At 38.2% G+C, this 144,179-nt stretch overlaps 3 protein-coding genes across 4 annotated transcripts; 1 reads left to right on the top strand and 2 right to left on the bottom strand.

The window, feature by feature from the left end:
* Window positions 1–27,886: 27,886 nt before the first annotated feature.
* SH3YL1 (SH3 and SYLF domain containing 1) lies at window positions 27,887–68,476 on the bottom strand. Its single transcript, XM_065730785.1, has 10 exons — window positions 68,391–68,476; window positions 57,697–57,807; window positions 56,637–56,750; window positions 55,466–55,530; window positions 52,371–52,483; window positions 49,689–49,817; window positions 48,653–48,797; window positions 47,822–47,891; window positions 47,450–47,506; window positions 27,887–28,439 (listed from the first exon to the last, which is right to left on the bottom strand). Coding segments are annotated over exons 1-10 (1,005 nt in total). The 5' UTR covers window positions 68,392–68,476; the 3' UTR covers window positions 27,887–28,239.
* Window positions 68,477–68,704: 228 nt separating this feature from the next.
* Window positions 68,705–89,952, top strand: ACP1 (acid phosphatase 1). 2 transcript variants are annotated; one of them, XM_065730764.1, is made up of 6 exons: window positions 68,705–68,787; window positions 81,806–81,879; window positions 82,160–82,273; window positions 85,849–85,910; window positions 88,508–88,613; window positions 89,461–89,952. In XM_065730764.1, the coding sequence occupies exons 1-6, from the start codon at window positions 68,745–68,747 to the stop codon at window positions 89,536–89,538; spliced, it is 477 nt and encodes a 158-aa protein (XP_065586836.1). In that variant the 5' UTR covers window positions 68,705–68,744; the 3' UTR covers window positions 89,539–89,952. The 2 variants fall into 2 exon arrangements, with proteins under 2 accessions (XP_065586836.1, XP_065586835.1); XM_065730763.1 differs by lacking the exon at window positions 82,160–82,273 and adding an exon at window positions 81,991–82,104 and having other exon boundaries at window positions 89,461–89,951.
* A 3,443-nt stretch (window positions 89,953–93,395) lies between these two features.
* Window positions 93,396–106,202, bottom strand: ALKAL2 (ALK and LTK ligand 2). Its single transcript, XM_065730790.1, has 6 exons — window positions 106,077–106,202; window positions 105,502–105,820; window positions 103,050–103,103; window positions 102,860–102,940; window positions 100,879–100,944; window positions 93,396–94,053 (listed from the first exon to the last, which is right to left on the bottom strand). The coding sequence occupies exons 2-5, from the start codon at window positions 105,758–105,760 to the stop codon at window positions 100,880–100,882; spliced, it is 459 nt and encodes a 152-aa protein (XP_065586862.1). The 5' UTR covers window positions 105,761–105,820; window positions 106,077–106,202; the 3' UTR covers window positions 93,396–94,053; window position 100,879.
* Between the last annotated feature and the right edge of the window lie 37,977 nt (window positions 106,203–144,179).

Genomic DNA, 144,179 nt, shown 5'->3' with positions numbered 1-144,179 from the left:
ATCTCCAAGTGCAACAGTCAGACTTTTAACACAGTATTCCAGGTGAGGAATCTTCTGGAGGTAAACCTTCTGTCCAAGTGGGAGCTTGCTCTTCCTGCAGGGTCAATGCACCACTGCCTTGGGTCTGTGAGCTGCTAAAACCTCTGCAATGTTTTTGCATTTGCAGGACTGCTACATAGCAACATGCTGCTACACCTGTATTTGGAGCTGGTGATTTCTACCTCAGCTCATGACTTTATCTTCAGATTTGTCTACGGTAAAAGAGGAAACCATATTAATACTGAAATAAGGTAACATGCTGAGTAGTTATTTAGCTGCTATGGCAACTATTGCAATCATTTTGTGCTGCCACAGCTTTAGTTGGGTGGATAGGAAGTGAGATGTCCTTAAGTCAGAGACAGAAATGAGCTGCGGCTTTTCATGAGCAACAAGTCAGTAAAACAAGCTGACTGTTAAAGACACAAGCAATTCTTCCTTCTTTGGACTAATTTACAACTTTATTATCACATCCACTTACATTACATAGTCCAAGATAATTTTATATTACCCCATGACTGTAAAAAGAAGTGCTGAGTTTGCAGCACTGTTCTACAATTATTCCCATCTGTAGAGGTTATAAAGCCATAAAGTTACCTAAGAGAAGATCTTCTGTTCTAATAGCACTCTATTAAAATAGCCTTTAACTTTTTAAAAATTATCTTTCTTCTTACTCTTGTACTTGATTTCATTAAATACCGATACCATAATCAGCTGCATATTTTTACAATTACATTCTGTGCATGTTTTATGCCATAACTATATTGCATTGTTTCTTATTTTGCCATTGTAACATATTTAAAATATGAAATACAATTATTCTTATGTATTATCTGATAGAAAAATAAATTTTGGGACACATTTCTTGAATTTTTACATCCTGAGTTACATGCAGGAGATAACAGAAAGAGGCAGAATGAAAGAACAAGGGTTAAAACTTTTCAGTGTTAAAAAATAAATAAGAATATTTTTTAGCAACTAAGAGAGGAGTTCTGTGCATGAGGAGGTCTGTGCTTGTGCTCAAGTAGACTGGCTGTTGTAAGAGGACAGGTGCACATCTGCCAGCATGACTGCTGCGAGTGCCTGGGGGGTCTTTTCACACCACTCATCAGGATTTTCTGTGTTCACTAGAAAGTGCACCTTAGGTTTCTCATATAGTTTCATTTTTCAGTGGTCTACAAAGAAAAAATGTACGTAATTTTTTTCATAAACATTAACGTAACTGTCATCTTTTGTCTTTATGAGATCAGAATTTCACTTCCCTGCTCTCAAGCCTTTCTTGGCTGCTCAAACTCAAAACTCAGATCTTCTCAGTTCTGCTGGTACCATATAGGTGTCAAAATCAGTGTGGCCCACCCCACAAGATCTCCTGTGCAGGTCTTCCTCAGTCATCTCATCTTCCTGATCATTCGTGCCCATGACATTGGTTTTCTTTCCCCTCTTTGCATCCATATACTTATACTGAGCTTATCCCTGAAGTTTTTTGACTCCACATCTGTAAGATGTGTGTTTTTTTTTGTCCATGCACTCAGATAAGATTTTTCATTCAGATTCCCACCTACTGTATCTTAGTTACTGCAACAACCTCATCTCTGATCCACTGGCTCTTCCAAAGCTTTTCTACTCAGGCAAAAATTTACACTTCATTTTAATACTTTCAAAGCAAACGCCAACTCAGTGTCTCCTGTGATGCCTTCCTCCCATCTTAGCATGACTCTACAAGCACCTTCACACTTGGCCTCAGATGCTGTTCTTAAGATGCCTAATGAGGATTGTCCCAAGGCCAAGCAGGTGACAGCAGTGTGCTGTTGGTGTTAATAGCAGCTGCAATGCTGAGACCTAAGAAACTGTGCCAAGAAACGAGAGCCTGAGAGCTATTAAGCAGGGTCATGCCTTGCATATACTATTAAAGTGCTGATGTTTATAACAAATCCACGGCTATATGTGTTAGGAGGGTTGATTTCCTATGGTACAACAGATATGTGCTTCTCCCAGATATTTGTTACATTATCTTTCCACTTGATACAGAAATAATACAGGAATTTCATTAAATTCTTCTAATTTTGTCCACCTAGACCCAAACGTAACAGGCAAACTAAAGGCAATTGTGCCTAGTAAGCACAATAAGAGAACTGAAATGCCAATGAAGGATGAAGAAGCAAAGTAAGTAGAGCTAAACTTGTGCTATCTCAGTACACTGAGCAGAGCACTTCAGAATTCAAGATAGCATAACTTCAGGTACAATTTAATGCACCATGCAGCAAGTTGCCAGATGTTCTGACCAAAAAAATAAATCCTCAGAATTGGGTGTTTTTCCTGTCCAAGGCAGTGCTGTTTGTCTGGTGTTATTTGCAGCAGCAACAGCAACACCTGTCTGGATCTGCTGGTGGAGCATGTTTCTGCTTTACAGCCTCTCTTCTGCAAGCACAAACCATGTGTTGCCTTTCTTTCTTCCTTTAGATGTAATACCTTTTCTCTTTCAGTTTCAAAGAGAACCACTTTTTCCCACTTTGAGCGGAGTCTCCTTTCTCCTTGACAGTGTTTATTACTGCTTGCAAGTATTTTTCATTTTTGTAAGGGAAAGGTACCACTTGAATGATAACTTTCACACTGTAAGATGACTCCTTCATAGAATAAGCAGACACTCCAGGCAGAAAAAAGGAAGAACGGTGTGAGAGCTGTGGGCAGGCTGTGCGGGGAAAGCTATTTTGTAAAGGAGAAAAGAAAGATGTTCAGAGGAACTTGAGAGAGCCTGACCATGCCCCGCAGGGCAGCAGTTTTCCCTGCCAGGGCAGGACTGGGCCCGTATGAGATGTAAGGCAGCAGCAGCCTGCCATACCAGAGCAGGCCTGGCTGTCTCGTACCCCTAACTTCCAGTATACAGCTATTTCACCACTGAAACGCAAGGTCTGAGTTTGCATTAAAGTATGCAAGCTGTAAGTTTCCAGCTGATGGGAATACATCTTCAGAGCGATACTACAAGCAGGGCACGGAACGCTGCGGTGTTCAGTGACACCTAGGGACTGCCTTGGGGAACTGCAGCTGCTCTCACCCAGCAGCTCTGGCTGCGTGCCGATGAGCTTCCTTCAAAATCACATTTCTGGCTAAGAAGCTGGCTTGCAGTAACTGCAAAAGTGACCATGCTCTGAGGCTGCTCCTATCTCGTGCTTGTAAGGAGAAAGACAAGGGGGGATTAAGTATCAGTAGAAGCTGTGATGGCATGGTGGGACCTTACACTGTCAGAGTAATTGTCCACTGTATTGCCAGCACCTGCAGTCCCTGGCAATCATGCAACTGCTAGGAAGTTTACAAGTTAATTAGAAAGGATGACAAGAGGCATAAAAGAACCTTACAATCTGAGCAGTAGCTCTTGTATCTATCCCTTTTCCAAGTTTGCTGGTGAGTTCAGAGCATTTCAGAGATTGTCAGCTACTTTTGGACAAGGCTCCAGAGAGATCTGATAGCAGACTTTCAGTATCTAAAGGGGGGCTGTAAGAAAGGAGGGGACAGACTCCTTAGCAGGGCCTATGATGATAGGACAAGGGGAATGGTTTCAAGCTAAAAGAGGTGAGAGTTAGGCTGAATACAAGGATTTTTTTTTATTTTTTTTTATTTTTAATAAGGGTGCTGAAGCTCTGAAACAGATTGCCCAGAGAAGTGGTGGATACCCTGGTCTTTGAGACACCCAAGGTCAGGCTGGACGGAGCTATGAGCACCCTGTTCTAGCTGTAGGTGTCCCTTTTCATTGCAGGGGAGTTGAACCAGATTAGCTTAAAAGGTTTCTTCTCAAAAGATTCAATGATTTTACCTCAGCTGTTGAAGAACCTCCTCCAGAACATGATATGGATGTTTGGATGCTTGGTGGCCAGCTTTTCTTCCAGCTACCCAAGGAACTCAGGTGAAATGAGGTGTAGCTCTGGCATCTCAATCTATGTATACACACAGAAGGAAAAAAAAACAAACCAAAACAAAAAGCATGAGTTTTGCCCCATACTTCAGGTGTGGAAGTCCGAGGAACCAGCTTTGCTGCCAGCTCATTTTTTCAGAAAGAGATTCTGTGCTGGGAGTGGTGGAGGGTGATCATAGAATCACAGGGGTGGAAGGGACCTCAAGAGATCATTGAGTCCAACCCCCTACCAAAGCAGGTTCCCTACACCAGGTCACACAGGTAGGCGTCCAGGCGGGTCTTGAATATCTCCAGAGAAGGAGACCCCACAACCCCCCTGTGCAGCTGTGCCACTGCTCCATCACCCTCACTGTAAAGAAGTTCTTGTGCACATTCATGCAGAACCTCCTGTGCTGCAGTTTCCGTCCGTTCCCCCTTGTCCTGTCTCCACACACTGCTGAAAAGAGTCTGGCCTCACCACTTTGTCCCCCACACCTCAGATATTTATAAACCTGGATCAGGTCCTCTCTCAGTCTTCTTTTCTCAAGGCTAAAGAGACCCAGTTCGCTTAGCCTTTCTTCATAGGGGAGATCCTCCAGGCCCTTCACCATCTTTGTGGCCCTGCCTTGGATTCTTTCCAAGAGATCCCTGTCTTTTTTATACTGGGGAGCCCAGAACTGGACACCAGTTCTCCAGATGAGGCCTCACCAGGGCAGAACAGAGGGGGAGGATCACCTCCCTCGACCTGCTGGCCACACTCTTTTTAATGCATCCCAGAATGCCACTGGCCCTCTTGGCCACGAGAGCACACTGCTGGCTCATGGTCAACCTGTCGTCCACCAGGACACCCAGGTCCCTCTCTATACAGCTCTTCTCTAGCAGCTCATCCCCCAGCCTGTACTGGTGCATGCAATTATTCCTCCCTAGGTGCAAGACTCTACACTTACTTTTGTTAAATTTCATCCAGTTTCTGACTGCCCAGCTCTCCAGCCTGTCCAGGTCTTGCTGAATGGCAGCACAGCCTTCTGGTGTGTCAGCCAATCCTCCCAACTTTGTATAATCAGCAAACTTGCTGAGGGTGGCCACTATGATGTGCTTACTTGTTTATTTGTTTTATTTTTAAACTCACTCTTGTTTTCTGAATGTTGCCTGTAATGCTATGCTGCTGGGAGGGAACTGAGTGCCTTTCATTCCGTGAGATTTTCAGGTTCGTGATTCTTTGCTGGTCTCCAGAGAGAATTTGTTGAATGTGATTATGATATGAAATCCACTCGTGCTACAAATACATTGCTGATAGAATAGTCGTGTTCCATTTTTAATTTCATATCTTATTGGAGGTGTTCAAGGCCAGGTTTAATGGGGCCCCAGGCAGTCTGATCTAGTGTGTAACTTAGGTGTTGGCAACCCTGCTCACAGCAGGTGGTTGGAACTGGATGATCTTTGAGGTCCCTTCCAAATCAAGCCATTCTGTGACGCTATGATGTTGCAGATCTTCACAGGGTTTCTCCAAATTCCAGTAGTCATTTGCACTGTAGACCATTGTCTAAGAATGGCTGCACCATGCCTGAGCTCCCCACACCTCCTGTCCTCTCCCTGGCAAAGCCCTTCTGCCTGGTTGACCTTGGACAGAGGCAGCAAGGGGCACAAGGCATTCTCATCGACCCACCTGCCCTCGCTGGTAGCCACTGGAGGTTCCAACGTTTTTGCCTTCCACCATCTGCTTAATACAGGCTTTTGTCATGCTAATTGCTAGCCTACTTATTTGCTTATGAATAGGACAAATTATGTTCCTCCCTGGAGAAATTAAGTGCTACCGGTCTGAGGTTCCTTCAGAGAGAAACCTGTGCCCAGGCTCAACAGAAATAATTGCCTGTTCCCCCACATGATGACAAGGAGATGAGCAATCTCTGCAGCCTGGCTGTATCTTCTGTTCCTAACAGCTGGATTAGATGCTTTGAGCTCCCAGGCTCTGGAATAGTTTCCGTCTCTCAGAGAATACAAATAATTGCTGTGAACAAACCATACTATCACAGTTGTCATATATTTCTTGGTTGAGTTATCAGCAATAACTTATCTCTTATCCATGGTTTATTGTTTTGGCACCTCTGGGAAACATCTATGAAGCACAATGAATATAAATCATGTTGCATTTTGACAGTATCTGAAGATTTATGGAGAAGTTAAGAGAAAACAGAACCACTTCATATGTGGAAAGGAGAGGAAAATTATTGATTTCAAAAAAGTGCTTAGACTGGTTTCTGTCTGCTAAAGTAATGTGAGCATAATTTTTACTTCAGATCTGTGGAACAGTGCCAGCATCCTGAAAAAATTAAGCGTTTTTTTAAAGCAGCTTCACTGAAATCACTGCTGGTAGTGGGGAACCATTTTAATTTCCCAAGTCACAGCTAAACAAATAGAGAATGCTTTTGAAAATCCTGCCTGCAGTTCACGTTGTTTCAGATATGTTGACTGTCATGACAAAGACTTGGTGTTCAAGGAAATATTTTTTGGTATCAGAACAGCATGAACTGCTAAAACACAGGATGTCTGAGTGTACCTATGAATCTCTTTGACGCACAGAACCCAAAGCTATAGCACCACGTATAAGAGTTTTAGTCTGTCTTGCAAAGATGCTCTGTATTTCTTAGCTCCTGTAAATATGCCCCTATCAAGGTGATACCCAGAGTATGGAAGTGAGTGATCTCAGTCCTTACAAACTCTGTTCAACTCACTTCAGTCCTAGGTAAGATCTTCTGTTACAAATCAGATGGAAAATGCCACACAGCAGAAGCAGCCACTTGTGTTGCCCCAAGACACAGAGGGCAGCTCCTGGCCTTGGCTGCCTGCTCAGCTAACAGCATCAGTCTTGTGATATCCCACTCAGATGGCAGCACAAATCCACGTGTTTAAAAAAAAAATGTTATCTTTTCAGTGTTGCTCCAGTAAGATGATACCTAGAATACCAGCTCAGTGCACTTTGATGAATTAAAATTTGACTCCAAATGAAAATGTAATTATGATAAAACCTGGATAGTTTGAAACAAATTAAATTGCTTTGGGTTGGACTAATGCTTAGTTTGAGCAAGAGTGTTATTTAAGAAGTATGCCAACGTTTCCAATAATCCCTTTAGGCTGGCCATCAACTTTCACCAGCCCATATTTTACAGGTCAGCCACTGAACCAAGTTATGAATTATTCACATAGACATAATTCTTAGGTTCTAAAATAGTGGGAAAGTAATTAGAATTTAAAGAAAGTAGAAAAATGAAGAGGGCTTCGTTATGAAGTTTTTAGGAAAAGTAAATCATAAGAAACAAATGTCTTAACGAGATGGTTATTACAGAAAAAAAAAAGATGAAAAAGGACAAGTACAAAACTAAGCAAGGACACAAATTGAGAAAAATATCTGTATTAACAGGCTTAAAAAACTCTTGTGCTAATTAAGCTCTAATCAAACAATTTCTATTTTTTGCTTCTTTTAAAAGATACTGAAGATAAGCAACAGAGGAACTAAGGATTTGGGGCTGAATGTGCGTAGAAATATATGCATTCAAGTCCTGGGATAACAGCTTCTCCAAACATCATGAGAGCAGCAGTTCGGAGACACATGGCAAAGGCTCCTCTGGAAAGAGGCGATGATCGATTTTTTGCACATAATGCTCCGTGCAGTCAGATCTTTGAACATCAGTGACAGGAGGTGAAAAATCTTTCATTGCCTTAATGAGGCAGTCTTATGAGTAAGGACAGCCTAAAGCATAGATTATCACTTTTTCTACTTCACGGCAGTTCTGTTTACAAGATTATTCCAATTTTTTCCCCATGTTATTTGTACAGAATTTCTATTTTTTCTAAGCAACAACAACAAAAAGTGTACTGAAGGAGCTACTATTGTTTATTATCCTTTTCTTACAATTTAGTAGGGTCTGTTTAACATATGTCATTAAAATAATGACACTCAACAAAACAATAGAATGAGCTTTGTTTTGTGGCACTTTGCAAATCTCTACACAAGTGAAACAAGAAGATCTTGGGATAATTAACTCTTCATGGGGTCTGAGGGAAAAGTAACAAATTTCAAGTTAAGGTCAAGAAAAGACAGAGAAAGGCTGAGAACATAACAATGGATCTGTGTTAAGTTTAATTATTTTAATGAGTTGAACAATTTGAAAGAAAAAAGTAAAGAGTTGAAGGTTTTCAAAGAAGAAAGATGGTAATGATATTAGTCCCAGTGGAGTGACAGGAAAGAAAAACAAGAGCTTAAAATCTGTGGAAGAGAGAGCTTACAAGGAACAAGTTTTCTACTGTCTATAACATGGATAGAATTATGAATTTTAATTTCAAGTCACCTTTTGAAGGGGAACAGCACTGAGAGCTCATTGTCACATTGTCTGTCTGATGAAAAACATTTTCCTGCTGGCAACCTGACACTTATGTTCATTAATGAGGGTGAGTTCATCCTGGTGTATAGTTCACTGAGTTTTGTCCTCGTAGCATCAGCCACTGTTTGATACCTGGATTAAATATATTGGATTCAATAGCATATTAAATATATCGGATTCAGAAAAGCACCAATAAACAGTAGATGGATTTATCCAGCTCCTTTAGCAAGGGGCTTTGTCTGTGATGGCTGCAGAGTGGTGTTTGCTGGTTTTAGTGCTTTCAGATGTTGTTTGGCATATCAAAATCTATCATCTTTTCCTACAGGTCTTGCAATTCCTGTATTATCAGACTGCTATGGCTGTAATAAAACAAGGGAGAAAAGAGAAGAAGATATGCAGTGTTTTATTTTGAAGATAAAACCAATGACTTTGGTTCTTCTGCCTAGCAGAGGCACAATGATTGTGACTGAATTTTCATTCAGACTTCTTCAGCCTTTGGCACAGTTACATGGAACTGTGGGAGCTCTCTAGCTTTCTTTGCAGCTTAAAATACACTTGCAGTCTTTCTTCTCATGTGTCACGAGTATTGTGATCAATAGAGGGAGCATGGCTTGGGAACTTGCTTGAAGAGGCTGCCACACTGGTGGCTATTAAAGCTCAGAAAGATAAAGTATCTTTCTGATATGATCCAGTGGGGGAAAACTGCTTATTGCTCCTTTTTGACCTTCTGAGAAGCCTCTAGATCAGCGTGGTGGTTTTGCCTTCCAAGTTCCTTTCATAATTTTTAATTACTTATGCCTTTACTACACAGATTTTTGAGTCTTTTCAAAACCTTCCTTTAAACTGTGTTTTCAATTCATTCTAGATCATCAGCTGAAATAAAAAGACGATGGCTTTTGAGATGCTGTGAAGTTGTCAGAGCTGCCCTCTTGAGATATCCATCTCCTTGTGTGGCCATGGAGAGTACTTGGAAGCCTCAGTATAAGCCCAAGCAAAGTTTGATGGCTCTGGCTTAGCATTAAAGTTGGAGAGGGAGAAAGGATAGAAGTTGGGTATTTTTTTACTCCTTTTACAAGGAAACTTTTCCTTTGACACTCTTGATTACCTCTGTAGTTTGTAGCAGATAGTGTTATCCTTCCAGAATTAATTATTTTCAGAGGGCCATGAATGTACAACAGGTAAAGAACTATTTATTCTCTTGTCACTGTCTTTCTAAATGTTGGACTCCTGCTGGAAAAAAGAAAACGAAAAAACAGTGAGAAGGGAGGAAGGGATGAAATTTAAGTGGAACGCAGATTCTTAAGGCTTCTTATGTTCATTGCAACTTGAATCTCTTCAGATTAAATAAAATAATAACAAGTAAGGCTGTGGTCTACCACTGAATCTGTTTGCATATCATCCTGAAAGCTTTCAGCCTTTTCTCAGGCTGTGAATCAGATTGCGAAAGATGATGTTCGTGTAACTTGATGTTCTCCAAGTCAAATGCCAGCCGTGGCTCTGCCTGCCTCAGCTTGCTCTGCTGGAGGGGATATTCATAGCACTGACCCCAGGAGGGACTTGGACAGGAGATACTCCCTGCAGCTGGGGTATGGCAATCAGAGAACTTTATGGCAGGAAATCCAGTGTTGATGCCTTAGCCTTCTGAAAGGAAGGAATGATTGGGAGATTCTGGAATATTAGGTCTTTCTCTGTGTCCTGCATTTCCCCCAACTTACAGAAATGATCAGAAAATGGGACAGCAGTGGCTTAACTTCTGGAATGCAGAGATCTGTGTCATTTTGCCCAGAATCTCACACTCTGGGTAGGTGTAAGCAGTGCTTACAGTGCCAGTGCTCTCAGGAGCCATTGGTAAAGAATCCCAGAAATGCATGGGATTCAAGCATGTACTAAAAATTCTCACACATGGTCCTGATGCTTTGGTACTTCACTGTTGTCCCTGCCTTCTTCTGAATGTTATGGAGCTCTTTGTTCACATTCCTTATCTGAGGAGATGGGATGAATACAGAAACCCAGGAGGAGCTAAATAACTGCACTATGCCTTAAGCTGAGACCATTTGAGTTAAAACTAGGTAAACAAACAAACTGAGGCTGCTAATATCTCATTTAAATGCTTATTTATTTACTGCATTCCAGTGGTGTGGATTGCATGGTATCAAATCTACTTTTGTCAGGTGGAGGAAGAGAAGAAAACCCTTCCCATCTGCTCTGGGAGCATGGAAGCCAAGTTTCTGCCTGGAATGATCTGATATCCAGAAATACAGGTTTGTAAAGGAGAAGCAGTGTCTCAGTGCCATCAATACAAGTGGAGATTGCTACTCTGCCTTGTAAAGCAGAACCATTACTAATCAGTTTTTTAATGTTATCTTTAAAGCAGATAATTACTTTAAATGAACAGGAATGAGGGAGATCCTACTATCTTAATGGGTGCAAAGGTTACCCCTCTTAAATCTATTTTTGTAAAACTGGTGGCAGAGCTTACATATCCTTACAGGTGTAACTACTTTTCTCTCAGAAGTGCAATCCTTGGGTAACAATCTCATAAAACTTAATTATATTAACTTAAGTTTAAAATTGTATTTAATTTTTCTTTTTTGATATTCTTCTAAAATGATGTGACTCACCAGTTTTCAATGAGAAGATTGCAGAGAAAACAGGGAGGGATCTTAGGGAACAGCTAGAGAACTGGCACATGAAGCTGAAACTTTTAAATATATCCATCACACCGACTGTGGCAGCTTTTGACCAGAGAATAATAAACTAGTAATAAAATAATAAACTTATGCACTATATATTATGAAAGAAAAACACGAACCTGGCATCAACCAACCCATTTGTCAGTATTCATGATTTTAAAACAATTCTGAAGAAAAACACGAGCAGAGATGTGGAAAGAAGTGCAATAGTATTTACCAAATAAGGATTATGCAAGACTTATCTGTCTGCTTTCGTGATAGCTATTTCTGGGGAAGGGTATGAAGCAGAGGGAGTCCATCTGGACTTGTCTAGAGCACTTGTTGTAGCCTTTGATCATTTCCTACATGAAAACTAAACTGAGACAGGGAGGATGAGGAAATGGAAAGCAATAATCAGGAAGAAAATATCTAACAGGGAGAATGTGTTGTGTTTCTCTCAGAGGGTATCTGTGGAGCTGAAAAGGGCTTTTTTGGCAGAGACTGGTCATGAGATATCTCTGATTAAATATTTTTATTGATGGTCTTGGCACACAGAATAGGTACTTATGAACTCTGCTAAAAAAGCAGAACACTGAGAAGCAGGACAAGTGCTGTGGGAGTGGGGTCGAGATCTGGATGTTCCTGAGACCCGATTTAAAGAAACAGAGAGAGTTAACAGCACAGAGTGGAAGTTGGAGCACTGGAGGACTATGAATTAATTTCAGAACTAATCTCTTTTAAGCGGTGGAAGGTCTCCACTGTTCTGACTACGAGATAAAAAAAAACTTTAAAAAGTCCAAAGACACATTTTCTTTCTTGCCAAACTGTTCTCAGAAATGTAGTTTTCCTAAACAAGCTTGCTTTTCTTGACACATCTACCAGCTCTTCTGCTTTCCATTTTCAGCAGCATATTTTTCTGTTTCTCAGCTTCTGAGCGTTGTCTTGATAATGACTTGGAAGGAAAATGAAAATGTGTGTAAGATTAGCAGCAGAAATGAGTAACCTGCCTACCTACCAACTTTACCTTTTTCCTCTGGCAGGCGTATGCAAAAGGCAGAAGTGAAGGATTTTTTAAGAGGTAAAAAGCAGACATTTGTTAGAAAAGATAGCTCCTATGCAAGGTTTCAGACACATAAAGCCATTCACTTTCACTGATGTCCAAAAACCTCAGCACCCTTGGTTAAAGGGCTACTGGAGGATAAGGGTGCTGATGAGCACTGTTGAATCCCTCCAGCTTGCAGCTGGGCTTCTGCAGCAGCTTGGGCAGGGTAAGACTGTGGAGGGGGAATGATTTTGCCACGTTGTCCAGGTCTTGTGAAACAGCTCCCGTACCTCACTTATGGGAAAACTAGTATTTTAGGGTACCCACAGGCAGTCAGGAGGCTTACGCTAATCAGTGCAGGTGCAGGGGACAAGGTCTGAGCAGCTTGTTGGAGAACGTGCCCGGGAAGAATCAAGAGAATGTGTTTTCTTCTGGTAGGGAATTTTTTGAGGGCAACCTGCCAAGCATTTCAGCAGCTAATTATATTGAGAGTTTATTTTTTGAAGTGTTTATAAGCGATCCAAAAAAGGGGGAGGTTTGATTCTTCCTCGTGACATGTGCCAAATATAATTGGAATGATCACACAGTGGTCAATCTGTGAACAAATTGGATTTGCAATTTTGGCAATCACTCAGCTTTTGAAAGGCACTCTGGAAATCAGGATGGTTTGTTTCATGCAATACTTGACAGTTTGTGCACAGAAAAAGAATAGGAAAATAAGCTCTTTCTAACTAGTCAAATAAGATCTAGGGTGAAATCTTAGTCTTTTGAAGCTGATGGCAGAATTCCCATTGGCCATGATTTCACCCCAAATCTCTCAGCGGTGCCAAACACCTCGTAGTTCCTAGTAGTCTGCAGAAAAACTCTATGAAAAGTAACCTGCTTAAGTTGTCTTTTCTCCTTGTAAACATTTCCATCCATAAACACTATGTATGATCAGGCTGACATTATTCCACCTGTAGAAAAAAGCATTATTTATACAAATTCATGTGAGAGTAACTAGTACTTCCTTTAGGTCCATACTGTGATGGCAGTCGAAAAGGAAGGCTGATTACTTTTTTGTTCCCACCTTCACTATCTTTTCTTGATCAGCACTCTCATCCATCTACTACCCCAACTTTACCACTATGTCCTTCTTAAAGACTGGTGCAAGTTCAGTTGTTTTTAGAAATTTCTTTGATTTAAACCTTATGTAGGCTTGATTTTTTTCCTTTTTTTCATCCATCTTGTTGTCAAAATCTGTGGTGCCTACTTTTAAAAAAGCCGAAAGGATAAATGGGAAATGGGCTACTATTTCTTGATCTAAACGTTGTCAGTTTGTTCTCTGTTCTCCCTGTTTCTTTTTCCATTGTTCCTCCCATCCACATATGCAATTGGAGCTGAGAAAACTACAAGACTAAGAAAGTCTTTTTCTTTATAAAACTAATTTGTTTAGGCCCTAGTTCATTAAAGAAACTGAAGTACTTGTTAAAATAATTTGTTGCATCCCAGTATGATTTAAGCACATATTAAATATATTTCTAATGAGTAATGGTACATATATACACACCTTTCACCTACAGATATTCAGATTTTGTTTTTGATTGACAGTTCAGCAGCATTCAGTCCAGGTTCTATTATCAGCTCAGTTCTTTTGACACTTGTTTAGGTTTTTCTCTCCGTGGCAGATGTTAGCTGTTATAAGTCAGGCCGTAATCCAAAGATCAAGAGAGGTCACTGACTTGTAAACCTTTCTTATTGGCACCTATTTGCTTTCATGACAAAAAGCAACAGCTCAACAATTATCCTTCTTAAAAATAGCATTTATAAATGATGTGAAAAAGTGAAGTAAATTGTGTTTGTTCAAAGAAAGTGAAAGGAATCTAAAAATACAACGTATCCAATGTATGTAGTGCAAAAATGCACTGTATGAATGCAGTCACGGAGATGTGAAATTACTTTCTAATTCAAGTTTTGTCAGTATAAGAAGGAATAAGAAAATCTCTTGAAAGCTGTCCGTTAACCCAACTGGCTAACAAGAAGCTCCATCTATCAAAAGACAATTTAGCTATTGCTCTGCTGGCTGCCACTGATCACAAGGTTTAGATTGTCTGAGAACAAACTTTCTACTAACATTAATCAACCCATCAGAATTCTTCATTTTTGAATGGCAGCCAAACTGTACTTGTTATCTGCTTCTTTTATGAAGATTTTATTCCTTTGGTGTATTATTTCCTTTGTAAATTTTTTTTCTTTAATACAAAGCCCACATTTGGTTAATGAGCAGTTAAATACCAAAATTTAAAAACAGATTAAAATCTGTGGAGTTCAGACTAACCTCACCATTTTGACATCTCATAGATTTGCCAAAAGAACTATCAGGTCGTACGTTTAGATGAACTGTGTTGATTTTCTGTGGCTAAAAAAATCACCTGGGTTGTCATGATTATTTGTGCTTCTCCCTTCAAAAAATACCTGGTTATTGAGGAATGGCTCTTTTAATCAGAGTTGTCCTTTGCTGCAGAACTATCTAATGAGAGAAGTGACAGTAACTGACTCTTTCTCTCTCATGCACTAAATTTTGTGTAGAGTTTAAAAGCTCCAGTTTCTCTGATTCTGCAAGGAAGAAAGCCAGAGTACCAAAAGCAAGGGAAAAAATATTTCAGGGCAATGAACATTTCAGGACAGTAAAAACCAGTTTTTATTTAGTTCTGACAGAGGCATATACACTAATTAAGGACAGATGTGTGAAGGCCAAAAGGAGAACTGATTCATTTATATTTGTATGGTCTGTTGCTTATGCTTTCTCACACCTGACTGCTCTCTGCTTGCTGTTCATTCCATTTCCACGCCAGCCTCACTCTAACCAGAATTTGGGCACCCATTAATAATCTACGAGAGGGATAATTTTACTATCAAAAATTACAAACACTCTCACTTGAATGTCATTTTTCTTGAGAAAGCTTCCAAGTTGTAACTGGATTTCTGGCTTCACAGAACACTTCACAGATTTCTATGTAATCCTTGTGTGGGGGCCTTGCTAATATCTGAATTGTACCAATTTTAGCATATATCCTTTTGGCTTTAAGAGAAAAGGACGAAGGGAAATAAAATGTTTAATGTCATTAGGAACTCTGTAGAACAACAGATTTATCTTCCAGTTTATCCTTAGATTATGGGAGCAAATGGACTATTCAGACCTTTTGCTATCTTTCTCCTAAATAAAACTCAAAATAAAATGAGGCTGGCACATCAAATGCAAACATTGGAACAAATTAATTTCTGATATAAGCCTCCTGATACAACCCTTTTTCACTCTTTCTGTTCTACATTTGCTTCCCAAATCTATCCCTTCCTATCTGGTCCAACTCCACATTTTCTCACACATTCCAGCATTACCTGACAGCGACACAGCTTCTCCTTTTTACTAAAGCAGACTAGTAAGACTTACTAGCTTACGTTAACTACTTACATACTTATCTTCTCTATTTAACTGGATTCACAAGATCTTCGTCCAGTAGTGCCTTGTCCCTTTCCCTTTGTCCCACACCATTTTGGCTTTGACTCCTGCCTGATGAACACGAGGAAACTGGTATTCTGGGAAATAGTGTCCTGATTGGCTTCTCATATTGCCCCAGTGATATTAATGTAATCTAGAACATCTATAGAATTAGAAAACAAAACAAAACAGAAGAAAATGGTAAACACGGGCACAACTCTGGAGTTACCAGAGTGCACTGTTGCTCTTGCTGAAATTGATGGTATCTTTTCATCTGTGGTTTGCCTGGAGCTGTCACTGTTCTAACTCTATGGGTGTTGACACATTAGCCAACAGCTCTGTAAATTAAATACCCCTTACCACAAACTCTTCAGACACATTCAGTAAGGCAGCTCATGTACTAAAAGAATGTCATTAGGCATTCAGTATAAAGTTAATAGATTTCGAATGATTTCAAGAGCAATTGGATCAAACCTTTAAAATGAAATATTCCAATCTAATTTCCACTTTTTTTTTTTTGCATTTCAGCATTTCATCATTTACTCCAAAGGACTATCATGGAAAAAGAGCAAAAATAAGTCTTTTCTTTTTTGCATTCTTTTTTTTTTTTTGGTGTATGTGATGAGAACTCCCTCTCTAGATTGCACATACATCTGCTACATACACTTTCACAGCTGTTTCAAGTTAGATCTCCCTAGGACCAAAGATAGGATGCTTTTGTGTAGTATCTGTGCACCATAAAATTGCTCCCAACTTACCCAACTATAAGGTGCATTTGTTCAACTTGGTGTCCTGTTCTCCTTGGACTCAGCTGTCATCTTTCAGGTAAGACAGGTAACGATGATTTTCCAAATAAAATCATCATGTACATGGCACAGCTTGTGCACAGGGGAGAGAAGAGCTACTGCCTTCACTGCTCTTCCTCCATCATATTCCCACAGTTCTGATGCTTATTTTAAACTTTTTTTCCCCTCTTTCCCACGTTCTTGTTTCTTTTTGATAACATTCATTTAATTATAAAAATATAAAGGGGCCAAGGGGTTGCTTTTGCAAAAATGGATGCCTGGGACAGCTGGGGTTTACCCAAGATGGCAAGCCTTCTCTAGGGTAAAGCTCCAATTATTCCGTGGGTGCAGAGTAATATTATAACTTTTGCAACTTTGACATCATTTCCTGTGCAATTCTGGTCTGCAAGTACATGCTCTGCAGCAGTACGAGTGGTACTCCTGCTCTGCATTCAGTGTATGTCCTTGCACTAAGTTGACCATTACTGCCAACTTACTAAGGCAAGGAATGTAACGAGCATTGTAGAAATAGATTTCTATCAGTCGGAAGTGGATAAAATCAATTTCTTTCATGGATTAGTCTTGGAACTGTTTGAAACACATCAAGTTCCTCACATTGCTTGTGGGGAAGAATAAGCGGCAAGGGCAGCTCAAGCAAGGGCTTGTCTCCAACAAGCAGCAGATTCAGGAAGCAGCAGATTCCCAGCTTTGGACTCTCTGCCTGATGCTTTGCCATTTTCTCAACCTTGGCTTTCTGGTTCTTGTTCACTTCTGTTTGTGTAAAAGGTGTGATCAGAAATTACACTTCAACTCCTGCCATTATCTCTGATGTGAATACCTGAATTCAGTAGTACAGAAGGACAGGTTGTCAATCTCTGAGAACGAATGTACCATTTGCTCAGAGAAGATGCAAGTTTAACAGGGTTTACTTACATTTTTACACTGATCTTATCTTACAAGGACAATATTTTCTGTGCTAGTTCATTCTTTGTCTTTCTTGCTGAGTACACTAACCTGGAAGTCTTTAATTTATGAACACATACTACTCTTTTCATTCAAGCAACTTGATTTTTTCAGTTCTGTTTTAGATTCATGGGGTAACATCAGCAAAATGGGAAACAGGTAATGAATGATTGCTTGTTCTGTTCTCAGTTTTGCCATTTTGTCTGTTCTCCCCATTTCTCTCATTTCTCTTTTAAGCACCTTGTTTTCTTTCTCCCCCCCCCTCCTCCCCTTCCATTCCCCTATTTCAGTTAATGCTGAAAAAACTACAAGACTAGGAAAGTCTCCTTTTTTAAAAAATGAAACTACGTTGTTTAGGTCTTCTAATTCCTAGAAGGAATTACCCAGGCACTCAAATGAAAATCAGGCCAACATCGTATCTGCACCCCGAGTTTTATCTGGCAGTGTTCAAGTATTTTGAAAGTCATGGGAAATGAACAGACCTTGAAAAAATATGGATATCCCAAGTGTTGATATCATTGCTGTAAACTTTTTCATTTCTCTGGCATTTAGAGTACTCTAGACTGTTTAATTTGGGCCATTAACATTCCAAATGAAAGTAGCAAGAACTCCGCCATGAGTTTATGTTTCTTTGAGTAATCTTAACATGCACCTAAGTCTGTGGTTAAGTTTCCAAGAACCCCATGTCATGGTTATACTTCACAAGCACATAATCTACCCTGTCTGCTGTAGCCCTTTTACTTACATTGCCTAAGTGCCCCCCCTGCACGCACTTACCCCTCTCCAATGACTATGTAGGGAGTTAGGTCTTATAATTTTTCTCTTTTACATCAGAGCAAAATTACATCTTAGAGCAGACAAAACCAAATTATGCCAACATGTCCAACCGTATCAAGTTAAGAGTTTTGATCCTTTAAATCTTATTCATTCAAGTAAATCATGGTTGTGGAGTGGAAAAGAAGAGAAGCTATGTTATTAAAAGTCACGGGACCAGGGCTTCAGAGGATCTATGGCTTTTGAGTTCTCATGCTCAAGACCTTCCCTCTGTTGCTGAATTTCAGCCAAATTCTAAGCAATATTTTCAGCATAAGAAAATCCTGAACTTCAAAGCAAGCTCTTTTTCTTTTTTCTTTTTAACAGATATACTGAAAGCACAGTTACAAAAATAAACATCAGCCACTAACGTAACAATGATGGAAAGGGCAGGATTCGGTATAATTCAAAGAGGTTCAGTTCAGCATTATCTCTTTGCTGCAAATTGCATATAAATACACACAGAAGCACTACTAAACACTGCTACACAGAATATACCCTTAGCTGTCCAGTCCCTCCACTTTATTACCTGCTTATGCAGGATATGCAGTAAAGCCTCCTGGCAATAATTGAATAAATGTGATGAATACTTGCATTAAAGATACCAAAGAACAGGACTTAAAAGAGGCTTCTTTCTCAGCACCAACAGTTTCAGTTGATGTTACTGTAACATTTAACAAGACTGGACTCTTCTCAGCAGGACGTTGACAGGACGAGGGGAAATGGCCACAAAGTGATGCATAGGAAGTTCCACACAAATGTGTGGGGGAACTTCTTCACAGTGCAGTGACGGAGCAGTGGCACAGCTGCACAGAGAGGTGGTGGAGTCTCCTTCTCTGGAGACGTTCAAGACCCACCTGGATGCCTACCTGTGCAACCTGGGCTAGGGAGCTGCTTTGGCAGGGGGGCTGGACTCGATGATCTCTAGAGGTCCCTTCCAACCCCTACAATTCTGTGATTGTGTGATTGATTGCTCTTTTTAGGAGTTGGTCATTGAATTCTTTTCAGAAGTAAAGTACTAGGCAACCCACTGTATTATTTTAGACAATTAAACAAATCTAAATGCTTTGTAGAAAGAAAAAGGCATACATAAGATAACCTGCTATAGACAACTTCAGAAGTATGAATACTAGATTGAAATAGGAAGATGCTGTTTCAGGATGCTGGCTGCGTTATACAGCTTTCTCCAAGACAGAAAGGCAAGGGTCAAAAGGATGGTATAAAATTCCTTGGAGAAAGAAAAGTGGAGAGAATACTTTGCAGATGCTGTAGAGAGTAGTTAAAGAAAGAGGAAAAAGAAAGAGAAAAAAGGCAGGCAGGTAATCTGACCAGTACAAAGTCAGTGCTACACCAAATATACGGAACATGTGAGAAAAGGATAAAGAGAGATTAATAAAGTTTTCTTATCTTTTTAACCTTTCTCTAAATGAGCAAGAGACTTCGAAGAAAAGTAATTTTGCATCACTGGTCATAGGTCCTTGGATGAAGAGTGACTTTTTGCAGTGTCAGATTGAGGTTTACTTATCTTGTCTTTCCATCTGGAAGTAAAGAAGTGCGACCATGGGTGCAGTTTAAGATTAAACAAACTGTGATGATATTCTCAGTTACAGAAGGATGAGTGAGCAGACTTACTCCGGAGCCCAAATTCTTTCCACTATTTTCATTTATCACGTTAAAACGCACAGTTTCCTTATACTTTCAGGTTTCAGGTCACTCTCCATAGGAAGAATTCCCTTTTCTTTCCTCATTAAAAAAAGTTACCAAGGAATGCAGTATCTATTCCGGAGCCAAGCAGCAGGAAGGATTCAGCACACTGTTAATGCTTCCCGTTGGTAAGACTCTTCTTTCACTTCGCCATAAATTCAGATCAAAAAGGATTACTCTTCAGTGGAATCTGCAATCTATACTCAGTTCTTTAGGCACAAGGAAAATACCTGCACAGGAAGAACACATCTTTGCAGTTCACTAGAGCACAGGACAGTTGCAGAAGAGAGACACAGACAACTGAAAATCCATTTCCAGAATGAAATCTAAAGGATGCCTCGAGGAGAACATTTTATTTTCTTCCAGAAAATCAATTGCAGGTCTTTCTCTGATGTAAACTTTGATGTGTTCTCCTGTGCAAAATCGTGCTCCCATTGAAGCACACGGCATGGTCCTGTAGATTTTACAGGATATTGAGAAGGAGTTGGACTAGATGACCTTTCGTTATAATCCGGGAAGGAACTCTCTATCTCTGATGGAGGTGCATGCCTTTCTTTAAGAACAACAGCCTGGGCTTTACTAGAGAAGAATGAGTTTTTATCTATGTGACAGAAATCCTAGCTGACAGCCCTGTTTATGCTACAGAAAATAATGACTGCTGACAGTCTCAAAGACCACCCAGTGGGTTATTTACATTTGAAACATTTGAAATCAGCTCTGTTTAGATAATGTTTCAGTTTTGCATCTGGCTTTGCCTGCACGTGTTGCTTGTATGCTGTATTAAAGTTAGTACATCTCACTGGAACTGTAATCAATAATGTCCAAGTTTCATACTGTCAGCCAGGATCCATTAATGTGAAACTGCTGAGTATCATGTTATACATTTTGTTCATTTGGATTTTAGAGACCAATTGTTAACAGAAATCTCTTCATGTTTAAAAAACTGGCTTTTTAAAAATGTAAGTGAATACTATTTAGGCTTTTTATTCCAACATCACCCTCTGGAGAGGAACGTAAATACAGTTTTTTATATTATATGATGTAAAAGAAAGAAATTCCAGGCTGAGTTCCTTAGTCTTGGTACGTCCAACTGTTGTTAGGTATTAAATTAAGAGCTCTAGACTAAGATGGTCCATTTAGCAACCTATGATCTGAACAACTTTAAGAATAACATCTTAACATAAGATCTGTATTTTCTTCAGGCTGTTTTTTTTTTCAGCTTAATATTTTCTACATCTTTGTTTTGCCAACAGTAAACTGACAAAAGAATAACATGAATGGCATCTTTTAATCTAAAAGAAAGGTTTGGACATAATTCTCACATTTTTATCTAGCACTTATGTTAGTACCAAAAAAGGCAATGATGAAATAAAATAGCTTGGATTTGTCAAAACTAGCAACAAATATGAATATCTGATGTTAATTACTGTATTTGAAGTAGATACGAATCGATGTTGCTTTCAATCATATCTTTCCCTTTCTTAGATTTCCCTTTCTTTATTCACAGTGGCAGTGATCCACAGTTTCAGTTCATATCCCAGTTTGGAAACTCTCAGTAATAGGATTTGAAAATTTGTCTTCTTGCTCAATTTAGTAGGTCATGGAGAAGAAAAACATACTACTGAAATGCAAGATGAGAACATTCAAGTATAGAGATTGTTTGGAAGACTTGTGAGAAAATGACATAAGGATAATAGTTTCAGGGAACAAGTCAATCTTCTCTACTGCAGACTCCAGAATACACTTTAGAAGGCTTTTTATGTAACTTCACTGATTGCTTTGGAAAAGCAGAGATCCAGCTTGGAAGCACTCCTAAACCTACAATTACCTGAAAATCTGCGGCACAAACCTAGGTCTATTTTCCAAAATAAAAATGCTCTCTAGATGATCCACTGGTTGGTGCTGAATACTTTTCTCCTGCTCATTTATTTTTAACATTTATCAGCAAGGTGGCAATGAATACTCCACAGAAACAATGTCCCTGGAAGTCTGTGTATCAATAGAAAAATCCTTGCTACAATAGGAATAGTCTTGACATCACGATGCCTAGGTAACGTTCTAAACCTTGAGAAGACAAAACAAGGAAAAAGTGCTAGGGTTTTACATTTTATTTAGAAAATTATTTTAACATTATCTAAAGAGAAATTGTGACTAGAAATCTTCAAGAAGAGAGTCTGTCTCCTTCATTGAGTCATATTCATGACCACACTTCAATGTGCCTACACAAGACAAGATGTTGGACATCACAGAGAATCCTACAAAGGTCAGGGCCCCTTCACGGCTTCAAACATCAGCTCTGAACATGCAAGATGTTTAAGATAGCTTTTCAAATGACAGAACTAACTAAATTTCCAGAAGAAGACATAGATGATAACGTAGATGAAAATAATTAGCATGGACTGATGCAAAATAGGTCTGCTTTCTGCCAGTGTGAGTTAATGGAAAGGTAAATTATGACACAGGCTTGTGTGCGTGATGGAGAAAATATTGTTTAGATGGTACTCAGAAACATATAAATATATCACTAATCTCTGTACTACATTGTAATTTGAACAGCAGCCTGGCTCCCAGTATAATGAGCAGAGTAACAGAGATTTTCAGTAGATACAGCACCATTTAACATTTAAGGACTAGCTTAATCTATCAAAAGAATCTGAATGATTTCAGATCAGCTGGAGCATGCCCAAGCATTTTCAGCTTTGCCACAAGGGGACAAAAGTTTAGCCTGAAAAGCATGAAATCAGATATGCAAAAACACACTATAAATACAATTTTAATCTGAGAAATCTTAAAGCAGATTGTTCTGGTTTACACTGTAAGAATCTAATGATTGACAAAAAAACAAATCAGAATAGGTGTTCTGAGTTTCTGGCTTAGCTGTGCCCTGTGTTTTGTAATCAAATATGAAAGAAGAAAATTGGGAACATGAAAATATAAGAGACACGCTAAAGTGAATACCAAGCTGACAGCAAGTAATAGCCTGAGACAGGTTTCAAAAGGTAATGGGGCAGACCTAGTTTCCAGAAAAAAAATGACCACCACAGAATGTAACCTCAAATTAAAACCACTATTTTAACAGACATAAAATCTCCTTAAGAAAAGTAGATTTTGCCCCAAAATATCTGCACTGAATTAAATTCTAATTTTAAAATTTTAAAATTTTTAATTTTAAAACTACGTGGGAAAATTGAATAGAATTTTCATTTGGAAAATAAAATAAAAACGATTGAAGGCATAAAAATCACTGCAAATATTGTGAAAACAGTATGTTCAGAAACTCAGAATTCTAATGTTCATTGTAAAATCCTAAATCTGATGTTACAGAAAGACATTCATTTTCAGGAATGATGTGAAAACGTTGGCTGCCAAAGCTAGCTATCTAAGTCTTTCCTTTTTTCCACCTTCCTCCTCACCTAATTAACTTTTTAGCTTTACTCAAAACGTTTAGAGGGAAGCCACAGGAAGGTTAGGCTTAATTCCTGGTGCTGGGTCCAGTCATGTTCAACATTTTCATTAATGGCCTTGATGTGGAGACAGAGTCCACCCTCAGCAAGCTTCCTGATGATACAAAGCTGGGAGGAATGGCTGACACACCGGAAGGCTGTGCTGCCATTCAGTGAGACCTGGGCAGGCTGGAAAGTTGGGCAGAAAGGAACCAGATGAGGTTTAACAAAAGCAAGTGTAGAGTCTTGCACCTAGGGAGGAATAACTGCATGTACTGGTACAGGTTGAGGGGATGAGCTGCTGGAGAGGAGCTCTGAGGAGAGGGACCTGCGTGTCCTGGTAGATGACACGTTGGCCATGAGCCAGCCGTGTGCCCTGGTGGCTAAGAAGGTCAATGGCATTTTGGGATGCATTAAAAAGAGCGTGGCCAGCAGGGCAAGGGAGGTGATCCTCCCCCTCTACTCTGCCCTGGTGAGGCCTCATCTGGAGTACTGTGTCCAGTTCTGGGCTCCCTGGTACAAAAAAGACAGGGATCTCCTCAAGAGTCTAGCAGAGGTCTACAAAGATGATAAAGAGCGTGGAACAGCTCCCTTATGAGGAAAGGCTGAGAGACCTGGGTCTGTTCCGCCTTGACAAAAGAAGACTCAGAGGGGATCTGATCCACGTCTATAAATATGTAAGGAGCAGGAGGCAAAGGGTCGAAGCTGGACTTTTCTCAGCACTGTGTGGAGATAGGATGAGGGGAAATGGCCACAAACTGAAGCATAGGAAGTTCTGCACAAATGTGTGTGGGAACTCCTTCACAGTGCAGTGACGGAGCACTGGCACAGCTGCACAGAGAGGTGGTGGAGTCTCCTTCTCTGGAGGCATCCAGGCGGGTCTTGAATGTTTTGTGCAACATACGTGTGCAACCTGGTCTAGGGACCCTGCCTTGGCAGGAGGGTTGGACTATGATCTCTAGAGGTCCCTTCCAACCCCTACAATGCTGTGATTAATTACACTATGGTTGCAGGTATGATAGAACACTTCAATATGAATTCAGCATTACAGTTAGCATGCACTAGTTCATATACTCCTAACATTTAGGCAAGTATTTGTACTTAACTTTGGATGAAATGAAGTAAAACCCTTTCCAAAGACTCCAGCTTGCTATTTATATTTATTTTCTTACATTTCTTATGGCATGGGAAAAACCCAAGAATTTTAATTTGCAATATTGCTAACTCAATTGAGAGCAAGTACCAATTAAAAACTCACAAATGGTTTCCCATGAACTTTTGCACTGAGGTAATGGATAAATTTAGATTCTTGAAAAAAATGAATTTGACTTCAAAATGCTCTGACCAAGATTTTAGAAGTGGATGCTTTGTTTGCATCCAGGAAACACTGAAGAAAGTTTTACATTTCAGTAGTTCTGTAGATACACATATCTGTAATTAATCAACATAGGAAGATGTACTTCAGCTCCCTTTAGATCAGAGACTCCTTTCACATGTCTACTGGTGAGGCTATATACATTTCCTTTTCTCCTCTTTATGGGTAGAAAATGTATGCAATATGGTTTTCAGACTGCAAAGTTTGATATAATTGGTGAAAATCTGTTTTCAAAATTTGTACAAGCGAGATTAGAGCTACTGTGAAATTTATGGAGCCTTTAAAAGATAAAGTCAGTCATTTTTCAAGATGTTAGTACACAATACTTATGATTTTCTTCAGGATTACTGATAGCAAGAATACCTGCCATCGACTCCCACAATATTAAGGGAAATAGAAGAGAAAATCACTGAGGAAGACATTCAGTTGGATTGACTGACTGGAATATGGAAGGTACCTGTATTACATATAGAGAAATGATGATTGTCTGATTAACAGTGCCTGAGCAATAAGAATCGTTGCTTTACATGCTACAAGATGATTAACTGGACCTGCTCAACACCACAGCAGATGCACATTGCCTATAATATCTGTACTTGTGCAGTATCACCTACTGCAAAACACCTGCTGTGGAAAACCTGCTATCTATGTACTTGTCCCTTACAGATGTATTAGTTTAGAAAATGATGCAAGACTACTTTTTACTGCAAAGTCTGTAACTATAAACACTTCTGGGATTAAATCTTAGTCCACTGACGCAGGCTGATCTTGCTTATGTCAATGGCATGTAGAATCAGGCAGTATAGTTTTGTATTGCTTCGAGTTTTCTTTTTGACAACAAATATAAATCCTTGAGTTGGGCTAATCACTGAATTTTCTCTATTATATTGTACTTAGAGGAAAACCAGAATTTTTGTAGCATAAGACACACTTACTTAATATTTCCCTTTCATGTTGGATTTAGTAATTAATCAGTACTATACTCCAGAGTCTACAGACTATTATGAACACTTAAATTTAAACAACCCTCATTTTTCCCGAAGTAAAGTCATTCCAAGAAACTGAATTTAGATAAACAACAAAAAGATTTTACATACAAAATATACACACCAAATCTTCTTATGTGCAAGTCCATAAATTCTGAGTTTCATGGAAGCAGACACTTGAAATGAGTTAAAAAGCTTTAAAAAATCCTATGCAAAGGCAACTATGCTGGCTGAAAATACAGCTGGCATTCTGGAAACGACTACTGAAGTACTACAGTGCAACTCTGCTAGTGGGTGCTTCAGCTTATAGCGGGTAACTGAAGTGTGATTTTTTTGTATGTGGAATATCTAGCTTCAGAGTCTGTGATATTAACTGAATTTAATTAGTCTTGAGGTGCTAAGGGATTTGATTTAGTAGTTGGGTAGGGATAGTGATAGGAGGATGGTTGGACTAGATGATCTTGAAGGTCCTTTCCAACCTTATGAACCTATGAACCTATGAATAACAGTGTTTCTTTGCTTATTAACAAATATGTGCAGTCTATGAAATATAAGCAAATACAGGTTTTTTTAATCTCAAGTTCACAGATGCTACAACAGTCCTTCAGATTGCTTATGCTAATACTTTCACTGCAGTTATATAAGCTTACTTAACACCTTTCAGCTGGTTGCAAAACACCTTCTTACAAAAATACTCGCAAACAATACAGAATCCTAGAATCACTGAATCACCAAGGTTAGAAAATACCTTCCAGATCACCAACCGTCCACCTACCACCAATATCTCCCCACTAAACCATGTCCCTCAGTACAACATCTGAACATTTCTTGAACACTTCAAGGGATGGTGACTCAACCACCTCTGTGGGCAGCCCATTCTAGCACCTGACCATTCTTTCGGAGTAGTTTTTCCTAGTATCCAATCTAAACATCCCTTGGTGCAACTTGAGGCCATTCTCTCTAGTCCTATTGCTAGTTACCTGGGAGAAGAAACTGACTCCCACCTCACCACAACCTCCCTTCTGGTTGTTGTACAGAGCAATAAGGTCACCCCTGGGCCTCCTCTTCTCCAGACTAAACAATCCCAGTTCCGTCAGTCAGTCCTCTTAAGACTTATACTCCAGATGGATGCTCATCGGTGATGTTTGTATAAAGATGGATCATACACATCTATCTTGAACACCAGGCAAAGGTAGATTTCCATTGAACAGTAGTAAACAAATTGGACTATAATTTTTCTATCCCATTTTTGGTTTTATTTGTCAAAATGTGTGAACTAATCTGAAAGAAGTCAAGAAACTTTTGCCAGTGATTTGAACTGAATGATCTTCTGATGACCACTGTACTACGCTTACCCTTGTCCTTCAAGTGAGATGCCTTAAAGCTGAAGATAGATCTGTAAGCACCTGACAGATTAATAAATCATAATATCAGACAAATGCAACCTGGTTACTAGTAAAACTACACATGCTAATTTTCCATATAATAGTAAAAACAAGGACTTAAAAACACATTTTCAAGATGGGAAAAACCCAGCCTGAAGAAGCTTTCTCAACATCTTGTCATTAATTCCATGTAAGAGGCAATTTCAGCATATCCATCACTGCAAAGGAAACTCAACATTCTCAAAAATTTCTAGCCTCATTCTCATGTCTCCTTTGATGTCAATTTTCAAATAAATGCATCTGCAAAATGAAGCTGACTTTGTTAAAGTACTCAAAATGAAGTTGAAATCTGAAAGCTGCAGTGACATACATTACTATTAATACATATATTCTACAAAGATATCTTCTTACCAATAATTTATTCATAATTCACCCTACATTACTGCTTCCTTAAACAAGATTAAATATCAAATATAAGGAAAACAAATAACCTTAAATGAGAAGAAACAGAAAGAATTATTTAAGGGAATTCATGAACCAGAAGGGTTTTCTTTTTTGCATTTTCCATGTGCAAAACAAGTTCCTATAGGAATCAACAGACATCATAAACCTGTATCTTCTTCTTGGCAGGTACTATTCATGCATTTTATTAAATAAACTTTTATAAGTGCTTAAATTCTTCAAAGATGATGGCAATGTAAGAGAAGTTATTAGAGAAGCTGATCTGCTTAGCTGTAACAGAGCAGTTTGAAAGAAATATATTTGTACATTTAACAATGACAAACATTGGGGACCAGACCTAAAGTAGTTACTAAGAAAAACTGCAATGCTAGAAGTACTTTTAACATCAAGTAAAAGTAAATTCTTATGCCATACCTGAAAAAAAAGTATCTTTGTGTTTAGCAGAAGTGAAGAACTCCAACTCAGAAAACTCAATGCTGATTTCAGAATATTTATTAAGGAAAGAGACATATATAGTCTTAAAATATTTGTAAGTTTTCCCTCATTTGAAAAATAAAAGTATATAGCATGACAGAATTGAAACTAGACACAAATGGGAGTACTTTTTATGCACCAACTTGACTCAAAACTGAAACTTCACCATAAATTGACCACCACCTAATGTTTATTTTAAGAAACAAGTTTAAGGGAAAGTTAAGGCTATTAAATGCATTTCAATGTTACATTGGAATATTCTTGATCAAGGACCTCATTTAGCTAAAATCTGAAAAGTTAAAATACATTTTTCAGTGTAAATTTGTTGCTGCTTCAACATTTTCTTCCACAAAGATTTAGTCATTACTTATGGCAACATAATTGGCTGGAAAGATGCCAGTTTGTCCTCCTATTCTTCCTTCCCACCAATCAAACTGTGAACCTGTTTTGGTTGTGACTGTGATTTTGTCTCCAGCTTTGAAAGTCAAATCACCCGGCTGCTGTCCTTCAAATGAATAAAGTGCTGTTACTTCTACTGGATTGCTTGTAGAGTTACCTGAAGTGAAAGAAAACAAACCAAATAAAAATTACTAAATTGCACATACGTAAATCCTTGAATAAAATATCCATGAAAGGCAGTAGAAAACAATAACAAAGGTATAAGAATAATTTATCTACCACGTATAAACTGAAAATGAAAAAAAAAAACATGGTTACTTCTATTCTTAGAAAGGGAAAACTGGATTCCAGTCTATCAGCACAACTTAGTTCATAAAATAGCAATATGAACTAAATAAAGATCAGCAGTTTTCTCTGTATGATTTGTGCAGAGAAGAGGCAGTGGGAACAAAAGTGGAGTGTTGGAGAAAGTTCTACTAATTCCTGAAAAAGTGCTCAACAGAACAACTTCAGGTTTTTGTTTAACTTTAGTATGTGTTCCCTGTGACAATTCCTTGATAAAAACTGCAAACCTTGAGCAGGGACTTTAATTTTTTAATTAGTATCAGGATACAGCATGGTAAAATTCGAAATATTCACAGCACATCTCTCCTACTTCCACTGGGTTTCCAGTACTTAGGATTTTAGTATAACTTGCATGTTGTAAAAAACAGAAATTAATGTTAACAGAAAGAAGGGATTATCTTGATGTCCTGGAAGAGACTTGGCTTGCACAGTGGTATTTTAGAGCAATTCTACAATTAGTTTTTATTCTCTTTCCACCATTCCCTTATGTAACTCCTTCAGTTCTTGGTGTTGGAATCATGTCATGAAACTTCTGATCTAGTTTGGAAATCGTCTGTCATTATCCAGTCTCCATTCATTTTAATACTATTGAACCTTTAGTCTAAGTGAACATCTTCAATTTGACAAAAATTGTTTGCTCTCAATTCCTTTAACTCCGTGAACGTATGAGTTAGTTACATTGGTTTAAAACTGACTTTAATCCTTTGTGAAAATAAGAACTCAAGGGGTGCAATGGAAGATTAGTTAAGAGGAAATAATTAAGAACACTACACAACTATGTAGAAATAATTCAAGATATACTGGTTATATGGACATGGTGGCTGCACAAATGGTCAAAGATTCAAAATTAAAGGTATTCAGCATAAGCTGCATCTGCAAGTAATGGTTGTTGCCAAAAATCTACTACTAAAGCAGAAGCCCAAGCTCCTCTTAGTCTACAAATTTCAAGTACACAGCTACAAGGGCTTATCAAAGAAGTACTGCTATTTTTTTTTTTTATTTTTTGTCAACCTATCCTCAGCAATCAATACCTGCAGAATTGTTTTTCTGGTTGCTGTTATCTTTCTTATCAATTCAAAAGAAAGAGGAAAAATCCCCACCCCAAACTGAAACCTCACTCAAAAAGAATGAAAGGAGACGACGACTACAACACTGCATGTGTAAAGAACATAGCTATTTTTTCCATTCTGTTGATATGTGAGAGCTGCTTCAAAAGTAGTGCCTCTAAATGTGTATCTTCCAATGCATGCAGAAATCTGGAAGCACTACAGCTCTTTACAAATACTGATTTCAAAGTCCTTGCCCCATTTTCTACCTCCTCTATTTTAAAAACATTTTTCAGTTTTGCTACTGTAAGCTATTTTATATTCCCTAAGCAGCTCTTTTTCATTTTTCTTACCAAGGTTTTCATCTCTGTGCTTTACTTGTGGATGGTTAGTAGTGTAAACCGTGTATAATACATATGTATTGTCTTCAGACTGTGGCATCTTGTACCTCATATGTATATGAAGCATTCTAACAAAGAGCTATCCCCAGTGAATGCAGTACTATGAAATCTGCCACGTGTTATAAGGGGGAGCTGTTTCACGTTCTTGCCCCCATACTAAAGTTTTACATAATCTCTGGTGCATACTTATTATACTGTATTACAATAGGTGCTATATTTTATAGATGAGAAAGTGTCACTTTTTCCAAACTCCACTATAATTAATTTTTAGAGTGTACTGTCAAAATCTAAACTGTTTTAAATGAAATTGTTACAGATACACTTGAAGATTCCAGAGTACAAATATTGAAATCACATTTTCAGCTCACACAAGATGGTGCTACAGTGCTACATACAGTGTACGATACTGAAATCACTGAGATTTATGAGTAGGCACACTGGATTACACTGTGGAAGTTCTTTAATTTATGGTATCTGAATACACACAGCAGCGTTCTTCAAGCACAGTGGTCAAAACAGAACGACAGAAAATTTGGTTGAAAATCTGTTACTGCACTAGCCAGTATAGATAACATTGGTTTTGTAGGACAGGGATACTGGCTATGTTTATACTAATTAGGTAAAGAGTGCAAGAGCCTTTGACTTTGGGGCCAACTAACATAGATTGGACACACATGTAATAGTAAATGCCAGAGCCACATCCAATCTGCAGACTTCTAAAGTAACTCCTCAATGGCATCCATGAATTTTCTGGTAAAGTGCTAGGTGAGAATAATGTCAAGGAACTTTCACAGAAGACAGCCATATAGTAACTGAGTTATACTGCTTGGACCAACACAATTTAATGTACTACTAGGTACAGATATTAATTTCACATTCTTATTTATATTATATAATATTTGAATGCCTGATAATTAATAATTTGCAGAATTATACTAAAGATATCAAGTGTTGGTTTTGGCCACTGACACAGTAATAAAACCGAAATGATTTTTAAGTGTTTGAGGCTAGTGTTGAGTTTGCTAGACATCCACCTTGAAAAATTAGCTCATCATTAGCAATTACAGAGCTAGCAGGATCTTTGTGTGTCATGCATTCACCTCTACAGCAGAACCTATAAGTGAATTAACAAACTATTTCTGCTGGTTCTGAGTTCATCTAAACTGTAGCAAGGGAGCTCAGAAAAAAACAAAAAAGCCCTATGATACAATTGTCATTCCAGACCAGTCAACTGATTAAAGATACTGATGTTTGAGAGTAATGACTGAGAGGGTAATCAGTGATCATCTGCCCATTATGCATTTTCCTTTTAGGAGTTGGAACTACATGATCTTTACGGTCCCTTCCAACCCAAGCCACTGTGTGATTCTATGATTTGATTAAGTCTTTGCTTTGATAAATGGGCTCTGGGTCTGTTTTTTTTTTTTTAAATCTAGAAAACTGTAAAATTGTTTTCACTGGTAGGCCATGTACCATATGAAATGCAATAGTCTAGGTAGTTTTATTTTTACTTGAAAGTGAATACCCTCTACCTTACTCAAAATTTTTGTACGACCTGTATAATGCATAGCCAAAGCTTTTGTCACTTAAAAATCAAACTGAGTGAATAACAAGTTCAACACACTAACTTCTACTTCCTTTATATTATGTAAAGAAATAGGGAGAAGTAACTGGAACTGCCACACAGAATAGCAAGGTTGGATGAGTCTTCAGTGTCAGAGATGAGAAATTGTATGCTGCTGGCATAAAAGCTCCACCAAAAAGTATCACCTTACAGAGAAGCTCAGAGTTCTCATTGATTAAATAGATACCTAGATAATTAAGCAATCACTCTGCTTGTTCTGCAGAAATTAAAAAAAAAAAGGATCAACAAACAGACAAAACGATGGAAAACAATTAAGAGATCTAGGCAGATGCAAACATCTATGCTTTGAAAAACAACCGTATCAATTGTCACAAATATTTGTTACCACTACTATATACTGTTCACAGGGACTGAAAGCTTCAGTCATTGCTCGTGAGCTTAAGATGAGAGCTGTTAACAGTGAACAGATGCCAGTTTTTGTTGTTTATCTATCATGGGTCATGCTTTTATTAGTTTAACTACTTGGTCTTGCAAACGTTTGAGTAAAAAATTGCAACTGGTGTCAGCAGCAATGAAGATTTAATTGGTTTTAGTGGCCATCTTTAGCAAATGACTTGGACAACACCAGCTGCTAAGATACAGTTTTAAGTGTACTGTGCGTACACACAGATTGAGCACACCAAACTGCCTGAATGTTGCTTGCCCAAAACTACCATATTGAAAAGGAAGACTATCACCAGTTCCCAAATGGAACTTCTTGCCATCTTATGTGTCAGTAGGCAGTAGTGGCCCACATAAGCACACACACACATAACTGGAGTACACACACCTCCAACAGGTGTAGGAAAACATGCACTTGTATACTTAATGTGCACGCACGCCTGCTAAGTGCAATTAAGAACTCAGAGGGTTAGTCATAAAAGAGCATTTAGGACTGTTCATTAATATGCTGCAGTTGTCTAATGTTGTAGTTCACTTGCTGTAATGCTAACACTGATCATGTACTAACAGCAATTTGTCATTAATGAATTAATAAATGTCTTTGATCGTGGTTTTGATTTAAGCTACATTAACTGAGCAGACCTTCTCTGTGACAGTTCTCACATGTACCTGCTCTCATAGTGAAGATTAGTGTTCAAAGCTGAATGGCTGATGGCCATTGCTGAGCTTTAACTAATAACTTTAATTAAAGAGCTTGATTTAACTGCTGGTCTAGTAAGGTAGACAAGTATACACTGTGGTAATAAAGCTAGGCTGAGAGCATAACCCAAATTAAAATGCCAAGCTCACTAGCAGTCCCATGAGAAGTTGGGATAGTTATTCTTTCTTCAGAAGTAAATTGATTTACCTAGGACTGAAAGGGTGACCGGGCTACTAATAGGGCTAGGATTAGGATCAGAATTTAATAAAGGGACAACAAAATAAGGGTGCACAAGTGGATAAACAATACGAAGAATGAGATGAGGAATTATATTTCTGGTTTTGATGTGCTCACAATGCTCAGAGCAATATTTGGATACCTGCATAAATAGAGAGTAGGAGCAACAAATTAATTATGGCTCATTCGGAGATGATATGAGTTACTGCATCACAGTCAAAGCTTTAAAGGTGGAATTTGAATTTGGTTACAAGATCCAGTTAGCTATTCCATTTCCACATTCACTGTTAATAGGGGTTTAAATAGGTCTAGTTCTTACAGTGAATATCTCTGCCCCTCGTCCTTTTTTGAGAATTTTTGAGATATTTTGAGAATTAAGGCATACTAAGCAATATTTTGGATAGGAGTTAGGAACTGCAAGCACCAAAGAGACACTTTCTACTGTATCCAGCACATTCTTTTAGAATGTAGACAGCATGATGTGGGAAGGGAAATATCCCACAGTAAATTCTGAAGGCATCACACTCACCGCTAACATAAGGAATAACTTCTAAATTAGAGTTAGGGCTCAGGACAGTAGAAACTAAAGACCTAAAATTTTGACTTGAGAAATGCAGCAACACCGGGCTATGATGAGGCTTGAAGTTAGATAAATGACTTAAGTTCGAATTAGCAGTTGAACCACTAAGCTCAATCTGTAGTATTCACAAGAACAAGATCAAAGCTAGATCTGACAGGGGGGTTCTTTCTCTTCTGTTTGAGCTCAAAGACCTTCTTAACATAAAGGAGGATGATACAGGAAAAGTGACAGGGAAGGAAATTAACTTTGAAGTAAGAACTGAATCTAGATGAGAGTAAAGGAATATTGAATTTGCAAAGGTCAGAGAGAAGGATATTGCAACAATTGAATCATAACAGGACAAAAAAGTCTGGACAAAAGTAGAGATGGAAAGAAAAGGCTGCATCTTTGTACTCAGAGAACGACCTATAGGAAGGTGAGAACTGCTGAAGAAATTCAGCTTGGAAACCACATGCTCCGTAGTGATCAGCAACAGTTACAAATAAGTGACACATTAAGGCAAAAAGAGATGCATCTGGAAAAGGTTGCTATAAGGTTTTTTGCACAAAACAGTACCTTAACAACTGAAAAGGGACAGAGGGTAGGTAACTGGTTAGGAAACTAACAGAAAAATGGAGGACTGATAAAAGTAAATGCAGTTACAGACATAGTCACATAATGGAATTTAAGGGGCACCAACATTACAAAGAAAACATGCAAAGTTATCAGGTTAAGGCAGAATGCAATGCAATGTCTAATACATGATTATAAAGAGGTCACTAGAAACCTGTAACAGTTATATTTACATTAGACAATGGACAGTACCCAACACTTCTAAAATACTAAGGAATCACTTGACACCCACTACCTTTCCCAGGTCAAAATCATACCAGGGACCTGCCAATGATGCAGTTGGAAAAGTGATTGGATTTCAGTGCAAAAAGCACATTCCGTAGCAACACATAATTTATCAGCCTAACAGGAGTCAATAGTTGGAGCTGAGTGCAAGAGAAACTGCTTTAAAGAGGGTCCAGCATAATACTCCAAATAGAATCATAAGAGAAGATTAGCTAACAGCAATATGGTCAGCAATGGATTTTATTAGATGAAAGAAAACCTCCAGAGAGATGAGATTAATTTAGCTGCACACTCCCAGTTTCTGAGGCTTAGGCTAGTGCTGTTAGACATTAAATGTCCTTTTGGCCCCTCTTTTTGCCCCCAGTAACTCCTCAGAGAGGCTATTTCAGAGCCTACTCCCCCAAGTTCAGCTTCAAAAAATTCATTATCAGTTACATAACTCCTTTTTTTAAAACATTAGACTTTGGCTAAAGGTTTTCTTTCTTGTTATTTACCCTCATGTTTCTTTAGTCAATTTTTTTCTTCACATCCTCAAATTGTCACACTAGAATAATTTAGCAACCTTATATCACTGACTTCTTGTGCCTGTCGTTGTATTTATTTTTCTCTGCATGTTCAGTTTACCTAAATTCTTCAAGAGAACGAGTAAACAGATAAGGTGAATTTCAAATGTAAGCATCATTTCCCTACATCCACAGTAAGATGCCTGTAAGTAACTACTGTTCTACCATTAAGAGCATAAGGGTGGGTTACAGAACTGAATGAACACAGAGCAGATTTTGTGGAGATCGTGGATTTATTTTTGATGTGAAAGTAAAAAAAAAAACAACAAAAAAAGCCTCAGATGAATCAGCATAGAAGGCTGTCAAAACGGATCTTCTGATGAGGGGATAAAGTTATGAATGAGGAAATCAGCAAAGCAAAAAGTGGAAAGGCGTGGACAGCAGAGAGCACTGGAGGAAGCAGAAGACACAAATAGCTGAGACAAGAATGAAAGAAGTATTAGTGACAAAGAAGGGCAGGGAAGGCTGAGTTGAGCCAAGGCTACAGAATAATCCAGATAAACAACACAACAAAGAGTTAAAGGATCAAATGTTTCTGAAAGAATGATTATGATATTAACAGCTAACAACAAACAGAGAGAGAAACCAAAAGAAAAGGGATGTGACATAGTTTAAAAAACTTCAATATACAGCAATAGATTCTGAATGTGAGTGGTATATTCCAAACACCAGGACTCTGAAACTAGAGCAATATAATATGGTGAACACAAAAAAGTAACTTATTACTTGGGTGATCATTAATCCAAAAAAGACACCAGTTCCATAAACTATTTTAACGGTAGTAAGTCTCAAAAGAGGAGTCTCTATACACAATGATGTTCCAAGGTTACAGAAGAGAAAAAAAAGGAAGATAACAAACCTAATGCTGGGGAGATGAAAGGTTAACAACAGAAAGGAAAAATATCTGCAATGAAGGCCTTTTTATATGCTCTCCAGATAAGACAATAAGAAGAAATACTAGCACATGAATTAAATGGTGAAGCTATTCCAAAGAAAGAAAATGGGCCTAAAATTGACTTGTTGATATTAAATTTGAAAATAATTAAAAGCAGCATTAATCAGGAAACCAAAGCACTAATTGTGCTGGACCACCGCTACAGACAGAGACATTTTTTCCATATACTTTCAAAAACAAAGAAGATACTCTAGGATGTAAAGAAGCAAAGCTACAGAAGTATGTAATTGCATGTTTAGTACTGTGCACACAAAAATATTGTTACAGATGATTATGCCAATAAGAATTTACAAAACAATCAAAATTATGAAAACTGCAACAGAAAACAGTATTCTTTTATGGAAACAGAAGAAGATGGATGACTTACAGTTGGCATGACTACCAGTTAGAGTATTACCTCATACTTAAAAAAGAGTATTTTCCTAATTCCTTTATTAAAAGAGAAATAAAGAGAAAGGATTGGCTCATTTGGTTGCTAGAATGTAAACAAAGAAAAATAAAACATTTCCATAGTGAGGTTACAGAATACTGAAGCACCACTGCCTCAAAATATTTACTTTATGATCATATGCAATAATAAAAAAAATGACAGATACAGTATATCACTTCACATGACTTTTGGCAAAATGTCATCTTGAATAAAGAAATTTTTAAATATAGTTGACTGGATGTGTATGCTTCATAATATTTTATGGATGTAAAAGTTTAGTGCAGTCAGTCGTCCATTCTTTGATAATATTAGAACATCAAACTCATAACAACTATTGTTTAAGTAATGTCAGCTTTGGCCCAAATCCATAGGTGATGTTTGGTTTATGTTCAAAGCTAGGTAGAAAAAAAGCTAAGTCAGCATTCTGCATTATCTAGGTTAGAATATCATGATTAGAAGAAAGCAAGCGCATTATAATGTTAAGACTCTCTACTGGGCATTTATCAGGCAATGATCATTCCCTGGATTTAATACCAAGCACAGTGAATGATAGCTTGAATGCAGTACAGTCTTAGAAATGTGAGAATTTCACTATGTTTAAAGACAAGATGGAAGCGAAGAATACCGAAAGCGAGATAAAAGGAAGTGCAATACAAGTTGCTCCATAAAGAAAAAGAGGACCTTTGGGGCTCTTCTGTCATGGCTTTGGAGCCACGACAACTAGATGTCATAGCTTTCTTGTGAGACAAAATGAAATATCAAATGGATAGGCAACAAGAGAGTAGAGCAGAAGCATACTGTATTATGTTGCACATTTGGATCCCCTGAAGAAATTAACTTTTCAGATTATGTCTGGCAACAAAGCATTCCATGTGCTAATGTCTACTTACAAAAACATCTCTGCGAAACCCTCATTCAAAAAGCAAAACAATAGCTCAACTGTATCTCAAATAGTACAAGTCAAGAAAATAATTATTTCAGTTCTTGAAACGTACCAGTACAACATTAGTTCCTTTCTCAACTTACTCCAACTAATTTTCTGCATTTAGACCACCTTTCTAAGCCTTTAACATGGGAAGAAAATGTTTTAGCTAAGCTTCTAGAGCAGAACAAACAATTTAATTTAGTTGTTTTCTGTCAAATTATAATCCAATGTTTGTTTAGGACATATACAAGAGCTAAATGCTGGAAGTCAGAAATATTACAAATGAAATCTCAAATATTCTATCTACATTTTTATTTTTTGTCATAAATGTACAGTCACCTCAAAAACACTCAGCATGCACAAAACAAGAGTCTCAGGTCTTCATATCTCACTGAACAGATGCTCGAGAAGGCCTAAATACACACGGTAGACTGACATTTTATATTTACAGGTGCTAAGCTGCTATAATCAGATATAAGCTAAGTCTTCCCATACAGATACTTGGAAGTAAGTCATACGCCACCACTGATCCAATTAATTTCCAACAATGTTCATACGATGAAAGGTCAGCAAATTATTCTCAGAACAAATATTCTCTTGTCTTAGCTGTTGTTTTAACTCAAACTACAGCCACCTTTAAGTAAACAAAAATAGTAGCCTTTCTCTATGTTCTGATTAAAAAAAAAAACACCTTAAGATTCTCAAAGTATTTTAATTCAACATTGAAATTTGAAAACACAGAAGCGCTTATTTGTGCCATCAGTTACAGAAATATGTTCTGAAGAGGGAGGGCAGGCCACAGTTGCTCTGCTCTGTTCTACAACTTAAAGACAAAGAAATGACCCCTATCCAGAAGACCCAGTGGCTGTTTTATTACAGCAGCTGTAGATTCAAGGCAATTTCAAAAAGTTCAAGGTAGCTTAAATAATGGCAAGGAGAATTTCTCTACTATCTCTCATGACTATACGCACTCTCCAGTCTGGGAAAAGATGGCAAATCTAAGCCTGAAGCCCTCTTCCACTTTCAGGGGCCTTGTCTGAACAAATCCTGTTTTCTGATTCTTACAGAGCTAGACATTACATATTTGTTCAAAGCAAATACTCTACCCAGATTTTTGCTTTCTAGTGCTCCTTCTGATTATAAAACCCTCCAGTTGATTTTGGGAATAATTTAAGAATGATCTCCATCAACACACAAAACCAAAAGGTGACTGGAAAAAGTCATCCACATTTAATATTAGATGTTAAAAAGAGCACAAAGCAAAGCTAGGCACAGACTTACCCTACAAGGTACACTATTCTCAGTTTTGTTCCAGAGACTCAACAGATAGAAATTCAGCAAAAGATGCAAATCTGTATGCATGGAATTAATGTATTATACCCCAACAAACCTCCATAACACATACACAAAAAAAACAAAAACAAAACAAAAAAAAAAACACAAACACTTTGATCTCTTCCACATCAGCTGGAAACAGATAATCTCAAAACAGCAGCTTCTGTAGTATCACCAGTTTGTGCCACATCTAACAAACAAAACTAAGGGTTTCATTGGTGGTTGAAGAAAACTTTAAATACAGTCAGGTCTAAGTTACTATGCAAATTAAGCTCATTCAATATGAAACACATTTCACTGTTTTTGAGTTTCTGGCCTGCTTGGGAACATGCTGGCTCATCATCTTCCTCTGCTGATGGAATGTTTCTATCTTTGTTTCAGCACACTCAGCTTTTGCATTAAAGAACTGGATTTTTTTTTTGTCAAGCATCTGTGGATATATTTGATACTTAGGATATAAAAAAACATCCCCTGCTTGTAAGGAGTCAATTCTGTAACAGTATTTTTGCTGATTACTTCTTTGATTTTTTTTTCTGCCTTTCCAAAAAACATTTCAATTTTAATTCAAAGAGAGAGAGTCAAATAAACTATATCAATGTCAAGGGCCTTCACTATGGTCAAGATTACATTAATGCAAATAATGCCTTCGCTGAAATCATACAGCAAAAGACTGCAGAACCACAACACTGTAGTGGTTGGAAGGGACCTCTAGACATAACTGAGTGTGAGTTCACACAGGAAAGGGTACAGATGGGCCTTGAATATCCCCAGAGACTCTACTGCCTCTCTGGGCAGCCTGTTACAGCACCCTGTCAATGCGAAAGTAAAGAAATTCTGCCTTGTATTGGTATGGAACTTCCTGTGTTCCAGTTTCTGCCCATTACCTCTTGTTCTGTTGTTCCTTGCCACTGAAAAGAGCCTGCTCCCATTGACTGTGACTTTAGATATTTATAAACAGTTAAGTGATGAGGTGCAATGCTAAGCATAACATTGATATTCTGAAAAGCACAGCAAGGAGAAGTGATCAATGTTTTATTCAGGTCAGTTTGACTGTTCAGGAATGATAAGCACAACCTTTATTCTGTTGACAGTATTTCTCACATTTCTGCTACAGGTGCTGAGTTAACACCTCACTCTGAATACAATGTCTCTTCATTTTGCTTCTTAAAGCTCTATATGGTTAGATTCAAAAGTTCTGCCATTGTGTTATGCACTGGTCACACATTGAGTTATGTGCACTGGTTCACTTCATATAAAAATTATCTTCTACCTCACTCTGGAAAACAGCTCACAGCCTGAAAACAGATAAAACCAAGAGCAAGCCCAGTCTCATTCTATGCAGTTTCTACACAGATTCTATGGTAGGTGTTTTTGAAATACTGACTTTTTTTCCCTAATCTGACAGAGACATAGTTTTTGGAGGTTTGCAAGACATCCCATTTCCTTTTCAGGAACTGAGAATTTTTTTCACAAAATGCAAATGTTGCTCAATCAGCAACACCTCGTCAGCTGACCAACATGAACATAAAGCTGAACTAGCACAGCTAAGCTAAATAGAAAACCTCTTCCATGTAACCTCCAGGACAGAGAGGATCACTTTTTGGGAAATGCTAGTTTTGCACTACCCATTTTGCAGCTCACAGAAAAGTTTCAAGTGTTTTTCCATCATGGTAAATACTAATTAATTCCCAAAGAAAGAAAAGCTTTTCTTAACACTAGTATCCTTTCAGGAAGAAGTATCCAACCTTTCTACCCATCTCTTTCCTGCTCCCAACAAAGATAAGGGGAGCAATGGGAACTGTGTGGTTGACAGGATGTTCTCAAAAATGCAATTTTCAGATGCAGAGAAGTTTCTAGTCCCTCCTAACATGATTTGAAGTTTTGCAGATTCACTTCCCACCAAACCATGACTGCAAAATCGTCTTGGGTGAGATCACACAGCATGTGCAGGACAACCAGGGGATGAGGCCCAAATAACATGAGTTTATGAAAGGAAAATCTTTTCTGACCAACCTTATCTCCTTCTATTCAGTGACTCACTTGGTTGGATGAAGGAAAGGTCGCTGATGTAGTCTACCTAGACTTCAGCAAAGCCCATTCTCCCGCAGTATTCTTCTAAAGAAGCTGGCAGCCCATGGTTTGGACAGGCACACTCTTTGCTGAGTAAAGAACTGGATATTAGGAAAAATTTCTTCTCCAAAAGAGTGGTCGGGCACTGGAACAGGCTGCCCAGCGGAGTGGTGGAGTCACTGTCCCTGTAGATCTTCTTACATCCCTATACTGTTATAGGAGATGTTATATAAGCACATCCTCGCATCCTGATAGTGTTCAAGAAACATTTAGATGTTGTACTAACTGACAGGGTTTAGTGGGGAAATACTGGTAGTAGGTAGATGGTTGGACTGGATAATCCTGGAAGTCTTTTCCATCCTTGATGATTCGATGATTCTATGAAAATTACCTCCATCTCTTAGATCAGCATCAGAATTCATTGTAAGTTAGTCACACATAGTATAGTCTCCTGTAGTATGGACAGAAAACCTGTGTAGCTAGAGGTACTTAAAAATCCTGCTTGGCTTCCATTAGAATTATTGAAGCAGAAGCTCCCATACTCCCAATATTTTCTTATACATAAATAGAAAGACAGTAATTTAAACTTGTTTATCCTACTAATAGAACAGAAAAAAAATAAAGCATATATTTCAGAAACATGCTGAAACATCAACCTACTTGTTTTAGCGGGGCCTGAGACAAAAGGCTTTAAACTATACCATTTAGTATCTTTAAGTTCATATTTTCTTTAAGTTCATATTTTTAAGTTTAAGTTTAATCTTTAAGTTCATATTTTTAACTTCACATTTTAACTATATCAGAACGATCAACCTAATGCTGCTTGCTACTTAATAAAAATAAGCATTAGCTACACTGAGATTTCCCTGTAAATTTGTTCTAGTTTTTGTTCCTAATCATTTAATAATCGCCATGAAAAAAATACTGCTCCCCGTTCCAGTCATATTTAGCATTATAGTTCCCCACCAACGCATGTACACACATGAGGAAGACACCAATTTCATCCCAGCACATATGACCTCAATCTCTTGTGCTGTGTTGTATTTTGAGTTAGTTGATTATACACAGTGAGTTATTTACTTCACTACAACCAGAAAATTCCTACATGCTACGTTTTCCTCTCAGCTTGCCACATAAGCCATAAGCAGCTTGATTATCTGAATTATTACATTCACAATAGTATGATCCTAGAAAAGTGATTCAGAGATAAAAATAGTCTCAAAAATAATTTCCTGGGATTTCCTGGGTTTGGTTAGTATTAAAGAAGAGCTCATAATAGCAAGGAAGTTAATACTGTGGGGACCACCAGATGGATGCTTTATTATTCCAGTAACTAAATATAAACACGTCACAAGCCTTGCTGTGAAGAAAACAAAAATAGACCAAGTTTATCTAAAAGTCTTAAGAGATAAAAAAAAAAGTTACCACAGATAATTTCCAGGGGGTTAGGCCTTCATGACATTGTCTACTGACCTAGTAAACATGAACTTATGACAGACATCATATATTCCACTATGCAAAAAAATTCTGAAATAAATATATACTAGTCTGAGCTCTTCCAACAGTACTGAAAAAGCAAAAATACAGGTATTATACATATAAACATGGAGACAGAAAATACATTTGAATTTTATTATCTCCAGAACTGAAGATAATCTTTTTACTGTGAGGTACTTAGCCTTACAATAAAAATGCCCTAATAAAAGGGTTTGGACACACATTTTTCTTGTGGTGTAGTTGTCAGGTTTTTGTTTTTGTTTGTTTAAATCCATAGATTTCTAAATGTGGAACTGTATAACTGATATAAACAGTTACATGACAGATTTCCAGTTAAATTTGAGCTGTTCCAAACTGGTACTAATTTTGTTAAATCAAAAAGAAGACTATCACATTAAAAAAGAAAGCAAAAGTGATTGCTTCAATACACATTCCAGTTTTGAAGATGCAAGCACATTGACAGTGTCGCTCTCTTTCAGAAGCTCTAAATTGTTTCTCTACACTGTGTAGAGCTCAGCAATACACATAATTAGAGGTACTAATGTAGAGACATCTAGAACAGTGTCTCAGTTCCACTTTATCGTTTTCCCGAATTTGAACAATATCATCCTATAGAGTACAAAGCACATGAAATGGCAAGATTGTAAGTGAGACAGAAATGGAACTGTAGCGCAGGCATCCAAGTACAGTAGTAAAACACGAGGTCACAAGCAAAAATTTGGTACTGTGCTCAGAGAGCTGCAAAGCAGACTTAGTTAAGCTTTGTATCTCAAAAGCATTCTGTTAACTCTTGACTCATTTAATTTTTTTGGTTTAATTAACATACGTGTAACAGGACACAGAAAAGGTTGTAATGTGCAAATAAAGCAAATAAATTTGCATACAGACCTTAACATTTCCTTGACAAAATATGCTTAAGGAGGCATAAAAGTCTTTCTTCGAATTCTCACCAATCAACTTTTCATGGATTTACTCAACCAGCTGGATTTCAGAGATTATTGAAATACACATTGAGATCACCCCAAAAATTACAGAGAATTAAACCAGACCCGATTTCTGATGAACTGTAAGAATGAAAAGCAGCATGCACTTCTGAGAGGTATTTAGTAAACACAAACTGAGTTTGCCACACCCTCATGGCAACACCTACTCAGAAATGTCTTATATAGCCTGTTTTAACATGGATTAGCAATGAATAAAGATATTTAAATAAATAAATGGTAAGGAGTAGAGTTTGGCCTAAATTCATTATGTTTTTTAGAAGTCCAAATCCTACTGATCTCAGTGAGTTCACATCTCAAAATTTACTGTTTGTAGAACTATTTAAGGTTTGATATGAAAAAAAGGACAGTGACTCATCAATCTGTTTAGCAATCAGAAGAAAGACCAATGTGAGTTGGTTACAGCAGAACTGTCTGAAAGGTAACAAGAGGGGAACAAAAACTCTGTGTAAGAAAGAGCTCTAGTGAATACAACCACAACGAGCTCCATAGGTAGATATTTATTCAATTCAAAAATCAAAAGACAGCACGTGTTCCCAAAGAAATTAAATTTTAAAAACATTTGGTTCAAGTACTGATGTAGGGTAAGAAAGTCAATGTGTATAAGAGAAATCTTAAAGAACAACAACAAAAATACAATCAACCAAATTAAACAAAAGAAATCACCAAGAAACCAAATCTCAAACTACAAGGTTTTTTTAAAGTTCTTAAGCAAATCATAATACTGCTTGAAAGATGTAAACTGTATCATTCTTTTTCCTAATTATGATAAAATAATTATTCTGGTACAAATGGATGCAATTTTGTTAGCAGTAAAAAAATTATTCTTAAAATATTGCAACAATAGACCCACTGTTCATAAACATTTCTACACATTATTGAGCAGAAGCAGAACAAAACACTAAGCAAGTATGCATTCTGAAGGTCAGAGAATTCAAGCCTATGAACAGTTTCATACTAACTTATGATCACTGCAAATGAACAGATAAAGAACTATATTTGGAAGGCTTTTGTTGTTGTCTTAAGGAAAAAGCATTAATACACTCATCACCAAGTCCTATCTCAATTCTGTTTCCTGAACTATATCATGGTTATAAATCTTGGAAGGACCAGTCATCCTTTTATTATTTGTAAGTAACACATGGGACAAGCAGAAACTTTAAGTTACAAGTTCCTCATGCTGGAAGGGTAGGAGTAATGAACTTTCATAGACATGAGCAAATTTAATTTATCCAAATTGTTTAAAAAAGAAAACAAAAACAAAACAATGCCAGCCCAAACAAACAACGAATAAAAACAAAATAAAAGTCACACCTCTAATCCTCTACTACTGTAAAAACTTTAGACCCCAGTGAATCACAATCTCAGCCATGATTTTTTCCAGAATGGCAAGAGGGTTCTACAAATCATTATTCTTCTTTATTTAAAGTGTGTGACATTTCCAAGAGCCTGGAAAATTTTAAAGCATTTCTATATTTTATTTTCCAGCTAAATGCATTAACTTAAGTGTTATTGAATTACATGAAAACACTCCACTTTCATCTTAGTCAAGTATCACACTATCAGTTTAGAAAATACACGTTTTTCATGTAATATTCTTCTTACATTTGAAATAAGCAATGTAATACAACCTTTCTAGATAATTCAGAACTACATAAAATATAATTAAAAATGTATCATCTGCAAGTCTAGCTCCTCTTTCATTTAATGAGCTGGATGAATGTTTAAGCCTTTCTGCTGCTTTTGTAACTGTTGAAAAGACAAAAATTCTGACCAGCATATGCTTCCTAGCCACCCTCTTCCCTCACCCCAAAAAGGAAAAATGAAAAGGCACCTCCCTTACTGTGTTACAACACAGACAAGTTTGTTTCTCATTATACAAACCTAACCCTGAACCTACATTATACCTACAATGAAGCCTCCTAAAGATTAGTTCCATGTGCTTTTCCATTAGCTAGCTAACAAGAGTTCATTGTTGTTTTTTTTTCCCCCCAAGTAATTTTAGAGACACAAGAAATGCTAAGTGTTTTTTCAGATCATTGTGAAACACTCACTGCAGTCACTAATCCTGAGATGAAGTCTGGCTAGTACAAGTTATATCAGCTAGGCAGCACTATTAAAATCATCTGGACTATAAACAGGAAGAAATAGATTACTGACAGGAGGCATGGGCTTAAGGAGGCTTCTACTCCATCACTCAGCATAAACACTCATTCTATTTCTGTAAGGAAATGGACTGCAACTCCTTACCAGACTCTCATCAACATGCATTTGTACCAGACCTGGAGATTGGTGGCTCTGCCTGTGGCAGGGGATTGGAAGTTGATGATCCATAGGATCCCTTCAAGCCAAGCCATTTTATAATTCTATGCATTTAAGGTTTTGGTATTACCAGACAGAAGAACTGATTTCTCCCCCCTTTTTTTTTTTTTTCCCTGTAATAAGAACAACTCTTTATAGCCTATAGAAACATACACAATACGTTGTGGATTCAGATACAACTTGGACTGATACATAAGGAATTAGAACCTGCAATACAATGCAAAATATGCCAAATCTAGCTTGTAAAGAAAATGAAATTTATCATGAGGCATTTCTTGCAGAAAGTTTTTTGTTTGTTATTTTAATACAGAAAATTCCACTTCCTATTGTTCTCTTATTTTTACAAATCTGCAGGAATTCTCAGTAATAGACTGACTCGGTCTACATTTTGATTTCAAGTCTATAAACTCAGCAGATGGCTATAGAACATTTTTTACTTTCTCACTTGTGTTTCAATAGAGCACTCCCTTTAATGAAGCAAGTGTATGTTTGAGCTTTTTCCCTCTACTACTAGAGAAATTTCTCAATTGGTCAGTGTTTTCACAACTTCATTTGGTATTTAGTTTTGTTGGTCAGAAGAACAATTTTTCTTTCCTTCTAGGTGACAGCTGCTGAGTATTCTTTTCCTGGGAAAAACATTTTTTTCCTGGGAAAAGTTTTACAATATGTCAGAAAATTTTTGTTCTCAGAAGTATGCTAGGGATTTGCAGAAGTAAATCCATGGCTCAACTTAAGCTCCTGCTATGTTGGTCCCATCAACACATACATAACCCAACAGCATGTGTAGTGAAAATATAGTACGGAAGGTTACGAAGACAATAACACATAATTTACCTCATTACTAGTGAAAATCTGTAATTATGTGAATTGAGAGATTAAAAATACGATCAAGACTTTTGGCCTTCAGACAAGACAGGGTAAGTACTGTGCCAAATCACAACACTGCCTGAATTAGATGCTTCTGTGAGCAGTTATCAAGTTTGATTAAGGAAATGTTTTACTTTAATTTCAATTGGTGTATGAAATATGTGAAAACATGTACATATCCATACACACACACACAACGTCTCGACCCCAGTTTTTATTCCAGCCAAAACCACAAAAAGATTTACTTATTAACAGGACAATATACTGTATCAAGCAATTTGTTTCATTGTGTTTGAAATACTTAACAGCCTTTTCTCCGTGGGACGGATCAAAAGATGGGATTTTTGATGGGAGAGACCACTATGGAAGCTAAATGAACGTACCCAGTTCAATCATAACATTTTTTCTAACGAATCGCAAGTTTCCAGTTAATGGGCCCCAGAGAAGTTACACTGCAAATACTACAGAGTGAGATTCCCTGTTAGAGATCAAACTGCTCCTGCTTTTAAGTTAAGAGAGTTAAACAGAACAATGAACAAGTAATAGTTCTTTGGTATAATGCAGAGATATCTCACAAAAACCTCCAGGACTATAACAGCAATTTAAATTATACTTATGCAAGCATAATCAGATATGATCTGTGGAAGTGCTTCTTAATTAAAACAGGAGTTATACTACCCTGCATAAGTGCTTGGGTACAAGCTTGTTATATTAGCTTTCTTTTTTGCTTCAGTTAGATGGCAATTGAAAATAGCAAAACTATATTACATGTATTTTTCAAGGTCATTGAATAAACAAAACTAACTTTTGCTGTTCATAAAAAGAAAATAAGAAATTTTGTTGGAATATAAAACCAAGGAATAAGACATACATTAATGAAGTACTTTCAGGAGAGCATACATAAAGAGGTATCATTTTAACTCACAGATATTAAAGAAATAGACTAATTCTGATATATATCTTCCAAAGTATGTTTAGGACTTTGCAGATTTCATACTGCATTAATAAAACACGCAAGCTCGCTACTTACCCAGAGAGGCGTAATCACTTGGAAGTTCAGGATAAAGCTTGTTTGAGTTTTTTTTAGCTGAAAGATAAATTTAAGCAGCAAGTTGTGAGCTATCATATATCATACACAAGTATGCTTTCTTTGACCTATTACTTGCTTTTGTAACTAAACAAATACTACTTCTATAGAAAATGTGTCAGAGAGAAAATTTTGTTAATGTAACACAAAGAAACAAAAAAACCTTTACTCTTTATTGCTCATGGCACTCAGAATGAATACAAAAAACATTATTATATAGACAGTTACTATTACAATAATCACATAACTTTAATTAGTCTTTACTTTCTATGTTCATAAAGAGAGAAATTGATCACTATCAAAATATTCTCTAACCTGGTGGTGTTGGCCTAACAGATGGTTTATGTGGTTCTGGTCTTGATGGTCTACCAGGTGGGTCACTCACCTAAGACATACACATTTTTTAAATTAGTTACATCACACTAGAAATAGATTTTAACTTCATAGTCTAAAAGTATGCGAAGTTACACTGAAAATTATCATCTCCTCTGAAATTGTACTAAAACAAGACGCTCACTAAAGAACTAGTGACAAACACATAACTATACAGAAATTCACTACCAGTTTTAAAAAGACGAAACCAGATGATTATATATCAATATAACACCTGAATTAAAAATCTTCCACAGTTGTCAGCATTATAGTATTTTAAATGTGACTGAATGGAAAAGTAGAAAAAAATGAAGATCGTTTACATCAAACCTGGTATGCCCATTATTTACTTGATTATCAGTAGCTTGAAGAAACTTCAACATCATCTCAAGATTTGATTATGTGCTATTCTGAAAAGGCAGCTATAAGTTGTTGCTCTAGATGATGCAAAACCATACCAACAACATACTCACCCAGAAGAGCCTAGCAAGGAACCCTGAAAAGCATATCTGAATGGATACATTACACACAGGAAGGTGTCCCTGTCCATGTCAGGGTAGTTGAAAACAGATGATCTTTAATGTCCCTTTCTACCCAAACCACTCTATGATTCTGTGAATTATTGGCTATCTGTTACATTTATAAGCATCCAACAGACATCTTGGGAATGCCACAACACCAACATTACCAGTATCCTTGACTGTAATCAGTTTACAGAGAGAAAAAAAAGTTTGTGACAAAGAGAAGTGCACAAAACCTTCCTCATTCCCTTACAGCTTTTCCTGGATTATTTCTTTGCTCTTCGTTTTCATATACTTCAGTGAAGGATGCTAGAGTTTCATACAGATCTTCTGCTTGAGCAGGAAAAGGAACATCACCCAACAGGATGGCACTAGCACGTATATCTTGCCCATAAAACCTGATATCAAAGAAAAGATGTCATGTATTTGATCACTTTATATTTTAGTGTCTAGATAAGTTCAGCTGTGAATGTTTTTCCTCTCCAGATTTCTCCTACTGACCAGCTATTTTAAAGCAGCAGAACTAGTGATAAATTTTGAATGACAAATAACTGCAACCAACTTGGATGCCTCCCACCACTTTATTTCAAAACGTTCTTCACCAGTTGCATTTTGTTACTGGTCACATAGCATCAATCACACAGCAGATTGAAGAAATACACACTAACTCTACAAAATGTTCTAACAGATTCCTTAGTGATGCATCGGAACTGCAATTTTATGCCTGGAGATAGCTGGAAGTAACTGACATGCTGTCATTAAAAATAGTAGTAGTCTTACTGGTATAAACAGAATAAATATAGAACATACAGGGCAATAGACCTCTCACAGTTACTGTATTTTAAATCTGGGAAATATTTTGTTGTCATTTTAGTACCTGCAGCAAAGGAAAAGCATTTCAAATATTTCCAACTACTCCAATGCACCTTAAGTACTTTAAATTTAATAAGCTGCACATCAGAAGTAGTACTTCAAAAATTGTTCTCTCAAATTCAGTGATGCCTAAAAAACAGATATTTTTCTTGTTTACTTGCTTTGTTTCAAGTGGCTATTAATGATATTTATTATTATACTGTAAATAACTCTTTAACTATATTCTAGAACATAAAATCTTTTAACATTTATCTTAGATGATATCTATCACCTAAATTGAAGACGCTCTTACCATTCAAGAAACCCTGAATTCAGCATGGAACATTCTCACAACAAATTCTTTTTTACAACTGAACTTCTCATTTCATTGCATCACTACCCCATTATTGGATCCTCTAGATTCAGAGAGAACTCACTTGCGATTGGTTTCTTTCCTTTCAATTAAACAGGTTCCTTCCAGAGATACACCTGCAAACAATCCTCGAGATTTGCAATACGTATACACAGCAGCAGAGCTTCTCAGTGCAACATCCCCTTCTAAATTTCTGGAAAGAAAAAAAAATACTTCACAGTCTTCAATATGTCTTCACAACACGAACAGTAAAGGTCTTTAATCTTAATCCTACCAAAAGTGAACAGGAATATTACTTCTTTCCTATTCCTAAATACTCTACTGAATATACTCAAATGAGTCAAACTTAAAATTCACTTTCATTTCTCATTTCAGACAGAAACCAGCACAGAGTGATTAATTTTGGTAATAAGGTTTCCTCTGAAGCACAGAATGATGTCCTCTTAGAACACTCTATATTAGACCTCTTCTTGCACTCAGAAGACTGAAAAAAATGACTGGCCTAAACATCATGGTTTCAGAAGACAACTCAAAATTTCAAAGCCAGAACAATAACAAGTATCCAATAACAAATTCCATAGACAAATATGCTACTGCTTAATTTTTTTTCTCAGCCCTAAAGAAATCCTTTTTGCCACAATAATCTAATTAATTTTTGTCTTGTCTACCACTGGCAAAAGGAACTTCTAAATTCCTTTCCTCTTCATGCATTTGGAGACATCAACTCACTTTTTTCTTCTTTAGTCACTACTTCAGCCATTCCACATAGATTGCATTTGTTCTAACTAGGAACTCTATCCCCATCTTCCTTGATCTTATGGTGCCAAAAGCAGCACAAAATATTTGAAGTAAGGCCTTATTAAACCTCAATAGAATGATAAGATTAAAGTCTGACCAACACAGAATCACAGAGTATTTTAGATTTGATGACACTTCTGGTAGTTAACACAGCCCAACTTTCTGCTGCAAACAGGTATAACATCAAATTAAACTAAGTTTACTCTGGGTCTTGTATAGACAGTTTTTAAAGACCTCAAAGGATGCAGACTCCACCTACGCCTTGGGTAACCTGTTTCAGTGCTCAGTTGCTCTTAATGAATTTCTTTCTCTCCCTCATATCCAGTCAGAACCCTCACTGTTTCACTTTGACAATATCATTTTTCACTATTCTGTCATGCACCTCAGTAAAGAGCATAGTTGGACTCCTCGGTAATTCCCCTGCTGGTAATACAGCCTCTCAGAAGGCTACAGATAGGTGTCCCAAAGGCTTCTCTCCTCCAGGTTAAGTATGCCAAGCTCCCCTGGCCTCATAGATCACATACTCCATGCACCTGCCATCTTAGTATCACTTCACTGGAAGCACTCAAGTTTATATACATCTTTTTTGTACTGCACGGCCAAAATTGGACATGATATTCTAGGCACGGGCTATGAACAGCCAACTGAAGGGGAATAATCACTTCCCTTATCTACTGATTACAATTCTGTTGATACAGCTCCCTGTGTTGTTAGACATCTCTGCTGATGTGACATGCTGTTGACTAAGCATACTGACTACCAGGATGCCAGTGCCTTTCCAATACAGTGACTACTCAGTCTGGTAGGCCCCGTCAATACAACTGATGAGGATTCACCTACTAACATACAGGACTCAGCCCTTGAACTTGTTTAATTTCATGAGGTTTCCTGATGAAAATTTCCTCTACACACTCTAAGGCCATCACTTTGTGTGCAGGTCAGCATATCAAACACCCTGCAACACAGATGGCATGCACTGCCCTCCCTTGGTCCTCTTATCTATCTCACTGGTGTAACAAGTATCATCCTTTTATTTTGTTAAAGAGAGATGACAAAACATCAGCAAAACTTTCATCATAAAAACAAATGTATAAGGAGGGATGTATTCCCAGGGAAGAAGCAGAGGCAACTGAGCTTGGTTAGACAGGGAATGAAAAGACTTAGGAGGAGACCTATCAGCAGCCTTCCAGTAACTACAAGGAGGCAGTTAAGAATAGGATGCCAGGCTCTTCAAGTGGTGCATGGTGGAGGGACAAGATGTAACCATCATCAACTGAAACAAGAAATGTTTTGACTGGATGTATAACATAACTTTTCACAGTGAAGACAGCTGAGTAGTGGAACACATTGCCCAGAAAGGCTAAGCAGTGGTTTTCATTATCCTTTTGGAATAAAGGCATGAGCAACCTGATCTGCAGTCATAACAAACCTTGCTCTGAGCAGAAGGCTGGACTAGGGATCTCCTGAGGTCCCTTCCAAATTAAATTATTCTGTGATTATATCAACTCATTCTTCATAGTACGCTAGCTTAATCACTTAAGCTTTAAAAGTAATTACTTGGTGTATTTCTTTTTACTTACTGCCAGGCAGATCTGTGGTAACAAAGCACAGGTTCACAGATAAATGAAAATAGTTTGCTATAGTACAACTGCTCATCATTGAGCCTAGTCAAGCAATGTCTTACAAAACAAGACTAAACCTTCTTTCCACCAATAAACACCTGTATCATGGTAGGAAAAAAAAAAAAGGATAAAAAAGCATCAAGTAGTTAAAACTTTGTAACAATATATATTACTACAGAAATAATATGGTTCAGTCAACATACAGGTTTGCACAGACTGTTTCCTAAGATATCAGGGAAATCCATGCAAAGGTTTTCATAGCTTAAGAAAACAAATACCTTTCACATTTAAATCTCATCCATATTATGAGAAGATTTTACTCTCACCTCCCAAGAGGTCCAATTGCCACAGTAAGATTTCCTCCAAGTGTAAGATTCCCACCTTTGGCAAAAGCTTCTACTGCTCTCTCATGATTCAGTATTATTACTAAGTCTGAAACCTATAAAAACATCAAACAAAAGTACCATGCTTTTTAAGAAGAAAGTCTGAACTGCATGGGAGCAAAATCTGTTCTGTGGGAAAGTAGGTAGTAACATCTAAGACATTTCCTTCCCCATATGAAAAGCTATCTCCAAATTTAACAGCGTTTGAATTCAATCTAAATTCTGTCATCTCTCTTGCAAATAATCTTTTTGAAATAGTTTTCTGAATCAAATTAATTATTTTTCCCCAAAAAGTTTGGAACTTAAAAATCCTTTCACGCTGTTTTTAACTCAATGCAATAAACACAATTATATCAGAAAACTATTTTGACTTAAAATTTCCTATAGTGATTTTTCATTTTATAAAGCCTTTGGGAAACCATTTTGAAGGCATTTTCAGAATTGAAGAACATCAGGTTAAGAAAATCCATAACTAAATTAATGGTACCAGCAAGATAAAAATTAGTAAACAAAAATTACTTGTTTGTCTGTCAAAGAATAACACAAAGAACAACAGAAAGGATACTGCTTTCCCTATTATCGACAAAACTGCATTTTCTTGACAGAAAGCTGGGATTCTGTAAGACTTCAATTTATGAGATGTAGCCAGTTTCTTCAATAAACTATTGAGGAAAACAGTTGGAGAAAGGAGGTTTTTGAAAGACACACATGCAAAATATGAGAAAAAAAAAGCGTTCTTTAAACACCATCTGGATTATGAAACAAAATGCAGAGGCAGAAGAACTTCAACTACAAGCTAGTAGATGCTTTTGCCAGTAAAACCTGGCTGTAAAACTACAACTCTCTTCATGGGTTTCAATAGAACAATCTTATAATGTTTTTTATAAGAGAAAAAAAAAAGTCTTTCAAGCACAAACATGATCCTGTAAAGATCATGGTTTCATAACTGAAAGCTTGGCAAACATACATGTTTAAAAAATAAAAATAAAAGGCAACAAAAAAAAAGGACAGCTAGGTGAGTTTGATGTTAAACCTGAACTCTGATCTTCAGAGTTCAACGAAGTAGACTACACCTCTGTTGTTTACTTTTTTCAACTTACCCCAAATTCCAAACAGTGACAGCAGGGAATACAAGAGGAAATACCAGATTATTTGCAAAACAGTGCTAGCCCATGAGTATTACACACAGTATAAGAGAAGCCTTCGTTATTATAACCTCCTCTTAACCTCCACCCCACATGGCATCTGCCATGAACAGTTTCTTACTCATCTTGGAATATAGAGATAACATGATTCAGGGAGCTGCTGCCCCTTTTCACCGACAAAGAGGATGAATTCATAGCTAAGTCTAAATGATTTAATTGTGAGAAGACCTTGAAGGCAGGCATTTACAAGAATTTTAAAATTGATCTTATTTTCAATTTGAAATATCAAGTGTTTTCACTAGGAAAAGCATTATGCTAATATTATGACTAGAGAAATCTGTGATTTACTTTTTTTTTTTAAATACCTAGTAAGTACAAATGCAACTACGTTAACTATATTCTCTCCTGTATGAATAAAATTAAAGCAACTTCTACAAGGTTTAAGTTCTTAAACTGCTAAAACCTTGCTGACATTGGAATCTGGGCTCCTTAGCTGTTCATCTTTTAAACTTCTCCTCTAACTTTACATTGCAAGTAAATAAACTTTTCTGTAAACTTAGTGAGTACAGTTTCAAACGAAGTGCATAATGCTCAGAAAAAAAAAGTCCTCTTGGAAATATCTTGACTACTTAAATTATCTTAGTAAATATCAGTAGTAAATGGTTATATTATCTAATATACCAGATGGAGATGATTACAGGAAAGCTTTCACAGGTTAATCAAGGCATCTAATGAGTCTGTTTCATTGTCATTAAAGGAGGAAATACAAGATAAAAACCTCCCGGGGCACATCACATAATATTTTGCAATGCATTCATATCTTCTAGTCAAGAAAAGCAATGAAAAACCCTTGCAAAAATTATTAATTTCTCATTCACAGCATCCTTTAAGAAGTACACAGTAATAATACCTGAGATCACATACTGAACTACAAGGATTTAAAAAAATATTTATCAGTTACTCATTCTGTGAGTACCAGGTGACTAGCTGACAAGAGAGGAATAGCTGTTACTTGTGTAAGACACACTGGGGGCTCATGTCTACCACCCAGACCAGTTTTGCATGGATTCTTCTGAAGAAGAGCAGAATTCTCACTGACCTTGCTGGCAGCATAATGTTACATATGATTTTATTGAGAAATTGGTGGAGGAGAAGCTAAACAGAGAAAAAAGAATGATAAGACTGGAAAACAGGGCAGGAAAGAAGAAGACATGGCAATAAACAAAGGTGAAGAAGCCGTGAGGAATAACACGAAAGCAGCAGCAGTGGATGATTAGAGTTCAGATCAACGGGACTCTTCCTTGGACGTGCTGAAAGTTCCTCATTTAACTATTTCTGCTGGATGGAAAATCATTTGCTCCCTGTAGCATGCTTCCAGAGTAAGCACCATCAGTTTTGGTGCTCTCACATTGAAGAGAGAAGTTAAGAGTCACACTTTGAGTAAGGAATGTATGAGCATTAGCTAGGCTCCATTTTATACCTTCAGTTGTCTTCATTATTTATTGCTAGATGGAATCCTTAGCAAAGCATTTGAGAAACTACTAAATATAGCATACTTTTAGTTAATTCTAACTGTCTAATATATGAACTCTGACTTGAATTTTCTCCATAAGGGAAGATTTCCATCTGCGCTAAGAAATCAAAGAAACAGCTATTAAATCACTTATTTTCATCTAAATCTCTCCAAACAATAAGATTAATAGGATTAAAACCCCATATTCCGTTTGGCTTGTATAGGCAAACTTTAAAAAAAGCTTTTATTTCTTTCTTCTCAGAAAAAGAGATTTCACTATCACACCAACATTTACATAATTTTCAATGCATTTAATTGCTCGCAAAAAATAAAAAATAAATAAATAGTAATCAACAAGTACTTCAAATGCAAAATTATACCTCAATTCCTATTTCAAATCCACCACCAAGGCCAGCAATTCCTATTGCAGAAGGAGCAGACCAGGCTGTCAAATGAAACAAGAAAAAATTACACAAGTATTACCACACATTAAAAGAAATGCTCATCTAATTATTGCAGCTCAAAATCCCTAGCAACCACTTAAAGCTATGCTCATAACAACTAGAATGCAATCGTATAAAGACACTAGTTTATCCCAGTAAAAGGAATCCAAGGGACACAAATCCTCACTTAAACAAATCTGTCTTACATGTTACTTGGCATATAGCTGTCCTTTACTGGATATAATTCATTTTCCCCAATTAGTTTTAAACTATATGTTTTGCTATTTCATCCTTTTCTACAAAGATACTGAGAGCATTCAGTCAAAAGTAGGTATAACATTCTGAAAACAGCTTTCTAATCAGACACTTTCATAGAATGGCTTAGGCTGAAAGGGACCTTAAAGACCATCTAGTTATAACCATTCTATGATTCTACATATTGCTCTGTTGTTACAGTGGGAAAGATTTTGCAACATTGGCCACAGCAGAGAGTTTCACGGACATGAGTGGTGTGGGAAGTCTGACTGCCAGTGAAGACAGAGGCAAAGAACTCACTGAGTACCTCAGCCTTCTCCATGCTGGTTGAACTCAGTTATTCCTTCTCATTTATCAGAGGGGTACATTCTCCTTCACTTGTCTCTTCCTATCAATCTACTTCCAGAATAACTTCTTGTTACTTTTCACATCTGTCATCAAGTTTACTTCTGCCTTGGCTTTCTTGATCCCATCCTTCCATGCCCAAACAGCATCCTCGTATTCTTCCCAAGCCACCCATCCCTACTTCCACTGTCTGCACTTTTCCTTTTCTTCCCCTTGATCTGACCAGCAGGTTGTTGCTCAGCTATGATTTTCTGCCTCCACTGCTTCATTTCTTACGCTAGGGGATGGAGAGCATTTTTGCTCTCAAAGGCATACTTAAAGGGCTGCCAGCTCTGTTCATCTACTCGAGTCCTTATACAGCTCGCATTTTATGTTAAGAAAAAGAAATCATGAAGAAGAAAACCTTTTAAATATATATATACACATGTATACATACATGTGTGTACATGTGTATTTTAAAGCTTTTAATTCTCCCACAAAGGGAGGAGAAAGGAAAATATCTACTTACTGCCATTAGGGAGACGAGCTAATACAATTCCACTTCCACCTCGAGCAGTCACCAAAAACCCAGCTTTGATAACAGACAAAACTGCAAGGCCTTTGGCTTTAGCTATCACATGGGCTGAAAGAGCAAAATCATTTATTCAAAATCTTGTCAGAGTTCAAAGAAAAAGGAAAATAAAATTTTGAATTTAACAATTTTGAACACACAGAAGACAAATAATCAAAATAAAGAGAACTGAACTAAGAATAATACCTCCACTCCACAGTCAACTACAAAGTCAGGCTCACTGATCTATACTGCCACTGCATATATATTGCAGTTATCCCGGTTAGCTCATACAAAATTAGCTAGCTTATTGTCATGTGAGGGCCAAGCAAGTCAATGAGACAGTAAATAGTTGGCATTCGTGTCTCTGCAGATTTTTGGAGGAGTGAAGTATGAATTTAAATCACAGTGACACGCATCAGTTTAATCAGTTTACATCACTAGACAATGTTTTTGTCAAATAAAATGTCATCATCCTGAAAACCTACCTTCTGCAACATAATAGATATAAACTCAAAGCCACAACTAACAATACCTAGTGCAAAACAGACAATAATAATTGCAAAAATAAGGAGGACAGAAGCACCTAAGAGTGTTTAGCCATTATCAAAGTAGGAGCATATTCTGATCTCTTTCCTTCAACTTATTTTTACCTAGGTAATTCTAATAAGCACAGATATTCAAAAACTACAGCTACTATTCAAGATTATCCTTAAGAGTGGACATTCACATAGTGAATGAGAGACAACACAGCCTGAGAGAGTCCTTCCTGTGCAGACAGCCTCCCTGTGGTTATGAACATGCAAAAGATTTCTTGTAGCAAGCAATGTCTGCCTAGAACCCAGTAAACTGAACATCTTTCCTTCCAAAATATTTTCAAGAGAAGTTACAGCAGTACAGCTAGTCACTCCTTTCTGAGTTAATGGTCAGTGAAAACAGAATGCATTAATTGAGAGATGGATTTTAACAGAAGTTCAACTGGAGGTTTTAGCTGAATTGTAATCTTTCTTTTACTCACGAGGTATGATTTTATCAGGTCCATTTCTGGAAGTTATTTCTGTAAATTCTCGTAATATTTTAGCTGCCTTTTTAGCTTCTGACTTCAAGTTGGAAGGTATAGGGTTATTCACTGTAAAACACAAAAGAAATAACTATGATCAGTTCAGGACAGCACAAAAATAAAGCAGTGTAACTCAATGGGAAAATTAACTCTACAAATGAAGAGCAAACCAGGATACAACAAATATGAAAAAAGGCCTTGTGTATCAGATCAGCATTTTGTCTGTAATGGAGTTAAGATGAAACTACTTTGGAAAAAGGACACACACAAGTCTGGTTCTTTTTTCTGCAGATTGTTCTTGTACATGCTCAGAATCCATACTGATTACACCAAGCATGTTTGGAGATACAACCTCAGTTGCCCCTGTCATTACTTATTTATGGACTTACCAGATATGAACGTGTTTACCTTTTCAAACTTGACAATATTCTCTGCTGCCAAATCTCAAGTAACAGCAGTTCACTATCTGCAGCTTAATTTAAAATAAATCAAGTATTTACTTAATTTTCTACTACTTCCTGTAAATGTCTTCTAATCCAAGTTTCACAAATGCCAGTGAGCATCTATTGTATTCAACTTATCCACTACTCACATTGCTTTTATAGGTACAGCCCTCACTGGCTTCTCCACTTCCTCAGAAGAAGTCCTTAGTCTCTCCTCAAGGTAGCTGCTCCACCATACTGATTGCTCTAATTACATCAGTGAATATACAGCTCTAAAAGATTTACCTTCTCTATAAATTAATGAATGGCATTTCCTTTCTGTTCAGATTTCTGTTAGAGGACCATAGTAGCATGATCTGATAGTGATGAAAATTCTGTCCATCTAAGACGAGAAGATTTCCTTTAGCAATCTACTTCCTGTTGAAGTGTTTTGCTGTCTGGAGTATCAACACCCACCATTTCTGCAAGTTTATCACCAACAAAGTCTTCCAGTAACATATGCATGCATTGTCAGACCAAAGATCATTCTAACCTCACGTTTCATCTCTAAAAAGAACCTTAAAGAATAGTCCAAAAAAAATTCCACTGTTATTCAATTCAAAAAAGCATAAAAAAAAAACACTGTAGAGATACAACTTGCAGCCAATAGTGACCTAATTTTTTTAGTTGGTATTCTCCAATATTCACTCACCCCCTCACTCTGGGTGACATTCCTACTGAAAGCTATGAAGTTGAAGACTAAATACATTTTGAGATTAAGTCAATGAAGCCTGGAGAACAAGTCTGTTCCTATTGAGTGAAGCACTCAGTGGCAAGTTGGCAGTCTTTCTCGACTCTATTGACTAAAATAAAAATTGCATATCTACTATAACAATAATAAAATAATAAATTATTTGCAATATGTTTTTATTTAGTTTTGTGATACATTTTTAGTGTTTCTGCTCTTTTAAGCACGGGGGGGGGCAATCTGAGAATAGGTTTCATGATTCCTTAAAAAATCATCGTTTTTTTTTTTTTGTATTTCTGTGACTCCATTTTCAGTTATTACCTGCAAATTTTGATAGGGAATGCACAGAGTTGCAATCAGACATTCAGCAACTCAAAAACATGATCACATCACTTCACTAGACTTTTATGAGCCCTCTTTTACCACAGAAAAGTATCCCATGTTTCACAATCACACTTTATTCACATCCTTCCATCTTGGCAATACGTACATTTATGAACAAGTACTTTCAAGGATGAAATATAGGAGGAGCAAAATTTCATCACAAATCTCTCTTTCATCACAAATGCCTTGAAACTCACAAAGAACTGCAACCACCTCCACTGAACCAGACTAATGCATTAGTTTCACAAAACCAAGGTCAAATAACCCACCAGCTTTTTACTTACACATATTAACTCTATTTTATATGTGACCCAAGACAATTCCTCTTTACTCAGTACAGCCAAGGCAAGCCAGAAGGCTGGACACCTATGCTTCAGTACATTGTCCAAGCAAGTAAAGAGACTCCCAGAACATGAGATTAACAGCTGAGATTCTGAACTAACTTGCTCTGTAAAAGCTTGTAGCAACACCTGGTTTTGGTGAAAATGCAGCAGGTATAACACCAGAGAGTTTTAAGGGACAGAAATCACCACAAGGATGTGCAAAAATAGCACTCTTTGGGAATATAGGGAAACAGCTGCAGGGAATGCAACAGACTAACCTGTACTGCCATAGCAGATGGAAGACACACAAATCCAGTTTCCTAATCCCTTCTGTTGGCACTCAAAGTTAGGACAATGGCACAGTCTTCGTGTGGACTGAAAATCTAAACTCTAAGAGCCCAGGACTTGCAAAAAAAAGTGACAGGCATGTGCCATTGGATGCTAAGGCACTAAAATCCTATGCCAGTTTGCAGGAGCAGAGCAAATGTGCATCATCCATGGCTCACCTGCCTGGAACCAGCTGTACCAACCACAGCAAGGGAGTGTAGCTCAGCCCCAGCAAAATGTAAAAGGATACTTGCTTTTGGTAGATTAAAAAAATAAGATTAAGGCGAATGTCTCCATTACTTCTGCTGTTTGCACCTGACATTGCAATTTCAATGGCAGAGGTGAAGTAGCACAAGCATGTTATAAGAGAAAAACAGGATTTCTTATTTTGTAGAAAGAAAACACTGAGTCAGTCACGAAAAGCATATTACACCACCATTCCTCCTATGAAGTCAAAAATAACAATTTTTGCATAAATTATACTGCAATGCTGTGCACGACCATTTACATAATCAAGTGAATACTTTTGCACTTGGCCCATTTTTTCAGTTCAGAGATCTTGATTTTACTTCATCTTCACAAGACACACATTTCATGGTATTTTAATCTTATTGAACAGTAATAATTAAAAGGATGATATGGTTTATTTTTAGTGGTAAAATGGACAGCTGCACATCTGGCCATGCAGAACTCTTAGAAAGTCATCAAGCCTTTACAAAACTAACATGTGTGAACTGACAACTGGAAATGAAAAACATGGTGGAGCAAAAGCAAGCAATATCTAGCTTTTAGATTATAGAGAAAAAAAGTAACTTCTTTGCTCCCTTTACAGTTCTTTATATTTATGCACATTCCCTCCATCACCTTGCTTCTCTCTGGCCAACCTGATTTTGTAGGAGCAACACCGATCTGTTTCTTGTCAGTTCTATGGAGGGGAAAAAAACCCACAGATATTTCAAACATATTAGAAGAGAAATATTTCTCTTCAATCCTGCCTCATGTATCTCCACTGGGGAAAAATAAGCTGTTCTCATATCTAAAAGTCTACACACAAATGTTTAAAAAGAAGAAAAGAAAAAAAAATCACTTCTAGTTTTCCCACACACAGTTTCAGATATAGAATTGCTTCAGAAAGATACTGTGATCACCAGAAAAGTGCGCATGTTCATGTTCATATAGGAGTTATTATTAGTAATAATGAAATTATTAAAAAGTAATTAAATCTGAAGCTGAATATGTTACCCCAGTGGGTAGTGGTTAATGGAGTTAAGTCCAGCTGGCATCCCGTTACAAGTGGTGTCTTATGAGGAGCGGCTGAGGGAGCTGGGATTGTTTAGTCTGGAGAAGAGGAGGCTCAGAGGAGACGTTATTGCACTCTACCACTTCCTGAAGGGGGGTTGTGGTGAGGAGGGGGTGGGCCTCTTCTCCCCGATAAATAGTGACAGGACGACAGGGAATGGCCACAAGTTGCGCCAGGGAAGATTTAGATTAGACCTGAGGAAACATTTTTTCTCTGAAAGAGTGGTCAGGCACTGGAATGGCCTGCCTAGGGAGGTGGTTGAGGCACCATCCCTAGCGCTGTTCAAGAAGCGTTTAGATGAGGTGCTAAGGGATTTGATTTCGTAGTTCAGTGAGTAGGGATGGTGATAGGAGGATGGTTGGACTAGATGATCTTGTAGGTCCTTTCCAACCTAATGTATCTATGAATCTATGAACTTCATGAGCCAGAGCAATGCTGCTACAACCTCACTGTCTCGTCAATTAATCCAGACATGTCCTGTAATAGTAAGCACAAGAACAAACTTCATTCCCACCCTCAAAAACCACGAGAACAATCACTGTTGCCCTGTATATTTGTTGCATTCATCAATATTGCTTCTGCATCCTCTGAGTAGCTACAGACTGGAGTAACACAAGATTATTTTTCTGGACAGAGAAACATCAGAAGGGTTCCACAATGTTCAGCCAGAACTGTGCCCACAGAGCCAGCATAATGCACTGTTAAAAGTCGCTGAGCCTCCTAGATCACACTGGAGGCAGAGAGAGGAAAAAAGGAACAGGCTGAACGTGCTGCTGTTAGCTGAAGAGCTGGATCTTACAGAGGAGGGCTACAAGTAGGATGATTCACATCCAGACTTTAATTTAAACAGGAGATGCAATATTTAAAGTGCCTTTTTTTTTTTCTTTCCTGCAGGCAAGCAAAGCACAGAAAGGTTTTCATCAGTAAGCCAACTGACAAACACACTCAGTGCTGAAAACCAAGAGGCAGTCAAAGTGACCCCTGGGTCTTAAGGAAAAGATGACTTCTTTAAAAAGCCAACCAACAAATCCACACCCTGACCTTAACTGCGCATAATACGAGGCTTGATAAAGTGTGGCTGGACTCCTGTTTGCTAAAACTGCTCACATGAGGCTGCAATGCCACAGCAAAAGAAAACTGGTATTTTATCACTGGGAGAGGAAGAACTGGCTCTCCCTCTTAGATTATGCCACACTCCAAATTTTCTTCACAGAATTCAAGATAAAATAAAGGCACAGACAAAAATCAATCTACATAACATTGTATTCAATGGCTAAATGTAAGAGTGAGGCCCCATCCACTCTATATAATCTATTAGTTTCATTAAGATTTATCCAAAGCCAAGGAACATTAAGCACTTCTCGTTAAATAAAAACAAAACAACAACACAACAAATAAGTGGAGAATCACACAAAGACAATCCAAATATAGTTCTTTACTAGTTAAAAAGTATGTGGAAGTTGTACTATAGAATACTTCGTTTGCCCCCAAATGTAACAGAAATAAAACAACTGAAGACTATGGTGAAGATTAGGAATAAAAACGTGATTCCACTGATTTTAATTGCTGTGTAAACAGAACCATAACTGGAATTTCTGTGATATCAAAAACAGTTAAATTTCTGTTCACTTATCAAGCTGCCCTCCTCCTTCTCAAGCTTACACTGATTTGAACAGTAAAATTGTTTTTGTAAAACATAAACACTGCAATAGTTTGTTGGAAGACAGAAGTTACAGAAATATCTGCTCTTTAATACTTATTGCTGTATGAAATCTTTAGAAGCAAGCAGAAGTTCCAGGCTCAGTTCATCCCACAGTGACATAAGGAATAATACTGTACCACTGTCTTCACTATTAGCTTTTAAGTATGCATATATAATTGCCTGCTTTGTATTCATCCAGTGCTCAGGAAAGAGGTAACGAGAAGCAATAAGACAGTAATATCTATCAGGAGGATATACTGAGTGATGGATTCGGAATGCCGTGAACAACAAACGCTCAGCTGGGAGCAAGCTTCATTTACACTGCTGCCTGTCATTGAGGGGAGAAGATACTGAGCATACGTGAGTCAGCAACACAAACCTCACGGGGGAATATCGCACCAAAATTGATTAACTGCTTAATTTGTAAGCTGATGAGGCAAGTGCGTCAGCCTCTAATTTACATTCTGACTAACAGTAATAGTGTGTTGGCTGAACATTTGGTGAAATTATCCAAGCAAGGTGTAATAAAGAATAAATAAAGCCTTTTTACTTAAAAGATAGAACTAATTCTGATATAATCAAAATTCTGCTGAATATGAACAGATGAAATAAAGCTTGGTGGCATTATAAGAACCTGAACATCAAAAATACAGTTTCAAAGAAGGCTGGTGACAAAATGGAGACAGACTAGCATGCATACGTCATATATATATTGTGCATGTATGTATGAGCTTTGAAGTACTTTTGCAGAAGTAGTTTTTAATTTTTTGTTACAGAAAAACATAATGGCAAACACCTTGCACAAGGACTTGGGCAACAATTCAGTCTCCACTTTTGCTTCACTAAGAAGTTCAGAAACAGCAAAACATTAAAGCATAGCTAATTTACAAACACCCAAGTTACAGCAGTAGCATCAACTTCCAAAAGCAAGTACGAACAAAGAATGATTAAAAGCATTCATAAACATGAGAACTAACCTAGACAAGAACGGTTAAAGACAAACACTTCATGGGATTGAGAAACCTGAAAAGCAAGACCAGTGACCTTCTCCAGTGCTGGAGAAGAGCCTAAACAAGAGATTTCAACTCAATGTTACAATTAGAGACATGTAATTTTGGTTTCATAAACATGAAACATCATGGAACTGTGGCAGCCTGCTCCAGTCTTGCGGGATCCATCTACTTGGAAATCCTTCAGCAATGTGCAAGACAAGCACTGTACGCATTTTGCCTTACCCAAGAAAAGATGAGGTAGACTTAGAGCAGCAGCCAAGTAGGAGGCATTAATCAGACGACTATAAAAATGCATCTCTGTCCAGAATATCCCTCCATTTAATACTTTCAGCACTGAAAGCCAAGAGTTGACAGCAAAGATAGATGTAAAAAAAAAATAGATATATTATTATATTCATAATAGATAGACTGACATAAGAATACAGATATTATTATATTCATACATATGAACTTGAAGGAAGTGCTGGCAGAAGCTGAAAAAGAACCTGCAGGAAAAGGATGGAATACAATAAAGGTAATCATTAGCACCTTTAGCTGGGACCCACAGTGCTCCAGTAGTCAGAGCCTGAGCTCCATGCTCCTCATTTTGGAGTCAAGAACAACAGGCAGTTACTGTTTCCACAAGACCTCAAAGTGCATGAGAAAGGAACGCCACAAAACTTATACATCCTGCTGCAAAGCATTGCTGGTGTGGCAGGAGTGTAAGGAAGCAGTCCCAGGGGATGAGAAAGTAGCCGTCAGTGATAGTGAAGATCATACAAATTGAGTATGTTACACAATTTTCCAGACGCCTCTGACAGAACAGTAAAGGAGACAAAATATGATAGAAAACACATCATCTAAGGTAATGAAAACAAAGCTGAAGACGAGAAAACAGGCTCCCTGTACAATTAAGCCTTTCACTGACCCCATGCATTTGTATCACACTCCTTATACCATTTGAATTCCTGACATTTTACCAACTTTCATACAGTGCTGTTCCTGACCAAGCGTGGTACGAGTACTCTGTAATCTGGCAGTGTACCACTATGCTAGTAGGAACCATAGAAACATAAAATTGTAGGGGCTGGAAGGGACCTCCAGAGATCATCGAGTCCAACCCCCCCTGCCAAAGTAGCTCCCTACAACAGATTGCACAGGTAGGTGGGTCTTGAACCAGGCAGCCTTGCAGAGCACCAGCTGAGCTGCACTAAGATTGAAAGACTCTAATGTGCATCTTCACAACCATGAGAGGTTTCGTACCATTTAATTGAGTAAATAACCATTCTTCCCTCCCCATAGTGGAAAGCTGGAAGTATTTATACCTGTTATTTACATCAGTGTGAGTACTGTCCTGTAGAGTACCCAAAATAAAAGGTTTTCAGTTAGAAATCCCTGCTAGCACTGACAGTCTTAGGTACTTCTTCAGAATTGGCTATCAATTATGTACATACTCCTACAGCACAGGAGATCAGTGTTTTTCATATGGAATCTCCACTTTGTTAATGCTAGAAAAATACACATGCATAAATAAAACATTCACTTTCACCATGTGCATGTTTTTTATTACTGTTCTCAAACGAAAAGGACTTAACTGATCCAAACAGGAAGCGTCATGGTTGGTAATTTTATGGGTTCTCATTCCTCAGCCCCACTTTGAATTAACTGTTTTCTTGACAAAGGGAAGTCTGTGAGTCAAACAACTTGGGGGAAAAACAAACAAACAGCAACTTGCATTTATCAAAAGCATTTGATGAGCAGCAGTTTTTGTTTTTTTTAAAACCGAAGTCACTCTGGAGTACTCTTAATTCTTCTCAAATCCTAGAGGGATGAACTTTCTGCTGTGAGTTGGGATTTATGTGATTAATACAACGATATTGACACAGCTGAATAAGACTCTTTAAAGAAAGATGTGTCTACTCTGTATATACAAGATGTTTTAATTAGATCATGGCTCCTTTAAGGGAGTGAGGTATGTGAATACAGTCATTAACTGCCAGAGGCACAGGTGAGTCAGATGATTTCTTCTGAAAAGCATACAAAACATCTGATCACCTGCATGGGAGGCACAGCAGAGGAACAAGCTGTAGCTAAAGCCTTCAAAAATGCCCCCCAAAATGGTAAGGATGCCAAAATCCTAACTTCAGCTGGGCTGGAATCTTGGCACTAGTAGAAAGCATAAACACAAAGGGCAGGGGGAAGAAATCAACACATCTACCAATAAACTCAACATATTCTCTCACAAGTAATACACGTCTCACTACATCTGAACACACTATTACTGTACACATCTTCAATACAAAAGCTTTGTAAGTTGATAGATGTTATTTAATGCATTCCTAAAAATGGGTAATTGGAACAAAAATGATCGGTTACAATAGGCTACTTCAAGTACCAAGATTTGAGATGCATGATGATCATGAACCAGCATTTAAAAAATAAAACAGATTTAACATTTCAAATTATCGTTCAAGGCAAACAGACAAGAAATACAAGAGGGAAAATTAAAGCAAAAAAAAATAATTAGCATGACAACTGCTAATTAGGTCTGTCAAGGTGTTTAAAAACAAGGATGAGATCTACATCTCATCTCAGGAGCAGAGGAAAACTAAGTTACTAGGAGAGTTTGTGTTTTGTAATGTGGTTTTAGCAGAGTAAACGCTTACATGTAAAATAAGAGACAATACTATCCAGATAGTGCACAGTATGGATATAGTACAGAGTTTGTATAAGTTATTATCCATACATCACCTGCATCCATAGTGGTATGTCTCAATATTATAGTTTAGGATTGATGTTAGGCTAATAAATTATCTCTCAACTGAAGAAAACCCACCCTTCTTAGTGTCGCTGAACATGTTATACTTGCTTAAACTTAGCATCAATAAATATTGACAACTTTTGCCACCAAAGTAGGAGATGTTGTATGAGCACTACAACACCAAGTCAATACCCAGCTTTTCACTTAAGGATATCCAGAAGGATCAGGCACTGGAAAAGGCCAGAAAAAGAACAATATTCCACCTAGAGTATTGAAAGTCAATTTAAATATCAGTCACATACATATGAAACAATTCTACTACCCTCAACTGAAGTTAAAGCAGCCCAAGACATTAACAGAATCAGCTTTCAGATGATAAAAGAAACGATAGTTTATACAAAGGCAGTAAAAAGGTCTGCATTTTCAAGAACACAGAGACAGTGGAATGCTCTACAACAAGCACGCACCAAAGGCAAAGGTACCTCAGGGGCTGTCTGAGATTAAAAAGTGAACTCTTCTAAGAATTACTGCAAAAAGAATTACAAGCTTTTGTACAAAAAATCACCACACCTATCCACCGTGCCAGCCAAGCCCAAGGAAAATGCCTAGTTGAAACCCTTCAAGTCTTTCAAATACACTTATTGTAATGCTTTTGATGTGTAAACAGTCAGTATCAAAGGGGTTGGGCGCTGCCCACTGTGCAAGATAAGTAGCATGACCAAAACTAAAGCAGTTAGGAATACAGCTCTGCCTGTCTCTCTTCATGTTAAATGCAAGAGTTAGCATGACACAGAGATGAAAAGCCCAAACCAAATACCAGTTTTGTTTTGCTAACTCTATTTTAAATCACTACAAATAAGCTTCAAGGCAAGCTAAGGTGCTAAGCAAGTACCTTCACACAACAAAGTTTAACTAAAACGAAGTTACGTTTTTAAGAACAAAATCCCAAACCCCATCCTGTTTACGTTCTCAGCAGGGACGGAATAAGAGAGGGAACAAGAACCTGGTAGCCAACAGACACCCCCCACCTCATCACTTCACAACTGCCCTATATGCTACAGTAGTAACTCACGGGGAAAAGTAAAAAAATAATAAATACAGGTACCTTAACAAAATATATACTCCAGATATTTCCCACAGAAAGCATTTCCGTCAGTCAAACTGGACATCATTCCATTCCTTGTTTCCTCTTTCTCTATGTAGTTCTGCTCCCTACGAGCACAGGATCATAGCTCACATTGGATGGTACCCAATAAAGGCCACCCATCCAACTCTCTGTAATGAACAGGAACACCTACAGCTAGATTAGGGTGCTCAAAGATCCATCCAGTCCGACTTTGAGCATCTCCAGTACCTCAGCATTTTCCTTATATCCAGTCTAAAACTCCACTCCTTTAGTTTGAAACCATTTCCCCTTGTCCTGTCCCAACAGAACCCTGCTAAAGAGCCCGTCCTCTTCTTCCTTACATCCCCCCTTTATATACCGAAGGGCCACGATCAGGTCTCCCAGAACCTTCTCTAACAGGTCAAACTTTTTCACACAGCTCAGATGAAAGGGACCTGCGAAAACCATCAGCTCCAAAGCACTCACTTTCACGCACAATCCCATTCTCTCCAACCAACAAGCGCACAGGTAGGAAGCACCGTTCTTATTAACACCCGATGGACGAACCCCGACCCCGCGGATACTCACTAGTGCCGGCCCCGGCCTCGCCGCGCTCTGCTCAGCGCCAGGGCGGCCCCGCGGAGCGGCACACACCTGCGGCAGGTGAGGCGGGCGGGGCTGAGGCGGCCGCCCACCGCCTGTCCGCAGCGATCGCCTTCGCACCCGCCTCATTTTTTAAGGTTTACCATTTATAGAAAAATAAAGTAAAAATCGATGTATTCCGGTGTTGTTGTTTTTTGTTTTGTGGGTTGGGTTTGGTTTTTTCTTTGCATTAACTGTGTTTTTTTCGATCAGGCAAAAGTCGCGGACGCCTATAGCCGTAAAGCCAGGCGGCGCGGCTGCACGCCAGGTCCCTGTCGCGCGGTCGTGCCCGAGGGGAAGATGGCGGCGGGGGAAGGGAAGTCCGTGCTCTTCGTGTGCCTGGGTAAGCACCGGGCACCGGGCCGCGGCAGGGGGCCCCTGGGAGCCGGCGGAGTGCGGAGTAGTCCGTCCCGGCTCTCTCGGCTGTGTTGGAGGGACTGAGTCGGACGGAGCGAGCGGGTGCCGCTGCCTCTGTGCGGATGGGGGCCGCCGATAGGAAATAGCGGGTGAAACGCGGCGCCGGTGCGCGTGGAGTTGGTGTGGGGACTGAGCTTTCACTGAGTGCGGCGAGCAGCTCTGGGTGAGGGCAGAAGGCGTGTTGTACAGTGCGGAACTGCTCGAAGGAAGAAGTGCGGGCAGCGGGCCTTTTAAAACAGGCAGACGCATGTGCTTTGCGGTGTGAATTGCACACAGTTCACAGTGTTACCAGAAACGGAAGCGTGAAGAGACCAGAAAGGGTTTGGATGCTTTCCCGAAGTTTGGCTGCCGATAAAGAAATCGGTTATTTCTTCTTCCTCGCAGCTGCACGTTTGCTAACCTGTCTGCGTGGCCGTGCGCTTTTTAGTGTATTCTCAAAGCTTCTCATCCCTGGTGGGAATGACAGACTTACTGATCTTATGCGGTTTTAGCGCGGCCTGTTTCCTGGTTGTTTTAGTTTTATGTGGTGAGAGGTGCTCCCTTTTAGTCCTTGGCGTTTGGACAGTTTCATTGCGAAACCACTAGTTGATACAGTTTTAAACCATTTTTCTATTGTAATAGGAGAAATTGAGGTTCCTTAAACAGTGAATGAAGAGTTTAGTTTCGTGAAATACATTCTGATGTTTACCTTACAGTAAAACTAAGCTGTAATAATAACCTGGGGAAGAAGTTCTTTAGATAGTAAGTCATCAGTTGCTGTATGTTTGGGCACCTGTAGCCTAGACAAATATCTCTGTGTAAAAACATGTAGTGTGGATCCTTCTCTCTAAATAGTATGTTCTGAAGGCAGTGGCATTCTTCATGAAACAATCTGTATATCTACAGGCCTGTAAGTATGTGATGGTGATTTGCTCTGTAACAGGTTCCTCATCCAGTTGAGGAACTGTTCTTAGTGAAGGATAGTTTAGGTGTGGATTGATACTAAATTTGAGGAAAGGATGAACAAATCACACAGGATCACAGAACTGTATCACAAAAGACTGATGTTTTTTATACTAATTTTTTTAAATAAATACATTTAAAATTTCTTCTTCTGTGTTCCTGGGTTATTAAAAAAAACAACACAACACGTAGCCTAAGAGCATGCAGCATGTGACATAAGAGCTAGTAGACATTAAAAACACTTCCTTTTTTCTGGTCAAGTATATGGTAAGATTTGAAAGCAATTTGTTCCTTCTTCCACAGTAAGTTTGCTTAATATCTTTTAATTATTCTTGAAAAGTGATGCGTCTTAGTACATTTTTTTCTCCAAATTTTGATTAGAATAACCTGTTGTTGTTGCTGAAAAGAGTGCTACTAAATAGATATCTGGAACTGCATTGAATTGTAGTGTTCTTTCCTTTTTAATGAAACATATTCAGATGTTCTCTCACATTCAGTGAGAGCTGATCCCCAAAGGGTCGAGCCTTCAGTTCACATTATTTTTGAAGAAGCCAATTACTGAAGTATCCATTTACAGTGTTGGTTTTTTTGTAATGAGAAGTTATTCATTAATGAGATTATATTTTATTGTGTAATGTGGATAATTACATTAATGATAAGAGTTCCTTATCATTGAGAAATAAACTGAGGATCCAGGAGCATGTTTAATTACAGTATATGTAACAGTACCAGGAACTATTTTTTTTTTTTTTTTTTTACATTTAAGGCAAATAAATGTTTTAAATTGAAGGTGAGCCAGAAATTACTTTTCTCTTTATACACGTATGCAACTTATCTAATTAATGATTGAGCTCTGTAAATGAACTTAGTTATGTAAGTAAGCCTCTTTTGTGTCTTGTCCACTGTAATGTGAAAAGCTGTATGGGCATCTTAGAACAGGAACTAAATTACTGTTCTCTGTATGTGTGTGGAAGTAGTTATTGTGTAAATGGTTAAGCAGATTTTTTTTGGCAGGGCCCTGAAAAAGTTAGGTTTGCTGTGAATCACTGAGTGTGAATGTTGGCATTGGAAATTGCGTAAAATCTTTTCTAAAATGACAGTAAATGTATTGGCTATGAGAAGGCTGTGCTATAATTAGAGAGATTTTAAGTTTTCTGGTTCAGTTTTCACAACCCACAGTGTTTGCTTGTAAATGTAGCCAGGAGGAAGGCAGTAGTTTTGGTAAGATGTTGAAGTATTCATTGTGAACAGCTGCTGTAATGAGGGTTCTGACAACGGGAGCTAAAGCAGTTTTTAGAGAAAAAGGGAATGGGAAGCTTTTAGCTCGCTGAGAAAGGCGTAATGACCCAGTAGTTGATAACTGAGAATAATTGATCTTGCTACAGGGGAAGATTTTTAAAATGTGAGTATTGAGTTTGTTAGCTGATGACCTGATTAGCATGAATCCTGGCAAGTGACATCGTTATTGACATTGATTAAACTGGCTAAGCCATTTTTGTCTAAGGACTTTGAGACCTAGCGCTCCTATAAACATCTTTTAGGTATCCTGAACTAAAATTGAGTTCTACTTAGACTTGTACAATTGTATGCTAGCATACAGCAATTTTACTGTTTTGGTAGTGAGGGGAATATGTGGAAGTTAGGTCATTCACATATGAGAGGGAGTCCTAAATGACTGTACTGTGAGCTTTAGACAATACCCAGAGAGACAGTTAAGCCCCAGGCACTAATCTAGCATCACTTAATTCAACTTGTTTCTCAGCCACTTCTGGAACTGAAGCTAGAGAAGGGTCCAGAAATGGTCAACTCATAGGGAGAGGCCTGATGTCACTTCTTTTGATTTGACTTATCTTAACCAGTCCTGGAACTTAAGCAAGAGAAGGTTCAAGAAATCCAGGAACTGAAGTGTATAAATACGGGCTTAGGGGACAGACCCTCTCTCTGCCTTTGGCTGTTCCAACTTGATGTTTATGCAGGGACCTTGAGTGTTATTTCACCTTGATCCATCCTGAGGGGATTTGCAAATCTTAGTCACTCTCCCTTTCCCACAGGTGGGACGTAGGACGTAATTGCAGGATCCCCTCAGTGTTGAAAGGTGCTAAAGGATACCAACATTCCACCTGGTAAGTGTGAGTGGGGAGAGCTGGGAAGTGGCCTCCCAACTATAAGCTTGGAGAGGTAGGAGCAGTGGAAAGCCGTGGCCACTTTGGAAATGCTCCCATTTTTGAAAAATTGAAGTAATATGATGTGTGCCTCATCCTCTAGGAATGGCAGGGGCCTGTATTGTTAGACATGATCCAAATGCCCTGGAGATAGGATTACAACACTTGTGAAAGAATGAAAAGTGTGACTAGGGAAAGGGGAAGCCATAGTGTGTTCTGTGTTGGGAGCAGCATTAGTGAAGGCCTGGAAGGAGAGGTGCCTGATTAGACAAACTAATGATTAAATAGTTAAATCCTTGCAAGAATGAATAAAAATCCCACAGAGCCAACAAATTGCTGAATGTAATACCATTCAGTAACTCCCTGTGGCTCTGTCATATACATTCAATGGATGAAATTGTTCAGTCCAAACTAGGATGGGAGAAAACAAGGAGCTCCAGACAGGACAGACCTTGAATCTGTTCCAGATAGTGAACTAGGATTTTCAAGCCTGGATAAATAAAATGACAAACAGAAGCTGGATTCAAGAGCCCTATGCCCAATTAGTAGTTGAAAATGAGTCGGGAGAAATTTCATCTTGAGAATGAGGAAGCAGTGATGAGGCCATTAATAAATCAGAGACTAATGATAATGGCCAAGTGGGAGACCCCTGCAAGTTATTACCTGAATGGTGCCATACACAGTGGCTGAATTTTTAAAAAGCTGAGAAAAATACACTAACTCAAGACTGAAGTGGAATATGGAGTATGTGTGGAGTGTGTCACTGACCGGTAGTGATTGAGTTTTACTAGCAGAGGGTGAGGCTTGGGGTCTGGAATTTTCTTAACTACTGATGACCCAGCAGAGCTGTGGTCTTTAAGTCAAGAAAGGGTGATCCAGCATGTATTGAGACCTCAACTATGAACCGTTTGATTAAAACTTTGCAGAAGGCAGCTTTTGTTCAGTTAATGCATGATGTGCAGTCAGCAGCCTTCCCAGATGTTATCAGTTGTTAATTCCTGTAGAATGGCTCCCCTGATGTGAGGTCTGCCTGATTATTTGAAATTATATGCAATACAGTTACAAGACTGTTTGTGGGATGCATTAGTTCAGTGAGTAGGGCGATGAGGCCTAACAAGGAGAAGCTGTGATGTGTGGATAAATGGCCCTAGAGTTAATAAATTATGGTGGGAGAGTGGGTTTTAGGGGAGGAGTTACTAGGTCTAAACTTTCAATTGGAAGTGTAGAACAGCAGGAAAATTGCCTCCGTCCATTCCCCGTGGGAGCAGGGGAAATCAGCTGAAGGATTGGAGATGGGGGTCCCTCAAGAGTTGATGAATGGCCTGTCTACAACAGCATTAGAAATCTTATCTGAGTGTGGCAAGATGAATGAAAGTGCACCCTAGCAGTTGGCAGAACCCCTTGTGAAAAGTAGAAGGAAGGATCCCTAAGTGATGTAACAATAACTGCCTTTGAGATGCTTACTGCATGTGAATAGGACTTGATTGATCTTAGGATAGGGAACTAGGTGTGCTGTCCCCATAAGTGAGCTGGAGGTTGGCTGTTGTGTCCATTTACAAAGGCTCACAGTAAGCAATGAGGGAGACTTGCTGATTGCTTTCCTCCTTGGTCCCCTTAAAGCCCCAGTTAATGTTCCTGGTAGGCAGGGATTATCAAATATTAGCACTTAGGATTGATGTCGCTAACTGCAGTAGCATAGTTGCTGATAAAAAACAGATATGAGTTACAGATGTATTTGTGAATTCTGAACCTCAATTGACTGCTCAGGTCAAGTGTTGGTTGCCTGGAGACGAAACTGCAACTGACACTATTAAGATATTAGGAGCCTTGCTGACAAACATCTTGGGGCTTGATTTGCTTAAAGGATGTGTGTGGTTAGAATGGAAGGGAAGCAGTGGTTATTTGATCTTTGCACAGCACCTGAGCAATCTCTCAAAACTGCACCTGAATTTCCCTCCTATATGATAGTGAATGTAAAGCCATACTCCCCTTCCTCTGAGAGCATGAGTAGGAGTTGCCACAGTGATATCAGAATTAAGGGAAAAGGAAATGATTGTCTCAGTACGTGCTGCCTACGGTTCCCTGGTATATCTGGTCCTTAAATGTAATGAGAAACAGTGACTGGCCAATGATTAGTGCAGACTGAATGCTACCACAGGTCCCTTCATTGCCATGGTACTTAGCATGGCCTAACTGGTTGTAACCAGACAGGCGCAAGCTCATCAGCTTCTAGCAAACATTGGTGTGAAATATGTCTTTATATTCCCCTTATGGGAAGCAGATAGAGAGCATTTTGCCTTTACCTGGGAAGGCATGCAGTTTACTTTTACATGCCTCCTTCAGGGGTGTTGCCATTTGACAACATTTGCTCACAATGTGTTATCACAAAAGCTTGCACAAATTACTTAGAAAAGAGGGAGTCTGAGTATACCAATATATGGACAATATATTGTTTGGGATCCTAACTGAAGTAGTACTCCAAATTCCAACAGAAGGTATAAATCCTGTCTTCAGAAGTAAAGTTTCTGGGCATCTGATGGAAGGGAGGAACAGTGTGTGTTCCCCCTGAACCTTTAATCACCTTTGAACAGGTGAAAATGCCTGAAAGTAAGAAAGAGTTAGCACATACTCTAGGTTTATTAGCATTTTGGAGAAAACACCTCTGATTTTTCCATCATAGCTTGTACCTTATGTGATTTAACTTGTACAAGTGCCTGCTGGGAACATGCCTCCATTCATAAGGAGCACTTAAAGTTGACTGTTGAAGTGGAGTATACCAAGCTCTTGAACCAACCCCCCCCAATTGATCTGCTTCACATTAAATGGAGTTTTGCAATCATTAGTTCATCAATACATATGTGACGGAGTGGGCCTAAAGGCCTGTTTGGCTCTCTGCACTCAACTTCAAAGATGTAGAGAAATGTTATTCAGTCTGGGAAAAGGACGTTTCTGTGGTTAACCTAGCGATACAGAAAGCTGAGAAGATGGCAATATCCAGTCAATTTAAGAGGACCTTCTAAGGTCTTAAAACCATTCTAGATAGTGTCAGAACTTAGGCAGTCCAACAGGCAACAAGAGATAATACTCTCAAGAGTTTGAAATTGTGGTTTAGCTTTTTGCCTAAACCCAAGTCTGTTCAGTTGGATGACAGAAGCATCTTTATTGCCGCAGTGGTTCAAGAGCAGGCACAGGATGAAGGGATCCAATGGATTTTCTGTACTCTGCGCATATGCAGTGGTGTTGATAAGTCTACCAGTGGCTTCTTGAAACTGGATTTAAGGTCCCTTGAGACTAGGTGCACACAACAGATGACCAATACAGTAACAAAGGTTAACAGCCATTGTGGAGTTAGTGGCTGGGTGTGACTCTGCGTTCTGCCCTAAGGCCCCATCCCTGCTCCCTGGGAAAGGAGAACAGGATACTGTGAAGTCATTCCACACTACCCAGGACTGCGCAACCTAGTGGACGTGCCAATGGTAGGACAAGTGCCTCTGACCCTAAGAACTTCCCTTTATGCTTGAGTGGCCACTGGTGCACATGGGAAGGACCACCAGATCCTTACCCAGTGGCTTGTTCTATCTTTTTAACCATTTGCTTTTTAAATGTGTATGTATCTTTCAGGTGTTAGAAACCCATCGTGGGACTTGACGTTTTTTGTCCTTGAGTGGATTGTTATTGTTGGCTTGATTTTGTTTGGCTTATATTTGTATTTGACTAGGGAAAAATGGATTGGAAAATTTGCTGTTTCACAATTAGTATTGGAATAATAGGATCGCTGGGGGAACCTCCCAACCTAGCTTGGGAATTGATACAAGGATTTATGCATATCTGGAATTACACAAACCAAGGGATATGCGTTGCCCTCCCTGGTTCAATTTCTGAAGGTTTTAATTTCACTCTGATTTGGGTAAATTTTGGGGGCATGTTAAAAAAAGAACTGGATAATCTTAACAAGACAGAGGGGAATGCCACGTGGGGAGTGGTCAAATCCCCTTTCCTTGATCAGAAGGAAGGGCAGCCATGGGTGAGAAACGGGACTTGGGTAAAGCATGAAAGAGCCTTTTACCAAATCCCAAGCAATTCTACTTGGAATAATTTGTGGAATCAAACATGTTATCGATCACTGATAGTTAACTCAACCATATTGCGAGAAAATACCACCTCTATCCCTTGCACCATTGTGCCATGGTGGGATTCTCCTCATGAGGGAGGATACTTTGAACACAAATATAATTTACGCTGGGATGCAAATTGGTGTATACAAGTTCCTAGCAGGCCAGGCACCACACAGCCCATCAATCATACCACGTATGAATGGGCCTGGTCCCTAAAACAAATATTTGACCCCAAAAGTCCCCTGTCATCAACTTCAGTTCTCCCCAGTGGGGAAAGTCTACACTGGGAAGTTGAAAAGGATGACTGTATGGACAATATTGCCTTTCTTCCCACTGGAGAAAAACTGTGCTGGAAACTGGATCATAACCGAAGGAGTGTTCCCCAAAATAATGAAAAACCAGAGGGATCCCTGCTAAATTGTTCCCATATGTTAAATTGTTCAACAGGGGCGGGTGACCCTCTGGAAACCTGGTACATTCCAGAAATAAGAACCTTTATTCGAGATATGTGTGTTTGTTGGGGATATCCTAATTATGGTTATCAGAACAAAGATGACCGATGTAATGGCTCTTTTATAGACCCAAAAACTGCACTGTCCTGTGGCATTCCACTCACACATGGCCCAGACCAGCAAAAGAGCTGGACTGCTGATGAAGTACAGCAGGAAGTGCCCAAGGGTGACCTGTACCAGTGTCCACAGGCAAAGTATCCGGCCCCACAAGGGACTGTGTGGGCATGTTCAGATGGAAAAATGTACTCTCACCTGAATGTGTATGACATGGCTGGATTGGTATGTACTGTCGGTATTCCCTCCATGTGCCCTTCTAGAACATTTAGTTACATGTCTCGTCGTAACAGCAGGGTACAGAGAAGCCCTAACAGTCCTACAGACGCTCAGGAATGGATTAAAGGGGTCTATGTTCCTGATTATTATACGTGGGGACAAAAGGTCAGTGTACAGCTAGAGGCGTTCCTTCCACCAAGTGGAGATACTGAACAGCACCAGCATGTTCTAGAAAGTTTAACTTGGCAGGCTTATGTGCTGAGGAATTGGACTGAACGCGCATCTGGAGAGCTCACTTTACAGGTTCAGCAAGTATCAAAAATGACTTTGCAAAACCAGTTAGCCTTAGACATGTTATTATTAAAGGAGCATGGGGTATGTGGAATGCTGAATTTAACAGACGGGGAATGTTGTATCACCATTCACAATGCCACCACTACCATAGCTGAGGCCCGACAGAAAATGAAGGAAATCGCCCAGCAGGCTGGTGAGCTTTTCCAGGTCGTACAGCCAAAAGGCTGACTGAACAGACTGAGCCCCAGATTGTGGATGGCATTGCTGCTGAAATCTTCTGGCCTCGTGGGGTGGGGAAGGTGGCTTGTAAATACCAGTCTTATAATGTTGTGTGGGTTTTTCATTCTAATGGTGGGCCTTGCAGTTATTCCCTGAAAACTGCAGATTAGTCAGATGTAATTGTCAGCAGGTCAATGCCTACAGAATAAGTGTTCGATAGAAATCTCCCATGAAAGTTTATGTATGGTTCTTGACTGTTATTTCACTCTCATCCATCCTGAGGGATTTTAGTCACTCTTTCTGAGCCAGTCTTAGTCACTCTCCTCAAATTTGGGTGGAATGTGACAGGGTAGATACACGTTTACATATCCAACTGAATGCAAAGTATCATTGAGGTAGAGTTGAACACAAATAAGATACAGCGAACCATGAAATTCAGACAGGAATTTGAGTATGTAACAGCAGAGAATAGTTAGATTTTTAGATGCTTGCTGAAGAGGACTAGATGATAAATTACTGAATTATACAAATTACAGTACGAAGCGCTATTACAGTGACTTAGGTGAACTGGCCATGCAGGGAGCTGAAAGTGTGTTTTTAAATGTGAGAGAATGAAAGCTGGTAAAACTTTCTCCTTTGTTATTCCCTCTCCTTTTTCTAACAGAAGAGGAGAGCATCTGTTGTTATTTGAGAAGACAAAGAGTGTGAAAGAGTTAGAGAGCTGAATAAGGAACAATGAAAATACAAAACAGATTGAAAGAGCAAGTGGATGACAAGATCAGCAGTATGTTGAGATGAGCTATGGTCCTGAGCCTGAAGTGCAATCAAGTTGTCTTTCATGTTGAGATAAATGATGCTTACATTTCTGTTCAGGAATAAATCAAAGATTAATGCATGGTCTGGAATAAAAGCTCAGATATCCAACACTGGTTTGATAACCATCAGTAGAACTCTTGTTTATAGAAAATGAATGAGGAAGCATGATTTTATAAAAGCATTCAACAAACGGTTTCAATACTGATTGTGTAATTGAGGTTAGCTAGTTAATGAATTAGGAATAGTAATGTTATGTTAATTTTTATTACTGAAATATTAAGTGTACTAATGAAGTTTACTGTTCATTTGGAGTTGTGTAGTATCATTCACACAGAGGGAGGCGTACAAGAAGGTGAATGGCCTCAACAGCTGCTGTAATGGAAACAGGATTTAAGTATAGAAGGGAGACTTAAAGGAAGTCTGTTTTGAGGAATAGAAAAAAGGGGCAAGTTAGAAGTAGGAGATTGTGATCATAAATTTGTTACGTGTGAAGGAACCAGCTGTGGTCATAGAAAGTTATCTTTGGTTATCTTTGAAAGAGCTATGTAAATATTTTGGAATTTTTTTCTTTTTTTAAACTTTTCCTGGAGTATATTCTTTGGTTTTATTTGTGAGTATTCAGGAATTCAAAATTAATATTTATTGAATTTATTTAAGTTGGCTTATCCTTACCTAATCACTCCAGTTAAATTCATTTCATGAGGAAATCAGAAGCTTGGTTTGTTTAGTTTAGCATAACTGCGCTTGACAAAGATTCTGTATCTGTTGAAGGAAAGAAAGATTTTTAAGCTATGGAGTGATGTTAACCAAGATCAGATGAGCGTTGGCTTTCAAGAATAAATACCAAGTGGGAATTGGAATGTTTCTGGCTACTTGCAGGAAATTAGTTTCTGGAGTACCCTTTAAGATAGATGATGCTTTTAAAGGAGAGCCTGATATGTTTATAAGAGAAGTGATGCTGTATATGCTTGCAATATCAAAGGACTGGACTCATTGACTTCGAAGGTTCTTTTCTGTCTTATGATATATGTTACCATGTTACCATCTGTTTCCTGTTAAAATGATAACCATTTACTGCATTCGATTCAATAACTTTTTTTTGATCTTACTATGTTCTTTAACATTTTTATAATAAATATTAATCTCTTGTCTCATAAATAAAAAAGCTTTTCCTGTTTTATTTATTCTTTCAAGACCAATTTTTACTTACTTTGAGTAAATTATTTTCAAGCAAAGGAAATAGTACATTTTCCCCTAGAAAAAGATCTGCTGCCATCAGAGTTCATTTAATGTTTCAACACAGTTGTTTTCCCAGCAGTTAGGCAGTTACTTTTGCCCATTTAGTGGTTTGATGTTCTCTAAAACTTGTGCCTGAGTGGCTCATTTCCCACTTGTTTTTCCAGTAGTTGATGTGATTGTCAGCAACTTATTAAATGCTCAGACAATAGCAACTTCTTCTTTTAGTAGTGAGTTATCCAGTTTGATATTTTGCTAAGTACTTGATCTGTAAATCTCTTGCTACCAGCAATATAGTTCTATTTGTGGACATTTCATTACTGTTTGGGGTCTGGTAAGCATTTTATTTGTAGCAGAATGGTGATCATTGTGATTTTTTTTAAAGGTGTGGAATTGACTTCTACCATTTGTGGTATCTTAATGCTTACGTACTCAAAAATCAGAGGTGAATGAAGTCACACATTCTGTTTGATGAAAAGTTTTGTGTGGTTTATTGTGCATGTGGATAACGTGTCAGCTTTGAATACACATCTTGTTTGAATAGATGTAGGATGAAAAGGTGGTAAGAGTTTGAGTATCAGTTGAGTATATTTATTTATTTGCTGTAGAGATTTATGTATTTTTTCCCTCAAAGAGAATATATTTTTACATACATGTCCAGAAGATTTGCCTTAAATGCTTAGCCTAGTTATATGCAGGTTCAACAGTGGAGCAGAAATACTATAGAATTATTATTTCTAGTTTTTAATTGGGCACTATTTCATTGTTGAAATAGATCTTGCTGAAAATAAGGTTAGATCAAGTGGCTGCTGTAATCTGAGGCTGTTTGAAGGCAAGGCATTATGTATTTATATAATAAACAACCTTGACTGTTGGCTGATTGATGGTACTTCAGCTTTGCTATCAATTACCTTTCATTACTAATTCTTCTTTTTTGGACCTAAAAAAACCCCTGCAAACATCTGTAATACTCATTTTCCTGAATGTTCATAAACATGAGTGTGATAAAAATAAGTTCTTTACTTGTTAATCAAACCGTCTTGAGACAGATGTGTCAGTGTTTTTCAGTGTTTTTTCTGAGAGTTACGTAGTTTGTAGAAGTCTCAAAATAGATATATAAATATTTTATCTAAAAACTTTGTAGTCTGTGCAAATTGGAGACACAGCACTTAGTTCTAACACCTGGACAATGAACAACAGATAGCAGTGACCTTCTAAGAAACTGCAAAAGAAAAATAAGTGAAAATCTCCTCTTAAGTGCGCATGATCAGAGCTGAAGAGGACTGCAGCCTTCATCATCTCGATCACCAGGAGGCAGAGAACGACCCCCAAATAACAGCCGGCACAGCCCAGGAAGAGACAGATAAAACACGAATGCAGAGATAAGAGACAATAAAAAGAGGGATCGGGAGGCCGCTGCTGTGCGCCTCTGGTGGAGCGGAGACTCCTGGCTGCCCAGCGCTGTTTTGCTCAATTACTGCTTGCTCAATGAATTCCTTACTATTGGCAACGGTGTGTATCGTTCTCTTCACACCTATAACATGGGGATCTTATTAATGCTTATAAATACCTTAAGTGTGGGAAACAAACCTCTTTTCAGTGGTCTGTGGGGACAGGATGAGGGGAAGTGGCATAGGATGTTTTGCACCGATATGCAAAAGAACTTCAGGATGAGGGAGCAGTGGAACAGGCTGCCCAGGGAGGTTGTGGAGTCTCCTCTGGAGATACTCATGATCCATCTGTGCAGCCTGCTGTACGAGGCCTGCTTTGGGAGAGGGGTTGGACACAGTGATCTCTGGAGATCCCTTCCAGCCCCTCAGTTCTGTGTTTCAGAGTCTATGTAATTGAGCTCTCTTTTGAGGTTGGGGAATGGGCTCTTGATAAGGGTTCAGTTTGACGTGCAGTGACTTCCCTTCAGCAATCAGAAGTGCTGATGCACGTTGTTCAGCCTTTTCACTATGTTGGTTCCAATTGTCCAAAATTTTTCTGTTAATAGATGGGTAGCAATGTAAATACTTGAGGCAAATACTTACAGACTCTGTAGTGAAGCATTAGCTGAAATTTACCGGCACGTAGGAAAATGATTTGCTGCCATTTAACATTTGTAAGTTTTCCCAATCTTTTGCGATCAGAGAACCTTTGTACAGGAGAAGTACCCCTCCTATTTATTTTAGCAAATTGTATGTTTTCATTTTATAATATGCATTTCAGGAGACAGATGGATATTATATTTCCCCTTTTGCAGAATCTCCTGGGTTATAACATAAGCAATCCACATTGTACCCAAATAAAAATCTTTCATTTGAGCTGTGCTGACAAGTCCTCACGATTACTGAAATTTTGTTTTTAATCACTTTGATCTCCTATTTCTATAGGAAACATATGCCGCTCTCCAATAGCTGAAGCAGTTTTTAGAAAACTTGTAACTGATGAAAAAGTTGAAAATAAGGTAAGCTGTTTATTTCTGTTCCTGCCTATGAAACAAGAGTATTCTATCCAGTTAATACAAATATAAGCAGTGAGAAAGGAAACATAAAATCATAAATTTGTTTTTCTGTAGTGGAGGATAGACAGTGCAGCGACATCTACCTATGAAATAGGAAACCCTCCTGACTATCGAGGACAGACTTGCATGAGGAAGCATGGCATTACCATGAATCATATTGCCAGGCAGGTACTGTACTTTAATTTTCTTTAAATATCTATATGTATTTGTTTTATTCCTACAGTGGATGACAGACAGTGCTGCTGTTTCAGACTGGAACGTGGGGCGCTCCCCAGATACAAGGGCTTTAAGCTGTCTAAGAAATCATGGCATTGAGACAGCACATAAAGCACGACAGGTAGAAGAGAGCCTATTTTCTTTCTCGTTCATACCCCCCCATGCTTTGTTTAGCCCTAACCATTATATTCACAAAAGTAATTTGACCAGCGCATAGCTAAGCATCAAATAATAAATGATGTCTGCAGTTTTTCAAAGGTCTCTGAAGTGGCCTGACTCTTCCAGTTTAAGTTAGGTAATTTCTTGTTAAGTTTGATTGGAGGTGTAACTGGAAAGCATTGAAACACTTCCTCTGTTAAAATTCCTGCCTTCAGGTGTTTGCTGTTTGGGACATTTTCATAACTATTTTTTTGAATACTGTTTTAAGATGGACTTGATCTAGTAATTTGTGATGCTTCTTTTTGCAAGGAATTACATTTTTATTTAGTAGGTCCAAAAAGATATAGAATATCTGTTTACCATCACAAAAAGATTCTATTCTTCAATTAAAATCTGTAGAGTCTTGAATCGGGACATAGGCACTCAGACCCAAGATTAATAAATACTGTTGGCGATATTTCCAGAAATACACATAGCATTGAAACATTGTTAAGTCAGAGGCAGGTTTCATGCTTAGTGAAATCCTCTAACAAAACCGCAGCTCAACTCAGTCTTCACTAACAACAACAACAAAAAAGAGCATATTTCCATTATGATTCTGGAGGGATCAGAAATAAGTGTGTCTGCATGTATGTAAATCATTCAGATGCTGAAATAAATGCACATAACTTATTTCAGTTAACTACTCTCTGGATGTAGGTTATTCCTTTAGGGCTTGACCTTTAGTTAGCTTGAGATTATGCCACTAGTTCTACTGACGAATAGATCAAGTAGTTTTGTTATTGTCTTTTGTTTCTGATCCCTGCAGAATTTTACCAGACTTCATAAGGTCATATTTCTTCACTTTCAAAAACTTCATGTTTAGTTCTTCAGTTTTTTTTTTAAAGTAAATTCCCTCAATTAGTCAGATGCTTTCTGCTGACCTTTCCTGATGCTAATCTCTATTACATAACAACGCAAACAGGAATGAGCGCAGTACAACTACAGATATTTAAGGTTTTACGATTAAAACAATTACCAGAAAAGGTCTGTTGTTGTGATTTTCTGGTGGTTCTGCATTCGCTGATATTAGTGCTTACAAACAGCATTATTTATTGTTATGCAAGCTAAATGGTACTCAGGTTAATCACTGACTGTTTCAGTCACTTGTTTGTTTTCTTAAAAGATGAGCCTTGGAAACTTGAGAATTGGGTAGTTAAACTAAAGCAAGGCATCCGAAAACATCTGATCCTTTGCCTTGAAACAACTCGATATACCCTCCTTTGGCAGAGTAAGAATGAAAGCCCCTTAGTAAAGATAATTGATAATATGTACATTTGGTTAATGAAAAGATTTCTGAAGTAGAAGAGTCTAAAATGTTAAAATGCATAGGGAGAGGGAATTAAAAAGAGACAATAAGTTGAAAGAGTAACAAGATGAAAACATAAAATCATTCCAGCACAAGGAAACTGATTTTATTTTTAAATGAAATTAGTTCTTAAACTGCACATAGCTGTTTGTTGTACTGATGTTAACCTTAGTACTTTTGACAAATGGTCTCTGCTGATATTGCAAACTAAGTGGACCTGACACACTCTCGTGGTACCTCCAGAGAGGGACTGAAGAGTATGATTTTACAGAGAAACCCGAGGATAGAGATTCTGTATGATTTTGTAGCTTCAGAGCAGATTGAGAAAGATTTAATCTAAGAGCTGCAGAAATAGAAAGGAAGGATTTTTTTCTTCTGTTGTCTCATACTGTCATAAGATGATGACCTCATTGAGTTATCCTCTTCGTTCCTGTGGAAAACTGTTACCCAGTGAAAAGCAATTCCTATGCATAATTATGATAATCACGGATTGTATCTTCTTATATACTAAACTCACATATGTGCTACAAGAATAATTTTAAAGAAGATAGAATGTTAAACTGGTTGCATCCTACCATCATATATAATGACAGTTCAAGTGAATTTTAAATGGAAGTGAAGTGTAAATATATGTATAAAATACATTAAAAATGTCTAGATAAAAATATTTAATGTCTTAGTTGTTGGTAGCTTGCTGTATGTGTATGCACCCATTGAAATTCTCTAAGCCTTCATGCACATAACAGAAATGCATTAATCAGTTTAACTTCTGTTCATGCTGAGGCAGAATTGATTTCAGTATGACTCATATTGAGCATTTGCCTTAAATGTGAAATTGAGATTAGAGGAAAGTTGCATTAAACATTGTTTCACAACGGGATAAATTTGAGGACTGCTGCATCTTTTTGGTTTAGATAAAGGAGATTACTACCCTGCTGTGAATGAAGGCAAATGCTTCACACAGATTGGAATGGCGATGCGTTTCCTGGTTGATGGTCTTTAGTTATGGTTATATACTTTTTTTTTTTAATGTAAAATTCCTCTTTTCTGTGTGGCTGACTGCTTGAGCACTTCATTTCTCCTCAGAACACACATTCATTTTTATGTCCTTTAGATTCTTTCTCTGAAACGATAGTTCTCATAGGATCTGGTATCTACTCAAGAGCACAAGCTACCCTCTAATCCTGTTGTAGGGCTGCATTTGTATTTGTGTTAATGCTGGTTCATAGGGTAATAACTGTCATATTGTCAAAGTAGAGAGAGATTGTGGGAAGTGTGTCAGGTGTGATTTTTGTTTCAAGTTTTCCCTATCTGTACAACAAAGAAATCCATGCCTACTTACTTTCTCAGGGGACAGTGTTTAGCACTGTAGAGCAAACAGAAGCAGCTTGTAGAGGCTTTGGTAGAGTTGCCAGGAAAACAGAGCTATTTCCACTGTAAAAATATTTTTGTAGGTCAGAAGCACTGCATGAATACAGCAAATATTTTTACAGTGAAAATAAACAAGTCTGTGTTAGCTTTCATCATTAACTCTTTATTCTCAAAAGCTTCCCCCTCCCACATCCCCCACCCCATGTGAAATGTTTCCTTTATGGCCTTAATCTAGTGATAATCCTTACAGGTTTTTCAGATACTCTGTGCATGGAAGTGTTTTTATCTGCTGTGTAATTTTTAGAAGTTAGAACTCTGGTTTCCAGGACAATGTGCCTGTTCTCTTACTCACTTATTGTTTTTTTAGGGCATCATTACCAAAGATACTTGTTAGACAAAACGGAAGGAACCTTTGAAATTTAATTATAGAATGGCTTAAGTTGGAAATGACTTCAAAGATCATCTAGTTCCAGTCCCCTCATGTGGGCAGGGTTGCAAGCCACCAACTTCATTTTTCTTTAATGTGGACTCACTATAAATTTTATTCAATTTATTCTTTCTTATGGAAGTATTAAGGAAAAATGATAACTTTTGCATGGAAACTTTGTAGAAATGGATAAATAATTATTGCAGAGTATATTTAAAATCTCTTAAATAATTATGAGTTGATGAAGACAAGCAGTTTTATTCTTTTGTCCTGTTTTTTTTTTTTATTTAAGAAATTAGAATTAGAAAACATGAAAACACCTCCCTTTTTTCTTTTCTTTATTTGAAATCATGCAATGTTTGTGAGCTAAAGTACATGTTTTTAATTCTAGGTTACTAAGGATGACTTCCAGACCTTTGATTATATACTTTGTATGGATGAAAGCAATCTAAGGTAACTATAAAGAAATTTTGAACAAATCCATATGGATTGCTGTAGTGCTAGCTCATGAGTCACTTTGAAGATAGAAGTCGCATTTCATTGCTCAGCGTTTCTTGGCATTTTTGTGTGTCTGTGTGTGAATGATAGGATTCTGCACTTCTTACATGTTTAACAAGCTAGAATCCAATGTTTTATTTGTGCGATATCTACTACTCTAGATTAAAGAAGAAGAAGCTTAGTATGTGTTATACAAGTGCAACAGATGCCTGTATAGTTATAAATGAGGACTTACTGTCTTTAGATTGAAATGATCTGGTTTTCTGATTGTGTAGGATCTGAAGGATTCATTGAAAACTGCAAAAGAGTTAAACGAGTTGCTTCCCACACACCTCCTTGTTTAATATGGAAATAAATTTAATCATTAGCTGGGGAAATCTTATTGTTTGCTTCTGCCTCCCATATTTTTAATTGTTTGTCTCTGAGATGGTTAAGAAAGACTTGAAGTAACTGCTTAGTGTAATCATTTGGATATCATTAGGGAAAATTTCTACTTATTATATACGTATGATTGAGGGTGAGCCTTAAGAAGTTAAAGGAGTCAGAGTGTTTTTAAAGACAGTAACATGTAGTGTAACAGGGTTTTACTTATTTTTTTATTATTGACGTATAAAGACTTTTAAGACCAGCACCTCTTATCTGAAGGAAGTACCATTTGTTGAATTTTCTGGCACCGTTTGAGTGACCTCTGTTACAACTTTCATTTATACATAACACTCCTGTCAGGCAAAGAGGTGACTAGCTCATCTATACTTTCATGCAAATTCTTAAATTGCTAATACCAAAGTAAGTTTTCATTTATGAATTAACTGCAGAGTAGAAGAAACATTACAGCTATAACAGAATTAAAGGCTTTGCAACTGCCATACTAGTAAGTTTTGTCTTGAATGTCCTCTCAATTCAGCCACTGTCTTAGGAATGCCTCTTTGTAGCTGGATTCAGGTGTAGATGTTATATAAGCCTGTCATATCAGAAAAGAATTTGGGATGTTGTTTTTCTGTAGTACTGGAAACAGTTGGCCCCTTCCTGTTCATTAGGTGATATACTGTAAGCCTTGGAGCAAGTGGTTGGACTTTGTCATAATCAGATGGATGCATAGGCTGCCTGTCTTCAAACAAACATAGTTCTTATCCTCTGAAAATATATTCAGCATTCACAGGGCTAGTTTTTGTTTGTTTAAAAAAAAATTTGCTCAAAATCTCTAATTTAAAATGCTAATTTCTTAGTTTATAGATAAATCAGCGCTCATCTCTTTGCTTAAAATGATATTGTGGTCTCATAGCTATTTTGACTTTCATAACTACGTGAAATTAATTCACAGAATCACAGAATTGTAGGGGCTGGAAGGGACCTCTAGAGGTCATCTAGTCCAGTCCACTTCCAAAGCAGGCTCCCGAGACCAGGTTGCACAGGTAGGCATCCAGGTGGGATCCATGCAAAGCAGATTCATTAATTAATTCAATTCTAATTAAGTAGAAGTTGGTTTCTTAAATCTGATTGTGCTTACTTTCTTTTCCTATGAAGTATAAAAAGTACTGCTAGTTGTAGTGTACTTTGGAATCTGTTAAGGAGAAGGTTACACTTCATTCATGCACGTTATCCCTAAAATTTAGAGATACAGTCTGGGCCTTCAAAGGCTCAGGTGAGTCTCAAAGAGTTCAACAAATCTTTTCAAAGAGTTCAACAACTCTTTGTAAGTATACTCTCAAAAAGTTACTTCTTAAGACCAATCACAAACCACTTTAAGCTTTTTAAGCATTGAACAAGTTTAATTCTGATTCGGTATGGAAAGGTATATTATAAAATTCTGAACGTGTTCTAGTATGCACTGAGCTTTTAATCTGAAGGTTATTAAAGGTGCATTTTAACTGCATTTGGGATGATGGATGGCCATTTGCAAGTTGACGAGGAAAACGCTGTTTCAGAACCATTCTGCTTTACCAGAGGGAGGCGATGGAAAAGATAGAACAGTTGCTAAAATATTGCAATATGTTGAAGTCGAGACAGATCTTAAAAGTGCATTTTTCTCTGCAAACTGAATGCAGAAAACTTCATGTGAGTTAGAATCATTATTGAGAGATCTTGCAACATAGCCATTTAAACACTATTTTGTAGGCCAAGAGCTCATAATTCTGAAAAAAAAGTAGTCTGCATTATTTTTGTTTAATCCAAGTTTATAATTGACACTGAAAGTACTTTGTGAATGATCTCTGAGGAAGAAGGTAAACTTGCTGTCACAAAGTTCTGTTAAGCCTTAAGTCAAGTGCCTGTTTGTTCTGGTTTTTTTTAATAGTCTGAAATAAGTTTCCATATGTTCTTGATATTGAATTAAAAAGACCAACAGGTAACAACAAATGAGGAAAGGAGGAGCAGGATAGAGTCCACAGAATTGACTGAGTCCAGAAACTTACAATTTTCCTGTGTGCCCTAGAAACTATCATGAGCATCTAACACTGATGCTGAAAAATTCTGAAGGGAAATTGATGGCAAGTTTTGTTTTGTTTTTGATGTTTGTTGTTGTTTATTTTAATTTTCTTTTTTTTTTCCTCAAGAGATCTGAAAAGGAAAAGCAACCAGGTTAAAGACTGCAAGGCCAAAATTGAACTGCTTGGGGCATACGATCCACAGAAGCAACTTATTATTGAAGATCCATACTATGTAAGAAATGATTTTGGTAGCTTGATTAAAGCCTGTGAATGTATAGTATATAATCTTGCCACATTTCACAGTTCTTACGTAACAAATGTATATATCATATATATCTATATATATATATATATATATATGATGATATGCAGTATAAATTATTGGAATAAGAAATGAAAACATGTCTCCATTCTATTTATTATTACTTAAGTTCATAATGCACCTGTATTTTGAATATTCAGTTAATCCCTGTGTGGTCAGCTTCCTTGCAAAGAAGAATGTAGTCACAAAAATAGAGACAAAGACAAGGAAATGATGGAAGAATTTGAGTACTATCAGCTAAGAGCAGCCCGTTAAATCAGGATTCATCTGTTTAGGAGAGAGAAGTGGATGAGTATGCAGTGGGCTTCTATAAAATCTTACTATCATGAGGAAATATCAGGAATTGCTGTACATTCCATAGGAAATAGAGAACATCAAATAGAGTACAGGAAGTAGATTCAAAACAAAAGTAATCATTTACACACAGTGAATTGTTAAACAGTGAAATAACATAACAGGATAATGTGAATGTAAAGGCGGGGTGAGGGAGGTGGGGAAACACCCCAAAAAGGCTTGTAAATTGAATGGGGAAAAAAAACCTGAACAAAGAAAACCAGCAATGAATCAAAGTTCATCTAGGACTGCTGAGTACAAAATCTGTTAGTTCAAATTAGCAAACAAGTACACTGAAACTGTCACCATGTATTTGTGCTGTTTTTGTTGTTTTATTTGCTGTTATTGACAGAAAACGCATTGGCAAAATGAGCCAGTATTGCTTTTCTTACCTTCTTTTTCCTCTTCTTTTTTTTTTTTCTAGGGGAATGAAAAGGACTTTGAAACTGTTTACGAGCAGTGTGTTAGATGCTGTAAAGCATTTTTGGAGAAGCCTCATTAATGTTTAATCATGCTGTTTCTAAAAGAAAATAATTAGCTTCTCCTGAAATATGTAAGCTTTCCTTGATTGATGTATTTAAATTGTAAAATTGTGCTTCCTTAGAAGATTCATAACTTTTTCAATTTAATTTTTTATTGTAGTTTTTGTCATCTAATTGGAAAAACAGATGTTGTAGATCAACCATTTTCTCACATATCAATGTAATAATAAAGTACTTGTTGAGAATAAATTTATCTGTAAACTTCCAGTGCTTTGTCAGAAGCACTAAAAAAAAAGGTCTTGCTTCTTTATTAGCTATAGAGAGTCAACTGAAGTTGTCTCATTGTGCCATTAGTGAGTTAGTTGATGCCAACTTTCCATATGTGAAATAGTAGTTCATGTATGTTAATTTAGGCTTGTCATCCCAGTATTATCAGACAAAAGGCTTTTTATGTTGAGTTTGGTGAACTAACTTCCCAAGGCAGGCATTGTTCTTAGCACTGTTTCAGAGTTGAAGCAAGCAGAACCTGTTACCAGAATCCTATGAAAATGGTTTGTTATTTAGGTTTAAATCTTCCTTTATCAAGAAGAAATCATTTTGTGCTGATAGCTTTTTATACTCATTAAAATTAAATAATTTCAGAGATGATGGTCACTAAGACTTCTTTGGTTCATCTTCCTTTGGTCTTGGGGCCAGTTAATAGCACACTGATGTACACACAAGTAATACAGCACTTGGTTCCACAGTGTTTCAGTTCAGTTTGAAAGTATAAATGTGAAGTGTATATTTTATATCAGAAGTAATATATTCAAATCCATGCTATAATCACAGTTCCTGTATGAGTGGCAGGTGATATTTTCATATTTACCCAGGAGAATGGATAGCAAATCAAATTCTTAAAGGATATAGTTCATCCTGAAGATGGTCTCTGTGTAATATAATTTGAAGCTATATGAAGGACAGTAAGTAAAAAGTTGTGCTCTTGCACAAAAATGGAATGCATTGTGAAAATCTATTCTTATTTGTCTGAATGTGACCCTCAGTTTCTGCATTAGGCAGAAACATTACTGTGAGATGTAATTAGATCAGTAATGTAACTGATAGCATGTTTTCCTATTTTGAATAATGCTAATGTTAATACGAGCAAGGATTACCACAGGATCTGTGCAATTTGCTTTCTTAGTTACCTGTGTTGCATTTGTTCTTCTATTTGCCTTTCAAACCAGTACAACAGCCTCTGTATTTGTCATCTGCTTTCTCTCTGGGAGAGGGATGAATTTGGATAGAGGAGCCTGTTACCTTTAGGATGAAGGAATCTTAATGTCACGCTGCGTGTTAACTGCAGCCTTTACAATTGGGATTATATTTCATAGAATCATAGGATGACTTATTTTGGGAGAGACCTCAAAGGTCATCTAGTTCAACTCTCCTGCCATGGGCAGGATTGTTACCCACTGGGTCAGGCTGCCCAGGGAGCCATCCATCCTGGCCTTGAGCACCTCCAGGGATGGCATCCACAGCTTCTCTGGGCAGCCTTTGTCATTTTCCTCCTAACATCCAGTCTACGTTTCCCCTCTTTTAGATTAAAGCTGTTGTCCCTTGTCATGCTGCTATCTGCTTGGGAACTTTTCTGGGATTTTTGTTGTAAAGCGGCTGAAAAATGTTGTGTTAATATAAGGTCTCTGATTTTTGCTAAACTGTCAGTTAGGTGTAAAACTTAAGAACATGCTTCCAGTAAGGGAAGTGGTAGATGAAACACTCAGGTACAGAAATTGGGATCTGTGTGTATTGCTGGATTACCAGTGATTTTGTTTTTTGATAACCTTGTTAGAAATTTACACATTAGTAGCTGTTCCACTGTTAATAATAACAAAGAATAACATATACAATATTTCAGGTCAGATATGTACTCTGGAGAAGATGATATTTTATGGATACTTAAACATAGAAAAATGATGGGCAGTTAGGGACAAAGCATCTAAATGAATTTTTAATGCACTACCCTCAGAAGTGGAAGTAGTTAGGCCTAACCATTGTTATTTTCTGCCAGAAAGACCATTTGAAATATGTCGGTGACAGTAATATTCATCAGACAATTAAAAGCCTGATGGGTTGAGCTTTCCCATTTGTAGCTGAGTAGAGGCAGTACCTATAGTTTCCTACATAATGAAGTTAAGATTTAGAGGTCTTAACTCTGTATCTTTGGTCTGCTGGGGTAACAAAAAGAAGGTGTGAAGATATGGTTGTTTTGCCTTCAGTAGGCTTAGGAACTTTTCAACGTGATAAGAAATAAAAACTATTTGTATTGAATTCAGTTCAGATTTTAAAAGTTGGAGGTTTGACCCAAGTTACGTTTTCATCCAGTACACTGTTGGCTGAATCATTTGCCAGTTACTGCTAGGAGGTAAAAGCTCATTCATTAATTTATTCAGTCAGGAAGAGGAGGAGAGCAATGTAGTATTGTAAAGGTATTTGTAGAATACGAGAATACAGAATAGGAATCACTTTTGGGCAGTGTGTCATCCATGCGGTACCATTGTTCAGCTTCCAGGAGAAACAGTGTACATACCATGCACAATTTGTGTATTAATCGTTGTACACATTTATTCTTTTTATGAGTTACATTTTAATACTGAGTGAAAGGAATGCAGAACTGACTCCTCCTCCTCCTTGCTCCAAGGCCTGGACTGTTTCAGCTTACATAGTAAATCTATACCCAAGACTAAATAAGATCTGCTACCCTATGCTTTGTGTCTTCTATTAAAGCCTGTGACTTCTGCTAAATCTAGAAAAAAGACTTCTACTGAATTTACTTATTTCTATTAATTTATCAAGCCACTAAATAAATTACTGTTTTCCTTTTATGGTACTTTATTCTAGAAAATTCTGATTTAACTGTATTTTAGCCCTACTACAAACCAAAATAATTATACTAATTTAAAATCGCTTATTAAGTAACGTGTTCCGATTTCATTCAGTGGAGCCACAGAAGGGCACAGTGTTCCACTCATGTTTACTACAGATGAGCCACTGACTAAATCCTGTAGCAGTACATTCACTTCACTATATGTTTGTATGTATACGTGTATTGCTTTGAGTAAGATGAAACTTTAAGTGATGACTGATACCAAATTCAAATTACATATTTCTCCATCACTGAATAAAGCCATATTCTAGGATGAGGTCTCATTCTTCAGACAATTTCTCGTCTTCTAAAGAGCTAGACACTGAAGGTTCTTTTAAGTGTGAATTCAAGAAGCCTCTTAGCTTCTTGGGGATGGAGCAGGGTATCCAGTGTTGTGCTTATATTTCGTGGGTTTAATTGAGAAGAAAATGGAAGCTAAATGTTAGTCTTGAGAACTGACTGCATCTACAGATCACATCTAATAGTTTTCTACTTGTATGAGGCATTTTTACAGTTTAATTTAAGTAATAAAGGGAAACGTATCAAGTGTTCACTGACTTACTACAAGTTAATGATACTAAAATATTAGATGCAATTATTATGTCACTTTGAGGTATTAAGAGTGTTATGTGACTAGAATGTTTGTAGAGATTTTGTTTGTTTGGAACAACCATTTGTCATGAAAAAGAAGTTCAGAATTCTGTATGAAACTGGAGCAGCCTTGTGGTGTGAGCATTTTGTGAGGTTTTAACACAGAGATGTGGAGTCCTCAGAAGTCCACAGTGTATGTCCAGAGTACCAAACTTCTCCAAGGTGGGTGTTCCTTTCTTCCTTATTGTATCATATTCTCATCAGAAAGAGACTGATGTCTGGATAAATGATAGCAGCTACCTGAAAATAGCATCCAATTATTGAATTCAGATTCAGTGAATAGAAAGCAAACGGAGGACAACTTAATACCAAACACTTTATTACTTATGCCTGTTATTTACATTATTTACATATTGCACGTTAGCTGGAATGTTTTATACATTTATTATATAAAGTAAAATAACGGCAGCTTGTGTTTGTGTACAAAATCCATGCTCCACTTTCCCCAAAAATATTTCTACATGGAATTACATTTCTGGTTGTCATGCAGTAAGTACTCCCAGGGTACAATGTGACCCCAATGCAAGTTTGTTTTAACCAAACTTTGTTAAAAATTTCCATAAGCATGAAGGATATCAAGTGACCACAACTACTGTGGAGAAGGTCTTTAGTAGTTCTAGTTGTACTAACAAACATTCCTTAAAACTGTAGAATTAAGCAATAGAACATCATTTTTCTTGGTGAAATATTTGTGTTTATGTAATTTTTGGCAGCATTACACATCAGTTGTGGTGTGTTTTTAAGTATGGAGCATTATGTATTTCTGGCAGTTATGCTACTGTAAAGAGAATGTCAATCTGCAAACTTGACAACATACAAAATACATGTTAAAAGAATTATGGGAAGTAGTCTGTCAATCTGCAAAAATAAATCTCTTGTTCACAATGGAATATGTTATAAAGGTACTAAGTTCTGTTTCCCTGTTGGTTTCCAAGGCACTTCTCTTGGTTCTTGATGTTTCTTTTCATGGTAACAGTATCTGGTGGATTAAAAAAAAAAGGAGAAAATTGCCTGTCATCATTTTTATACGTGGATAAAAGCGTTTCAGAATGTAGTTAGCATAGCTAAAATAGTAAGTAAACAATACTGGAGAATTCAGTAATCACTTCATGAAGATCTAATAGTGCACGTAGTTCTACTAAATTAAGTGTTCTGTTTTGTTAGCCAAGGCTCGGTTCTGGAAATCATTCTTGTTTTTGTGCTGGTTCGTTTCAGGTAGACAGAAGAGATTTGGAATACTGCAGTTCTAGCAGCTGATAATATGCCTGTAGGTAAGTTAAGCCTATACATGACAGTATGTCTGCTGCAGTGAGGTAAAGAAGCGAATAAACAAGGATAGCATTAATAGATTGCTAATTTCTTTCCTAATGCCTTGCTAACAGGAAGCTGTTGGTACAATAATTAGTAATATAAATCATCAAGGTAAGGTTTGAAGGATTTGATGTTCTATTGCACCTGTTAGTGAAGAAACTTGGGCTCATAAAAGAGAAACAAATGAAGTAATTTCCTGAGATTCAGTCGTATAGCTACTGTTCCTGGAACCTGCAAGCAGTGAGGCAACGCAATCTGAGAAGAAGCTGCAACGGGCTGATTTGCTGCCAGTTCTAGCAACTTTTCCCAGAACAGATTATTGGCATGAAATTACAGCCATTTCTATAGCATTGGTATTAAAAATCACTTAGAAAACTATAGGCTTCCACATCGTGTGCATACATGTATTGTCTAGTGTAGAGACGTTAATTCAAAAGCTGTGCAGTGAAGGCTACCACGGCCCTCTCTCCAGACCTTTAAGCCAGCTGAGAAAATGTAGTTTGACCTCTGCGTACATATCCAGAAATCTATCTCCAGTAATTTGTGACTGTTGACATTATCTACAACTGTATTTTCTAGAGGTGACCATAAAATGCTGCAAGTGGTGTCTGCCCCACTTGATGTGTCTCTAAGACCACCTGTTAATGATGTATTGAAGGAAAATACCCTAACTAAAAAAAAAGTTAAAGATAATTATGTCTTAAAGATGTCAGATGTGGAAAACAGAAATAACACAGTAGTGTTTTCTCTGCTACTAGAGTTCTGCTGCTGCCACTTTTCATAGATTCTAATTTTCATATTTGTATCTGAACATACGTATCTGTCACGACCAATGTGAATTCTGATATTCTGAGTTTTTCTACGTTTTCTACTGCTTAATTGTAATTTGTAATGGTTTCATTTGAATGCAAAGTCAGACTTGATGTAATGTACTGGAAATCAAACTATTGATGCATACAGAAATACTCATTAGTATTATTTAAGCGTATATTTAATTCTGCAATGTTTTTGAAACTATTAGGAAATGTAATAATGTTACAGGCAAGCTTAATTTAAATTAGTTTTTTTCTGGGTTTGTAGGTAGAACAAATATTTCTTTTATATCCTGCCTTGGAGGGAAAAGTGATGTAAATTTTCTCTTATGTTTTGATCTGTTTTCCGTATGTGTGTCTGTACTGTGCTCTATTTAAAGTGGAAGTGATGTCTGAAAACAAATGAACGTGCTTTTAGTCTGATTAGAGTATCATACAACAGGTTAAACACAGAATTTAACAGACAGTTTGTTCATTTCTGATAGTAATGAGAATATGCAGCTTACAAAGGCTGGAAAAAAAACAGAACTGATTGAGCTTATATGAGCTATTACCTGCTCTTGTACAGATATCTGATCACAGTCTGTGGGTCTTAGATTCTCAGCGCTCAGGTAAATTTTAGAAAATTTCTAATTGTGTAGTATTCTCAGATACTTAGCCATAATCAATCTGTTGCTCTACTTCCTTATAATTATTGTAATTCCTTATAATCTGTTATATGCATCAGTCTAGGAAAATTAAACTGGAATTTAGGATAGTCAAGTAGTATCATGAACGGAGATCCTGAACGCTGCTAGACTGCAATAGGAATACAACTCCATTCTCATCAACTCTTTTTTTTTTTTTTCCTTTGTTAATGCAACTAAGAATGAACATACTGTAAAGGCATATAAATTTCCAGCTTTGGCTCTAGTCATTATCTGTGCATGATGCTAAATTGTGAGAAAGAACAATACAAAAGAGATGAAGTTAATGTTTTAAATAACAATATAAAATTTAAAACATTGCACTAGTGGGATTCTGCAGCAGAATTTCCATATGCTAACATCTCAAATTCCTTTTCCTTCCCCACCAATGAATGCTCAGGTGGAAGTTGGTTCTAGTGGGAGCATCAAGTCACAGAAATTCAAACAGCAGAAATTAAGCTGTTAGAGTTACATGTGGTGCTAGCCACAGAAATCCCCTAGTAATTAAAATTCAAAACTGCCTATTAACGAAGTTGAACGATAACCACAGTGGTCACTAAGTGTGCAGGCTGCCTCCTTAGTTCAAAGCAGTGGTTCTGATAAAGTCTGTTTTCCTTCAGAAATGTTTTCTGCCACCAAGCACAAGTGATTTAATATCATGGGAGGCTGCACATGACAGATCAGTGTATACTTTCTAGAAAAAAAACAAGTGTTTGTTTTCACTGAATAATATACAAAACTCTCATCTAAATTCCAACTTCACTTCCTTTAAGAAATGAAAGTGTCTGTGATGTTTCTTCAGTGCACTTGGTCTTAGTCTGAATAAGAAATCAAATAAGAAATGGTAATAAAACAATTAAGGCCTGCTGTTCCACAGTCAGGAAACACTTGAAGCAAAACTTAAGAATCCAGTATTTTTTTTTTCTTAAAGATTACATGAAATAATGCATATCCAATATGGTGTACAGGATTGGAATGTCCAGTGTGGTATTTATTTTCTCGTTATGTATTTAAAGTTTCCAGATTTCTGTTGTACTTTCAGCTTTCTTAACATACATTGAGTTTGGTTAACTCATCTTATGAAGTTTGCACAGTTTTTTTTTTTGTTTTGTTTTGTTTTTAATTTCCATAGAAAATTTTAGTTATGCTTTAGCTTGTTAGGATTTTTATAAAGAATCTTAGACCTTCTTATGTATATGTATTTATTCTTGCCCTGTAATATACATTATTGAGCAAGAAACATTGTTCTTACTGCTTTAATTTAAAATATTGCTAGTTATAGCTGTTTTTCTGGGGAATAAATATAGTAGGTTTTTCATACATTTTTTGAATTACATTTCCCTTTCTCACCCTTCAGTCTTGTATTTAGTAGTTTTAAACTGGTTTTATCTTGTTCATTAAAAGTAGCTAAAGAAACTTTTTTAAAAAAGCTAATATAAAGATGAACATGTGCATGCAATCATTTAGTTAGAACAGAAATACATAATCACACATTCACTTGCAGTCTTTAGCCCTTATGGTACCAAGAGGTGTTAGGAATATATCCTGAGATCACCATTGGTCTCTAGCAAACACCTGGTCATGGAAAAGGGAGATTGCCAGCAGCAGCACCTGTGGTTTTCAAACAAAAGTAGTAAAATGTGTGACTGAAACCAAAGTGATTGTGACAAATACTGCCAGGGAGGCTGGATTTCAAAGTGATCCCTGTCTGCTGCCACAAATGTTCTTCATTGGGAACTTCATGTATCTTGAACACTTCAGGAATCTTGTTCCTGATGCACGTTAACCTTAATTACAGACAACGTAATAGCTGTTGGCTGTACCTGTATGGCAGGGCAAGCACTACATGTGGAAGCGGTAGGAAAGTTGGAGAAGAACAAGGCTGAAGGAGAGGATAGAGAATACTGAGGACAGGACTCCAAGTGTAGTTCTGTTGAGCACAAGTAAAAGGTGTTGCAGAATGAAACTAGTCAGAGGTGGAACTCGTGGTAAGCAAGGAGTACAGTCTGGGTTACTTATCAGAAAAGGGACCACTGAGCGATTTGTTAAGCAGATGTGCTGCTCTGGATTGACTGATGCTCTCTGAACAAGTAAAAGGGATCTAACTGGGCCCCTGCATTGCCCAGATATCTGGGGCAAGCAAACTTTGAAAGTATATTCTAAAATGTAGACAGGAAAGGGTACTTAATTACATACACATAGGATAAATGAGACAAAGAACATGTTCTCTACTGCTTAGGAATTAGTCTGAGTTTTAGAATTGATACCAACTAGTAGCTTTATGGCAGAAACAAAAAATGTATTATCTAATAAAAAAAACCTCTTAAACCACTGAGCCCTTCTAAGCAAGAATGGTTTTGAAGTCGTCTTACTTAAAAATGACTGATTGATAAGTGGAAAATAAGACAAGAGACCCAACCTTTACCTTATTCTACAACTCAGTCCATGAAATGATTAAAATAAATAAAGCTTGCTTTGTACTTCTCTCTGTCCTACACAAAAATGAAATGATCCAGTGGAAAAGATTTGGGTAGGAGAGATGCTTAATTATTTGGAGACACTAGTGGGGATGACTAGGCACACATGATAAAGAATAACCTTTATCTCCACTAAGAGTTCTGATACTATTAGTAGTTTGTATCTTTGTGGAGGAATACAGAAGAGTAGGTTTGTGGACACTTTCAAACATGCAAGTTAGGTGAGCAAAGGAGTTGCCTGGTAAAATAAGACGGAGTTTTTTTTAGAAGACTTTCACATTGAGTGAGAACTACTATAGTTACTAGTTTGTGCTTTCATGGTGCAATGTAATGATGCAGATAAAACTTTCAACAGAAGGGAGGAAAAAACCTCCCTGCTCTAATGTATCTGCTCGCTACTCTTGGTAATAATGCTAGTCACCTGTCTGACACAGGTGAATATTATTACATAATAGCCAATCTGTTCCTTGCCTCCTTTGAAATGAAAAGGTTGAAGCCCTGGAATTCTTTCTAGTTAGGTCTAGAGATGTACCTATTTGCTATCTTTTATTTGTCTTCCTACTATACGCAATTGTTTCCACGATTCAATCCCAGACTACATGGTGTGGGAATAAAAAGATTCGTTTCTATGGCTGCATGTTTCAAAGAGTGACATCAAGTCATGTAACCAACATCAGAACTTAGAAACTTTCTGCTTTGAAGCTGGGCTGGTTTAGGTCTACCTTAGGAAGTCAGGCAGAAAATACTAACAGGAATGTTAAGGTTAGCATAAAGTCAGAATGCTAAATTACATCTAATTGTTTAATATATTATCTCTGCTCTTGCCATTAGAAAAGTATTTTTTGAAGTCTAGCTGGAATCCTTTCTTGCAAATTTAAGCAAATTACATCTTATCCACACTGGGTAAAGAGAGTGGCTTTTGAAACCTTTTATGAAACTGAATAGCTCAATTATGTTTTCTCATACTCATCTATTCTTCAGATTAAAAAATCCCTTCAGCTGTTCTTGTAAATTATGTTTTCTTTGGTTATGCGTGGTGTTCTTTTTCGGACTATGACCAAGAAGTACTTGTATGTCTTCAGGCATGGTGTCCTCAGTTAGATGCTGTATTCACAGAGAGGCCTTACCAGCAACACTGATTATTTCAGGTGCTTTATAAACAATGTTTGTATTTATAAATTCCATCTTGTCCTTTGCCTTTTTTTCCAAGTGTGACATGCTTGACTCATGCTTAGTTTGTAATCCACTATAATCCCTACACTTTCAACAGAACCATCTATCTAGCAGTTCACAAGTTGCCATATATGTCTGCAGCTGACTTCCACTCCTTGACTTCTTAATTCTGCTTTCCCTTCTATTTTATCCTGGTTCTACATTATTCAGCTCATTTTTCAAGATTATTTTCAATGTCAGTATTCTCTGCTGGCTGTGTCTGCTACACCGCTGCCATCACTAAGCACACTGACTTTTACCACAAAAACGTAATGAAAATGCTGACCAGTAGCATATCCATAATGTAGCTGTGTGACTCTGTTCAATACAGTCTTCTGCTTTGACACTGAAGCACTAATAATGAGAATGTTTTTCCAACCATTTTTCCATTTCTTTTTTATAACAGCTACCTAACTTGGCTGTGAGAATGCCATGCAAAACAGTTTCTGTGCTTCAAAAGATAAACTAAGATCCTTGAGCATTATTGCTTTTTCTCAGTGACTGTAAGATATGTATCTTGTCATAGAGCTGAAGTATGTTTGATAACATTTGTTGGTGACAAATCCCTACAGGTTGTTACTTATGCCTTTGTCAAAGGTCAAATTTCTGTCTGAAGTAAAGACTGAAGACAGAATTTACATTTGTCCTTTTGTATCAGTTTCATGTCAGTTTTCTAGAAATACAGATCATTTGGAAGAACTGTTTTTAGAAGCATGCTGAGATCCCTCAAAGTACTTCTAGGAATTAGTGGTACGTTAAGCAAAAAGGGAGAGAATAACCATAGGCATGAAAATCCCAAGAAATCTTGGCAGCTTAATGTTAGTTTATCAATACTACTAATACATTCTAAGTACCATAAAAGCACCTGCAACCTATCTGCATTTCTAGAGCTGTCATGTGTCTAGCTGCTTATATATCAGCTTATGCTAAAATGTACCCTGCAGATCTACAGCTGCATGCATAAAAGGGCTGCCACTACCAATACGGGTGATTGTATTCTGAGTTAACTGTTGAAAAATAAGCTACAGCTGTCTTTTGTCCTTTAACAACAAATTCACTATTTGCTAACTGTATAATGCTATAAATAATTCACAGCTGATGCACATGGACTTACTATATAATGACTTCCAGTAGGGGGTAGCCTTTATTTATTGCCACTGTTTGCCAGATTGAGATAAGTTACTCCTGATACTCTGAAAGAGGAATATCTTAGCCAAAGAAAAATAATATGAGTTTTCATGCATAAAACAAAATCTACAGCCTCGCTGTGCAGTAGAATGTCATTACTGCTCTCAGAAAAGCTTACCTTATCCCTCCATGCACATTGGGCTTACTGCCAACCGAGTAAGAAGCCTGGCACATCTTTTATAGTCTGTCATGAACAAAGAGCATAAATATAGGCATTACTAAAGTAACCGATTTTGCTTTTAAAAATCAGAATCAATAAAGGTGTGCATATTACTGTTGTAATTAGGTTTAATGAACAACTTGGTGTTTGAAACAGTATAGAAATCTGTTCCTTAGACTTAAAAAGCTAGTGGGTAAAAATTTTGTAACTGAAAGCTGATCAGAACAGATTAAACTGTCTCTTAGTTGTTAATGGTACTAAGCTATCCAAAATACTAAAATTTGTGCTAACTAAACAGTTTTGTGCTGGCTCCCACACTGTTGCAGCATCACAGATGCTTTTAATTTGTCTTTCAAACACAAAATAACATAGAATGAACAGGAGGCTTAACCTGAAATCAGAACATTATTAGAAAGTAATATCACATCGTGTGTGAAGCATTAAAGTTGTTTATTTCAGGTTTGTAGAAGACAGTTACTATAAGATTTAAGTCAGTCCAGTCCAGTGACTGATGTTGATTTTCATTAGGCATTATTTTCATTAATGGGTAACTACGTTTTACATTCCTACAGGTGCTGTGTTAACTGTCTTTTATCTCACAGAATAGGTATGCTATAATTACCATTTGTACCAATTATCCTCCATTATCCAGACACTATGTTGGTAAGTATATCACCTGTCGGAAGGAAAAGGCTAATGCAGACATAAAGGCCAGCTAGCTTCCAACCACTTTTTAGCTTCACAGCTTGAAGTACTTGTTAGTACAGAATCAAATGCTATTTGTGATATTATCCTTATGAAAAAGGTAATATGACCCTTTTCTTATTTAAAACATACTAGTTATGAACAACTCCATCTCCATCAATGTAAACTGAACAAGATCCAGTGAGCCACCAGCTGTAAATCTTTACATTTCCAAAGCACTCTTAACATGAGGCCTTATGAACAGGGAGAAAATCTGCAGGTCATGCCCAATATGTCTTTAAAATATATTTAGCTGAAATATTTATTAATACTTGAAACTTGGAATCAGGAACTCCTGTTTCTATTCCCAGCTCTGCGACTGACCCAACTGGTTGACCTCAGACAAGTAAAATAAAGTGTGCTTCCACTCTGAAAAGGCTGAGCTGAAACAGCATCTTATTCAACAGGCCCATCTTGGTATGAATCTGGAGTCATGTCTACTGAGTGATAAATATTGTTTCTGATTTATTTTAATTCTCTCTGCTGCCAACACTGATGAGATACCGTTAATATGAATTTGCTTCTTTATATCCATCAGATGGGGTTTTTTTTAGTTTTTTTCCCCCTAAGCCTTGAACAGAAAGGCTGCAAAGTCAACATGACAGGTAGATTGGTAAATGAACTTTGAAAATATGTAATGCCTTTAAAGTATGTTATAGAATCACATAACAGCTGAGGTTGGCAGGGCTCTCTGGGCCCATGTGGCCCGACCCTTGCTCAAGCAGGGACACTCAGAGCAGGGTACCCAGCACCACATCCAGATGGCTTTTGAAGATCTCCACCCTCTGGGCAACTAGCAGCACTGCCATACATGTTCTACATGGATAACTAATAAAAAGGAAACAGCCCCAATTGGATTCCTGTTCTTATTTTGAATTTGCAGCGCTTGAAGATAAATATGATAAGTTTAGGATCGTATGCCATGTGTTACTATGAAACAAACAGACATAACTGATTTGGATCAAAAAAGCTATATGCATAAATGGCTGAGGAAGCAGTGCTTACAGTCATTCGACACAAATCTATTCACAGTGAAAAAGCTGTCTTGACATTTCCCTTCACTGTGATATTAGTGCTGAAGAGCACCACAAGAAATACACTCTAACATTATGTCACAACTGGTATTCCATAGAGTAACTCTATTTTAGAATTCTCTGTTGTTTTATGAAAATTAGCCTTTGTTTTTAGCACTTACATGCTGGGATGGTGCAGTCCCTTGTATTGTGGTAAAGGCGATGAAAGTGTTTACTGCATTTTGGGCTAAAGTAGAGTGGACCTGAAACAAGGAAAAAATACCTTAAGAATCAGCATAGTTTGCAGAAGGCACAGCACAGCTTATCATATATATGCAAAAAAATGGATACCAATGCAAAATTAAGACATACCTGTTAAGTGCTTTAAAAACTTGTCTTTCATCCTCAGATCTCTGGGAACTATTTCTGATGGAAAGAAAAAAAAAAACCACAGTGTAGAGACAGTGCTTGGCAAGTGTGGAATAAATTCTGACCAGCAACCACCACCTCTTGACAGATGCACAGGAGTCAAACTCATTTGCACACAGTAGCCAAATATCTTTGAAACCACTGTGAAACACACTGTGATGATGAAGCAGGTAATGTCTGTTAGGTGTGCAGTCATCAGTGGTAGATAGATAACTTAACAATCGGATTTTAGCTCTCCATAAATTGCATTTCCCATTTACCTACTTTAAATTCTCTACAAAGTTTTGATTCACAGTTACTCAGAAATGGCTTATTCCAATACTGGTACGGATCCAAAGGTAAACTGAGGTTTGGTTCTGTGCCTTGTCTTCCAATTTTCTTTTGCAAACATCGTATCCATTCTTTTGTCAGAGGTGTGTTTGTATGAGCACTGTCCTGCTGTAATCACGAAACAGGATTGATCTGCTTACAGGAATTTTATTTTTTTTTTCCCCTCAAGCTGTAAATAAAATTCACAGGAAATGATCCCAAGCAAATTGCTCTCTTCTGGCTCTCTGTGTTTGTGGTTTACCACCTTGCATATTGTGTTCAGCAGATGGCAAAATGAAACTGGTTTTCTGAAATCCATTTTAGCCCTAACCCTTCCCTGTATCTTCCTGATTTACAGCTATCTTTGATTGCTTTCCGTTACAAACTCAGTGCTGATAGCAGAGTGCTGCTTGTGTATGATACCCTACGTGGTGCTTTATTTATTTGACCATAAATGCCTGAGCAGCCTTTTTCATTCCCCTGCCACCTTTTATCAGATATAAAGCAGAGAACATTTCCATCCAGATCTGATTCACTTCTGAGGTTAGACACTTCTCGAAAGTCATTCTTCATTTACTTTCTAACTTTAGTCAGTGTAAGTAAAATTGACCTTATCGTATTTGACCTAATTATGTCATGAAAAGCATTAAAACCACACATGCTTCACTCAGAAATTTCCTGGGGGACAGACTCACTGGGAAGCTGATGCCAAAACTGCAATGAAGAACTCTTAAGCAGTAGTTCCTTTCCTGAGTTGCTGGGAATAACTCCGTTTTGACAGGATGAAAGCTTCTGCTTAGAAGTCAGTGACACCGGTACCAATGTTTCTGTTCTGTTTTGGTTTTACATCTGCATAGGTAACTGATCAGTACAAGCCAGATGTTTTGTGTCAATATGCTGATGTGGGGTGGACAAAAACTGCTAGTGTTTCAAGTTGCGTTGTGCACATTAGGGTTCACTGCTCAGGCAGGTGTAACTTTTCAACATTTATAAAACAACCTGCACTGATATTCAAAGGAATAAAATTCTCTTCCTTTTGTATATTGGCTAATCATCCAGATGGGGAAATAACATTTTCATGACAATCACCAACAGATGCAAATCATGAGGATATTTGAATATGAGCGAGACTGAAGAAAAGGTACAGAGGAGCTCTGTGAGATCAATAAAGGCAAAATAACGTACTAGCAATACAAAAGACACATTAAAAGTTCTGAAAAAGGTGAGCAGACGTCTGCTGGAAAGTATTCAGAAAGTCACTTTCAGTAGGAGGGGTAAGATAAACAGCAATGCTCCAGGGGTTTGGGAGTGAACAATAAATGAGACATGGCAGCAGAAGTCACATCAGCTTTCAGCTGGATGCACAGAATCACACCGTGAAACCGAGCTGCAGACCTCCACCCACCCCTTTGTGTTTGCTATGACTGCTTCCGGACTGCTCCGGACATCCAGCCCTGGCTGGGCATCGTATGGCAGAGTGGAGCCTCAGGGAATGCACACAGAAGCCACTCACTCAGCTGAGCACAACAGTGACTGAAAGTGATTCAAAGCATTCAGAACTCGTGTGGCAACAGAGGAGTACTGTGCTGCAGTTCCCCAGCACTCCTCAAAGGTGTTACCTTCAGAGTACTGAGGGGACTGATTAAAGCTGGGTGAGAAGTTAAACGAACCAACAGACTTTTTGGTATCTATCAGGGCGTGGGCATAGAGTCCTGCAGGAGAATCACTGCTAGCATGATTTCCAAGAAGCACTTAAACCAGGCACATTAAAAAGAAAAAAAATTACACTAACAAGAGAAAAAGCATTTTCATAGCTGCTTTGATCTTTTCCCGCATCAGTAGGTTTTGTTCAGAGCCCACACGCAGGAAGTCAGGCTCAGCTGAGTACATTATCCACGGGGTACGAGACTCAGATGTGAATGGAGTTGTTCTCCAACAAACGTGCCGCCCGCATCAGTGTCTGATACCAGAGCGAGGCTGCAGGTATTTTGGGTGGTGAATCCTCGATCTAAAATTGGTAACCTGATGCCTGATTCCCCAGCACCCTGCGAAACGACAGCGATCTAAGCCACGGGTTGGGACTTACCAACTCTCTGCTCATCCTGGTATCCTCCGTAGTCAGCCACTTCCCTCCGATCCAAGCTGTAGTCGTGCTTGGAGAAGTACTGCACCCCACTGTCCTTCTCCAGGCGGTACCTCTTCAATTCCTGAATGATCTCCATGATGAGATTTAAGAGACTTTGCCTGTCCTTCAGATCCGCGGCGTCGCTCTTCTCTTTGCAGTATCCTGCCGAGAGCACCAAGAGCACCAGCCCCAGCAACCCAGGAGACCTCAGTCCGCTCATCGCCAGCTGTCCTGCGGGCCGAGCGCGCCGGCGGAACGGAACGGGATCTTCCCTGTTTCACTGCGAGAGAACAACAGCGGGAGTGGGTCGGAGGTGGGCGGCTCACGGGGGTGAAACGGGCGACGTCGGGGGGAGCGGGGAGACCGCTCCGCAGGTCGCATAACGCGGGAGCCCAACTTTCACAAGTTGGCGCGGGGCCCGGCAACACCTGCCCGCCTCCAGCCCGCTGCCCCGATCCTCCGGCCGCGTGTGCGCTGCCCGCGGGGCGGCGGGAGCGGGACGGGGAGGGAGGGCGGCCGCTCCCGCGCCGCGTTACCTGCGTGTCCGCGCCGAGGCGAGGCGAGCAGCGTGTCCCCGGGCAGCGGCGGGGAGTCCTGGTTGCCGCCGGCTCGCCGCCCCCCTCCCGACCCTCCGCTCCCTCCGCATCCACCACCTTACTCCATCGCCGCCGGCCCCGGGGCACCGCTTATATAGGCTATAGGACGGCCATGAGACGGCAGATAGTATCGACTTGGAAGTGGGTGGAAAACAATAAAAGTCCACTTGGCAACCTCGGGAGCGTCGCCGCCGCACCGTCCCCCCCTCCCCTCTCCCTCCCCCCCGCCCCCCCAGCCCTGCCCTCGCCGCTCCCGCCCGGTCCCCCCCGTCCCTCCCCCGGCTTCGCGCTCGGGCATGGCTCAGTCACCGCTCTCCGACGTAAGGAGACGGTCCCCAGCGGGCGTGTGCGGTGCGAGGGGGCGGCGGCGGGGAGCTGGGCAGGGGGGAGCGCCTCGCCCCGGCCTTTAATTAGAAACGCGCGGAGCGGAGCAGCCTCTGCAATATTCATGGCCCTGGCGCGGATCCCGCACGGCGCTCCCCGTCCCCGGGCCGCTGCCCGCCGTCACCCTCGGGGGCCGCGCGGAGGGGGCGGGCGGGCGGGGAAGCCGCGCGTTTACCGGGAACTTCGGGGAAGGGGAGGTGGTCGGGAAGAGGAAAGCTATTTGTGATCCCGCCGGCCGGGAAGACCGGGCTGAGGTGGTGGAGCGGGGTCTGGGTGTATTCTTGGCACGGGCGGCTGCCTGGGTCGGCGCTGCCTGGAAGCCGTGCGCGGGGAGGACGGGGACCGGGACGAGGGCTCGGCACCGCCACTGCCACCGCGCTCCTCCGCTGCGTTGTGCCCGGCTGAGCCCCGCGGAACGTGCGTGGAGCTGGAGGGAAGCGCGGCTGAAACCCGATCCTGCTGAACTTTTCTGTTGACTTTGATTGTGTGTATAAACCTCTCCCTTGGCAGACAAAAAAAAACCAAAAAAAACCAACACAGAAAACAGAAAAGAAAAGGCAAATACAAAGTTGGACCGCGTGGCGGGAGAGCCTTCCAAAAGCCCCAGAAGCAGACGGGGACGGGAAGGGGCCGTCCGCACAGCGCTCGCGGGGCAGGTGAGCCGCTGCGCGCCGCCGGGAGGAGCGCTGCGGGCGCGGCCCAACGGGAAGCGCGGCCGAGAGACGGCTCGGGGTCGCGAGTGAGCGGGAAGAGCTGTGACGGGAGGCTTTGCCTGTCACCTCGAGACTCGGGGAAGAGAGTTAATTGGAAGAGTAGCTCAGTAGCGTAGCTTGATGTGGTGTATTTAGAAGTTAATCACGCCAAATATTGACACGCTGGCTGTGTGCTGGGGTCACCTGATAGACACGGGTGAGATGGAGAACCAGCTAGGTACAGCCTGGGGTACGCAGAATCATAGTTAGAGCTGGAAGGGACACTTAAAGGCCATCCAGTCCAGCTTCCCTGCAGTGAACAGGGATGTCAACAGCCAGGTGAGGTGCTCGCAGCCCCCTCCAGCCTGACCTTGGCTGTGTCCAGAGATGGGGCATCCACCAGCTCTCTGGGCAAACTGCTCCAGTGCCTCACCACACTTAGTGTAAACTTTTTTTCCTTATATCCAGTCTAAATCTCTTACAGTTTGAAACCATTTCCCCTTGTCCTATCCCACCAGACCCTGCTGGAGATTCTCTTTCCTTCTTGTAGTTCCTCTTTAGATTCTGAAAGGCTCAGTACCCAGTGCCCTTAGTACAGAGCAGACACCAGGCAGCACTACACAATTCAGCTCACAAGTCGACCACATCATCCGTAGCAACCCAAATGTACTGAGGCAGGTCCAGCATGGACCAGCTGCCATGGAATGATAACTTGCATTGCTTTCTTCCTCTGGTTAAGACAGGATGTATCAAAAACTGTGCACTAATCCCTTCCACGAGGCAACTTCATAAAAAGGTGTCTGGCATGATCCGAAAACATGCCAAGGACAAGTAAACATCATAGACAATTTCATTTCAGTGCTCAGAAATACTCCTTTATTATAATAAATTCAAAATACTATGAGAATACTGACTGGGATATGAAGCAGGGAAGTAACGCTGTACTGTCCTTTTATGCACACAGAAGTTGAGGCAAGGGTCTGATCTGATGTGTTTACACTAAATTACACAAATATGTGTACAGCTTCCATGGTTTCAGTGCAGTTAAGTGAAATTTACACTGATTGATTTGGAATGAAAATGTTCCACCAGGTTATATTCTCTTAGGGTTTGATCTAAGCTATCTACCTAAATGTTAACCACTTAAATGCTGCCAGCTCCTCTTTAACATATGCATTGCCCAGGTTGACCCCCAAGACTTCCACCCACCCTCAGTCTGACATCTGAGGCTTCTGAAGTGAGGAGGTGCACTGTTCGCCATTAAAGATCTTGGATTTCTTCCCTGAATACTAGGAAGCACCTGACTCTTGTCAACACTAAGCAGCCAAGCTGCTGCAGAAAGCATTCTTTCAGGATTTACGTGTAAGCTTTAATCTCTTCAGGTAGAGATGAAAGATGAACACAGCTTCGCAGGCAGGACAAAAAACAGCTTGCTTTCAATGAAAGAAGGTTGAGGAGGTAGGAGACCCAAGTCTGAAAGAGCAACCTGAACCAGGGAGAGCAGATCATAGAAGCAATGCTAATCAAACAACCTTTTGGCTTCGCCTGTAGTGATAGATTTCATTTTAAAGTGCCTGCTGTGATTCTTCTGGCTCATTTTTACAGGATGTAAAGTGAGTGAACTCCTCTGCAATCAAAATCTATGAGTAGATCAACCTACAATGATACTGAATGACTTAACCATTAAAATACTACTCATCATCTTTGGAATAAGGAGCTTGTGAAGTGAGTGCACACGTATTAAAGGACCACGCGCTGTATTTGGTGGATACATTTAACCACTGTACTGTTCCCTTGGTGGGTTACGAAACGGGCACTGCATTTAGAACTTGGAGCAATAGCCAAGCAGAATTTTAACTTTGTTAAATAACACGCATTACTCACTGTTTTTACCCGCTCCACTCTATTATGCCATGTTAAGATAGTAAAAGCAAAGATGTCTCGACTTTTTCTTACTTATGTGGTGTATGTGAAAACAAGAAAATGTGTACTCTTCGCTTCTGTTGTCTAAGAGTGGTGAAATTTTCATGCTAAGAGCCTTACGGTTTCAAGCATGCTCTTGTTTCGGCTGATTATAACAGACATAAAGGTTCCTATCTATATTTAATAGAAGTAAGTGCAACATTTTCTCAAGTGATTGCAGGGCAGAGCTGATTGTCTAAATCAGTCTCATAACCAATACAGTGTATGCTCAGAAGAAAATTCTGATAGTCGTTCTTATGAGTTGACTATAGAAGTACTCCTTGTGTTGCTCTTTATTGACCTGAGAACCTCAAAATAAGATTTCAAAATGCTTTTATTTTTTACAGCTCCTTATGGTAGTCTTAAAAACAGAAGCTACACTGTTTGGTTAAAATGAACTTTTCATTCCTCTTGATAAATCTGATGGAATGAGGTAGGGCTGGTAATACTGAATTGAGTGGATATCGGCTGGTTAACATGGCAACTGGACTTCCAAAATATTGGAAGTCTGTTATAAAAACGAGGATTTGATAGCCACAGTTACTCTATAATTTAAGCTTCTTATCCTGTATAAAAGTTAGTAATTTCTATTGAGGAACTTCTATCCCACCTGATGTTTAAAGAATAATTGCACAGGCAGGAGGCAAGCTGTTTGTTTTTTCTGGCCAGTGGCTTTGTATTACTTTTCAATCAATATAGTCTGGAAGGAAGCATTACTTGGTGCTTTGCAAGTATAATAGCTATTTTTAAACATCTATACAGAAAAGATACACATATTGCATCCAACAGACAATGCTTTCCAAAATCTCTTCTCCAAGTTATGAAAATGAGTAATATGTTTTAAATATAATGTATTGTACATCGCTATAAAATAATATTTATGCACCTGGCTCAGTCATCTCTGTGAGCCTCCAGCTCTCAAAGGCAATGCCCAATGACAGCTGCTGGGGAGAGTAATGATGAGGCATTAAGGATCCCTGTAGCACTGAAATCAGCCAGAGAATATATATAACTTGAACAGAAACTTCAACAGATGTTAGGGGTATTAAAGCCAATTGAGCATTTTAAGGGCTTTCCCCAACTTCCTACCTGATGCACATGCCAACAAGATTAAAATCCAATCAATCATCACTGCAACCAAAAGTGAAGAGCTTTGATATAGTTCCTAAATATTTTATTGGTAATATAATCAGGGCCAGCGTGATGTTTGGTAGAAAGTTTTAAAAATACCACAAAACAGATTTCTGGCTACGACTTTTCTGAACGTGTAAACTCAAGGCTGAAGGCAGCTCTGTGTTGGCCAACGTATCAGTCATTGAGCAGTTTCAGAATTATCCTCTATCGGTTTTGCAGTGCTGGATCACAGAATGACAGAATTGTAAGGGCTGGAAGGGACCTCCAGTGATCACTGAGTCCAACCCCCCTGCCAGAGCAGCTCACTAGCCCAGGTTGCACAGGTAGGCGTCCAGGTGGGATCTATGCAGAGCTACTGTGGAAATTGTTCTGAACCAGCAGCAGGAGGAAATTTAAGTGTTTTGAGAGTAGTCTCCCCTTTTTCAGATATCTTATGCTGTGTTCCAAGTATCCCCTGAAATCTCAAGGTTCAGAGACAGCACTATGGTGTATTCTCTATGTAGTTTTTCAGATACTTTATTCTACAGAGTAAGGATAAATGCCCCAGAGAAGTAAGTCAAACCTCTCTTGACAATTGACCTTAGGGGGACGCTAACATAAACTAGAACCTTAACTTTTAAGCAGCTGAGAAGGTGATTCCCATTTTAAGAAACTTACAGACCTTGGCAGTTCTGCAGATACTGTACAGTAGTGAGCCCACTATATATGTGTTCACCATTGACTCCTATCTGTTTACTTACAGTTGTATAGCTGCAGCTGCAAGAAACATACCATATCAAATTAAGAGTATGAGTTGAAGCTGATGTCTCATTAGCTGATAGAATGCATTATGTTTACTGGCTTGTTCTGATCTCTGCAAAAGAAACGAGGATGGCTTCCATGTACCTAAGAACTCAGTAGAGGCAGAGTAGCTTCCTCTTTCATTCCCAGCAATGGTTTTTAACTTGAAGAGAGAAGTGAATCACACATGATTTGTAGAGCCTTTGCTGACAAATGATGTATTTTGATAGTACAGCCTAAATTTCAGAATGTTAACTGTGTGTTTGCACCACCTCTTTAAAGATCTCTGCTAAAATCCAGAAGTCATCTCGGGCAACATAAGGATATCTCACATATGACTTATTAAAAGCATCTGAATGGTAAGCACAAAGATCTAGAACTTGAAAGGCAGTGATATTTTTCCTGATGTGGATCAATAGGCAGATATACCCACATCTATTGAGCAGGCCCTGTGGCTGACTTTTTACAGTTCAGGTGAAGAACCAGAGACTGCTTGTAGTTAAGCATACTTTTTGAAAGACTGTAGGCCTGCAAAATAATCTGTGGTTCTGTCCTTCCAGAAAGCAGCATGGCAGTCCTGTCATTACACTTCAGCCTCTTCATGACCAGCTTCATAATAAGAAAAGCTACTATCTCTGATGAGGCGTGAAGTTTATTCAATGGTAGTTCGAGACCATAAGGAGCAGACTAGAGATTGAAGACTTTGACTCGTAGCTTTTCTTGTGCAGAATCACTTCAAATGCACTGGAAGCCTTCCACTAACCCAGGCTTGTGATTGTTGTCTCTTGTATGGAAGACTGCCATTCTTTAGAGGAGAGAAAACATCTTGAGTCAGCCAAACTGCGGGAAATCCAGGGCCTGGCACACACAGGCTACGTTTCTAGGAGTAAATGTAATGTGCTCAAGACCATTGCTAAAGACTGTGTTACTTAAGCCAGCTGGCACAGGATAGGCCACATCCATTCTGTCCATCCTTCTTATTCCCTGTGAGAGGACAGCCTTACGCGAACTACTAATTACTTCCTGTGCTTCCTAACTTCCCAACAGTACCACAGAATCAATGGGGAGAGTTGTCACATCCACGTGTCAGGGTTTGCTATAGCAGTTTAACAGTGTGCTGGAATCCAGTGCCAGGAACCCTCCCTAGCAGCACTCAGTTTTATCTTCCAGTCTAGGCACGGCCTGTGAGTTCTGCATGTATTTCAAGGAGGAATGCAGGCAGCTGCAAACCAGCCATCCATTGAGGACTGTTACCAGTTGGAACAACTTACAGAGGCTTTTTTTCATCACAGCCTAAACTGGAGTAAAACAAACATCAAAATCGGAGAGCTCCTAAGCAGCTTACGAAACTGCAGCACAGGAGGTTCCACATGAATGTGTGCAAGAGCCTCTTTACGGTGAGGGTGACAGAGCACTGGCACAGCTGCACAGGGGGGTTGTGAGGTCTCCTTCTCTGGAGACATTCAAGACCCGCCTGAATGCCTACCTGTGCGACCTGGTGTAGGGAACCTGCTTTGGCAGGGGGTTGGACTCCATGATTTCTTGAGGTCCCTTCCAACCCCTATGATTCGATGATTCTGTGATTCAAAAGTAGTTCTCTCTAGTATCAGGCAGCTATACAAAGCCTCCACTGGAGGCAATGAAGAGTCGATGTAAATCAGGAAGGTTCGCAGTGAAGTATTATCAGTTGCAAACTAGAATAAAAAGGACCTAAAAACGTCATTGTTTTTCTTTTCTCTTGTGTACATTTTCTTTTGAGTGCAAGATCTTTTAGGTGCTATATTGCAATGAAGCAAAGTTGCCAATATTTTTAGTTTTAGCCTGAGGAAAAAGAAGCGGTTAAAAAGCAATATTGTAAGACCTTGGCAAGATGGTCTTTCTGCTAAGACAGAAAATGAGTTTGACTCACATTACATTATTTTTAACAATCTATACTGTACTTACTGAATTTTTTTTAGTAACACGACTGCTCTCTTCAGCCTCTTTCATCTGACTTCCCTCCAAAAACTTTTAGTCTATTTTTTAATGGAGGAATCTTCACATATAACTGAATAATACTGTTTTGGAACCATTGTGTTCTATACATTTGGCTTTTTTAATTTCTATTTTAATTGCTTTCAAAGTTTTTATGTTCTTCCAAGATTTGTAAGGTTTGTACCAGTTTGCCTTACAGGACAGTGATGCTAAAGGGTTATAAAACTGGAAATTGTGTGATTTAATATTCATTACAAAGTAGAGCAAATTTTCAATTAACATGCATTATTTTTCTTGTTGGCGTTAAAGTTTTATGTTCCAAAAATGACATTATAAAGGTCTTTTCTATCATCTCTAGTCTAATTTTTTAAATTATTGGAAACACAACTGGATGAAAGAAAAAAAAACAGCACACCACAAAACACCCATGTGACTGTGAAAAGACTTTTCATTGCTGAATTAGTACCTGTTTGTTGTCATAAAAAATAAAAATCTAATTGACAATCCACTGTTTATTATATTCATTCAGGTTTTACATGGGGCTCAACCTAGATAATAAAAGTGTTCATTTCACATTTCCAAGTTGGCACTCTCATCTGGGGAAGTCTTTATGCACTTTTATAATGATTTGGAGGAAAAAGATTCCTCAAGGGAAAGACATTTGTCTCAACAAATGTTAATTTCCAATTAAAATACTGAATGCAGAGATTATTTCTCTTGTATGCAAATTCTGTATTTTTTTTTCCTGGTATACCAAATAAATTGGCTCTGTAATGAAAGAAATGCAGGTAGACTTCTATCACTGTCATCAGGTATTGCATATAGATATGTGTACACTTTCTTCTTTCTTGTTTTGCCGTGCAAATTGAGTGGAAATACCACAGATATTTTCAGTTGAGTCAGAAATTGCAGTCAGATGTTTCTATTAGGAGCTGTCATACTATTAAGGGCTGATAAAGAATGAGAGTGTTCCTTGGTCAGCTTTGATCAATGGAGCTGTGATCTTTGCAATTATTCCTTTTGAAAACACATGATCTGAAATAAAAAACAAAAAAACAAAAACAAAAAAACAAATGGAGATATTTGTCTCTTTTTCTGTGTCAGTTTCTTGCTTCGGATATTACAGGAGCAAGAAGACAGTATTCAAAAGAAAAGACTTTTGATGGTAGTATTTGTTATTAGAAACTAGATAAAGCCTAGAACTTCCTTTGTCTAGAAAAGTTCGACATTTCAAAATATCTTTCTTTTTGTTTGATGACACATATAAACAAAAGCTTTCAAAAATACTGATGGTGGAAAGTAATTATTAAAAGAATTTCAGGAAATCACAGCATATCCTATGGTTTTTTCTAAAATTAAATGAGGCACCCTGCTGATTAAAAGTTGGAGCACTCAAGAGAGTTCCCCAGAATGATAACTAGCACAAGGAACATGGAGAACAGGATGTTTAATGAATCAACCTTTGAAAGGCCTTCCAGGGTCTTTAAAGCTGAGATCTAACTAGATTTCCCAAGGCTACTACTATGGTCTTGGCTTCTTGACGTTCTACAACTCCTGACTGTGCCAAGAAACTTGATCCTGAGACTGGCTATTAAATCCCAGTTGCATGACTGAAGCAATCTGTTTGGTTTGACCTACTAGGAAGCTGTGTTTGCAATTTGTCAGAAGTTGACAGAAAGTAAAATATTTCAGCAGAGCTTTGTTTTTAACAGAGGAGGGACATGCTGATGAAATCAAATTGCCATGTTTGAAAATGTCTTACTGGTTTGCTTCATCTAGTAGGAAGTTCTGCAATACCTGATGGCAGTGATAAAAGTCTGTCTGCATTTTTTTCATTGCAGAGCCAAATTCTTTGGTATACCAGAAAAGAAAAAAAAAAAGAGAAATTTGATGAAAGAGTAGAAATCAAAGGAATATGATCCATTTAGGCTATTTCTTAGTAGAAAAACACAAAATGTTACTACTTCGTTGGTGCTTTTTTTGTTTGTTTGTTAGTTTGTTTTTCTTTCCTGAGAAACACAGTATGTTCAGCAAGTAAGTGCTAGTATATGTGAGCATTTGCTTAACAAACAATGGGGTGCATTGTGGAACATTCATGTGTTTGTGGCAAAAATAAGCATTTTCATTTCATTCGTTTTAAATGTTAAGATGATGATAGCAGACTAGTTATCTGCCAGCAGGATCCTTCTCCCAGAAGGAAAGCAAGTGTATCTGGCAGTTTTCTATAGCATACTTTGAAAAAGAAATGTTATTCCAGTATTGATCATATATGCATCCAATACAAATGGATTGTCTGATTAGTTACTCTAGGTGGATATGGAAGACAAGTATATTTGTCATGTTGTGAAAGGGAAACCGCATAATTATTTCTGATGTTACCCCAGGGGAATACATACAGAAGATCAAACTCAAATGATTTTTAACTCAGTAGAACCACATTAACCTTGAAGGTTTTACTTCTCTCAGTTGATGAAGTACTGTGTAGAAGTACTTTATAGAGTGTACTCTATAGAAGGGTCTTACTGAAGCCAGCCCCAATTAACTACTCAGATAGCAGTGGATTTAATATAGCTTAACAGAAGATAAACTAGATAAATTATTGTTTTTACTTGCCCATTTTAATAGATTTTCATGAAATCTGAAAATTCATGAAAATCTATTAAAATGGGCAAGAACATCTGACTACCTGTATTGTTTTAATTTATATTCAGTTATTTCCTCTGACAATTTATACAGCTCCTATAAGATTTTTATATTCTGTTCTGTGGTTCTTCCACTTTATTTTTTCTGAATCTGAAGAGTTCATGGCATGTCACTAACAGTCCCACTGATGCTGTGCCTGGATTTGCAGTGTATCTTGCTCATACACTGAAGTGCCAATTCATTCTATCATTTTGCTACAGGTTTTCATAGCAACAAATATTTAGCACATTCAACAATATGGTATCTGTGTGGTTTTCTGTCAACAAAATCTATTGTCTGAAAAAAATCTATCTCATTTGATAAAACCTGTTTTCTTATAAAACCCACATTGCCTGAGATTAAGTAGAATTCCATCTTTTAATTCTTTATATATTGATTTTTAAATCATTTTCTATTAATTTACCTCTGACTGGAATCAAGCTAATCAATTATCATCCATATCACTCCATTTCTCCATTTCCTCATCCTGAATGGTGACCAAAAAAAAAAAAAAAGTCTTTTCAGTCTCTTACAGTTTCATTGCCACTGTAACAAATAAATAAAATTAAATCAGGAGGACAGATATTTCCTCAGCAAACAATTAAGTGTTACTGGAAACATCTTATGAGTCTGTAAGATGTTTATCAATTTTTGAGGTTGTCTAACATCTTTTTCAGTTACTAGTGAAGTAAGAATCTCTCCTTTTATTTCTGTGTGATCCCTGTATTTTTTCCAGCTTCCTTCTAAAGACAGAAGTATTAATTGAATAAATGTTCCTTTTCTGCACTATTAATAATTTAACAATTCATGTCTAGTTAAAAGGCCCGTTTCATTGCTATGATTCATTTCTTTTGCAGTGCATTAGAATTCTTTTTTATCTGTGCCACAAATAGATTTTTTTCCACTGTTATCAGCTTTTCTCTTGTTCAGGTGGTTTTAGCTGCCTACCATTTTGTTTCAATATTATTAACACAAGTTTCTTAAAGAAAAGTCATGCCTTATGAATTTATTATGCTTTTTATGGAGGAATCAACATTTTTTAGGGGAATCTGGCTGATACTATCAAAAAAGCCTCTCAAAGTGCTCCTGCATAGTTAAAACATCCATGGAATAAGAGCCAAAGTCTTTGCAAAGGAAAATAATTGTCTAGAGTAGAAAGAAAAATCAAGATTCAAATGAAGAGTCATTTTTCCCGGTGCAAGAAATTTATCAGTAGAGCCCTTTAGGGACTTGAGCTATGACTGATTATTTCCAGAGTATTCATAAATGAGACATTCTTTGGAAAATGTGACTGTTTACTGACATTAAGCTATTTAGGAAAACCTGACTATGAAAAATCAGGTAAAGGGGTTGGTGACACACTGGAACAGGTTGTCCAGAGAGGTTGTGGATGCTCCATCCCTGGAGGCATTCGAAGTCAGGCTGGATGTGGACCTCAGTAGCCTGTTCTAGTGGTTGGCAACCCTGCCCATGGCAGGGGGTTGAAACTAGGTGGTCTTTGAGGTCCTTTTTTAACCCAGGCCATTCTATGCTTCTCTATTTCTATGAAAAGAGCTGTGTGAGATTTAATGAGTGGTTACTATAATGGCAGATTAATCTCAGTATGGATACACCCATAATGAGTTTAGTAAAATGTATGGGGAAATAGATCTAAATTTTACGCAGATAGTTGATCTCTGAGCTGATCACCATTCTTATGGAATGACATCTTCGAATTATAATAGTTCTGTGAAAAATTTAATCTCAGTGCTCCAAATCAAAACATTAAGAAATACCTGATAAAAAGAGCAGACAACAAAATGGAAACTATTCCTTCTCTCTCCATGGAAATGTTGGTCTGTATGTAGCTGTGTTGCATCCTCCCTCTTCATTGCAAAAATGAATCGAAGAGGGTTCAGAAAAGTTGTGAAGAGGTGACCACATACTTGAGATAGTTTCTTCACAGGAAACAACTAAGTAGATTTTGAATCTTCAACATGAAAATTATATAACTAAAGGGATACATGATAGAGGTCTATGAAACCATGAGGCTATTTCCTATCAGTCTTTGTCAGACTCTTCATGTTGGTCTAGATACAATGTTGATTTCAACAGGTATGACCAGCCTTGATGAATGTTATCAGGAAGAGCAAATAATAAGGCATATGGTAATGAAAAACTTAAAGCATTTGAATTTAATTTGAAACAGAAAATGTAAAACACATTGAAGTCTAGATCTGCAGTTCAAATTGCATTTTGCATTTTTGATAATAGTTTTGTGCTACATTTTAAGCCTGTCTAGAGCCTGCTTACCTTCAGTTACCTCAAAATCAACTACAGACTGCTTCACAGGCTCGTAACTTTTCTCCTAACTCTGAGAATGCCATAAAACAACAATGAATAAACATCTTCAGTCCTTATTTTCCCTAACTGCAAGCTTATCTAAAACCTACTTTGTTTAATCTTAATATCACCAGCGTTAGATCTCATAAAATACAATGAACCAGATTTTCCTTGCTGTTTTCCCTCACCCAGTCCTCAACCCAGCTTGTCTTAGTGCTGTGACATAACCTGTTCAACCAAGCCATAACACAACCCTCGTTTTAGTGATAGCATGGGAACCTGCAGTCAAAATAATTTTGCACCTACCAACACCAATCCACTTTCTGGATGTGGGGGTTTAGCTTCTCACTAGCACTGTTCTGAACTATCATCATAATTCCACCTCTTATGTAATCTTAGTTATAAGCCTACAAAGCAACAGATCTGTCAAAGTAGTTGATGTGAATAGAGGGCAGCAGAGTGGTCAGCAATGGATGTTTCGTAATTTGTTCTCCAGCTGCAGAAATATTGGCAGTAATCATTAGCTTCCATTGATAAGATGTGTTTGTGATTAGTGGGGCAGATGTCTGGAGACACTCTAGTAAACAAAAAAAAGGTATTTCAGAGGTCCGTGCAGATTCAGGTGCTTTGAGTTCACAGCATTCATCACTTAATGCTTATTAATGGCTATATTTATGTATGTTCTTTTCACCTTTAAATTTTTTTCTTGGTGATTTCACCCTCAGTGACTGCTCTTTTTGCATTGATTAATATTTATCTTTCAAAGAACTGTTTCTTGACTTATACAGCAACTTTCCTTGTTCTTGCCATGTCCTGAGCTCTAACCCATCTCCAGACCAACCTACTTGCTTAATGGTTACTGTCACATACTTTATAACCTCATTCGCTGAAAGCCAACTATATTCTTAACATGATGGGATCCTATCTGCTTCTGCAAGTGATGTCAGTTTGACAGCTCCAGACCTCCAACCATTTCTGAAGAGAGTTTTTGTAGAGAAGGCTTATTTGGAGAATTAACTCTGATGTAGGCCAAAGAGCTGTGACTGTTGTGATCCATGATCTTCATTATAAACCTATGGACTAGTATGCTATGATTCTTAGCTCTGTTACCCGTGTAAACCATTTATCAAAACTTGCTGGAAAATAATTTAAAAAATCATTATGTTCCTGCTGGTTACTTGTTTTATCCCAGCCATGTGAGCTTTGCAGGGTCCAAGCTTAAAACTAAAATATCTATTCTTCCTGTTCCAAATGCTTTCACTTTACCAGCATTGCAGTGATGACTCACAAAAACTAATTTTGTTAGCTCCTTCGAATATGGTTTGTGTGTCTTTTTTGAATCTAGCAAATCGACTGATTTTGCTCTGTAATAAAATGATACATGCTTGCAATAAGCCCAGGAGGCTGATTCCTACCTCAGTGAATTAAGGCCCAGACTGGAAGGAGCATGAAAACTTGCATATAAAATTTTTCAAGTATATGTGGACTTTAAAAATTTGGGGCTGTCATTGTGCGTGTCATGATTCTTTTACAATAGCTGAAAAAAAAGAAAGAAGTCTTGTTTACTAGAAGATGGGTTTTGTAGTTGTTGTTCTCCTGGATAGAATTGCTGCATTACCTTTATTTTGAAACTGTGGTCAAGAGTTGTCTAGTGGAGTGAAACCAGAAGTCCCGAGATGGCTGTAGGCAAAGCCATTTCACCTGTGATGGAGAATGTGTACTACAAGGATGATGCCGAAAGGAAATACAGATTCAGAGATCCTAAAGGAAAAAAAAAAAAGAACTGAACCCCCCCCAAACAACATAAGGTTAGCTGCAAACCACCAGCAAGTTGTAGCAAATGCACCCATAGCCACAGTTAAGAAGCAGCAGTTGTACTGGAAGCTTCAAGAGCAACTTGAGAACAGTTGCAAGAATGGTACAATAAGAACTGCAGCTACAAGAACAGTGCTGAATGCAAGAGAAGTCAGAAGTGTTGCTAGAGTTTTCAAGTGGCTGACTGAGGTGACAAACCATCCAATTTGTGGAAGACAGAGTAGGAAATCCTGGCCTGCTTTAGAAATTTGAGTAGAAAAAGATCACAAGTTCAAATGTGGTCTAACATGCAGTAAAACTGAAGGATGGTTATTATTACTGGATATTACTAAGGAGTGCATGATTTGAAAAGGATTCTCAGGAGCTATTAAAGCATCACTAAATCAATTTTACTTCATTAAGAGAAAGCAAGTTATGAGTGAATTTGTTGATGGGATGTGATGGTGTTTGTGGGATTCTGTGACACATGGTGAGGGATGGCTGTAATATACAGTGCCTGGATCTATTATATTTCGCAAGTCCCTGATAATTTCAAATGACTCCTGATTTTCAGGACTCAGACAGGGTAACAGACCTAGATGTACTGTCCTCAGGATATCAGAGGAGGATACGTAGTTGCTTGGAAAACTTTCGGACGTTTGTTTTGGTATTAAGGACATGTATTTATTTGAGCACAGATGGTTGCCCTGAATAGAGAATAGAGAGCAGCATCTGAATAGAGAAAACCTTCAGCATGCAGTAAAAGAATACCAGAAGATGGACATTAAAAACACTGACAAGTTACATAGGCCATAGCATAACTGAGGTGCATTGATTACAAGTGTGATAGAGATCAGACTATGTTCTGTGTTATAATTGGTATAATAATGATATTTTGTGAATATTAAAGCATCTTAATGTTTTTACTGAACTATCAGAAGGCTAACCTGAGGCTTATCTTTTGCTCAGGCTATGACAGTGCTAACAAGGTATGATATTGCAAAGGTAACTAATTCCTGCTGGAAATGAACAGAGAAGCTGATCCGTTTACTCAGGTGCTTCCTCCTGATGAGAAACAAGGTTAGGAAACTGGTCAATAAATGTGGTTTCTATACAAGAGGTGCTGAAAAGTTTTATGAATATTGTATTTCACGATGTCTGCAGAAATAGGATGTTGCCACAGCTTGTTTTTATTTTTTATTTGAAAATGCTTCACATAAATCTAGGATGGATACCATAATAATTATGAAGGATTGTAACAGTTCTTAAGTGACTAGCAGAACTTAATTGCTGCATCCTGTGTGGACTAACACATAGCCTGGTATTTAGAGAAAAACTGTAAACACAAGAGTAATGGCTGGCTCTTTTGGTTAGAGACTGATACAGATGATGCCAAAAATCTACTGGAATTGAAAATACAAATATCACAGAGCTATGAGTTTAACAGTGAACATGAGTGAGTTTTCAGTAGATTTGAGGGAGATTTAGGTTGTAGAGCCTTACTTGAGCTTGTGTTATAGATTAGGTGCTTTGAAGCAGGACCTCTAGAACTTAATTCACCACAATATAATTCTGGGTATAATTATCATCTGAGTTAAGATGAAGGACAGTTTTGGAAAGCCTAATACTTAATACAGATGTGGGCATTGATTGTTGGTAGAAGTAAGTTATATATTATAAATAACTTGTTTTGATTTTTTTTTAAGATAAGAGCTCATCTATGAGAGATTTTTTTTTTCTGAATGAAATGAAATGGTAACCAAACTTTAACAATATGCTTATTGGCCAGGTGCATCTGTTCGTTCTTTCTGACTTGTTGATCCAGCTAATCACAAATCAGGCCTGCAAATCATACATATTAAAGTGAAAAATTAAATCCCTACTTTCCTGGAGTTAAACTGCCACCCAAACCAGAAGTCTTATTTCTCTTCTACTCAGCATTGCTGATATTCAACTACTGGATAATTCTGAGTCTAAATTCTCAGGACCGAACTTTATTTTTATTGATAACTCTACTCAGCATCCTGTAACAGCTCAGAAAACTAACCCAAACCAGTCAGATGTTTCACAGCCCACTATGTTTTTCAAGTGCTCTTCCTAACACCATACTCTTTCATCATCACTCAGATCCTAATCTTACACTTTTACTTAAATAAGAAGCTCACATATGTTTTCAAACTAAGAATCCATTCTTTCTTGACGCTTTTAAATCCCTCTATTAGCTTCCTAGACTCTAAAAGTTCTGAAATTTAACCTAGATCTTCAGTCCCTGCTGTCTCAGACACTATTTACTTCTAATCCAGTCTTAGCCTTATAAATAGTCTAAATTCCCTTCCTTTACTCATGTAATGGCATTTTCTATTGCTCAATTTTTATATACCTAAGTGCATTAACAGTCCAAAAATAAACTTAGCACCTCAGTCCAACTGTAATTGTGAACCTAAATTTAGGTAAATATCTAAAGTATGGCGTTCAGCTATGGATCTCCCAGCACAAGAAAGATGTGAAGTGGTTGGAGCAGGTCCAGAGGAAGGCCACAAAGATGATCAGAGGGATGGAGCATCTCTACTATGAATAAAAGCTGAAGGGAGTGAGCTTGTTCAGTCTGAAGGAGAGAAGTCTGTGTGGAGACCTCATGTTAGCCATCCAATGCTTCCAAATGAGCCTGTAAGAAATCTGGAGAAGGGCAAGGAAATATAGTGATAGTACAAGAGATGATTTTTTAAACTAAAAGAAGGTAGATTTACCTTAGATATAAAGGCATAATTCCTCACTGCAAGGGTGGTGAGGCACTGGAACAGGCTGCCTGGAGAAGTTGTGGATGCCCTATCCCTGGAAGTGTTCAACGCCAGGTTGGATAGAGCTTCGAGCAACCTTGTCTTTATGGAAAGCCTCTGCCCTCAGCAAGCAGTTTGGAACCATGTGAGCTTCTAGGGCCCTTCCAACCCAAACCATTCTATGCTCCCATTGTTTATGAGAAAGATAAGGAACTTGCTAGAGTTATAGTTGGTTTCTGCTGTTAAACCAACTCTATAGACCATGTAATTTCGAATAAATGATCTTTCCAGAGTCAAAAAGAAGCGCTAATAAAACTTATTCTTGTCTAGTGAGAAATTTCTTTAAGCTCATTTTGTTTTAACACCATTGATACCTGCATAAATTTCTTCTGGTTCCAAACCTGGCACTAGTGTCAGGAATTTGCTACTACTGCTGCAAAGAATGAAGCTCTGAACCAGGTTTCTGTTTCTCAGCTGTATGACTTGCTTGATATGTGATCTGTGGTAAGTTGACTTCTGAAGATCTTCCCTTCCACTTCTTAACTTAAAAACTTAAAAAAAACTTAAAAATCTGTATGAAGTGGGGGTTATATTATATATACATCCTTATACATATCTTAAAAAGTACAAGTCTGTTTTTTTTTTAATAATAATATGAAGATTGTCTTAAAATATTCTGTGGTCCAAAAGAAATTTTGTCAAAACTTTTCAGATGCATTCCCTATAAACTTTCAATGCCCAATTCACCCCATAAACAGGACTGGTAAGAATTTAGTACTCAGTTGCCAAGCTTATTTCAAATCAGATTATTTTTTTCCATATCAGAATTATGTTTTTGTCTTTTCATAAATGTTTCATTGTATTTTCTATTCATAAGTGAGTTCTTTAGTGACATAATATACCAAGGAGACTCTAATCTGGAACCTATGCATACAAAAAAATATATATTCAGTGTGTGTTTTTGCTTGCTTATCTTATGATATTACACAAATCTCAGAATTCATGGACAAAATCAAGAGGTTTTTTTTTTTTTTTTCCCTATGGCAATTTGGTCTGAATTGTTAACATTCTAATAACTATTTACAATTTTATTACTGTTTTAATTCAATGTACATTATTATCTTTCATATTGCTACAGTAAACTACATGCAGACATATATATAATAAAATTACAAGTTTTCAAATACTTTCTTCATTTCCCTAGTGAGTAATTAAAAAAAAGTTTTGGATTTAATATCTCACTGTTAAAAAAAGACACATTGATTTTTGAATAATTGAGAGATAGAGCTTTAGATTCTGAAATGCTAACTTGTGTTACCAATGTATCCAACATTTAAAATGATGACTTAATGGTGGGTTGAACTTAAAACTAAATATGTATTAATTTTATTGTAGATTATATGAATAATTAAAATTCTTCATTAGCATTTAATTCTTACAGTTCCTTTTTTTTCCAATTATTTTAGTTATAGTGCTTCTCTACCTTCCTTAAAAAGAATCCAAACCCCAAAACATAGCTGTAATAGTGATCTATTTCATATATTAACTCAGCACTGTAAATGGATGAAGCTTGTTAACATATGCTGAAGATAAAATCATCCTGAGATTGCTATTTTATTCACAATTTCAGCATCAACAAATAAATAAAGCAAGACTAGTATCGATATTCATTGATTTTGTACTTAGTAATAGCTGAATGTATCATTGCATGCTCTGCTCACAGCTGAACAAGTAAGGAAAAGCACAGATGACCATTTAATAAACATAAAGATGTTAAACTGAGATAACATAGGAAACCTTAATTCAGATATTTCCCAATTTTTGATTGTATGAATTTGAAAACAAAATAAGGCTCTTTTTCTGAAGTTCTTTTTATGTACCTGAAAATAAATTGTACCCTGAGAGCATATTATTCCTTTTTATTAGATCTCCCAAAATCTTTAAGCAAAATCAATTTATACGTCTCAGGAGGATTCATGTCAGTGAGATCTGGGTACAGTTCTTATGTCTACCATAGCCCTTCTAAGACACAGTGAGTGCTTCTTTATGCCCTCTGAGTGTAATGTTGTTTGGTTGCAGTTGGAGTCTTTTCAACTGTTACTGCTGCCTCTGCTTTTGAGAGCGTTTAGTAAAACATGTAGCTCCATTCAGTGTAATAAATGTAACTTTATTTATCAAAGCCAATTATAAAATGTCTTTTCAACTTTCAAAATCTGTTAGACTTACAAGTTCATCTTTTGATAAAGAAAGATGGAAATGCAATTTTTTGAATATTCATCACACATTCCTTTTAATAAGAAATGTAAATATGAATCTATGCATCTTACTAAATAAATAAATGTGCTTTTTCAGTTGTATTCAAATGATAGGAAGTTATTAACACAAATGCAGCCTAAATGTAAAGAGCCCTCTGTTAAGAACAGTAACAAATACCATATAGTCTTCCCTGTTAAATGACTGTACTATCTCTACCAACTGTCCTATCTCTATACAGCCAATGTTGCTCCCCTCATTGACTCTGTCAGCATTGTTTGTATTGTAATTGACAGTTGACCTCAGTTCTGCAGTCCATAGCATAACAACAAAACTGCTTTTACAGATACTTTCACATCACTATTTCTTCACGTCAGAAAGGTAGAATTTATCTCCCTAAATTCTAAACTAACAAGCAGTCTCCCTTTTCCTAAACTTTGTCCATTTGTTACTTACTAAAACCATATGGACAAAGTGTGAAGAACTCTGAGCACAAATCTTTTACTTCTGTTCTACCACGTAGCTGGGGTTGGTGCTGAGCCATTACAAGGTCTCATTTTATAAACAGAGAGTTTTCAAATGTGGTACAATTTTATGCTGAGCTTAATCCAGGCTCAATCCAATCCCTCTTCCCCTGTGTTTAGCAGCATGTAGATAGCGTCCATCCAGGTATCAGAGAACCTTAATTGTACAGCATACACAGCCCAGAGGATGATTATGCACTCCATGAGAATACATTTCTGTGAGAATATTATTTTACAGACTGCTTGGCATGGTTTTGAACAGCACTCTTTATCTCTTCAGAAGTTCTGTCACTGTTCTAGGAAGAACAACTCTAGTGAAGTACCCAAGTCAGTCTAATGTATAATGAGTGTGTGTGTATGAGTTGCCTTCAGATGAAGAATGCAGTGAGGCATACCCACACTTAGCAGGAAGTGTTTGAGTGTATACGCACATGTGTGCATTAATCAGGAAAAGATGGAATGATTGCATTCATACTGTTTCTCTGAAAGAAGACGTGAACTCCTCCTAGCTCTTTGACAGCATGTAAATAATCGTGTCAGGAGCAATTTAGGCAATGGAGATGTTCAAAGAGATGCTTTTTCTCCTCATAGTTTTTCTAATAGCTGCTTTAAGCTGTTTCATGTTATGTGTTTTGGGACATCTTCTGAGGTGTCTGGTGTCCCCAGCTACTACTGAGAGGCTAGATGTGAGTTTAAGTTTCATGGACATAAAAGTTATTTGCAACATATAATTTTATTGGTCCTAACTGAAGGATGACTAAAAAAAAAAAAGTCCTTTTGTTTTTCTAAATATAAATAGCTAACTGAAATTTTGTTTTGAGAAGTTAATATATTTAATTAAGTTACCTGACACAAAGAAATTTACTACCTGAAATATTTACTTCCTTCCATACCTAATGTCTTCTGAAAGAAATGTTTGCAGATTGTTTTCCCTTATTCATATGTAAATTTTCAGTGAAGTTCCATCATAAAATAGAAAGATGATCCTGGCAAATACCTATATCCCTTACATGTTAATGTTTAAAGAAGTCTGACTAGACAGAACTTACACCTTACAGGCATTTTCTTCTTAATAGAAGACATCTGTTGAATGTGTTACAGGGAGCAGAACTAACAGGAGTTTTTTCTTTATTTAGTACAAAAGAAATATGGCAAAAGCCCTTTGGCAATTCAAAATGCAAGAATATATCTGGACTGTTTTCTCCAAATTCCTCACGGTATGTGATTTAATTTTCTTCAGGAAGTAAAGGTTTTCCGTTTATTTTTATTTAAATTAACTGTTTTATTTCTCTTTAGAATTTTTACTGGCAGAGAAAAGACAAAATGCAGATGTGAGAACCACACATAATTTAGCACCTCAAGTTTTCTTTGTCTGCAGTTTTGTTATCTATGTTGCCAAAATGTTCCATGCAATTACCTCTGCTGTTTCAGGTTACAGGTGGAAACAGTAGAGTTGCCTTGTTGCCTGATGACTAGACTTGAAAAACTCTTTTCTTCATGTCATATTATTGGCTTAAATTTGGATCATACCTTGTGAAAAATCATCTCTGAATTTTTACTGAAATATGTTCAGAATTAAACAGAGATTTAATAAACTAGAGCAATCAAAGAGGGTAACAGGGAAATTCTACACATTATCTTGTATATCATAGGATCACAGAATGGTTTGGGTTAGGAGGGACCTTTAGGATCATCTAGTTCCCCTGTGGTATAGGATCCCTGCCTTTAGACCAAGTTGCTCAAAGCAATATCATGCCTGGCCTTGAATGCCTCTGGAAAGGAGGCATCCACAAAATGTTGGGGACCAAGCATAAGCAATGAGAATTCTCTAATGCTGTCTTTTCTTCTTCATCTGGCATGTTTTAGTGGCACACCAGTGGAGACTGATCTCTACTGTATTCTTTGTGAGGTGTTGAAGTTTACATGTTCTGGAAAATAACTCTTTTGAAAGCAAATTTTATCATAAAAAGTCATAAGTGAGGGCTTAGAGACTTAGCTAAGCTACAGTGACTTTGTAAATATTCTGTTATATCTAATGAGAATTAATTTCATTTTTTTCAAATTATCTTACTGAGAGTACGTTCTTAAAGAAAAGGTGACTTGAACACACGGACATTTAGACTTGTGGAATGTAAACTGATTGAATGGCTGGGCCTAGAGGTGGTTATCAGTGGCACAAAGTCTAGTTGGAGATGAGTAAAGAGCAGTGTACCCCAGTTACAAAGATTGATACTGGGCCTAATTCCATTAAACATCTTAATTACTGATCTGGATAATGAGGCAGACTGTACCTTCAGCAGGTTTGAAGATGACACTAAATTCAGATAAACAATACTTCAGCAACTCCTATCACCATATTTCCTTCTGGAATATATTAGTGTTTGTTCAATTTATTTATTTTTTAAAATAATGACTAAATTTGATATTCAGAATAATCAGTGACAAAACATAGTTGTCAAAGGCAAAAACAACTTCAGTAATAAAATAGAAATATTAATAGTGAACTTGAAGTACAGCATTTAAAAGAACAAAGAACAATTTTTAAAACTTCTACCTTGTTTTAACTTTCCAGAATTTTCCCTCAGGCAGTCTTTTGGAAAATGAATCCAGTAATGAAGTACTAGAAATCGTATCTTTGTGTGCAATTTTGGATTAAAGTGTGGAAACCTAAACTGCATTTATAAAAAAAAAAAAAAAAAAGTGGAGCATGGAAGTCTGAGAACTAACTCTAACTAATTAGAGTGTGTGGAAGATTGCTTCCTGACACAGCTGGTGCAAGATCCTACCAGGGGAGATGCCTTGCTAGACGTGCTCTTCACTAACAGAGAAGGACTAGTAGGAGATGTGAAGGTTGGGGATTGTCTTGGCCAGAGTGACCATGAAATGGTGGAGTTTGCTATTCTTGGTGATGTCAAGAGGGTGACTAGCAAAACTGCTACCTTGGACTTCCAGAGGGCAGACTTTGACCTGTTCAGGACACTTGTTGCAAGGGTCCCTTGGGACTTGCTCCTGAGGGGTAAAGGGGTCCAGGAAGCCTGGATGCTCCTCAAGATGGAAATCTTAAAGGCACAGGAGCAGGCAGTCCCGGAGTCCCGTAAGTCTAGCCGGAGGAGAAAAAGACCAGTGTGGATGAACCGGGATCTTTTGTTGAGACTCCGGGAGAAAAAGAGAGTCTATGCCCTCTGGAAGATGGGACAGGCTACTTGGGGACACTACAGAGAACTTGCCAAGATTTGAAGGCAGGAAGCTAGAAATGCAAAACCCCAGCTTGAACTTAGACTGGCTGCTGCAGTAAAGGAGAACAGAAAATCCATATACAAATATATTAACAGCAAGAGAAGAACTAAGGAGAACTTCTCTCCTTTACTTGATGTGTCAGGGAATGTAACCACAGAGGATAAGGAAAAGGCTGAGGTTCTCAATGCCTTCTTCACATCTGTCTTTAATAGACAGAGCAGTTATCCTCAGGGTACTTGCCCTGACCTGGAAGTCCGGGATGGAGCGCATAATTCACCCCCTGTGATCCAAGCAGAGATGGTCAGAGATCTTCTCCTCCATCTGAACTGCCACAAGTCCATGGGACCAGATGGGATCCACCCAAGGGTGCTGAGGGAGCTAGCAGAGGTGATTGCCGAGCCACTTTCTGCCATCTATCAGCATTCCTGGTTATCTGGAGAGGTCCCACAAGATTGGAGGCTTGCCGATGTGACTCCCATCTACAAGAAAGGCCATAAGGAGGACCCGGGGAACTACAGGCCTGTCAGCCTGACCTCGGTACCAGGGAAAGTTATGGAGCAGATGATCTTGAGGGAGATCACACAACACGTGCATGGCAACCAGGGGATCAGACCCAGCCAGCACGGGTTCAAAAAGGGCAGGTCGTGCTTGTCCAACCTCATCTCCTTCTATGACTGGGTGACCAGACAGGTAGATGAGGGAAAGGCTGTTGATGTAGTCTACCTGGACTTCAGCAAGGCCTTTGACACGGTCTCCCACAGTATTCTCCTGGGGAAACTGGCAGCCCGTGGTGTGGACAGGTTCACTCTTCTCTGGGTGGAGAACTGGCTGGAGGGCCGTGCCCAGAGGGTAGTGGTTAATGGAGTTAAGTCCAGCTGGCGTCCTGTTACGAGTGGTGTCCCCCAGGGGTCAGTTTTGGTGCCCATCTTGTCTAATATCTTTATTGATGACCTAGACGAGGGAACTGAGTGTACCCTCAGTAAGTTTGCAGATGACACAAAGTTGGGAGGATGTGTCAAACTGCCTGAGGGTAGGGAGGCCCTTCAGAGGGATTTGGATAGGCTGAACAGCTGGGCTGAGCTCAATGGGATGAGGTTCAATAAGACCAAGTGCCGGGTCCTGCACTTTGGCCACAATAACCCCATGCAATGCTATAGGCTTGGGGCAGAATGGCTTGAAGAATGTAGAGAGGAAAAGGACCTGGGGGTGTTGGTTGATGCTCGGCTCAACATGAGCCGGCAGTGTGCCCAGGTGGCCAAGAAGGCCAACAGCATCCTGGCCTGTATTAGAAATAGTGTAGCCAGCAGGAGCAGGGAGGTGATCATCCCCCTGTACTCAGCTCTGGTGCGGCCGCACCTCGAGTACTGTGTTCAGTTTTGGGCCCCTCACTACAAGAAGGACATTGAGGCCCTGGAGCGTGTTCAGAGAAGGGCAACAAAACTGGTGAGGGGCCTGGAGCACAAGTCTTATGAGGAGCGGCTGAGGGAGCTGGGATTGTTTAGTCTGGAGAAGAGGAGGCTCAGAGGAGACCTTATTGCACTCTACCACTTCCTGAAGGGGGGTTGTGGTGAGGAGGGGGTGGGCCTCTTCTCCCTGATAAATAATGACAGGACGAGAGGGAATGGCCAGAAGTTGCGCTGGGGAAGATTTAGATTAGATCTGAGGAAACATTTTTTCTCTGAGAGTGGTCAGGCACTGGAATGGCCTGCCTAGGGAGGTGGTTGAGGCACCATCCCTAGCGCTGTTCAAGAAGCGTTTAGATGAGGTGCTAAGGGATTTGATTTAGTAGTTTAGTGGGTAGGGATGGTGATAGGAGGATGGTTGGACTAGATGATCTTGTAGATCTTGTGATGGTTGGACTAGATGATCATTTCTAACCTAATGTATCTATGAATCTATGAATCTATGAAACTGGTAAAGCAGGAACAGCATTAAAAAGGACCCATCTCAAAATATAGAACTAATGATGAGATGTACGATCTCTGTCTGATAGAATGAACTTTGCTGGGGAAGTAGTTTTAAATATATTTCGCTGTTTTTATGGCATTGGATTATTTTGTTTAAAGACTAATTTATTGAAGGAAGGCTATTGTGATTTAAGCTTTTTTTTTTATTATTTCATTCATGCCAGTTATAGTTCTCTTAAGTTTGAAAGGATGCTGTAAGAACATCTTTTCTTTCGCAGTCTGTTTTTCACCCTACTTAACAACACTCAGTACAGCTCATCATTTTCAGTAGCCACAGCCAAGTACTTCAGAATACCAGAGAACAAAAGAAGCTAGATCAGTGTGAGAAGTTGCAACTGTTCAGTTTAGCACCACTTTATCATTTAGGTCTCTTTAAAGCAACACCATCATAGATTAGACAAAGTTATAAAGTACATCTGAATCATCAGATTGAGTGTTTCCTTTTAATGGGTGGTTTAGAGGCCAAGTTATAATGGTCTTGAGAAGAAGGCATGCTGAACTTATGTAAGTAGAGATAAATAATGGGATTGAATCAGAATTAAAACTCATTAATTTGTCTTTCTCAAGGCTGCTGCTTGAATGTTGAGTCTTCTGAGTAAAAGATTTCAGCGCTTTCTCTGGGTTTGTCGAGATCACACATTTGCCATTTATAGGTTTGTTATTGTTTCCATTACATCCTAGGCAAGATTAATTAAGCTTTAATGACATGATTTGCCCATACCAAATCTGAATCATGTCACTCTGATTTTTTCAGTAGTATAACAAAGAAAACCTTGTAATAAGTGAAGGTAGAAGCATAAATCTTGCAGCAGATCAGAGGAAGATTGATATCTTGTTCTGCTTATGTGTCCTTTACTAATAACACTTTGAAAGCCCTCATGTACTTTCTATCCTTTTTTAGAAAACTGCTAAGGTTATAGAATTGACACAACTCATGAAATGCAAAGCTCTCTTATGATGCATGATTTCTGGAAGACTGTAAGTCAGTGATAGGAATCCTCAGTGGTCAACAGTGGCAAATGTCTCAGAGGCCTGGAGCATCACCCACACAAGGAAATGCTGAGAGCCCTGGGACTGTTCAGCCTGGAGAAGGCTGAGAGGAGAGCTTATCCATGTTTGTAAATATCTAAAATGAATGGGGCTAGGCTCTTTTGAGTGATGTACTGCAGTAGAACAAGGGGCAATAGTAAAAAAAATGAAACACAGAAAGTTCCAAACAAACATGTGGAAGAGCTTTGTTACTGTGATGGTGACATGGTACTGGACCAGACTGCCAGAGAGATTGTGTAGTATCCTTCTCTGGAGATATTCAAGACCTGCCTGGACACTTTCCTGTGCAACCTACCATAGGGAATATGCTTTAGCAGGGAGGTTGGACTTGGTCCCCAGAAGCCCTTTCCAACCCCTACAGTTCTGTGATTCTGTCATATTACTGAGGTAAGGCTGACTGTCCTCTAATTCTGCAAATCCTCACTCTTACTTTACTTGGAGTGACATTTGCTGTCTTCCGGTCCTCTGGAACTTTTCCCAGTCACCACAGCTTTTGTAGACTTGCCTCATAATGACACTGGACAGATTTAAATACAGATGGGCTACAGCTTTCTTAATCTTGTCCCCCCATAGAATCTTAGAATCACAGAATGGTTGGAAAGAACCTTAGAGATCATCTAGTTCCACTCCCCCTGCCATAGGTAAGGACACTTTCCTCTAGACCAGGTTGCTCAAAGTTCCATCCAGCCTTGCTTTGAATACCTCCAGAAAGAGGCATCCACAATTTCTCTGGGCTACCTGTTCCATTGTCTCACCACTCTAACGATGAAAAATTTCTTTCTTTTGTCTAGTCTAAATCTACTCTCTTCCAATTTATAGTTGTCACCTCTCATCCTATCACTACATGCCCTTCTAAGATGTCCAACTCTTGTGAGGCCCCATCTGGAGCACTGCATCCAGGCCTGGGGGTCCCAGCACAAGAAAGACACAGAGCTCTTGGAACAGGTCCAGAGGAGGACCACCAAAATAATCAAAGGGTTGGAGCACCTCTCCTGTGAGATAAGTGGACCTCCAGTACTTGAAGTGAGTTTATAAACATGATGGGGAACAATTGTTTATGTGGGTTGATAGTGATGGGACAAGGGGGAATGGTTTTAAACCAAGACAGGGGAGATTTAGGTTAAATGTTAGGAGGAAGTTTTTCACACAGAGGGTGGTGATGCACTGGAACAGGTTGCCCAGAGAGGTTGTGGATACCCTGTCCCTGGAGGCATTCAAGGGTGGATGTGGATCTGGGCAGCCTGGTCTAGCGGTTGGCAAGTCTGCCCACAGCACGGGGGTTGAAACTAGATGATCTTTGAGGTCCTTTTCAACTCAGGACATTCTATGATTCTAATTGATTAGCTCTTAGTAGGGTTAGTGTTCTCACACTGTGCTCCATGCATTCCTGCTGCTCTCTCTCTTAAAGGGTGACTTTTCTTGGTCTGTCCTTCCTAGATTGCCTGTATCCATACATTGCAGCATTCTACTTGTGGGAGTCATTCCACCACATTTTCCTGATTCCAGTGAGACTGCATACAGGCCTTTAAATCTTCCTGTTTGTTCCCCATTCTTTATGCATTAGTGTGCAGGCACTTCAGGGAGGTCCCTAGTTGTGCTGATTTCCCAGAAGTGTGAAAGACTCACCCGTAGTGCTGCCCTCTCATCATTCCTTTATTTATGTGCAGACGCTCTTCAGCCCTACTTTGATGATTACAGTATCTATCCACGTCGCCCTGCATCCATTGCTTGCCATCTTGGACTACCACTTCCTCTTCTGGTTGATGATCTTAATCGTTCTCCCCTATATTTCCTAATTTTAAGCTCTCCTCAGCAGGTTGGCAAGGATGCTCTAGTCCCAGATGGTCCTGGTTCTTCCTAGAAATCCTCAAAAATTATCATAAAAGCATAATCCATCTTGGCAGTACCAGCTGTGCAAACAGCTATTTACCCGTGGGATCCATCCACTCTTCCTTGATCTCTTCCCCACATCAGAAAGATTAAAGAGAAGAAACCCTGGGCCCCCATGCTTTTGGTCACTACCACAACAGCAGTACTTCATTTTGCTCTTGTTCTGAATGGACCATAAACATATGATCACCAGAAACTCTAATTACGGTGCTGTAAGGGAGCATTCCAAACAAATGTGTGACTGGTTACCATTAATGTAAATGAAAATTTATTCTGAGACTTGTGGGCAAATTTTCATGGACACTAGAAGAGGAGGAGTAAATATATGGCTCTGAAAATAATTTATTTTGGATTGATAGCAAAAACCTTGATGATACAACATAAAATGAAGACAAATTGGTACACAGAGAGATAAATATTGAATGAAACACCTGAGATCGTACTAAGGAGTTCTGTTTGTAATTATGGTTGTATGTAAGTATGTATGGATATAGTAAGGTGGACAGTAAGTTATTTTGGGGGAAAATATTTCATGTTTCTTGACTACATGTCTTTCAGTGCTGAGACGAACCAGGAATTTGGGATAATATTTTATTTATAAGCTTGGAATGTGCTCTGTGTTTTCAGGGAGAAGGAGTGGCTTATAAGATGCAACTGAATTTGCTATGCAAACTATTTTAAGGTGAGGAGAAACAGAATAGAAGTAGGACTATTTAATAAAAATGGGAAATAAACAGTTTCACAACTAAATTACACAAACGCAGTGGGATTCTGGCTGCACTGAAGTGATAGTTTTGCACTTAGTAGGAATTTCATTTCTTGTAATTTGTCAAGGAATCAAGGGACTGGTTGTAACTAAAATAGCACTCTTAAATCCTTGGTGCAGCTTTACTGGTTTTCAGTAGTCTATGTTTAAATTTCCAAATTTATTTTCATATGTGAAATTTGTCATATTCCATCTAAAGCTAAAGTATGAAATTTAATCAAGTAATATATTTTAGAGCAATAGAGAGTTCTGAAATCAATCCAGTCTGATATTAAATGTAATAAAGATGACAGAAGTTCATCCAGTTGTTCTTGTGTTAAATTAAGGCTTCTTGATCACATCTGGCTCAAAAATTCCATGTGTAAGTTCACCTACTCAAAACTATAAATAGAGATTGTTCCATTTGCTTGCTATTCGTACAATATACAATATAAAATATACAACATATTGGAAAAAATATTTTAGAGTGTCCAGACAAACATGAAAGATTTTTGTATCAATAGTACTTCATGTTATAATTATATTCTGAAGGTTTTTGTATTTTCTAAAAGGTCCTTATCTCTCTCTCTCTCTCTCTCTCTCTCCATAGAAGTGATTGAAAGCTTTGCAAAGCTAGTAAGTACCATGACGTTTTTATACTTTTAGATAGAAAATTTTAACCTGAGATTTGGGCTTTGTCTAGTGGGAGGGCAGAGATGGTATTCTGTAATTCCTCCAAGAATCCTCCTCATATTTTATTACCTTAAGCCATGATGTCAGAGATGGATGATGGTGATGTGGCAGTAGAGGCTGAACCTTCCCATCAATATTCCATTCCATTTTGTTGCCATATGACAGCAGCAGAGGTGAAGTCTGACAGTGTGATGTTTGTCATTTGCTTTGATGAAGCAAAGATGTGGCACTGATTAATTCCATGTGGAAAAAATTGCATCCATTGACCTTCACTGATGCTTACTGAATGTTTTTCGGCACCAAACAGTGGATGTCGACAGTGAGGCATGATGCTGTGTTTCAGCAGTGGCAACAGTGACAATGGGTCACCCCTTCTGGTACATATTTTCAGGAGTGCAGCATGGAGGCTCCAGTGCATCACTGGTGAAAATGTATAGCTAGTGGTGGTGACTATGTTGAAAAATAGTGTTTTGTAGCTGATAATTTGCTCTATCGGATTATTTTGTCTGTTGTAGTTTCCATATAAATAAATAGGAGGCATTACTTTTGAAGCGACTTATGAATACATTCCAAGATACATATCTTGGAAACTAACAGCATAGTGGAAAAAGCCTTTCCAATTCTAGACAGATGTGGCTAATTACTTTAAGCATAATATTAATTCTGGTTATATTTTATTACTTTCAGTTGGCTGTGGATTTTGTTTGTTTGTTTTCTATAGTCTTATAGTGTCTTTTTGCTTTTGTAAATGAGTAATATGAGCTGTATATGCCAGTATGAAACACTCCTATCCAACACATAACTGATGTTTATGTCTCTATTATGTATATATTCTATCTTATTTTCTCTTCACCTACTTGACCGAACCCAAATGAGCTATTAGGCCTAGTAGCTAGCTATTGTGACAGGCTAGCAGAAACTTTTAGTGTCCCACTGAAACACCAAACATCTGGCTTATCTAAAGCACTGTCTATGCTAGTGGCTAACAATAGATGCTTAGGAAATAGCATCAACAGTGAAAAAGTAGAGACTGATGCTTTCTGAGTATTTTGTCCCAGGAACATGTGCAATAGAAACTTCATGATTTATCCCTATCATTATACTGCTAGGCAGATCTTCCAAAAGATATGCCTGTCTACTGTTTGAACCGATTTTTATTTCTTTGCTATCAGGAGCTTGCTGTGGCCATGTGTTAGTACTGTGAAAAAATAATTTTATTTTAGACTTCAGTGATCAGCTGTGATTAATATTCAAGGTACTTTTAAGCATTCATTGGTGGTTTTCTACCTAAGGAGTTGCACTGAAATACTTAAAAGCCTATAGGCATGGTTCTGACAGACAGGAAAGAACTTTCAGCAAATGTATATTAACCTCAGCCATTATCTACCTTCTAATTCCTCTTAAGGACAAATCCATAAGAAGAATTGTTAGGGAGCCAATAGAAACTCACCTCTCTAAATCCCTCTAGATTTTTAAAGAGTTTAATGAGCATTTTCATTTCCCATCTTGAGACACTGTGTGGTATCTCTTTATATTCTTCCATCGTGGCCCTTCACCCTTGTCAGAAATGAATGGATGAAAAAATATCTTCTGTCTTTTTAGCTTCTAAGGGTACTATTCAGCTCATCTCATTAATATTTGTACAGTGGCTGATCAGAACTACTAATCCAGAGCTCAGTGGAGTTAATGAAAAGCTTTCCATTAACTGCACTGGGTGCCACATGCTCTCAGACTCCAGAAGGGCAAGGACACCCTTCTTAGGAACATCTCCTTTTATACATGTATCATAAACTAGAGGCTTTTGTTACAAGGGTAGGTTCATCCTGCCTGACATCTGCTCTCTGGTACTACCATTGACGATACTGCATGTGTGTAATGACATACTGTAAAGGCTGCTTCGCTAACAATAGTAGAGAAAATATAAAACTGTGAAAAAATATCACTGCAAAAAGTAGTGTTTAGCTTGGCTATTGTAACATCTTATTGCAGAACTCAGACACTGCAAGGCACAATATCTTTCCAATTTGTTCAGTTGTATTTTCAGTCACCTAAAATATTATAAATGCAGAAATAGTGATCACAGCTCATATTGTAGTACATATATTATAGCTGATGTCAGGACTGTAAATTTACCTTGATGTTTCTTAGGAAGGAAAAGAAAGTTCATCATGAAATTCATAATCCTATAATGCCTCTAAATGAGGAAGTAGCAAGGAGGTAAAAAGTATAGGGAAGAGCAGTTTCCCAGTAATTTTCCTACTTGTCCTGTCTTGACTCAACTGAACCATCTGCTGGGGTTAGCTGTCTTCACAGTAGGAAAATTCCACTTTTAACATATAACCCTAGCCCAAAGTCCAACACAGAACACACGATGATAGTGTTTGTCTTTCAGGAAGACTGAAAGTCAGGAAGGGAAAAGAAGCATCCATGTGTTACATAGAAGCCTAGTACGAGAATGCCCAGGCTAAGGGTTTGCTGTGGATTAACCCCAGTAGGCAGCCAACTACTACACAGCTGCTCACACACTCCCTCTCTGGGAAGGGGGAGAGAACTGGAAGGGAGAAAGTGAGAAAATTCTTAGATTCAATAACAGAGTCACAGTCACAGAGTGGCTGAGGTTGGCAGGGACCTCTGGGTCCATCTAGTTCAACCCCTGCTCAGGCAGGGACACCCAGAGCAAAATACGAAGGACCATGTCCAGGTGGCTTTTACAGATCTCCAAGAGAGACCCCACAGCCCTTCAGGGCAGCCCGTGCCAGAACTCAGTCACCTGCACAGATAAAGGCAGTTTAGAGATACAGGATGTTTAATAGGTAGTGAAAAAGCTGCACGTCCAATCAAAACAAAATAATGAATTATTTTGCCACTTACCATCAGCAGGCAGATGTTCAGTCATTTCCAGAAAAGGAAAGCTTCATCGTGTGTAATGTTACTTGGGAGGATAAACATTGTAATTCCAAATGTTCTCCCTCCCCTCTTTCTCCTCAGCTTTCATTGCTGAACCATGACCATACAATATGGAATACACTTTTTGATCAGTTTAATTCATCAGTCCTGGCTGTGTCTGCTCCCAGCTTTCCTGTTTCACCTCCAGACTACCTGAAGGTGAAGATAAAACCTTGTTATTGTAGAAGCAGTGATCAGAAGTGGTGTGTTATCAACTCTATTTTAGCCACAAATGGAAAGATTAATTTTACCCCAGCTAAAGTCTTTGTTACAGTTAGGTTTAGGGTTGTGTGGATATCCTTAAAAATAAAAAAACGATTCTTTGCCCTTTCTGGTATTTTGAACATCTGCTTAAATTTCCTGATAGAATAGCCTCACTGAAGGGCTATAATTAGGACTGAGAAGATGTGACAATAGTACTGTAATTTTTTCATCCTGAGGAAGCCATGTCACCGACTGGGTGAAATCTCAAGAACCTATAGAGTGAGATGCAGTAAGGATTCAAAAGCACATTTCCACTGTCCAATGACATTGTTCTTCTGCACAGAGGAGGGTTTTGTGGTATTTTCCTTTCTCTTTTACCTACCGTGATTATTTTGAAACCTTAAATTTCTTTGGCTTTTGAACCTTGTAAATAAACAAATCAAAAAAGGTGATCAAAGTCATTTAGAACTGCAGATGAACACAAGTTTTCCCAGGGAAAGGTTGCTTTACCAGCATCTGCTGGCAAGTAAGGGTAGCTGCGAGGGTAGACAAATCCTCATTTGCAATAAGTTGTGTAAGAATTTGAGGCAGCGTTAGCATTCTAATATATTTTGATGCTTCAGTTTTAATTAAGAACCACAGATGTATGGTAAAAGTCCTCTGTTCGGTGTGCTTGGATGAAAAATCACATGACCATGCTGCAAGGTATGGCGGGACCAAATTTAAAAAGAGTGAAGTTGAGAAAATGGGAAGGAGACACTGGTTTATTTTTTCCCTGTCATGTCAGGGAAAAACATATAGTTTCATAGCAAGAAACGAAGTCTTGCTGAGTTTGCTGCAAGAGATGAACAGAGCAGAAGGCTGGTAAGTGCAGAGGTAGAGAGAGGTAATGATGGTAACATTGCAACTGAGTTAAGAGATCAGCCTTGCCAGAACTTGGACTCTATCATCGACTGCAAAATAGAACTGAGTAGCATAGATACGCAGTGATTAGTTATTCTGACCATTCAAATATATCAAACATTATTTAAAAAAAATAATATATATATATAAAGACATCTCCAGAAATAGTCAAGGGATACTAAAAACAGTGGCAGTAATGCAAAGGTCAGATGTCTGGGGCTTAATGGCAGGTGGCATCTAGTATGTGGATATTGAGATCCATTGCTGATGGCAGTGTGCCATATGATACTTAGAGGGCAGGGAATGAAACAGGGAAAGGTTATTTGAACCAAATTAGGAGAAAAAAAGAAACATCAGCTTGGTTTAAGAGAAGGAAAATTAAAGCCAATTTCAGGTGGAAAAAAGTTACTGATTTTCAGTATGAGTGTAATTTGTGCTGGATACAAATGTGATTTTGATCTACTTAACAGGTAATATTAGAGGAAAAATGAGAATGAACAGAGTGATTTGAATTTTAGTTTTACAGAGTTTTACAGTTTTCCTGCAAAGTATGCCTTTCAGTTTAAAATTAATGAAATGTCCCTCTTTTTCTGGATACTACAGAACATCTTTCATCTGATCTCTGAATCCTTTATGAGCTGTGAAACTAGGCAATTGGAATTGTGCCACAAACACCAGATGACCAAAGCTATTCAGCCAACAAAATATTTCATTGCAAATAAGCACCTAATATACATTCAAAGAACTCAACACGTTAGTTATCAAAATCTTGACATTAATTCTTGCAAAACTTAGCCATGAATTTATGTTTTTCGATGTGATGAAATTAAAATGGCCATTACTTGCCCAAATTGAATTTTCCCATGACAACAAAAGCTATATTATAATTATATTAAATAATTATGATGCTGAAAATGACAAAATCTGAACCAAGGAGGAAAAGGTTTCTCTCTAGAAAAGGAGATGCTAAACAAAAAGTGCTCTGTCAGCCATTTTGTTAGCATTATGTAATTTGCTGTGAAAACCTACTTGAAGACCTACAGTATTAGTAATATTGGTTATACATTCAATTTTGTTACCTTGCATAATTTCTTCTTCTGTTGTGGTTTTTCTATGCTCCAAGACAGAGCTCATAAAATACTTATTTTCAGCTTAGTTTTCTGTCAAAGTTCAGGCCTTTCCTGAATTCTTGAAATGTATAAATCCATGGAAATTAACATTTCTAGTGCATCAGGAGAACAGCTTAGAAATGAAGCTGTTGATGGAACTCATACTCACAATTCTTTCCATCACTGCTAAGATAGTACTGATATAGAAGTGTTTGTTCAAAAATAAACATGGAAATTGAATGTAGGTAACATGAATCATCTAATAAAGCATCCAATCACAGTGGCATTCATATACTTCCTAAATGAACCTTCTAGTTGAGGTTTTAATCTTTCACATCAACACAGTATTATCATCAAGAAATTATTTTGCTTTGTACAGCTTGTCCTGGAGTGAAAAAAATTGAACGTATCAAAGGTGCTTAAAGAATCATGACTCCTGACTTTCTGAGAGAGCAAACTCCTCCACGAAGCTCCATGTGGGCTGTGGGCATAGGTGTATTCAGATGCAAGTTGCTCTGCCCAACCACTAAGTCTGGGAAAGAAAAGAACTGCAAGTTAGTACAGCTCTATTAAGTGGATGAGTGCATATTACCTCAAGCTTAGAGCTACACTAACGTGGCTGTCCTTCTTATGAACGGTGTTACTCTGATATGTTGTTCGTTCTGTATCATATGATATTTTAATTTAAGACATCTATTTAAACATCAGAGTCTCAAAATCTCTACCTTATCTAGCTGATAGCACACCACTTGAAGCACTTCCATTTTTTTTAATCATCTCCTCCAGGATTACATTGGTCTGGAGCAGTGAAGTAGGGACTAAAATAAATTGTCTTATGATTCAGTTAAATTATCTAACACTTGGATAATGGATCCTTATTTTCTTCTCACTAAATAGTAATTGTGTAATGCAAAGAAGAAAAGACTGACTTTTCCTCCTGTAGCATTCCTGCAAGGAGAAGGTACTTAAATGGCCACGTTTCTGTCTCCACTTTCAGGGAAGATCTGTTCCGATTTAGGTACATAAATATGTAAGCAAGCTGATAAATGATAACAATGCAAACTCAGTGTTATTGCTCACAGTCAGGTAGAGTTATCATGGCTTAATGGGTCAGAGTAAATAGTTTGCTCTGTACACCCAGTACCCAATCCTGTGTATTTCTAGCCTATCTCAAATGTGGTTAGAGTGTATTAGATTCAACTTCTTTCTTTGAAACTTCAGATAAAACAATTGTTTTGCATTTGTAATGGGTTAAGAGTACGTACATGGTAAGGCACAATGGCAGGTGTGGATGCACTCCACATCGTACCCCATTTTAGTGGAATTCATTTTAGAATTAAGACATTCAAATGCTGGTGTCAGTTGATTGATGCCTGGAGGAGTGTTGTTTTTTGAACTTTCCTTATTATCAATAAATTATTATTCAATATACTTTAAAAAAATAAAAGTGATTCAGTTCACCATATAATAGATACCTGGTCCTATAATCTGTCACTGAGTTATTGAATATGCAGAATCACAGAATTATAGAATTGCAGGGGTTGGGAGGGACATCAAAAGAGTTCAACCCCCCTGCTAAAGTTCCCTACAAGACCATCACTAATTATCAGGAAATGAACCATCTCCATGAGATTTATCCTCACTCCAGAAAAATCCCAGACAAGCAAATTTTATTGAAGATTTTTTTCTCTATCTCCCTCACGTATTTATTTTGTGAACATTATTTCTTCAATTTTCCCTGCTACATCTGAATTCTCTGCTAATGTTTTTGACAATATTTGAAAAAAAGGATAGGGATTTTTCTGATCAAATTTTTCTGAAGTTTCTCTAGCCTTTTTACAGGAAGAAAAAGGTAAACAGGTCATAGTTTCTCACTGGTGAAATAATTAGATAAAATACAGTTCCCCTAAAGTCTGTGATTTTGGTTACTCAGGAGAGTAACACTAGGAGAAAAATCTTTCAAAGCAAAATGACTTGTAATAATGAATCACAGCTGAGAAAGGGAATACACCAAATAATCCTCTAGGCTGTATTGATTACAGTGTACAGACAGCTCAGTCTCTGATGTAATGGGAAGAAGTACTGTCTATGGCACTTCCCCAACGACTGTAGGGCTTCATGTTATTGTGTGAATGTCTTCCAAAGAGGAATGAGGATTAATTTTCAGAACTTTGAAACAAAAGCTACATATAAGGTTTTTTTTTCTCTTGTTCTGTTGGATTTATTACATAGTAACTCCCATCACTTTTTTCTCCAAACTGCAGCAAATTGGCCCAGATTTTGTTTTAGAATTGTGATTATCTCATGCAACCCCCAGATTAGATCTTGCTTTATTTTGCATTGCTTTCTAAATCAAAATAGCAAGTTACACAAATTACAATCCCTCCAAAGTGCTCTGTTGAAAAATGTACCTTAAGTTGCTGAATTGGGAAAACTATGTACTCTTGATCCTTTTCTCAAAATTTGATGGATTTGGAGTCAATAGGTTTTGTTTTGAAGTGATATAAGTTTGTATTTTTACTGATGGAAAAGTGATGGATTGAATGAAATATAGGACAACTGGAGTTCTAGCCAAATATTAAAGAACACAAATCATTTCCACAAATTCAAATACGTACATACCACATCTGCATCTTCATGCTCACATTCACAACTCCTGTCACATAGTCTCCCCCACAATGACAACTGTTGGACATGCTGGAAAGATTAACCAATTATTTCAGTTCAATTTATTGTGTTGGGCAGAAAAATGATCATATTTCTTTAGATAGAAGCAAAAACTCCTTGGATGTTTTTGCTTATTGTTGGACTGTTGGAAGTTCTGCACAAATGTGTGTGGGAACTTCTTCCCAGTGCAGTGACGGAGCAGTGGCACAGCTGCACAGAGAGGTGGTGGAATCTCCTTCTCTGGAGATGTTCAAGACCCGCCTGGACGCCTACCTGTGCTACCTGTGCTACCTGGACTAAGGATCCTGTTGTGGCAGGGTGGTTGGACTAGATGATCTCTAGAGATACATTCCAGTCCCCGTAAGTATGTGATTCTGTGGTATTTTTTGTAGGTGTCTGGTTAAAGAGCCTGATAGAGGAGTCTTACAGTTAAATATACACAGAATTTAGATACAGATAGTGTTATTACAAGATATTAATAGAGCTGTATTACCTTGAGTCTTTCATGAATAGTATGTGCTTCATGAAAAGAGATTTCTCTTTTGGTATTACAGTAAATAAAATTCAAATTCATTCAACAAGCCATATAAGAATTCATATTTCTCTTATGAATAAATGTGTTTAAGACAGAAATGTTATCTTCCTGTCTAAGGAGGCTGAAAAACTAAAATGAGTGGTCTTTGGAGAAGAGATCAAGAATGCATGAGGCATTCCCAGGAAGACTTCTGGTCATACATGAGACAAAGCATGACTGACAAGCTTTTCTTTCTTCATGCACATAGGCCACTCCAAAAGTAATACATTCTATTTATTTCCATGTAAACTACATCATATACAAAGAGAACAATAACAATATTTAATAGAGAAAGTTCTCAATTACAAAACACTATTTTTCAGCAGTCACTATCTGTAGCTATGCAATTTTGCCAGTGATGAACAAGACCCTACATACTGTCTGTGTAAAAATGTGCACTAGAAGAGGTGACCATTGTTATGTCATTGTTGATACTACTGAAAAGCACCACCCACTGCCTCACTGTGCTCACATCCCTTGTCTGATCTCCAGAAAAGTTCAGCAAGCATGCAATTTTTTCCATATGGAGTAATTCAATGAGACACCATTGCTTAATCTGCACTTCTGTGTCAGATGTCTTTGTGTCAGACTGCCCCTCTGCTGCCATCTGTCACAGAGCAACAAAATGTGTGGAATATTCGCAGGAAGATTCAGCTTCTACTGCCATACCTCCACCATCTGCTTCTTATGCTGTGGGTCAACATAATAAAACAGGAGGCATTACTTCCAGATCAACCCTCATATGATGCATGGAAAAGATCACATAGGGTAACTGCAAAC

This window comes from Cyrtonyx montezumae, unplaced genomic scaffold (genome assembly GCF_038088225.1).
Source record: "Cyrtonyx montezumae isolate F1298 unplaced genomic scaffold, pur_monq_1.0 scaffold_13, whole genome shotgun sequence".
NCBI classification, from domain to species: Eukaryota; Metazoa; Chordata; class Aves; order Galliformes; family Odontophoridae; genus Cyrtonyx; species Cyrtonyx montezumae.
This window is presented reverse-complemented; position numbering and strand designations above follow the sequence as displayed.

Bases quoted from the DNA above. Each gene is read 5' to 3' on its own strand.
- SH3YL1 (XM_065730785.1), bottom strand. The intron at 55,531-56,636 runs GTAAGTAGATAT...TTCATTTGACAG, and splicing joins AGCTCGTCTCCCTAATGGCA to CCTGGTCTGCTCCTTCTGCA. The intron at 52,484-55,465 runs GTATAATTTTGC...ATGTTTTTATAG, and splicing joins GATTTGAAATAGGAATTGAG to GTTTCAGACTTAGTAATAAT.
- ACP1 (XM_065730764.1), top strand. From the start codon at position 68,745: ATGGCGGCGGGGGAAGGGAAGTCCGTGCTCTTCGTGTGCCTGG. The intron at 82,274-85,848 runs GTAGAAGAGAGC...TTTTAATTCTAG, and splicing joins CAGCACATAAAGCACGACAG to GTTACTAAGGATGACTTCCA. The intron at 88,614-89,460 runs GTAAGAAATGAT...TTTTTTTTCTAG, and splicing joins TTATTGAAGATCCATACTAT to GGGAATGAAAAGGACTTTGA.
- ALKAL2 (XM_065730790.1), bottom strand. From the start codon at position 105,760: ATGAGCGGACTGAGGTCTCCTGGGTTGCTGGGGCTGGTGCTCTTGGTG. The intron at 103,104-105,501 runs GTAAGTCCCAAC...TCTTTCCATCAG, and splicing joins CCAGGATGAGCAGAGAGTTG to AAATAGTTCCCAGAGATCTG. The intron at 102,941-103,049 runs GTATGTCTTAAT...TCCTTGTTTCAG, and splicing joins GTTTTTAAAGCACTTAACAG to GTCCACTCTACTTTAGCCCA.